The 135,059-nt window shown below is 40.5% G+C and overlaps 2 protein-coding genes across 2 annotated transcripts; one reads left to right on the plus strand and one right to left on the minus strand.

Moving 5' to 3' along the window:
• Positions 1-27,417: 27,417 nt before the first annotated feature.
• PRCP (prolylcarboxypeptidase) lies at positions 27,418-107,251 on the minus strand (the record flags this gene model as incomplete). Its single annotated transcript, XM_084237027.1, has 9 exons — positions 27,418-27,634; positions 48,634-48,821; positions 49,779-49,943; positions 61,041-61,213; positions 63,520-63,677; positions 63,941-64,122; positions 66,577-66,678; positions 72,626-72,766; positions 107,090-107,251. The coding sequence occupies 9 exons, from the start codon at positions 107,249-107,251 to the stop codon at positions 27,418-27,420; spliced, it is 1,488 nt and encodes a 495-aa protein (XP_084093153.1).
• Positions 107,252-115,703: 8,452 nt separating this feature from the next.
• On the plus strand, positions 115,704-128,510 carry DDIAS (DNA damage induced apoptosis suppressor; the record flags this gene model as incomplete). Its single annotated transcript, XM_084250744.1, has 4 exons — positions 115,704-115,816; positions 123,267-123,428; positions 124,390-124,507; positions 125,803-128,510. The coding sequence occupies 4 exons, from the start codon at positions 115,704-115,706 to the stop codon at positions 128,320-128,322; spliced, it is 2,913 nt and encodes a 970-aa protein (XP_084106870.1). The 3' UTR covers positions 128,323-128,510.
• Between the last annotated feature and the right edge of the window lie 6,549 nt (positions 128,511-135,059).

Below are 135,059 nucleotides of genomic sequence, written 5' to 3' on the forward strand. Positions count from 1 at the left end.
ATGGGGACTACACCTGAGGGGGTGGGGGGGAACAAATATTGCTTGAAAATGAACAATGATGTAAAAAATTTAAAAATTAATATAAAAAAATTATCAAAAGCAGAACTTAACATGCATATTTTTATCTATCCTAACCTTCCTAACTGACCTTTCTCCTCGCTCTCCTCATAGTGCAGTGTCCTAGCTAATTTATTCAAAATTGACATGTGAAGGCACATGATTAAGTTAGTCGTGGTAGGTCTATCCCACGATGCAGGACATACACATGTGATTATTCAACTTCTTTTTGACTTTATTATCTTATCAATCTATTTGATGCTTATTTGACTATTTGCCAGCTGAGAAGAACTAAGACAGGTATGAGATGATTTCCTCCGTGTTTCAACACCCTTTAAATTTTTTCTCCAAACTATTTTAATAGTAACAGCTCAAAATCCTTCAGTGGTTCCCATTTCACTCAGAGTAGGAGCTCAAGAGCCCGGCACTCAGGATTCCTCTGATCTCTGAATCCTGTATGTACCACTCTTACAAAAGGTCTCACACTCTCACATTGAATACCAAGCAGCGTTTTTACCCCTCGATGCCTGGTTCTGGTTCTGAGCATGTCTACCATCTTGTTTCTGTCTCCTCCACTCATTCCTTGAGGGCATAGGCTTTGGGCACTTGTTTTTCTCTTACATTTTGGTATTGCTGGTTCTATGCCTCGTGCATAGGAGAAGATAAATAATTGAATTTTAATTGTGCATGGCCATACTGGGTCTGCTTAAATATCTGTTTTTTCTTGAAGAAAAGTCTCAAGTTTGGGCCTCCCCTGGTGGCGCAGGTGGTTGAGCGGTGCGCTGTGAAGCTGTCCACAGCCTCTGCAGTGCCGGTTTGATCCCAGACGGCTGGCGAGGGTCCCACAAGGCGCGGCAGACCTCTCCTGCCATGCCCGCTGCTCCCCTCAGCAGTATATTTCATCAGTCTGCCTGTTGTGCTCCCTGTTCTGTCTCTGGTGAATCCTCTCACCTTCCCTCGCATCTGGCCTGTACCCCAGGCCAGATGTATAAATAAATAAATAAATAAATCTTTAAAAAAAAGTCTCAAGTTTATTCTCAACGAGACTGTAAGTTCCTTGAGGACAGACATTGCATCTGCCTCATCCACACTTTTGCCCTCAGTACCTACCAGGCCCCACTAAGCAGTATGTCCCAGGTAAATGGCTACTGAATGAATGAATGAATGAATGAGTAGTGAAATAAAGGTCCCACACCTCACACTAACTACCTCTCCCACCAAAACCACTGTCACTTCCAGAACAGCTCCCCCTTTTCTGAGGATAAGTAGTTAAATTCTTTCAGCAGTGCCGAGTTGGCAGAGAAGAACTGCTAGCTTAGTTTCCCGGGCTCAGCTGGTCTGGCTCTGTACTCCGTGACTGGCCCTGGGCTAGGGGGAGAAAAGGAAAAGGCAACTATAGATCATTGCTTCAGCAAAGTGGGCAACACTTGCTTCCGCAAAGAAACTAATCTTTTTTATTCATCTTTGCCTCAACTCAGAGGAGCTTCAGACGAGCCAGCTTTATCCCCAGACTCTTTCTGCTCCACCTCAGGAAGCCAGAAGCAGAGGCCACTCACTTTTTTCTGGTGTGTGGTCTGAGTTTCAATTCTGTCTGGCAGACAGTACGGAGGACTCAGGTCAGCAGGGTCATCAGAATGCTAAGGAGAAATCTGATTGATGAGCAAGTGTCAGCAGGAATGAATGGGCGCCTTAATTAATGACTTCTGCCCTGTTTCAAAGAAAGGTTTCCTTACACCCAGTTCTCTCTTTTCTCTGAAAAAAAAAAAAAAAATTGGGGTGGGGTGAGGAACTGAGGAAGAAAAGGAGGAAAAACACCCCTATAATCCAAAGTTTTCTAAACAACATAAAGGGGACTTCAAAGACAGACATGGTCAGTTTTTTATGTGGGAGAGTGGGGCAGTGATTCCCTCGTCTCTTTGTTTCCGTGGACAGCTAGGCTCCATTCCAAAGCGAAAAAATAAAAGGCCACATTGTTCCGAGGGGAGCTAGCTTTTACAAGGAATTTCCTCCTCACCACTGGTGCAAATTAACTGCCTCGGCCCTGGGTGCTGCGGGAGCGTTACTTCCAGAGCTGGCTCAGTGGGTCAGCCTCCCACGCCTGCCCTTCTCACTCTCAGCGGATGAGAAACAGCTCACCTAGTCCATTCCAGACAGAACCAACATGCCTGCTGAAATACGCAAATCGGCATAAATGGTGCTAACAGGTAGTGAGCAGGGTCTATGTGCCATCAAGAGTCAGAATTAGATTAAAGAAGGATTCCTAGAACAGGTTGTGTCTAAACTGAGTTTCCAGTCAGTAATTGCAGTTTGTGACTCGACACTGAGAGTGTGACTCAGCGGCCTTATACCTGGTTATGGAGCTAGAAGATGCAAGAGAATATAAAAGCATAAAGTTCAAATCTGTGCTCAGCACATCTCTTAAATTCTCTGTTCTTAGAATCCTTACCTTTAAAGTGGATTTCCTAATATCTGTTTCCATGGGCCATGAAACAACAGGTAAAAATCTTGCTAGCCACTTACTGTACTAGACACATAAAAGTTAATCAAGAATGACCGCTTAGAAAGAGGGTGGGTTAGTTTCTTTTCTGGACGCCCTCCCAGCCTAGTGAGAACAATAAACATGAAAAGTAAGTGATAATATTGTTTATTAGTTATGTTTGCTTTAACAGTACTGGAGGCTAGAAGTCCAAGATCAGGGTGCCACTGAGGTCAGATTCTGGTGCAGGACTTCTTCTGGGTCACAGACTGTTACCTTCACTGTGTCCTCATTCCTGAGGTCCCCCACTCATGACTTATCACCTCCTAAGTGTCGCACCTCTTAATACCATCACATTAAAGGTTAGGATTTCAACACATGAAAGGAGGAGGGGAGGCTGGGACACAAGAACTTGATCCAATACACATTTTGATATTACAAAGTTACAAACTCCTCGGGATCAGCCCGAAAGACACAAAAATATTGATTCCAAAGAACACCTGTACCCTTATGTTTATTGCAGCACTATTTACAATAGGCAAAACCTGGAAACAACCCAAATGCCCCCAAATAGATGACTGGATCAAGAAGATGTGGTACATATACACAATGGAATATTACTCCGCAATCAAAAAAGAGAAACTCGTGCCATTTGCAGCAACATGGATGGAGCTAGAAGGAATTATGCTCAGTGAAATAAGCCAGAGGAAAAGAAAAATACTGGATGGGTTCACCTATAGCAGGAATATAGGGGAACAAAATAAGACATCAGTGTAAAAAAATAATAACAGTACAAAACACAACACAGCAAAAATATACGATTATAAATCAGAGACATCCTGCAGGGGAGGAGGAGGGAGAGGGATTCGAAGGAGGGAGGGAGGAGCACAGGGGACTGGGGTGATAGTGCACGGGTGCATTAGTGAAGGAAATTCTGTGGGGACAACACCTGAGGTGGGGGGGAAGCAAATATTGTTTAAAAATGAACAATGATGTAAAAAAATAAATAAAAAACAAAGGTTACAAGAGGTGTGCCCAAAATATAAGTCAAAAATATAAAGTGTAGTGTACAAACTTTTCTAATGACCTCAAGGGGATGGTTCAGCACAGGTTTAACAAAGAGGCCAAATTTAATCTGAGTGTTGAAAATCAAGTCACATTTACCAAATAAGAAGCAAGGAGATGAATCTGCATAGACCCATCTCTATGGCCCAGACAAACCACATCAAGTTGCTACTAGGGACTACACGTTTGGAGATTCAGTAACAGATGAGAGAGAGATTGGGATGACAGAAGCAACCAAACTTGGCAATGGATTATATGTGGGGTGGAGGGCAAAATAAAAAGATAAAGATGGCTGAGGGTAGGATAGGTCATATAAGGATAGCGATGATCCAAATTAATCTCACAAAAAAAAAAAAAAAAGAAGCAGAGGGCCTCCCTGGTGGCACAAGGGGTTAAGACACAACCTAAGAAGCTATTGCAGCCTCCGCAGCACAAATTCCATCCCTGACCAGGAAGCTACCCACACGGCGCAGCAGACCTCTCCTGTCTGGCTCGCTGCTCCCCTCAGCAGTGTATTTCAGTCAGTCTGCCTGTTCTGTTCCCCACTCTGTCTCTGGTGAATCTTCTCACACACACCCCACACGTCTGGCCTATACTCCAGATCTTGCACGCATAAATACATAAATTTAAAAAAAAAATCAGAGTTGCCCATTTGGGGCCAAAATGAACAAGCAGATTGAGTGGAGTCACAAATCCAAACCAATGGGCAATTTAGATGTTCATATGTTTCTGGAATTTATGAGCTGGAAGAAGGACACTTGACTAACGTTGGCCTATTAGCATCAAATTGAGGCAGATCCTTCTTCAGCAATTCCATCATCTTTATCAATTGTCACTAAAGCCCTCATTAGATATTCATCTAATAATCCTGTCAGACAGTTGAGCACACCTACTGTCTGTCAGCTTAAGATGAGAATACTGGGGCATTTGAATTCATCTTAATTGACTTAATTGTGTTTAAGTTAAAATTCAGGAATTTATAGTCTGCTGAGTTTTGCGAATACCTGAAATTAGCAATCCAAATCATTTTCCAATAACAAATCATGTGCTTATATAAAGTTAGCACGCAAAACTTACTTTTTACAGATAGTTTTTGGACCAGTTGTAGTGATTTTTCTTCACTGGGAAATACATTTACATGGCAAAAAAAAAAAAAATTCTAAAGGTATGAAAAGTTACAATGAAGAAGAAATCAACCTGAACCCAGTCACCCCCATATACCTTCCCCAGAGGTTACCTGTTTTGTGTTTTCTACAGCATACTCAAGTTCTGTGCTGTTTTGTAGAAGTTTATCTTGGACGGTGTTCCATATCAGTTTACAGTGGATCTTTCCTTTTTATCATCTTGTCATTATGAAAATAACAATGTTTAATTTATTAAATATTTTGTTATTTAGGTTGCTTTACAGGTTGTAGAATAAAATCTAAGAAGTGGCATTTCAAGCAAAGAAGATAAGGACATTTTTGCTTTTTATAGTTATTGCCAAATCACTCTCTGGTTAACATTCCTGGCCCTCTGGCCCACGAGTCTGCCCTGACCTGAGTGCAGACTGGTCTACACAGAGACCATATTTCTCCTTTTTGCATCTGGCTCCAAGATCATGAATGGACCTATCAGATTCAGCACTCCCGCTATTAGTCAAGGACTGGTGATGATGATGATTATATTATTATTATTATTATTATTATTATTATTATTAATCATGCTTATTGAAAATGGAGTGAGTTTGATTGATGCTTAAGCAGAGCCAATCAGTCAGGATTATAAATGAACCAATCAGGTTCAAGCTTTCCAGCTGTCAGTCAAGGGCTTGAGCTAATTATGCAAATTGAAAATAAAAGTGAGCTGATTGGTACCACACCAGATCAATCAGACACTTAGGATTGAAAACTGTACAATGAGGCTTGTAGGGTGGGGGCCCTTGAAGAGAGAAGAAGCAATCAGTAGATGACCTACATGGGGTTCAGCAGACTTCTGCAGATCACCTTAACTTCCAGACTTCTAAACCTCCAGCCCTCCAGAGATCCTCACAAAGATCTGGCGACTGCCCCTGCCTCTGGCCTCATTCCTGACATTCCCTACAAGGAGAACCGTTGGTCTCAGCTCCGTGTCTCAAAGAGCTACTGGTTTATACCAATAGCCCACAAAGAGCTGTAGGACTGGGGGCTCTGACACCTCCTCATTGGTGACTGATGACTGGCACTATTGATCCGGTCACCTTTCATAGCTTTCCACTGCCTCTGGTTCTCTGGCAATGATTTCTGTTACTGTTGAGCCCATCAGTATCTGTTCTGGTATCTGGTACTGTCCATCTTGACCTTTTGTTGCTGTGGGCTGCTGTAGTGTCACCTCAGCAGGCCCACCAGTGAGCACCTCCAGCTGCCACCATGAGTTAGACCTTGGTGTGCCACCAGATCCAGACCCTCGTTGACAGGACAGTACTGGCATGAGTGGCCTTTTTGGGGAACTACCGGACACTGTGGACACCATCTGGGGTAAGACAGCCAGCTGCTTGTGGCCTTAGAAACTCCTTTTCCAAATCTTCTCTTTGTTGAATAAATCCCATTGCTGTTGGACCCTGAGACTGAGTGGTGTCTTACAATTGAGCACGTAAGAACCCACAGTGATCTGTGCCCCCCTCTTGGCATAGTCTTTAGCACTGTCCCTTGGCACATTATAGCGCTGTTTTAAGTACTTTTTAGGCTGTTTTATTCCCACTAGCAATTCTTTAAGTGTCTGATTTCCGTCGCCCTCACCAAAGCTATGTGCCAGTAAACATCTCCATCTTTGGGGCCTCCCTGGTGGCACAGGGGTCAACATCAGCACAATCAAGCTATCAGCAGCCACAACAGCATGAGTTCAATCCCCAGCCAGGGAGAAACCCACATGGCAAAACAGACCTCTCCTGTCTCGCCCAATGCTCTCTTCAGCAGTGTATTTTAGTAGATCTGTCTGTTCTGCTCTCCACTCTGTCTCTGGTGAATCCTCTCAACCCACCCCCCTAGAAGCTCTGATCTACACCCCAGTATTTGTATACATAAATAGAAAACAATTCTCCATCTTTGCCAGTACGGTAAGTTAAAGGTGTCTTAATTATGAGTATTGTTAATCATTTTTTTCATATACTTATAGTAGACTTGTATTTTCTTATCAACAAATTGCATCTCCTGATTGTCGTCCACTTTCTTAGTTATATATATATTATATATATAAAATATACTTATTATGTGCCAGGCATTGTACTAAACTTGTTTTTCTTTAAAGATTTATTTATACAAGAACTGGGGCACAGCCAGAGGCGTGGGAGGGTGAGAGGATTCACCGGAGACAGAGTGGGGAGCAGAACAGGCAGACGGACCGAAGACACTGCTGAGGGGTGCAGTGGGCAAGACAGGAGAGGTCTGCTGTGCCATGTGGGTATTTCCCCAGCCAGCTGGGATCGAACCCATGCTGCAGAGGCTGCGGACAGCTTCACAGTGCTGAGCTCAACTCACTGCACCACCAGGGAGGCCCATAAACTTGTTAGATAAATTTTGGTCTTCATAATAATGCCATAAGGTAAATTCTAGCTTATCTATTTTCTTAAATAAGCAAATAGAAGTAAGAAAGATTTGGTAATTTCTCCAATATCACACATCATATAGTGGTAGTTTGTATTTAAATGGAGGCAGTCTGACTCCAGAACTAAAGAGTTGTAGCCATTATACAATACAGCTTCTTAGCTCTTAGCATTTTTTTTAAAGATTCATTTATTTATACAAGAACTGGGGTACAGGCCAGAGGCACGGGAGGGTGAGAGGATTCACCAGAGATAGAGTGGGGAGCAGAACAGGCAGACGGATGAAATACATTGCTGAGGGGAGCAGCAGGCGAGACAGGAGTGTTCTGCCGTGCCATGTGGGTATCTCCCTGGCCAGCCGGGAATCGAACCCCTGCTTCAGAGGTTGCGGACAGCTCACAGCGCTGCATTCAACCGCTGTGCCACCGAGGAGGCCCAGCTTCTTAGCAGTTTACCCCCTCTTCTGTATATCATGTTCTCCATATACTATGTGACACTAGATGAAAGAAGGCACAAAAGCATATTTAACCCAATCGGTGGAGTAAATGTGGAAGAATAGAGCTACTTAGAACAAAAAAGAAAACTCTTTTGTGCTTTGTCGAAAAGGAAAGAAATTGGAAAATTGGTGAAGAGGAGATGAACCTGTTACTGTCTCGTAGCCGGTGATACCTCAGGCCTGGTGTAATTTTCCTGGAGAATGCTGATAAAATGAACTTTATTTATGCAGATATTTCAGATCGGGTCTGGAGGCAATTGAAGTAGATGCCTGTTGGAGAAAGTGCTCCTGTCTGGCCTTTCCCCCTTCCCTACTATCTCTAACCACTATCACCAATTACATATTAATTTAAAAAAAAGAGAACTGATAGCTTCCATTTCCATAGTATGTAACATTTCATTACCCCTCCATAAAGGTCAAAGACAAAAAAAAAGATTACTTAGTAATCATTAACCATACGATATCCATCACAGATAATCTGCTAAGAGATTACAAAGAGCGAATTCTTACCTCTTTACATAGTTGTTATGGGCTGCATTTTGTCCCTTCAATATTCATACATTGAAGTCCTAATCCCCAGCACCTCAAAATGTGACTGTATTTGAAGATAGAGGCTTTTGAATGGTGATTGAGTTAAATGAGACTATTATGGAAGCTCCTAATCCACTCTGATTGGTGGCATTATAAGAAGATTAATTTGGACACACAAAAAGCTGCCAGGGATGCATGCACACAGAAGAAGACACAGTTAGAAGGCAGCCATTTGCAAAACAAGGGAAGGCCTCAGAGGAAACTAAAGCTGACAATACCGTGATTTTGAATTGCTCCCTAACTGTGAGAAAACAAATTTCTGTTGTTTAATCCACCTAGTCTGAGGTATTTTGTTATGTCAGTCCCATCAAACTAACAACCAAGATACAATTCATCTTGTACATATTCTTGAGATAAAGAACAACTAGTCCTCAGGTAAGAGTACTTGACAGCATCATTTGTCACTCATAGTTCATTCTAGAGTCACCTGATAATGGAGGTGGCCATCTATGTTAGCTAATAGGCTTTTACCAAAGGAAAGATAAACGTATTCAATCATTAGAAAATGAGGTAATTTTACAACTGTGCAAGGCATCTGCTGAAGTTAAGCTCCTACAGAAACTGCGATGGGGGTTTGAGCTCATTTCATGATTAGATTTCACAGATGGCTCACAAATTGGATGGTGGTGTCATTGTACAATAATGTGAATGCAGTTAATGCCATCTTTAAATGATTAAATACCAATTTTTGGTACATGTATTTTACCACAAATTTAAGTGTTCTAAAGAAAATGCTCTAAGAAAAAGGAGGGGCTAATTCTCTTATTCTCAACGGGGAGACTAAACCCTATAATGTTTAATTTGTATTTGCCGTTACAATCTAAACCATGTCCTGTAATTTCCAGAATAAAGGAAACTGAGGCCCAGAATAATGATGGGCTCTTCCAAGGTCACATAGTTTTGGTGAATAGCAAAGTTTGGACTTGAATTCAGTTACCCTGACTTCCAGGCTAGTCCTTGCTTCTGAGATCCCTCCACCTACATTTGTATCTGGAGAAGCAGCATTTTATCATGCAGTTCACTGCTTTGCTGTCATGCATCTTGAGAAGGCAATATCATTTGGCAGCATCTCCATGACTGGAGTCAAGACAATGAATCATCCTAGAGTCAGTGAAGTGTAAACTGCTAAGAGACTTCTTCAAGGGCCCTCACTCCCTGCTATGAGGGCAAGGAAAGTGGGGAGGCAAAATGGTGTCCAGCCACAGTGCATAGAGAACCTCCTCTTCCCCCCTTTCTAATCTGTCTTGGACAGATGTTACAATTTCTATATTCCCCATCAGCATCTAAGTTAAGGAAAAACCTCGTGAAGGCAGTGTGGAGAAACAATCTTGAAGGTGTTAGAAGAAAATATCCTGACGTTTGGCCCAATGTGCCATCTCCAAGAACATGGATTACATTGCTCTAGATGCTATTATTCCTCAGTCCCACAGGTCTATAAACAAAGAAGCAGTTCTCAACCAGATATCCCCAAAGTGCTCAGCACAGAGAAATCAGGCAAAAAATGCCCACCTCCCAATCTTTCCCTGAGAAGCATTCATCTGCATAGTTTGAAAGATTCTAAGTGAGGGCCAGAGTTCTAATTTAGCTTGTACCCAGAGGCTGGCCATATTCCTCTCCAGGAATCAGGGAAGCTTACAGATATATCCCCCACTGGTAAAAGTAAATTAAAGTTAAATTCATAATACCCTGATGTGATGGTGGTAGGTAAATAACTTTAGTATGAAGATTAAAGTATAATTCCTCCCTCTCTTTTCCTCCCTGCAAGCAGCTTTTTCACTTACTGTCTACCTTCCTTCTTCCTCTGTGCTACCCTGGGGGTAGCCTCACCCTGAGATTCCCCCAACCTCCCTCCCGCACACTAGAGGAGTAGCAGCTGCTGCCTAGAAGGAAGAAAGGAAAGGAGAAAGGAAGAAGAGCCAAATATACTACCAAGAGGGATCCTGTGAGTGGGCTTGTGGTGACCCTGACCCCAAACCAACCATCATTTCCCACTTGGTGCCCACTCCCCCCATCCCTAGTTAGAGCCAACATGCTGAGAGTCAGGACCCATCATTTTAGGAGGAATCTTTTACCACCACCTCCACCACGGAGTTAATCGCCATCCTCGAGAATACCATGTCTCCCTACAGGTTGGAACTAGAAGCAATATGGTAGATCCTACAGCTTGCAGGTATGGAAAACCTGCCTACTTTCCTTGTGGAACTATCCAGAGTGCTGGCAAATCCAGGAACTGTGGTCAGAGATGCAGCAGATCTATAAATCAAAAACTCTGACAGCAAAAGATCAAGATATCAAGGCACAATATCAGCAGAAGTGGCTTCTTATTGTAGCTAATACTCAAAGGGAAGTAGGTAATTAGGTTTTGCAGTTTTGGGCACAGAAACCTACCAGCCCAGTGCCGCCTCATGTGACGAGTATTGTTTGTGCAGTAGCCAGAACTCATTCTTCAGCTGAGGACCAATGTCACAAATCCATCAGCTGACATTAGAAGCTAATGGTTACATTTACTAAGATACAGATCCAGAGCAGTTATGATAAATCCAGTGAGATTCTGAATCCCATAAATCAGAACATAAGAAAAGCCTAGTGATGAGGTGAAGATAGCAGCTATAATGCATTTCTGAACTCATTAGAGTTCACCAAAGCAAATTCTGGTGCAGCCTAAAAGGTACTTTATCATGCAAGAGGCCTTGGAAACCACAGTCTCCAGAAGCAAGGGTACAAAATCTGGTGAAGGTAATGTCCTTGTATTATCAGTGCATGGAGACATATATTAGCATGCTCATTTTGTAATCATAATTGAAGCAATGAAACGTGACGTTGATGAGATGGTCTTACAAGGGTCAGATTTCTGGTCCGATGTTTTTGATGAGGAAATGGATTCAACCATTAAGGCTTCAGAGGCAGCAGAACAATGGCAGCTTCCTGAGCACACAAGCAAGTTTTATGCCAATGGACCACTAAAGTACCTGGTTCCAATCCTCACACAGACACTAACTAAACAAGATGAAAATGATGATAATGGCAACTGGAATACCTGCAAAGCAGTATGGATGTGCCTCATGAAGTTTACATTGTCCCTCATATTCTCCCCTTCAGTAAAGAACACATCAAGAGCCCTGATTAGTAGTACTGCGATGTGGCAGTGAGGGCTTTTGGCTGTATCTTGGAAGAACAAGTGTCCAGTCACTTTAGACCACTAGTGGTCCAGCCTATGCCCACCTGAATAGATCTAATGAAAGCCCTCACTGTGGTTGTTCAGGATACAACTGCCTGGACTACAGGCAGAATTTGTGAACTGCTCCTTGAAACTGTCATCAATGACATCTATTTGATTCCATTCATGCAGTGTCTTATTGAAGTCCTCAGTGCTGAACCTAAAGTGGCTTTGAATGTGTAATGGGTTTCCTCCCATTTGGCTGAAGTTGATGATCAGGAAGAACCAGCTACCTATTGCTTATCTGTTTTGAACAGACAAAAGCTCTTGACCAAATGGACCGACCAAATAAACACCAGAACCACCTGAGTTTGGCTTATTAATCTCTGATGGAAATTGTGAAAAATAGTGCCAAGGATTGTTACCCTTATGTTCATAAAACTACTCTGGTCATCATGGAAGAAATGGAAGCAGGTACTACATACAGAGTCACATATCCAGAGCACACTGCATAGGACACAGCTCAGTGACCTTCAGTTTTTACTCTGAACAATTCTTCAGAATGTTCTCCAGAAAGTACAACATAAAGATGCTTTCTAGGTCTCTGTGTTCATGGCCGCTGTTAAGGATGCTCCCAAGCACAGTTGGGTGAGGGGGAGTGCAAGAGGATGCCCTAATGGCAGTTAGCACACAGGTGGAAGAGTTGGGTGGTGAATTCAAAAAGTATATGGAGGTCTTTAAAATATTCCTGGGCATTGGATTAAAGTAATGTACTGAAGTCAGGCTGGTTTCCTGGCTTTGGGTTTATGGGAGCCTTCTTCAGTGCCCTGTAATCCAAAACCTTGCCTTTCTATAATAATGAGCTAATGTAGCTGCCACTGGTAAACTCAGGAACCAAGTTTCCACAGTTCTGTGAAGTCACAGATTCTAGAAGTTTTTGGTGCCATTTCTCTTGATATTGAGGAGTTTAAAAAATACCCAGAGGTTGTATTGAATACATTTTAGCAGACATTGCACATGGACAAGCCTGACAATGATTTGGCAGATTAACTGAATGAGCTAATGGAAGGCTGCTTGCATGCTATATTGGAATCATCTAGGGATTGAAGGGAGACCAAGAGAATGCACGTCTAGATGTGTTGCTGGTACAACCTAGAATAGAATTTATTCTTTCATTGACCACATTACTGGAGATAAGGATCACACACAGAGGGTAGTAGCTTGTGCTGCTGGTGTGATAGGGGACTTATGTACACCATTTTGGAAGAGTGTACTGAAATTAGCAGAAGCTAGTATGTGATCCATGAACTGAAAGACAGAGATCAAAGACTAACAAATTAAAAACCCTTGATGGAAAGAAAAGACCTCATGAAACTGAAGACTCAAAAGCTTGAGCTGTAACCATTGGTGATGACTGAGACAGTGACCTACCCCCTGAAATGGAGGACTTAATTGGTGACCTTGAAGATAGTGATTTAGTAAGGAGCCAGGTAAAAGAGAGAGAAATGAGATTTTAAAAAAAGGTAGAAAAAGAGATAATTTGAAAACTATCTGACACCACTAAGAAACTCAATATAAGAAAAATTCATGTCTCAGGCCTCCCCGGTGGTGCAGCGGTTGAGCACTGGGTTGCGAAGCTGCCTGCAGCCTCTGCAGCACCGGTTTGATCCCCGGCTGCTCCCCAGCCACCAGAGGAGGGTCCCGCATGGCGCGCAGACCTCTCCTGCTGCGCTCACTGCTCCCCTCAGCAGTGTACTTCGTCTGTCTGCCTGTTCTGCTCCCTGCTCTGGCTCTGGTGAATTCTTTCACCCTCCCGTGCTTCTGACTGTACCCAGTGCTTGTATAAATAAGTAAATCTTAAAAAAAAAAAAAAAGATAGAAACAATCGCAAAAAAGGCAGGAACCACCATACTTATACCAAATAAAATAAACTTCCAGTAAAAAAGGTAATAAGATCCACAGTGATAAGTGGATTAAAGAGCAGGGAACCTGCTAAACACCCTATAATGCACAGGACATCAACCCACAACAAAAAATTAACCCATTTGTGTACCAATAATGCTGAGGCTGTGAAAACCTGCTCAAGATGGTTTTCATCCTAATGATTCACTTAATATGTATGGAAGTATACCAGGAAGACATAACATTCAGAAATATACATGCACAAAACAAAGGCACAGCAAATACAGAAAACAACTATTTACAAACTAGACAATGGCCACAACACAACACACATAATACAGTGGATTTCGCTTATGTGAATGGACAGATGAACCAGACAGAAAATCAACAAGGAAACAATAGTCTTAAATGAGGTATTAGATCAGACGGACCTATAAGACACAGAAAAAAAACTTGAATACATAAATATACTCAAGTGTACTTTGAGTGTATCCTCCAGGATAGACAACATGTTGGATCATAAAACAAGTGTCAATAATAATAATAAATTTGTGAACATTGAAATCATACCAAGTATCTTCTCTAATCATAATAGTATCAAACTAGAAATCAGCCACACAAAAAAATTACATGAGACTGAAAAACACACTACTAAGGCACTATTGCATTAATGAGGAATTCAAGGAAGAAATTTTAAAATACCTGAAAGCAAATAGAAGTGAATATACAGCCTCCCAGAACCCATTGGGATACAGCAAAAACAATACTAAGAGTGAAGTATATACACAGGCCTACATCAAAAAACAAAAAAAATCTCAAATAAACAATGTAACATTAGAAAAAGAACAACAAATGGAAAGTAAATGTCAGTAGAAGGAAGAAATAATAAAAATTAAAGTAGAAATAAATGAAGTGGAAGTTAGGAAGACAGTTAAAAGATCAATGAAACCAAAAGCTGCTGGTCCTTTGAAAAAATAAACAAAATAGACAAATCTCTAGCTAGACTCACTAAGGAGGAAAAAAGGAAAAAAACTCTAAAAAGTAAAATAAAAAATGAGAGAGAAGTTATAACAGAAATCTCAGAAATACAGAGCATCATAACAGACTACTATGGATATTTTTATGCCAAAAAATTTTAAAAGTTGGAAAATCTGGAAGAAATAGACAAGTATTTAAAAATCAAACAACCTCCCAACACTGAACCAGAAAGAAATAGAAAACCTGAGTAGACTAATTGCAAACAAGGAAATTGAAACAGCAATCAAAAGTCTCCCTAAAACAAAAGCCCAAGACAAGTTGGTTTGAACGACTTATGACAAACCTTCAATCAGGAACTAATATCTATCTTCTCAAACTCTTAAAAAATTAAGAAAGACAGAATGCTCCCAAACACATTTTGTGAGGCATGCATTACTCTGTGAAATAGAGTTGAAAAGGATATCATAAAAAAAAGAAAACCACAGGCCAATATTCCTGATGAATACAGATGCAAAAATCCTCAACGAAATATTAGCAAAATAAAATCCAACAATATATTAAAAGGACCATACATCACGACCAAGTGTGACTTATACATCCCTTATACAGGGATGCAAGACAAGTTCAACATATATTAATCAATCCATTTAATTAACTATATCAAAAAAGTAAAGAAAAAAATCATAATAATATCAATAGGTGCAGAGAAGGCATTTTACAAGATTCAGCATCCATTTATGATAACAATTCTTTTAAAGTGGGGGTAGAAGGACATACCCAAGCATAATACATTCCATCTATGACTAACCCACAGATAACATCATACTTAATGTCGAGACACTGGAAGCTTTTCCTCTAAGATCAGGTACACGACAGGGATGGCCTTTTTCACCACTGTCATCTGGAGATGACAGAAAGTCAGTTTTGTAATCATCACTTCAAGGGCGGGGGGGTATACACAGAGCCTGCCTGAGGGCAGGTGCTCCATACATAGTGAGAGAACCATTAGGAAGGCTTTTATGGTGACTAAACCATGTAGAACATTTTCAGGAGGACGGTGACTTAAGATTTGTCTTTGAAAGGATTGCTTTGGCTGAAGTGTGCAGATTTTCCTGGAGCAGCTTTTCACAGCCTCAGCATTACTGGCACACAACTGGGTTAATTCCTTATTGTGGGCTGATGTCCTGTGCATGGTAGGGTGTTAGCAGGATCCCTGGTCTGTAAGCACTAAGTACCAGTACCACTCATCTGCCCCCGTCATGACGGTCAGACATCTCTCTCCAGACATTGGCAATATATTCTGGGCACACAAAATGTCCCTGGATGAGAACCACTGAGCTAGAGGGGAAAGACAATAGAAGATTGTGGAGGTGGAGGAAGAAAGAAGTGTACCCATGTTGGTTGAAATGATCTACTATGTGCTGGGCATTTTATATATGTTATCCTATTTTAAAGAGGGATATGGGCTAGGAGAGCCCCGCCCCCATGCCAACGGCCCCCTGAGATTACTCCAGGGTTACCTGAGGTCAAGTTCCCAAATGACGAAGCCCTGTAACAGGCACCATCACTCCCACTAGTCTCATTTGAGAGGATGGAAGTCGAATTCCCACGCCATGTCGAGGAGGAGGGTTTGACACTGCCCCATGGATATTAATTTAAATTATTCTGGGGAGGCTTCAAAATCACTTTCCAGTCAGTTCCAAGGGGGTTGTTCCAAGGCAGCGGTTCTTTGACAGAAGCTGGTCATACTCTGGGAAAAGGGTGTCTGTCCTTTGCCCAAGCCTGCAGTTGTCCTTGGGGAGCCTCTCCCTGGGGACCAGGCAGCAGCAGGGTTGAGAGCTGAATGCTGGGCGCTCAGGGGCCAGGGCAGGTGCCTCCACACTCATTCAGCAGCCTGAGGACTCAGTTTGCTCTTCTCTGCTCCCACCAACGCCCGCTGGTTGCTGCCAGTATTAATAACATGAGCAGCAGGAGGTTTCACACCAGAATCGGGGCTGTCTGGATAATTATCTAGTGGCCTAGGACCAGTCAGTAAATTACTCTGTGACCTGGGAATTCAGCAGGTTACCACCATCACTCAGGCCCGCTCACTTTATTGCTCTTGCCTCCTGCTGCACTGACATTTATTTGTCTAGTTACATTCAGAGAACTGATTTCATGCCTTTTTGTTTTCTGTCTTAGAGGTGAGAAGCGGCCCTTTTGGGGAGACTGGTTCTCAGGTCAGTAGTGACAGGTCAGGCTGTAGTGACATGGGGAGGTGGAATATTGGAAATTTTGTTTTGTGCAATCATATTGAGTGTGGCCCTGCTCTCTGTGGTGCTCCTGAACGTATTTTCGTCCTTTTGGTCAGAGCTGTGAACTCTATGTATATACAACCTTGCACGTTGGGGAGAGGGAAGTCAGAGAAGAAAAACCAGATGTCATTGCCACCTCAGTCACTACACTTCAACTACATCAACTGGCAGAGGCACATTCCAGTTATTTTCCCAGATACAAAGCTCTCTCTCCTTGGGTTTTTGCATAAACTGTTCCTTTTATCTAGATCACTCTAATTGTCCCATTGCTGTATTTTTCGTCATCGTTCAGATCTTACCTTTCCTCATCTTTCAGGTATTTTTCCTCATCTTTCAAATGTCACTCTCTTTTTTCCCTCTTACCCAGAACATAATAGGGTTACTCATGCCCCTTTGGGGCTGCCATAGATTTCTATTCCTTATTATATGACTCATTATAGCTTTTGCAATGACCTGTTTTCTTGGCTGTCTTGTCCTTAAGATTATGAGCTCAGCAAGAGCAAAACCAGCCCACCTCTGTCACAGGCTCCCACTTAAAACTGTCAATGAAAATTAATATGTTATTAATAAATAGGAAGATATCCTCTAACTCTGCCCTTTAGGCAAACCTGATTTCCAGCTTCACATATCCAACCCCATTCTCCAAAGAGAAAAATCATGAATTTCCCGGTAGGAAACCTACAACTCTAGCTGAGGACTTTATTTCCATTCCCTGGAATGACTCTCCATCTCTCACTCTTTTTAACTCACCAATTTCTACACATGCACCTGAAGATGACTTTTACCAAATCTTCACTCAATGTTCACCTTAGCCCCATAATTCACAAAAAAAACACAAATATTCTTGGTTCTGTTGATGAAACTGCCTTATAATCTTAAGACATTACATGAATTCAACCTTGATTTCTTCTGGCGTAGAATGAGTTCATGATCTCTTCTATGACTTTGATGCTGAAATTTTTCTGATTATAAAATTTTAAGTGTATTTTGTGATTCTGCACCATAGAGGTGTCAAGTATTCCCGCTTTGCTACAAAACCCTTTTGGACAAACAGGACATATACCAAGTAAGTAAAATAATTAATTATCCTACTTTTCCCCACAAAGGTGCAATGTGGGAGAGCATCATCTGGCTCCTACTTATTCCTCCAATCTGCTCCACTACTAGTCATAAACTGCTTTTAGCTACTGTTAGCACAAAATCCTTTCTGGCTGACGTACTTTTACTTATACTGTTTCAGTTGCCTGAAATGCCCTCCTCCTCTGCATACCTGGCAAACTTCTAATCATGTTTTGAAACTTAACTGTAGTCACCTCCTCTGGGAAGTCTTCCTTGATTGAGATGCAGCACAGCACAAAGAATACAAATTTAGGATGTAAAGTCAGACACATGTGGGACTCTAATTTGGCCCACAATGCAACAGTTGTGATTCTGTGGAAAAGTGACTTAAATGATCTGATCAAGCCTCCGTCTCTCCATCTGTGAAATGGGCATAATGAGTCTTACCTCATAGGGCTAGAAGGATTGAATGCAGTAACTCAAGTAAAGCATTTGGCTCAGCAACTAGCAAATAGTAAACAGGTTTCGTTATTATTAATCACTCCAAGTTGGAATTAATCACTTCCAATGTATATTCATCAAGCTGAATTTTAAATGCCTGCTTCCCCATCAACCTGCTGACCTCCTTAAAGATCAGAGATCTTTTTCCTATTTCTATTGCAAGAACTGTGAATAATGTTCAGCACCTAGTAAATACACATTTTCTAAATATGCATTTAGAAAAGAGAATAATCTTAAAAGAATAAGAATTTTAAATAGTAATTCAAATAAAGTAAAACAATAAAAAAAAAGTGCAACATGTTATCTGATAATCCTCTAGACTGCTATGACACGTATTTACGTTCCCATTTTCACGTTGATTCTCACAGTGAATTTCTGCGGCAGGTATTATCTCCAGTTCACAAATGACGGAGCAGAAATACTCAGAGGAATTTAATTTTGGCCCAAAGTCACAGAGCAAGTGTTGGAACTCAAAACTGTATTACTTCACTCCCCTCTTACACTTATGTTGTCCACCAGTCCCTGCCCCCACCCCTCCCACACACAAAAGGAGTAGCTAAGTCACTCTGAAAACTCAGTGTACTATTTTAAGCTTCTACAAGTGATCTTTCATCCAGAACCCAATGAAAGAAGGCACCTGGACAGGGTCCCTTCTCTGAGATGCCATTCCTGCTGCTGGCCACCGCCCTTGCTTCTTCAAATGCCATGGAGAGAGCAGGCATGTGCTATGTTGTGCCCTCACCATTCAGGGAACATGCTTGGTTTCTGCCAGTGCTTTGGGCTCCTTCAGGCTTTTCCTGTGCTTTTGTGCAGCTGAGAAGGTAAAGCATAAGGGTATCAAAATCTGTGAACAGTCCCTACCTCTGGAGATAGGCATTTACCAGAAAAACAGACCAATGGCTTCCCAGAGCATTGTTCAGCCACTTTAGAGAAAGGATTAAGCAGATACATTCAGCTATTCGAACAGATTTTCTTTAAGCCCTGAATATGCCTCTCACACTCACTCAGATAATCACATTAGTTTTGTCATTAAAAGATCCTTTTATAGAAGGTACCTAAACCGCTTAAACCACCCAAAGAGATTGCATATATTATCAAACACCAAGACAAACAAAAAGGATTTTTTGGCTCCACATCTCCGTTTTTCTTATTCTGCAAAAAATTTGGAAAATGAAAGCAGAAATAATTTTTGTAAATGGACAGTGGTGGGGCTCTCGTGCCCTCCTTCCTGTGGCCCCTCAACAACAGGAACTGGGGAGATTAGAAAATTTTTTAGCTTTTGGGACAGCAGAAAACAAGAGGTAAAGGCCAAGATGAAGACATGCTGGTCAAGGAGGGGTTAGGGGTGGGTGGAAAAATTGTGCTTGCCTCTCTGTCATAAGAAATTGCATTTGGAACCAAGAAGTGTAGAAAGCACAGGATGGGGATCGGACAGCTGCCACTTGCTAGATCCAGGGCCACGGTTTGGGGTAGAAACATTTCACTTCTCTTGTTCTCAAAGTCCTCCTTTATAAAATGGAGGTAATAATTATCTTCCCTCATTCCCTGGGCTGTTAAGGGACTTCAGTTAGAGAGGACAGGTCTATCACATATGATGCCAGCATTAGAGAGGCGGTTTCCTTCGGCTTTCCTTTTTCATTTTTCCTATAAGAAGGAAGTTATGTCTGGTTTTTTTCCCACAGGGACACAGATTGGTACTCAACTCTTGGTACACAACAGATACCAAATAATTTTTTCAACAAATTGTGCTTTTATTGCTTCTTCCACAAAACCCTACCCACCCTGCAAACTCCTACCGTAAAGTTTTAGTTCAAATGGATACTTCTTTAAAATCTTCTTCAGGGGCCTCCCTGGTGGTGCAGGCGGTTGAGCGCAGCACTGTGAAGCTGTCCACAGCCTCTTAAGTGCCGGGTCGATCCCACTGGCCTCGGAGCAACCCACAAGGCAAGCAGAGCAGACCTCTCCTGTCTCGCCCGCTGCTACCCTCAGCAGTGTATTTCGTCAGTCTGCCTGTTCTGTTCCCCACGCTGTCTCTGGTGAGTACTCTCACCCTCCCGTGCATCTGCCCTGTACCCCGGTTCTTGTATAAATAAAATAAATCTTTAAAAAAAATAAATAAAAAAAATAGAATCTTCTTCAGACCTTCAAAATGAATTCAACACCTCTGCTTCCACGCTCCCACAGTATCCTGAAAGCAAAACAAATTCTTAGCCCAAATTATTTAACCATCTGAAATGTTGACCACCTTGAAAATAATGGGGCTTTGCCTTTAAATTCTTACTAACTCTGTACCGGCTTCAAGTTGCCAACCAATAACTCCTTGAATAAATGAATGATAAATGAAGAAATGATCCAAAGAATTGGGATGATTTGGCCCAGAAAAGAGAAATTCCAGGAGAAACTTAAGAACCAGTCTCCAGGGCCTCCCTGGTAGCATAGGGGTTAAAGACAGCACTATCAAGCTATCACCAGCCACTGCAGTACAAGTTCCATCCCTGGCTGGCCTGGGAGCTACCCACATGGCGCAGCAGACCTCTCCTGACTCACCCACTGCTCCCCTCAGCAGTGTATTTCAGTAGCTCTGCCTGTTCTGCTCTCCACTTTCTCTGTTGAATCCTCTCACCACCACATCACCCCCCCGCACCTCTGGCTTACACCCCAATTCTTGTATGCATAAATAAACAAATCTTAAAAAATAATCAGTCTCCAAAATATAGATTATTAAATTTTAGAGAAGGGGTGTCTGTACTAAACAATGCAGCATTGTGTTGTTTAGAAGTACTATTGTTGTTTTGCCAAGTGAGGACTTTACAGTTTTAATTTCAGGTGATGGAAAGTAATTGGGAAGATTTTAAGTCAAAGCGGGATGTATATATTTAGCAATATATAGTGAGAAGGTGAAGATCTCATTCATGACATTACACTTTTCCCGTTTCTGAGACTCTTCCAGGTTCTTCCTGGATTGCTCCAGGTTAGTTTGTCTGCTTTATCTTATGCACACTATGATTTCTTTAACTGTTTTCCTCTTTGCGGATGGCTGCTAGAAAGCTTACAACTTTTCTTGAGAAAAATACCTCGAATTCCCTGACAGCATTTCCTAATGGACCTGTGGCAGAGCACCAGCTCCTCAGACGTTGCATGAACAAAGGATTCCAGATCAAATAAATTTGTCCCATTCTTGAGCTACGATATACATGGCATATCAAAGGTTTGGGACTTTCTATAGTACAAGCCACCTGTTTATATGTATTTCAATCAGTTTCAAAGCTTTGATCTTATTACCATTTTTTATGTGACACGCACAATTATTTGGCCTTACCAAAATTCTATGGAAACTATTTCATGAATGCTGTTATGATTTGCATTTCTAGATCTATTTTATGTCTCCATCTCTTTTAAAACCTTTTCTGGGGCCTCCCCTGGTGACGCAGCGGTTGAGCGCTGGGCTGCAAAGCTGCCCGCAGCCTCTGAAGTGCCGGTTCGATCCCCGGCCGCCGGCGAGGGTCCCACTTGGTGCGACAGACCTCTCCTGCCGCGCCCATTGCTACCCTCAGCAGTGTATTCGTCAGTCTGCCTGTTCTGTTCCCCGCTCTGGTTCTGGTGAATCCTCTCACCCTCCTGTGCTTCTGACTGTACCCAGTACTTGTATAAATAAATAAATAAATCTTTAAAAACAAAACAAAATAAAATAAAATCTTTTCTGTCTCACTTATGCTATGTTTAATGTATACCTTTAGATGACCTGAAATCCTTTCAGAGTCAGGCATGACAAAAATAAATAATAAACATGTTAGCTGTATGTTCTTCGGCCAGTAATTTTCACACTCCAGTTCAGATTTTAGCAGGTGTTAAACACATACGTAGAAATGAATGACCCCAAGATTGCTTTCCAACTCTGCTACTCAAAGTTTTCATCTTCCCATCTCCATAATTACACAGCAAAATCTATTGGAACCGGCCCCTTTCTTGATGTCTTGTGTTAAGAAGTGGTTCCAAAGAAAACCGTCCACTCGAACGGCTATTTCAAGTGTTTCTTTTGAGATTTTGTTTCACTTCCTGTCAAAGAAGTTAAATTCAGTCCCCTTGACAAAGTGGCAGGCTGATGGAATCGGAGAGGGTGCTGGGGACACATGCAGTTAAAGTGAGAGTAAACAGAGAAGGCCAAGTTCTAGAGATATTGAGCCCTAGGAGATCCCCTTTCCAAAATCCAGGGAATTCAATGGCAAGATGTCGCAAGAGCACATTAGAGCTATAGAAGGTGGTTGGCTAGAGAAAGAGAGGGATAGAAAGTTCGGCCTTGCCACACTGAAACGTATCTATTCATATACATTTAGTGAGGGCTGACTGAGACTAGAAGGAATAAGACAGAGTCCCTGCTCTCAGAGATTAGTCTTCCTAAAAAGGCATCAGTATTAGCAAAATATTTCAGTTTGAGAAATGTGTACCAAATTAGAGTTGATCAGACACTATTTCAGGTATTTGAGATGCAGAGATGAATTAGTAAGATAACCCCTACATTGGGGAAGCTGACGTTCTAGCTGACATGCTAGGTGTGGAACTTGCTCTGTGAAAGCACAGATGCTAAAACCCTTCCTTTAGGGAAGATGGGCAAGATGTCACAGGGGGAGGGAATCAAGTTGATCTGGACTTTTAAAGATGCACAGAAGTTTGCTGGGAAAAACACTGGAAGGCGGTGCTGGGAAAATTTTTAGACAGAGGAGCGGTATTTTGGAATGATGGAAAGTCTAGTACGGCTGAAGTGCAGGGTGTTAGGAAGGTACAGGCCAGCAGTAAGAATGGGAAATGATTGCAAATACATAGACTCCAATTTAAGCAAAGGCTGTACCAGTGTTTAAGTGGTAGACTGGGTCCGTGGGGTCAAAAGCACCTAAAGTAGGAGGGTTGGGTTTGCAGATTATGTAAGAATGTGCCATGGCAGATACAGTGCAGCAGCAGCTTCTGAAGTATATTTCTTGGACTCTAGTTCCCTGAGCTTACTTCCCTCCAGTCCAGACACTCTTCCAGATCTTTACATCTAACTGTCCTACTTCACAGCTAGTTCCACTTGGTTATTAAAAAAAAAAAAAAAAATGTGTAACACTCAGCAAGAGAGAACCGAATTTGAATCTTCCTGTCAAACCTGGCTACCTTCTGCTGCTCTTTCCCAGTGCATGGCACCATCTATCCAAGTGCACAAGCCAGAAATCATCCTTGACACCTGCCCCACTCATATCTCACATAGAACCTACCACCCAGTCCCCCTGACATGCCTTTACCAACGCAGTCACAGCTACTCTCTTACAGTTGTACAACATTAACAGTGGCCTCTTAAGTCACATGCTTGCCCTTACGGCATATACTCTGCTCTACACCCACAGTGATCTTTTCAAATGAAAATCTATCTCTGTCACTTCCCTGTTTCAGGACCGTCAGTGGTTTCTCATTCCTCACCACAGTCTGTTTGAATGAGCTTTCCCCCAGCCGCATCTCCAGATTCATTGACGTGGTTGTCAGCTGTGCCATTACATTGGCCTTCTTTTAGTTCCTTGAACATAGGACACTTGGGTTTTTCACACATAGCTTTTATCACTTCTCTTTCTCCTAGTGATCTTTAAATCACAGGTAAAATGGCACATCTCAAAAAAAAATTTCTCTGATTCCCACAGACCAGTTCATATTCTCTATTAAATGCCCTAAAACAGCTCACTCTTTATACTCTTAAAATTGTACCAATTCATTGTATTATGACATTTCATGTCTTTCTCACAGTAGAATGTAAACATTAGAACAGCTACTGTGTTTACTTTTTCACCATTGTATGCTCCAGGTTCCACACCCCTCATGCCTTGCAGCATGCTTTACTGACGCTGTAAGGGTAGGAACAGCAGCACTCACGATTATTACCACTACAGAGAGTCACAATGCATATTTACAGATACACAAAATAAAAACTATTTAACACACCATTTTCCAAACTTGCTTATGGATCTACTCCATGTTACTGACATTTTGCTGTACACCAATGTTCCAAGAAACACTGTGAGGAAACACTGAGAGAGACACAGGAAAGCCTTACTTAACAGTAGCAGCAGGTTATTGGAAACTAACTTTAAGAGCAAAGACTTGAGAGTAGGTCATCAGTCAGGATTGTCATCGATGTTATAGTGACAGAGTGTTGAATGCTACTCAAGGACCTCCTACATGCACCGAGTCGCCTGAGTTGCTGCCCCTCCATCCTAAATAGTGTAGTTCTACAGTCATTCTTCTATGACTTTGTTCTCCCCAACCCCCTGAAAGTTGTGGGCTTGTCAGATGATCAGCCTCTGGGGACTGAGAACACCATTCTGGGAAGTCATCAGGCCTTGTGCCAGCCGAAAAGAGGAAGCTGGTCTCCAGAGGGAATGAAGCAGTCACAGGAAGAGAAGCTTAGGCAGGGCTCCCACACTCGGGATGGGGTAGGACAACAGGAGTGAGGTGAATTGAAGGGGCATGTCATGTCTGAAGAAATTCAAATGCAAAATTCTTCCAACCAGTGGTTCTCGAAGTGTGATTCCCCAGCATCACCTGGAAAACTGGTTAGAAATACAACTCCAAGATCCAACCCACGGTTATATCACAAATCTGGACAGGACTCAGCAATCAGTGTTTTAACAAACTCTTCAGGTAATTCTGACACATGCAGACACTTTAGACTCTTGGTCAAACCATAAACATCTGAGGAACAAATCCTATCCATAAGCTGACAACTGGTGACCTCTGTTGAAAGTCAAAGAAATAAAGAGGAAAACTTTTGACTTTCAATGCTTTCTAGACACCAGTTACATTTCTTCATGATTCTCAGTTACTCAAGTCCTGGAGCTATTCCTAGGTAGTTTTAATAAATTTCCACTTTCACTTAAGTGGGTTTGGTGAGATTTTGTTGCTTGAATGCAAAGATTAAGCCACACCAATAAAATGAAAAACAACAACCAACCAACCTGGATCCAAGGCTTGGATTTTGCCAAAAATGAGCTGAGTCCTTAAACAAGTCCCTTCTCTCTGGGTTACAAACCCATCAGCTACAGATGACAGTGTTGGACTCGATGTGCAAGGTGCCTTCACCTTCTAATGTGCTAGACTAGACACTGGCTCCCCTAGATAATCTCTCAACACTAAAGGGTCTTTAAGAAAGATCCCTAAGTTTCATTAGTTCTACCCACTGACTAACATAATTAATGTAACAAAACCAGAAAATAAAATTTTAACGCCATGAATCTCTACATCTCTCTTCCCGTCTTTGAAAAGCATAACCAATTAAGTAGAGAGATGCTTTAAATAATAAATCTTATCTACCATTCCAATTCTTTTTAAATATAAAATTAAATTTTAACAAATTCTAATTACGCTAACTAGGTTGTTATCTTTCCTGACTGGTAAGAAGAAAATCGTGCACATAGGACAGAATTATACCTGCAGAAAAATATATTCTTTTTTTTTTGTGGGACCCTCGCCGGTGGCCGGGGAATGAACCGGTACTACAGGGGCTGCGGGCAGCCTCGCAGCCCAGCGCTCAACCGTTGCGCCACCAGGGGAGGCCCTATATTCAATTTTTTGAGTAATGTTTTTCCTTCACAAAAATGCAACTCATCCAAACAATCAATACCGACTGATATGGCAAAGCACTTTGAAGATTTTTAAACAGGTAAAAAGGTTTCAAGGAAAATATCCTTAAATCAATAGTACCTTGAAGAAAAAATATACTCTATTAAAGCCATAAACCCTGCATTGTGTAACATCTTTGTTGATGAAGAAACACTAGTATTGTTTTGACTCTTAAATTCCTACCCTATCAGACTTTTCTCTGATTCTGAAATATGCTCTGATGACCAACTCATTACAATGACAACTGAAAGTTTCTGAAACTAAACAAAGATTTTTCTTTATCCCCCAGATGCCAGGGAAAGTGAGGTAAACATTTCAGTTACCCACCCAAGAATAAACTCTGTATTTGCACTTTAAAAAAAAATAAGTGCTATAGAAATAATAGAGCTCAAGGTATTTTAAAAAGGAGAAAATGTTTCCAAGGCAGGGGAAAGAAAAAAAAAATTATTGAAAAAAAAGTAACAAGGGGGAAGAAATCTTTCAACAGAGCAGAAAGTGTTAGTCTCTCTCTGTGCCCCTGAAAGGTTTTGATCGAACCCTATTTGTTATCCTAGAAAAGCTCTTCTGAAGAAAGGTCTCAGTGTAAGAACTGCTTGAAAGAAGCCAACCCCTTAGAAATAGGAACGACTCAGCCATTTATTAATGTCAAATATGCTGCCTGCATGAATTAGTCAGCTTGTCTTTTGGAAGTCATACAGAAAAGTTCTCGTGCACCTGCCTCTTAATGTCCTGACAATTTCTGGCTTTAATGACAGCAGCAACAAACACCAGAAAATAAAGCTTACAGAATAAAATGCTGCATATAACTACATTCTATTTTCTGAATGGCTGATTCATCCATTTTAAAGGCTTCTTACTAAAATATCATCACTGACCACAGCACACAAAAGTGTGATCAAAACTTTTGTTAAAAGCAAAACAGTCATTTTCCTAAACTGGCAGAATTTAACCAAATTACCACAGAACTGACCTTAGAAATCAAAAGAAATGGAGCATAAAAAGGCCAGATTTCTTACTGGCAGTGCTACAGTGGCAAATATCCCAGAACTAAGAAAAGCTGCCAAGTAGAAAAGAGAATATTAAATGACTTTCCGAAAACAGCCAAGCCTAGTGCACACAGCATTCGCAACAGCTGGAGTGAGTTTGAGGCGCAACATACAGGTATAAAGTCCAGCCTCACTCTTTATTCACAGCATAGTTGAAAGCCATTAAATCAAGTATAAAAGAAAAGGTTCCCATTTCCTGGATTGGCACCACATTCTTCCCACAGCTGGAATGACATCATTTGAGTGACAAATGGGCCAAAGAAACGTCAACCTTAAATCCAAATCCCTGCTTGCAGAGAAACAAAAAAAAATGACTCTCCCTCTGTGAAAAGCAGCTGGGAACTCTGTTCCAGTTAAGAGAGCCCTTGATGGTGTGGAAAAGCTGCCATAAAAAGATTTTTCCTAGAGGTGGTGCAAAGATGCAAGGACCTGGGGTGTGGGATAGCTGCTGTCACCACCCTGTTTTTGACCTTAAGCTTTGCCCCACCAAACCTAATGATAAACAAGGGAAATTAACTACGTAAAGGAACTACAGTGAATGGGAATATGGGGAGAATAAACATAAAAGAAAAAAACTGACACTGATGAAAATTGATCAGTGCTTCTTTCTTGGACTAGCATAGAAATCTCGGATCCATTGCTGCATATATCTAACTTCCAAGGAGCGGGCTAATAGCACGGCCGTGGGATCTAAGGCATTGTTGGCTCGGAGATCCAGATGATGGGCGCCCTCTGGGATGGTGATTGCAATCAAGGTGTCCGTGATGTCCTCAGTCACTCCACCACCTGACCAAGGGTCTAGCTCACCATTGCTGCAAGTAAAGAAGAGAAAAATCAGATTGTTGGCTTTTCAGAACCAAGGCAAGAAAAGATAGGCTAAAACTGCTATGCGTATACCATCTAAAATTCAAAGCTGAGAGATTTGAGCTGAAGATCTGTTATTTCGAAAAGTGCTTCATACCGGAATTTTACAATATTTCTGCAACCAGATGCAAGAAACAGGACCAGAGAAGGCTGAAGGTAGTACCCCATGAATCAACCCAGACTGTACTGGGACTTGGAATTTAGAAGCCTGCATTCCAATTCTGGCTTCATCACTCAAAACCTCGATGAGTTTATGTAAGTTACCCGACTCAGTTTTGTCATCTATAAAATAGAGAGAACAATACTACCTCATAAGGGTATGGAAGGGTTAAACCAGATGCATATGTGGTATTTAATAAGCACAAGTGTCAGGCTGGTTTTCTTCTTTCTTAGGACCCAATTACCAAACTAATAAAGAAAAACTCCAACATTTAAAAATGCTAATTATATCTTAGCTTTTTTAAAAAAGAGCATTTTAATTATTTATTTTATGAAACTTCCCCTCTTAATGCAATACTTAGGAAATAGGGTGGTAGAAATGAAAAGGTTTCTGAGGTCTGGAATCAGAAAATGTGGGCATTACTCAAAGATGCTAATTTTATAATAGCTTTAAAGTTAAGGAGGTGCTATTAGGTTATTAGGTTATTAGTCTTGGCTGCTTCAGGCCACACATTTCAGAATGATGTACACAGAATCGGTCATTGAAACAGACAGCATCCCTAGTAGTATTTCACAATTTTACAGACAGCATCCCTAGTAGTATTTCACAATTTTGTTGAGCTATAATTCACCCATCACAAAGTTCACCCACTTAAAATGTACAAATCAATTACTTGTAATATAATCACAATAGTACATTACCACAAAGTTTAGAACATTTTTATCACTCCAATAAGAAACCCATACTTATTAGCAGTCTATCCACATTCCCCTCTGCTTTACCCCCTTCACTCAGTCCCAAGCAACCACTAATCTATTTTCTGTCTCTATAAATTTGTCTACCCTGGGTGTTTCATAAAAACAGAATAACAGTAAGTGGTCTTTTGTGATTGATTTCTTTTACTTAGGCATAATGTTTAGAGTTTTCTCCATGTTGAAACTTATGTCATCAGTACATTATTTCTTTTTACTGTCCATAATATTCCATTGTAAGAATATGCAACGTTCTACTTACTTATCCAGGCATCAGACACAAATTATTATTGTTTCCACTTTTTGGTTACTATGAATGATGCTATTTGTATACAAGTATACAAATAGTATTTGTATACAAGTTTTTACATGGACACATGTTTTTGTTTCTCTTAGGTATGTACCTAAACAGTGACTTCACTTTTTGATGAACTGATAAACTGTTCTCCAAAATGGCCACGTCATTTTACATTTGTCACTACCAACCTATGAGGGTCCCAACTTCTCTGTATACTCAACAATATGTACCATCTATCCTTGTGATCATAGCTGGTATGAAATGGATTCTCACTGTGGTTTGGTTTGAATTTCCCATATGATTAGGGGTATTTCTTCATGTGCTGGTTTTCCATTTGTATATCATATCTTACTTGAAAAACCCTTTCATATCCTTGCCCATTTTTATTTTTTTATTTTTTTTTTTTTAGGTTTTTTTTTTTTTTTATAGAGGCATGTTTTTATTTATTTATTTATTATATTTGTTTGTTTGTTTTGTTTATACATGCACTGGGTACAGTCAGAAGCGCGGGAGGGTGAGAGAATTCACCAGAGCCAGAGTGGGGAGCAGAGCAGGCAGAAGGACTGAAGTACACTGCTGAGGGGAGCAGCGGGTGGCAGGAGAGGTCTGCGCACCATGTGGGATCCTCCTCCGGGGCCGGGGAGCAGCCGGGGATCGAACCGGCGCCGCAGAGGCCGTGGGCAGCTTCGCAACCCAGCGCTCAACCGCTGCGCCACCGGGGAGGCCCTCCTTGCCCATTTTTAAACTAGATCATCAATTGAGCCACTTGATATATTTTGAGTTATTTTTTTTGGTATGGCGTGAAATAGGTATTAAACGTCACTCTTTCATACACAAATATCCAGTTTTTCCAGCATCGTTTGTTGAAACAAGCTATACCTTCCCCCAGCGAATTGCGGTGCACTCTTCTTAAAAACCAATCGACCATGTACCTAAGGGTTGACTTCTGGAGTGTCAATATGTCTATCTTTAAGATAATATCACACTGTATTGATTCTGAAAACTTTAAAATCAATTTGAAATCAGGAGGTATTAGTCCTTCAAATTTATTCTTCCTTTTCAAATAGTTTTGGTTAATCTGGGCCCCCTTCCATTTTTCTATAAATTTAAAGATCTGTTTGTCTATTTTTATAAAAATGCCAGCTGGGCTTTTGATAGGAATTGCACTGAATGTGCAATTTGTGAAATATTGATCAATTTGTGAAATATTGATATCACAATTGATCAATTGTGAAATATTGATGTCTTAGGAATATTACTTCTTCTGTAGCAATATAGGCCCACATTAAGAAACAAGAAAGAGTTCACATAAAATCTTAGCTCTTACCTTAAGGAGCTAGAAAATGAGGAACAAACAAAACCAAAAGCTAGTAGGAGAAGGAAATAATAAACATAACAGCAGAAGTAAGTTAAAATAAAAAAGATAGTACAAAAGACTAATGAAACCAAAAGCGGATTCTCTGGAAAAATTAAAAAAACCTCTAGAAAAAAAGGGAGAAAACTCTAATAGATTCAGAAACAAAAGAGAAGTTACAACAAACATTTCAGAAATTCAGAGAATCGTGAATTATGAACATTTGTATGCTACTAAGTTGAATAACCTGGAAGAAATGAAAGAATTCATAGAAATACACCACCATCTTAGACTAAGTCAGGAAGAAGTAGAAAAACTGAACAAACCAATTATAATCAAGAAAACAGAAAAAGAATCAAAAGTGTCCCAAAAAAAAAAAAGTCCAGGAGCAGATGGTTTCACTAGTGAAAATGTCAGCAAAACACTCTCTGATATAAGTTTCAGTTATGATCTTGTGAATTCATCTCCAAGAGCAAGAGAAAAGAGAATATAAACAATTCAGACTATATCAAACTGAAAAGTTTCTGTATAGTGAAAGAAACTATCAATAAAACAAAAAGACACTCAATGAATGGGAGAAAATATCTGCATAGCATGTATCTGACAAGGGGCTGACAGCCTAGATCTACAAAAAAACTCATACAGCTCAACAAATAGAAAACAAAGAACACAATCAAAAAATAGGTAATAGAGCTCAATGGGCACTTCTCTAAAGAAATGAAAAAAATGCTTATCATCATTTATCATCAGGGAGATGCAAATCAAAACCACAATGAGAAATCATATCACATCCATGATAATGGCCCATATCAAAAGAGCAGAAACAACCAGTGTGGCAAGGATATGGAGAGAAAGGAACCTCATACATTTCTGGTGGGAACTGTACACTGGTCCAGTCCCTATCAAAAACAGTATAGATGGGCGGAGCAACATGGAGGCAAGGAGACGCTGCGAGTAAGATCTCCCATTAAAAAAAGTTAATAGGGAGGAAAAGCAGCAGGTCCCAGTGAGAACTGGGACACGGAAGATAAACGGGTGACTCCAGGAAACTACCCGAAGAAGAAAGTGGCCATAAAAGAGGACCAGAAGGGAGGAAAGCACAAAAGCCTGCTCCCCTCCCCCGCCCACAGAGGCAGCACTCTCCAACCCGCAGAGAGGAGGAAAACAACAAACTAAAAGGACCAACAAGAACAAACTACGCAGCAAGCGGGACTGTGAGTGGAAAGGAACTATTTCAGCCACCACACCCCGTGAACGGGAGCTGTGGAGAATCCTGCAGGACGCCCCGGCTGTGCACTAAAAGCACCATTAAAGAGAGCCCCGCCCCCCAGGAGGAGGCCAGCACCAGCACACAGCCCTGGGCCACCCGGTAAGCTTGCACGGAAAAGCGGGGCGCTGGAAAACCAGACGCGGATCGGGAGCGGGATTGCGCGGAAAAGCGGCGCAGACCGGAATCGGGATCCTGCGCAAAAGCAGTGCTGTTGAAAAGCAAGCGCAGGCCCCCACGCCTGCGACCTAGGCTTGCGGGGAGACGCGCGGAGGCCCTCACTGAGTGAGCAGGAACCAGGCGCCCAGGCACGGGAGCGGGATTCAAAAGGCGCCATTCCCGCGCCACTGAACTGGGCTACAGCCCGCGTCCTGGAACTGAGAGCTTTGGAACTGAGACCCGGGGCACGAAATTAGGGGCGTGGGTTCCCCACGACGGTGGGGCACAAGGCAGACACAGCACCCCAAAGCCGTTGAAGTTTACCCTACCATTCCCGCTCTGTTCCCAGTCCCACGGGGTGGAAAATCAGCTCCCCGAGGGCTCTAGGAGAGATCTCTGGCGCCACCTAGCAACTTGAAGCCAGCAGAGGCTCCTGGAGGAGCCAGTGGCTGGGGAGTTAGCCGGGCCCCTTCTGACCAGTACTCTGAGCCCACAGGGGGAGCGAGCACCCACAGCCGGGGCAGACCAGGCGCTCAGAAGAGTGTGCCTGAGACCGGACGCGCAGGGAGTGTGTCCCACATCACCATTTTAGAACAGGGACATTTCTTCAGTAAAGACTACATTTCTTCAGTAAAGAAGGCTTCCTCAGGAGCCAGAGGTGAGCGGGGGAAGTCCGCCCACGCCAGACCCCCTCTGGCCTGCAGTCCAAGCCCAGAGGGGGAGCAGGAACCCACCGCCGGGGCAGACCAGGCGCACAGGGGAGTGTGTCCTCACATCGGCATTTTAGAACAGGGACCTTTCTCCAGTAAAGACTGCTTGAAACTGACATATGGCTCCAGGAGGAACCAGAGGGGAGCAGAGAAGCTCGCCCAAGATGCCGGCCAGTCCCAACAACACACTGTCCCAACGCATACGGCAAATTAGAAAACAGACAGTAGGGAGTAGAAGAACCACACGCAACCTAGCAACTCCCCAGGGAAAAAGCACACCACAAAAAGAAAACCAGCCCCCAGATAGCAACGACAGTAACTTGGAAGAACTTCTGAGCCTTCCAGAAAGAGAATTTAAAATTGCCGTGATTAAAAAACTGACAGAAGTCATAAAGGAAAACAATGATAAGGGAAAAATAATCAACGATCAGAAGAATGCAATCGAGTCCCTAGAGAGGGAAAACAATGGTCAGAAGAATGAAATTGAGTCCCTAAAGAGGGAAGTAAAAGAAATGCAGGAGATTAAAGAATTAATGGAAGAAATAAAGAATTCTGGGAAAAGCAATGAAAGCAGAATAGATGAAATAGAACAACGAATAAGTACTCTTGAAGACACAGAAATAAAAAGAACCAAAACAGAAAAGGAAAGAGAAGTACGAAGGAAAAAGAACGAAGAAAGACTTCGGGAACTATCTGACTCCATGAGGAAAGGAAATATAAGAGTTATAGGAATACCAGAAGGAGAGGAGAGAGATGTAGGAACAGAGAAAATATTCAAAGAGATAATTGAAGAGAACTTCCCAAATGTGAAGAAGGAGCTGAAAATTGATATACAAGAAGCAAGAAGAACACCAAACTTCCACGACGAAAGGAAAAATACAGCAAGACACATAATAGTAAAGCTCCCAAGAATCCAGGACAAGGAAAAAATAATGAAGCTGGCAAGAGGGAAGAAACAGATAACATTCAAAGGAAAGCCAATCAGGCTGACATCAGACTTCTCCGAAGAAACACTACGGGCAAGGAGAGAGTGGAGGGACATAGTCAACAGACTCCAAGAAAACAGATGCCAACCAAGAATACTCTATCCCACAAAGCTCTCCTTCCTCTTTGAAGAAAGAATATGGACCTTCCCAGACAAACAGAAACTCCGGAATTTCATTACAACTAAACCCCCACTCCAAAAAATACTACAAGGAGTCCTAAAGCCAGAACCTCAGAGGGACGAATAACAATGAAAGAAGGCCAAAAAAAAAAGTTATTAAAAGAATAAATAAATAAAATCAAAGGAAAGAAAATCACAATGGCAAATACAGATGCTAACATATCAATATTAACTCTAAATGTAAATGGACTAAACTCTTCAATAAAAAGACACAGAGTTGCAGCCTGGATTAAGAAACAAAACCCAACCTTTTGCTGTCTCCAGGAAACACATTTAGCTACAAAAGATAAAAATAGGCTTAAAGTTAAAGGATGGAAAACAATTCTACAAGCAAATGGACCAAAAAAGAAAGCAGGAACAGCTATACTTATATCAGATAAAACAGACTTCAAACTCAAAAAAATAAAAAGAGACCCCAGTGGTCACTACATTATGATCAAGGGGACAATACTTCAAGAAGAAATAACACTCATTAACATATACTCACCAAACGAAGGAGCACCAAAATATATCAGACAACTGTTGTCATCTATGAAAACAGACATCAGAGAAAACACATACGTAGTGGGAGACTTCAACACACCACTATCAACAATGGATAGATCAACAAGACAAAAAATAAGTAAAGAAACTAAAGCTCTAAATAAGGACCTAGAGCATTTGGGCTAACAGACATCTATAGAACACTAAACCCCAAAAAAACGGAGTATACATTTTTCTCAAGCGCACATGGATCATTCTCCAGGATCGATCTGGGGCACATACTGGGGCACAAGACAAACATCAACAGATACACCAAGATTGAAATCATACCAACCATTTTTTCTGACCATGAAGGCATAAAACTAGAAATAAACCATAAAAAGAAGGCAAGGAACTATTCTACCTCATGGAGATTAAAAACCAAACTATTGGAAGACCACTGGACTAATGAGGAGATCAAAGAAGAAATTAAAAAATTCTTTGAATTGAATGACAAGGAGGACACTAATATCCTAAATGTATGGGATGCAGCAAAAGCAGTAATAAGAGGAAAATATATAGCAATAGAAGCTCACATCAAAAAACAAGAAAGAACTCAAAGAAACAACCTAATCTCGAAGCTCAGAGATCTAGAAAAAGAACAACAAAAAAACCCCAAAACCAGTAGAAGAAAAGAAATAATAAAAACCAAAGCAGAAATAAATGAAATTGAAACTAAAAAAACAATCCAAAAATCAATGAAACCAAGAGCTGGTTCTTTGAAAAAATCAATAAAATAGACAAACCCCTAGCCAGGCTCACAAAGGAAAAAAGGGAGAAAGCACAAATAAACAGGATCATAAATGAAAGAGGAGAAATCACAACGGACACAGCAGAAATCAAAAGAATAATCAGTAACTACTATGAACAGTTATATGGAAACAAGTTCAACAATCTAGAGGAGATGGACAAATTCCTACAACTCTATAATCACCCAAAGCTAGATAAAGAAGAAATAGAACACCTAAACAGACCAATTACAAGCAGCGAAATTGAAATGGTAATCAAAAACCTTCCCAAAAACAAAATCCCAGGACCTGATGGATTTACAAATGAATTCTACCAAAGATTCAGAGAAGAATTAGTGCCTATCCTTCACAAACTCTTCCAAAAAATTGAGAAGGAAGGGACAATACCAAACACGTTCTATGAAGCCAACATTACACTAATACCAAAACCGAATAAGGACAACACAAAAAAGGAAAACTACAGGCCAATCTCCCTAATGAACACTGATGCAAAAATCCTCAATAAAATTTTAGCTATCAGAATCCAACAATGTATCCATAAGATAATTCACCAAACCAAGTAAGATTCATTCCAGGGACACAAGGATGGTTTAACATCCGAAAATCAATCAACGTTATCCAACACATCAACAAAAAGAAATATAAAAACCATATGATAATATCAATAGATGCTGAGAAAGCTTTCGACAAAGTGCAACACCCATTCATGATAAAAGCCCTTGAAATTCTTGGGATACAAGGAACATACCTCAACATCATAAAGGCCATCTATGACAAGCCAACAGCCAGTATCATCCTCAATGGTGAAAAGCTGAAAGCAATTCCATTAAGATCTGGAACAAGACAAGGATGTCCACTCTCACCACTGCTTTTCAATATAATACTGAAAGTCCTAGCCAGAGCAATAAGACAAGAGAAAGACATACAAGGAATCCAAATAGGAAAAGAAGAAGTCAAACTATCACTATTTGCAGATGATATGATAATATACATAGAGAACCCCAAAAACTCCACAGAAAAACTAATTCAACTTATCAATCAATTCAGTAAAGTGGCAGGATACAAAATCAACACGCAAAAGTCAGTAGCCTTCCTATACACAAACAATAAATCTGAAGAAGAAGAAATTAAAAAAAATCCCTTTTATTATCGAAACAAAAAAAATCAAATATTTGGGAATAAATCTAACAAAAGAGGTAAAGGACCTATACAAAGAAAATTATAAAACACTGTTAAAAGAAATAGAAGAAGACACAAAGAAATGGAAAGACATCCCCTGCTCATGGATTGGAAGAATAAACATTATTAAAATGGCCATCCTACCAAAAGCAATATACCAATTCAATGCTATTCCAATCAAAATTTCAATGTCATTCTTCAAAGAAATAGAACAATTATTGATGAAATTCATATGGAATCACCAAAAACCCCGAATAGCCAAAGCTCTCCTGAAAAAAAAAGAAGGAAATGGAGGCATCACACTCCCAGACCTCAAACTATACTACAAAGCCATAATCATCAAAACTGCATGGTATTGGAACAAGAACAGACATACAGACCAATGGAATCGAATAGAAAATCCAGAAATAAACCCACAGATTTATGGTCAACTAATCTTTGACAAAGGAGCAAAGACTATGCATTGGAGCAAAGAAAGTTTGTTCAATAAATGGTGCTGGGAAAACTGGGTCGCTACATGCAAAAGAATGAAGCTTGACCACTACCTCACACCATACACAAAAATCAACTCAAAATGGATTAAAGAACTTGACATAAGACCTGAAACCATAAAATATATAGAAGGAAATATAGGCGAAACACTATGTGATTTGCACATCAAAGACATCTTTACAGACACATCACCCAAAGCAGTGATAGTGAAGGCAAAGATAAACAGCTGGGACTACATCAAATTAAAGAGCTTCTGCACAGCAAAAGAGACAATAACAAAAACAAAGAGAAACCCCACCAACTGGGAGAACATTTTTGCACCCAACACTAATGATAAAGGACTGATCACAAAAATCTGCAAAGAGCTGATGAGACTCAACAACAACAAAGAAAATTATCCAGTCAAAAAATGGGCAGAAGAGCTAAAAAGAAACTTCTCTGAAGAGGAAATGCAAATGGCCAACAGGCATATGAAAAAATGTTCAACATCACTTGTCATCAGGGAAATGCAAATCAAAACTACCATGAGATACCATCTTACACCAGTGAGAATGGCACATATTAAAAAAACTAGCAACAACAAATGTTGGCAAGGGTGTGGAGAAAAAGGAACTCTTCTGCACTGTTGGTGGGAGTGCAAACTGGTCCAACCACTGTGGAGAGCTGTGTGGAGATTTCTGGACCTACTAAACATAGAGCTTTCATATGATCCAGCAATTCCACTCCTAGGTATTTACCCAAAGGACACAGAAACATCAATTCCAAAGAACACCTGCACCCCTATGTTTATAGCAGCACTGTTTACAATAGCTAAGCTTTGGAAACAACCCAAATGCCCAAAAATAGATGACTGGATCAAGAAGATGTGGTACATATATACCATGGAATATTACTCAGCATTCAAAAAAGATAAACACATGCAATTTGCAGCAACATGGATGGCGCTGGAAGGGATCATGCTCAGCGAAATAAGCCAGAAAGAAAAAGAAAAATACCGGATGGTCTCACTCATAGCAGGAATCTAGAAAACTTAAATAAGGGACCAGGAAAATGATTAACTATAAGAAAGTGAAAATCAAAATCAACAAAAAACTATGAACCAGAGACACTTTTAGGGGGGCGGGGCCGGGAGGGGAGGGATTGGGGTCAGAATGGGGGGGGCTGCAATTGTATGGGGAATATAAAAATAAAATTTATTATTTATAAAAAAAAGGTAAAATAAATTTTAAAATAAATGGAAAATTAAAAAAAAAAACAGTATAGAGAGTTTTTCAAAATCTGCAGAACTGAGGCTGAGAGGGAAGGGGGAAGGTGGAGAACAGGGTGGAGAGGGGGCACAATGGACCATAGTGGAGGATTATGGGTGCCTTCATGGTGGCTGTGGTGTGACAACACACACATGAAGGATGTGATTCTACACTTATAAGTCAGATACAGTGTTAAAAACCAATGTTGCCTCAATAAAAAAATTAACTTCTTCCCACCCATTTTGATCCACTCCCTCCTTCCCCCCGCAGAATGTCTCTGATTTATAGTTGCCTGTTGATTTTGAGTTTTTATTGTAATTACTGTTCCCTGCCCCTCCTCCCGATCCCTTATTTGTTTCCTCTACATTCCTCCTGTAAGTGAAACCATCCAATATTTTTCTTTTATCTTTTTGGCTTATTTCACTAAGCATAATCCCTTCCTGCTCCACCCATGTTGCTGTGAATGGCATGAGTTTATCTTTGGTGATGGGACACAGATGAATTGGTGGTGGGAATTCATGGGGACTACACCTGAGACGAGAAAGCATACGTTGTACAAGGATGATGTAAAATATATATAAAATAAAATTTAAAAGGATTTAAGCATTAAAAAAATGTTAGACTAATCTAAGTACTGATTAGACAACATTTAAGCCTATCGCTGCCATGCACAAAAAACAAAAGAAAATAAAAAACCCAGGTTAAACAATATGGAAAGGATTAAAGCATGAATAAATTTTAAAAACAAATTTACTTCTTCCACCAACCATGTAAGTCTTGACATTTATTTCAACAAAGTTTTGTAGTTTTTAGTGTATATGTCTTAAATCTCTTGTTAAGTTTATTTCTAAGTATTTTATTCTTGATGCTATTGTAAATCACATTGTTCCCCAGTATTAACTACACACACACACACACACACATGCACACAGACTGGTTTGGAGTTTACAAAGTCTTTCACATTTCACATTTGGCATAGATTTCATATACCAAGCCTGTGAGATAAACTTAATTGTAACTTTTATAGATGAAAAAAACTAATGAGCAGAGGAGTTAAAAGACTTGACAAATCATTCCGCTGGAAACACAAATCTAAGGATACAAATTCAGGTCTTGTAAGTCTAGACCAGTATGCTTATACCATATTGCATTTCAGGGACTTGATTGCTGTTCCAAATCAACCGCACATACCCTCTTGATTTGTGTGGTGCAGAGTAAGAAGAGCAGAAACTTTGGGATCCAACACACCTGGGTTCCAGCAACAGGTCAGTTTCTCATCTTCCTAATTTCATGGAAGTTTGGATTTCTCAGGATAAAATAGGGACCGAAATATCTGTATTTAAGTACCTGGCCTAGGACAGGTATTAGATAACATTCATCTTGTTATTATAAATCTTTTTCAGCATACCACTTGAAATCACAGAACATTTTTATGTGTGTTCTGATATCTTCTTAATACACATTTTATCTTATTGATATTGTCACAAAGCCTGAAATAACACATCATCAGGGTCACATCATGAGATATATGAAATTATTCTCATAAGTTTCAGACTCAAAAAATTATCATCTATCAGTACAATCTACATACTCAGATGACTATCAAATAATATCACAAACCAGGAGCTTTCCTTTAAACTCCAGACTATAATTCAACTTTTTAAAATTACTTAATATTTTACATAGAAATCTAATTAGACATCTCAAACTTAGCAGGAACAACTTGCTATCTCCAACTACCACCGAATCCCTCCCACTATTTCCCCAGTAGCATTAATAGTAACTCTATTGCCCCCAAAATTGTGTCACTCTTTAACCTTCTCTTTTTTTCACACTCAATCTAGCAACAAATTTTGCCAGCTATATCTTCAAATATATCCAGAATTTGAACATACCTTACTATCTCCTCTGCTACCGCTCCAGGTTACCATCACCTAGACTGATCTTCAGACTTCTACCTCACCGCCCTGCAATCTAATATCCACAAAGACAATTTGATCTTCTTAAAACCTGAATCAGATCGTGTTACTTCACTGCTCAAAACACTCCACATGTTTTCCCATCTCATTCAGAGTAAAAAAGTACTTACTAACACCTACAAATTACTACGTGATCTGGGGCCCCTGTTGACTCTCTGATTTCACCTGCTGGCTCTCTCATTAACTCTACTTCAACTCTACTGACCTCTTTACGGTACTAGAAGAGAGCTGTGAGTCTGGCTACTCAACTCCTTGTATAGGGACAGCTGGAACCAAGGGGCAGAGTGCAGTCTTGAGGTAGAGAGCTAGTGGGAAACAGGGTGAGGCCATCTGTTTCTGCAGCTTCTGCTGGCCTCCTGCTTCTCCCCAGGCCCAAGGGCAGCCCTTCATCTGACTCCCTGCAGCTCTTTTACATGTTTCAGCATTTTGGTAGGCTGAAGGGTCCTTGAGAGGCTGCCTTGACCTTGTGGTAGATTTCCTTTGGGCAGTATATTTTCAACTTTGGTTCTCTCCTCCTCTGCCAGCCCTCTGGGGCCTGCAAAACTTTTTGCTCCTTCAGGGAGGTTGCCTTGGATTCATTCTACTGGCAGCTCTGCTCCTGGGCCTTGGCCGATTCACTGTGGACTCTGCCTGTTTTGCTGAACATTTGCCCATGAGGGGATGTCTGATTTGTCTGGGCAGGAGTCTGTATTCTGAAATTCTTTTTTCCCCATGCCTCGCCTCTCTTTTCCCTTTGAACCTCTCACTGAGTAAAAATCCTTCAGCACACTTGAGTTTGATTTCTTTGCCTTTATGTACATGGGGAGCATGGGCCCACAGAACAGGCAACATGCGTTTTTCCCCTTAACAGTGTGGGGTCCCCTCAGAACTGCCCAATAGCCGGGGGAAGACATTTAGCTATCAAGGCCTTTGTCTTTACATACAAGGCCTTTGTCCTCTACATAGTTGTTTGTACTCTACCACCTCACAGCTAGCGCCTTCCTCCAGAACACTTTTCAAAAGTTGCCCATTTGGTAACTTCCCTGGTCACTCCCATGTAAAATTTCAAACTCCTATCTACCCCTGGGCATTTCACAGCCCTCTTGTCTCGTTTATTTTTTCTCCCCAGCACTTACCAATTTCTAACATTTAGAAATCAATGAAGGTAGAGATTTTATGTGCTTTATCACTCAGTGTCTAGAGCCAGTCCTGGCATACGGTAGAAACCAAACAAATATTTAGTGAATGAATGAGAAAAGAATGTAAATATTTAACTGTCTGTGGTCTTGTGCCAGATGTCCTGCAAAGAGAGCTACAAATACATGTATGTAAGTTCAGAAATATGTAAATCACTTCAATATTTTTTATACAGGAAAGCAGAGCTGATATAATTAACATAAAAGAGACATTCAGCTGTGTGTAATAGTGGCAAGAAAATGAACTAAGTCAGCAAATCCAAGTTTTGTATCCTTATAGTCAACAGCCAAATATCCTGACCTCTATGAAACTCAATTCCCATGAGCATTACCAAAAAAAAAAAAATTTTTTTTTAAAGTAATGTTCCTCCCTTGGAGATATTATGAAGCCCAAATTAAATAATATACGTGGAAATAAGCTATAACATACTATATATAGTGTAGTATTACGGCAATTGTCAAATTTCATAAGCATGAGTAGCATCTAGAGGAGCAAAAATCTGCCATCCCAAAATATGTCTTTAGCAAAGGGATGATTTCATTGTAAGGGCTCTGCAAAGCTGTGTGGAGGATGCTTTTGAAAAGACATTTATATGTAAACTTTTCTCAGTAAGGGCCTCTCCCAGGAAAACCAAATCTCTGTATCTCTTTTCAATGGAAAAAGCAGAACTTAAAAATCCACATACCTTTTGTTTGCTGTGGACTTCCTCAGTAAACTCCATAACTTCAAATTCTCCCCCACCCCCCCACCCCAAGCTCCCTTTGACTTAGCTAAGCTATTTAAGTAAGATGGCATGTAAAACCACTTGAGGGAGTAACTCAGTTATACTGGGTCTCGCCCATGTATACAGCAGATATACATGTTATTATTAAAACTCTTGTTCTCTTATCATTCTCTCTGATGCCTATTTGATTATTTGCTAGTCTAGAAGAAACCAGAGGAGGACGGAATGATTCCCTTTGTGCCTCAACAGTATCTATGTTTCTGAGAAGTAAATGAATCATGAAAAGGGACATGAAAGCATTTCTCAGAGAAATTTGGTCAGAAAACGAATGCAATCAATTTTTCTAGGTAAACATTCAAATTAAAAGTAAGCATTTATGTACATTAACTTTATGTGTTTGAAATAGTTTTAAATTTCCTGTTCTAGTTTCATGGACTTGGTGCCTAAAAAAAGTTAAATTGCAACTTAACATAATTTTTGAAAAAAAAAAAAATTATACCAAAAATGTACAACTTTGGTTTTTGTTAAAAATGAAAAGAAACTGGGCCTCCCTAGTGGCGCAAGGGTTGAGCACCACACTATGAAGCAGTCCACAGCCTCTGCAGCACAAGTTCAATCCCCACCCAGCCACAGCGAAACCCACATGGTGAAGCAGACCTCTCCTGTCTCGCCTGCTGCTCCCCTCAGCAGTGTATTTCAGTCAGTCTGCCTGTACTGTTCCCCACTCTGTCTCTGGTGAATCCTCTTACCCCCCACATCTCTGGTCTGTACCCCAGCTCTTGAATGCATAAATAAATAAATCTTTAAAAATAAATAAATAAATAAAAAGAAACTCACATTCAAAATAGAAGCCTTAGTTTTCAAATAATAAATGAGTTGTTAAAATAAACTACATAGGATTAGATTCTCTTGAGTGAAAAAATAGCTCTCATCATTACTCCAATTTGACAGGACCAACTCAGATAGGAAACTGCCCATTATTTGTAAAACAAAAGTCATCCCAACAGCCACATAATAAGCAAACTGCATTTGATTTAAAAGGTCATCTGAATCAGCCTAGTGGCTTAGCAACAGTGTTTGGAGTTGCTGAGAAACCTAGGATGCACATGAACTTGAATTTCTTGGTCTTAGACTTGTGAAAGCTAAACCAGTCACTGGGAAATTTACAAAAACAAAAAAAAAACACCCAGGCTTTCAAAGGAGAATCTAGATGCCTGGATAAAATTCTCAACAGTGAAGCTCACTTAATCAAAGGCAACAATTAATTTGCCTGAGAAATTATCCGTTAAACTAGCTAGTTCCTTAAGAACTGCCTTTGGGGTTTATATTTAAATAACTAAGCACAACTATTGGTAAGATAACTTCTTACTAACTGGAGTTGAGGCGGAAAAAATCATTACAACAAAACTACTGTGGACTAAAAATACAGTTAATGGGACTACAATCTTTACTATTTATTGAGTCTTTATTTATTCAGTAAATGTTTACTGAGCGCCTACTATGCGACAGGCACTGATTGGAAACAGGGAATTTCAGCAGTAAACAGACAAAACCTTTGCCCTCATAACACTTACTTCCATGATAATCTATTTACTCTCTGAAGAAATCCTGTTAGTTGATCATTATTTCTAAGTTATATAATTTGGCAATTGCCCAAGGCCATGTTGCTAACTCAGTGAAGAATCAAGACAGCACTCAGGTCTCCCTGACATCGAAGCCCAAGTTCTTAACTAGTAAATCTCCAGTCCAACAATTATAACTTGAATTATCTATTCAGAAAAGCAGTCACATTTGAATCTGCATGAGGTAACCTGAGCAGAGAAGCATGAATGTAAAGGATACATGTCCAAAGGCTGCTTAGACATTTTCCTATTCATCAACCAGAAATTACTGATAGACACTAAGCAGACAGAAAAGACCCAAGCTTGCTCCTTTACTTAGGAATCTACTTTTTTCAGAAAAGCAGGAAAATTCTTAATTTTGAAATAACTTTAAAATTTACATTGGATTTTTCATACCTAGCAGCATAAACAAAATTTCTTTTTAGGGTCTCCCCCATGGTGCAATGGGTGAGCGCTGGGCTGCGAAGCTGCCCGCAGCCTCTGCAGCACCGGTTCAATCCCCGGCCACCGGTGAGGGTCCCACATGGCACACAGACCTCTCCTGCCACCCACTGCTCCCCTCAGCAGTGTGTTTCGTCAGTTTGTCTGTTCTGTTCCCCGCTCTGGCTCTGGTGAATTCTCTCACCCTCCTGTGCTTTTGACTGTACCCAGTGCTTGTATAAATAAATAAATCTTTTAAAAAAAATTTCTTTTTAAAAATAAACTTCCAGTACAGCAATATTACCCAGCATTGTCACATAGGCCAGCTTGTAACCTTTCACATCCTTTTGAAGACTCCTTTTGTACTTCATTCCTCCTTCTCCTTCTGAACACACATACTCATTGGGCATCCAGTACGTGCTAGTCACTATAGCAGGTGCTTGCCAGAGATGATGGTGACAAAGTGAATGTCACTGAAAAGGGCACAATATCATGGATCAAATAGAAACACAAGCAGATAGTTTCCACATAGAGTACTAGGTGACAATCACAGGCCCTAGAATAAGTAAGGAGGTGGGGGAATCTAACCTCCCTTGAGGATTCAGGGTAGGTTTCTTAGGAAATGTCCAAGTCTTAAGAAGGAAAAGATGAGAAAGGACATTCGGGGATAAATAATTCCCTGTAATTAGGATGGAAGGTACAAGACAGAGAGTATACTTCCATTTATTTCATTCAACAAATTTTTTTGAACATATAAATTTGCCAGGTCTAAAAGTATTTCACTGGGTTAATTCTTTCAAGTATCACAACAACGCAATAGCATGAGAGAGCTTATTATTCTTACTTTATAGAAGAGAAAACTAAGGATCAAAGAGCTTAAGTAATTTAAGATGGCTTATTCTACTTTTGCACAGTTCTGTTAGAAAGTCTTTTCTTGCAGTGAGGTAAATATCTCTAATACCTACTGGCTTCAATTCTATTCCCCAAACTTTACTCACAAAATTTGCCCCCTCGGGTCTCCCCCATGGCGCAGCAGTTGAGCGCTGGGTTGTGAAGCTGCCCGCAGCCTCTGCAGCGCCAGTTCGATCCCCGGCCGCCGGGCGAGGGTCCCACATGGCGTGCAGACCTCTCCTGCTGCCCGCTGCTCCCCTCAGCAGTGTACTTCGTCAGTCTGCCTGTTCTGTTCCCCACTCTGGCTCTGGTGAATTCGCTCACCCTCCCCCACTTCTGACTGTACCCAGTGCTTGTATAAATAAATAAATAAATCTTTAAAAAAAAAGTTATAAAAAAAAATTTGCCCCCTCCCCAATAATGATCATGATCTTTGATAACCTCAGGAAAATAATTTGAGGGCAAATGGATAATTAATTTTCTCAATTGTAACGGTAATGTAATAGGGTGGTCCCCAGGGAAAGGGGAAGTTCCAGGTTCCTTGTCCCACCCAAGGGAGGGTGGAGATGAGCAGGGAAGAAAAGAAGCTAGAGAAGAATTGGTGAAGGAAGGAAGCAGGATGGAGCCAGAAGAAGACCTGGAGGAGGTACATGGAGCAGAGAGACCTGTGAAGAAGCTGCACTTGCTTCTGGGTCCTGGGCTAGGTGACACAGATGTGGGTGAGAGACCCGTAAGGAGGTTAATAATGGAAGCTTTTATCTTGATTTTGATTTTGCTCTTTTCCTCCCAGACTTGTCTGACTGTTCTTTATGGGTCCCCGCCGGAAGGTGCTTTAGGATTGTGGCAGGTTTTCAGGCCTTGCTTTGGGTCAAGCCTGTTTGGCTGGACATTTACCCACGAGGGGTCGGGTAACTTTGGGTACTGATTTGGAAATTATATTCTTTGTCTTTTCTGCATTGAACACTAATTATATTAAAGTCAAGTCTCTTTCAATTAAAGGTCTTATATGTTTTGTCTTGATGCGGTGGATGGCAGAACCTATTTAGAGCAGGCAGGCTTGGGAGTTCTGGGGTGACTCTCTCCCTGCCCTGTAATAGTTTTATTTAAAAAAAAAAAAAAAAAGGATAATATATCAGGTGAAAACTCATTAAAACCTTCATTGAAGGATTTAAAGACTCCACTTTACAATTCAACTTGACCTTCAGATTTGTAAGGTCAAAACAAGGAAGAATGAGCTTAAAACTTAAATACAGCCATATAAATACTACATGGGGATGACAGAGGAGTCCCCAAGGCACCTGCTGCAAAACTTGCCCCATCCCAAAGCTAACCATAGAGAGAGGCCGAGCTCAGCATGCAGCCCTCAGGCCAGTCTTGTGGCTCCAGCAGTGGCAGCACTTGACCAGCTCTGCCCCAGTGGGAGCCTCTCACGGCACCATTCAGATGCAGCAGAGTTTCCCTGCCCAACTCCATTTTGCGGCCCACATCAGCACAGATTAGGTTTGGATAAGCTGGTGAGGTTTCAGTTTTTGAATACCACACTGAAATTGCCCACGGCCTAATCAAGTTCAAGCTCCCAGTGGACTAATCAGGTTCAAGTTCCAGCCACCACCAGTCAAGATTTTGAGACCATTCAGGTATTGTGAACAGATCAATCAGATCTGAGCTCTCCGAGTACCAATCAAGTCTTGAAAACAGAGCTGGAATTGTAAATGGATCAATCAGGCTTCAAAGCCAGAAACCCTGAAGGGGATATAAGGCAAGGTTTCAGAGGCCTTCAGACAGATTCTTTCAGACTCAGGGCATCGTACTGCAAACTACAGCCTGACTGCTGCTCCTGCCTCCAGCCCTCACTCCAAAATAGATTATAGACTGGCACTTCTGGCCTGTGCCCAGTGTCTTTGAAAGAGCTGTACACTGGTTCTGGGCCCCTGGAACTGCCTCATGCCGGCATCCCTAAGAGCTATTAACACTGGTGTGTGGTTCTCTAACAACGCTGCCTGCTGACCAGTGCTGATGAGCATTATTTAGGCACTGCTGACCTGTGCTGGCCATTTTTAAGAGCTGTCCACGACTTCTGATCCTCAGGCACCACCTGCTGGGGCTGCTGCATCCCACGCTGCCCAGGCAGGCCTTTGGATTGCTATTCCTGACAGATCACCTCCAGCTGCCAACCTGAGTTGGATCCTATTCCACTGCTTACCAGGCTCTCATCAGAAGGCCACCACCATCTTGCATGAGCAGACTTTGATTTGGACTGTTGGACATTGTGGATACTATACTGCATAAGACAGCCATTTGTAGCCTTAGAAACTCCATTTTCCCAATCTCTCTGAGGCTGAGTTGTGTCTTGCAATTGTGAACACAAGGTAAGAACCTAAGAACTGTGACATCTTCCAGGCTTTGTATCGTTTAAAATCAATACCAAATATGTCATGTCTTAAGTAGCAGTATAATATAGAAGAACAAATATGGGTTTTGTAGTCAGACAGGCCAAAATTGAAATCTGGCCTTACTACTCAGCAACAAAAAAAAAAGTTGGATAGCTTTGGCAAATGAGTGAACATAGTGACCTTCACTTTCCTCCTCAGTGAAAAAGGAACTTAACAACTACAGAAGGATTTGTAACACTAAGGACCCCAGTGGCTCCTGGATCAGGGTACAGCAGAGTATGCCTGGCTCCGCTGCAGGGGCCCCTGGTGCTCACCAGTGTGAGCTGGATTTGATGGCTGACCCTGGCGCAGAGTGGGTTTCGGTTTGGAAACCTGCAGTTTTGAAAACCCATCAATCAGGTTTGAGACATGGGCACCCTGAAAGAGATATAAGCCAAGGCAGCAGACAGATGCACACTTAGACCTTCACGTCAGACTGTAAGACCTCTTTGCGTCATTGAGACCTTTGCTTAAGAGTCAAGACACTCTCTCCTGGGAAGAATTTTACTTCAAATCTTTGAGACCTTTAGTTCCTGCCTTCAATTCTCCAACTGTCACTCTGAAAACATCAATTGCTGCTACCTGACTGACCACTGCTTCTGCCTCTGGCTCTACTTCTGCATTGCCTGCTGAAAGGTGCTGCTGGCTTGAGCCCAGCACCTTTGAAAAAGTTATACTCTGGCACTTCCTCTTAAAGAGCTTTCCAGGGCTGCTTGATTCTCTACATTGCCACCTGCTAACTGGTGCTAACCAGCACTGCTGACCTGTTTCTAGCCACCTCTAAGAGCTCTCTGCCACTTTTGATCCTCTGCCACTGCTGCCTACCTGCCACTCCTGCCTCTGGCACACCAGCTCCATCTCTTGTTGCTCCTGCCTCTGGCACTGCCCACTGGGTCTCCAGAGAGATGCCACTGGCTGCTGCAGTGCTGCTTCAGCAGTGTCATCTGTGACAACCTCCAGCTGCCACCATGAATTGACCTTGGTCCAGGCTCTCAAAGAGACACCATCTTACATGAGCAACTTTTGGTTTGGAATACTGGACACTACAGATATGATCTGGGGCAGGACAGAGGGCTACTTGTGGCCTTAGTAACTTTCCTTTCTCCCAATTTCCTTATTTCCCTAACCTCTGTGTAAATAAATCCTTTGTAAATAAATGCTGAGTCTGAACTGTGTCTTATGCTTATAAGCACCCAAGTGAGGACACACAAACTATAACACTGCTCACAGGTTTGCACAGTTTAAGATTCAATTAGGTAATTTATTTACAGTGCCTCATATAGTGACAGAACAGCACAGAGTGGGCACTTGATAAGATTTTGTTTGAATAAATACTATAAAAAATTATCATTAATAATAGTAGTAATAATAAGGCAAACTGAAAACAAAAGATGGTACTTCATTTTGTGGAGAATTATTTTCAACATTTTAATTTTTTTGTTGTTTCTAAGCCTTTAAATATATTGTAACTGAGTAGAAAATCATATCTTTTCTCCACATCCTCTGTCTTTCATGGAGTGGGGAAACATGATAGATATCACTGTTGGATTCTGTATTGTTCTATTGTTCAGCATTGTCCTGTTTCTATTATCTCATCTATACCACAAACATCTTCAAGAACAGTTTTTCTCTCACACGGCCAAACTCACCTGAAAATGATGTTTGTGTGTGAGCTGATATTTTTGCCTCCATACAAAGTAGTGATCCAGGAAGGCCTCGGTCTCACTCGCCACTGTTTAAAACACTCCTCAGAAAATTCCTTCAAGTTCCATTCATGAGGTTCAAACATGTCAGTGAAACCATCAGAACAAAAGGGCATGACCATTTCTGTGCAGGCCTGAAAAAACATACAGGAGAGAATGCAATGAAAAAAATGAGGCTCACAGGGGTTAAATAAATTGTTTAAGGTTACACAGCTAGTAAACAGCAAAGTCAGGGTTTGAACTTAGGCAGTCTGGTTTCAGAGTCCTTGCCGTTGACCTCTATGTCATACTACCTCTCATTATTCCTGGAAAGGCTTAGTTGAGAAGTCACAAAAGTTAGGGCTATATGTCCCTTCTTTGTAAACTGCTTTCTCTCCATTATCATACTCAAGTCTCAAAAAAAGCTCTCAAGGCAAAGTATTATTATTATTATTTTTTAAAGATTTATTTATGCATACAAGAGCTGGGGTACAGGCCAGAGATGCTGGGGGTGAGAGGATTTACCAGAGACAGAGCGGGGAACAGAACAGGCAGACTGACTGAAATCCACCACTGAGGGGAGCAGCGGGCAAGTCAGGAGAGGTCTACTGCACCATGTGGGTTGCTCCTTGGCCAGCAGGGGATTGAACTCGTGCTGCAGAGGCTGCAGGTTGCTTCATAGTGCAGTGCTTAACCCCTTGCGCCACCAGGGAGGCCCCAAAGTAGTAGTATTATTAATTTCATTGTATGGATGAAGGTATGGAGGATCAGAGAGATGTAAGTTAGGCTCCCTTTCTTTTCTGTGTCCATAAAATGTTTCCTTTGTAGGACTCATCAAGTCCTACTGTCACATTAGTTTAGTTGCCTATCTTATTTATCTTTTTATCTTTGGAGCTTAGAGGGTAACTAGACATGGTAAATATTCAAAATATATTTGGTGATGAACGAATAAGTGAATGAACAAATGAATGAATGAGTAATCCATCCACAGTGTCAGGGAACAGAGTCCAAATTTGGATCCAGGTTAGGTAATAAAATCTTATAAACTCTCAATTACAGTATAATCACATCAGTGAAATGCAAGTTCCACTTGGGAAATCATTCACACTTACCTGATAGCTCCAACCCATAGAACCCAGACTGCTAGTTGCTGTCTCAGACATATTCAGGCATTTTGCCTGGCCTGAATAATTGTAATATATGTTCAGAGCTTGGGAAATATTTTGCAGCATCTGTACATCTGATACACTGGGGTCCTTCAAAAACTGGCACACTACCTGTCATTTAAGAGAGAGGAAAAGGGGAGAGTCAGAATATGAATATAAAATTATGGTTTAATAAAATGAAATACGTTTCTCATTTGACCATAAAACAACTTTGATCATCTAACAACAATACTTGACAATTTCTATCACTTGAGTGTAATCTCTTTCATAAATGAATAAACCTTCTAAATGACTTGCAATACAAAAATAAAACAAAGTCATTTGCATGGTTGCCAGGTCCTTCCCACTTACCATCCTAACTTCATCTTCTGCAGTCTTTGGTCCATGCTAGCAAAACCACATCTGCCATGCCAAGTTCCCTCCTTCCTCCTTGCCTCTGCTCACCCAAAATGTCCTTTCCCCATCTCCTACTCAACTAATACCTGTCAAACGCCAATTATCTTCCACAATACTAGCTCAGGTATCATCTTCTTTAAGATGAGACCATCCTTGTCTATGCCTTCAAATCAGAGAGAACTAGATCACTCACTTCTTTGTGCCTTCACTAAATGTTTAGTTGCAGCTAAATAGTTATTACATTTTTTGAAAAATGTAAAATTTATAAAATGTCTTATGGAAAAACTACACCAAGCTCCAACATTAGTTGTGTGATTAGAAACATTATCATGAAGCTCGCAGTTCCCAAATATATAATCAGTGTCTGAAATTCTAGCACAAAAATCACAGGCAATAAAAAGCCTGGGCTTGGAGTCTCTGGACTGGAAGTGAAGGCAGGAACCAACTAGATAAGGGAATGGGAACATTTCAGGAATATGCAAATATTCCATACCATCATAGGGCTCTAAGTTACATAGCAAATGGTACGCTTACAATTCCTGCATTTTACCACACATAAGTCTCACATCAAAAAAAAAAAAAAAAGAAATACTGAACTCTAGTTAATAATGTTAAAGCTTTAGCATTTACAAGAAAGCATATTGATATCCACAACTTACCTTTAAACACTTTTTAAAATTAAGAAGGAATGAAGAAAAAAAGAATGGCAGATGAATATGGAGGTAATAAATCAAATATTGCAAAGTATCATTTATAGAATTTAGATAGCAGGTTTTTGAGAATTCACTGTTCAATTATTTCAAATTTTCTGTGATTAAAATTTTTATAATAAAATGTTGGGGGAAAATCACAAGAAATAAATCATAGCTAAATAACAACTATATCTACTGATTATTGAGCCCTGAGTTTACAATCATTATATCACTTAATTCTCAAATAATCCCATTAGATATATTATTTATTGTCCCAAAAGTTTACATGAAGAAACTAATTTTTAGGTCAAATCATTTTATTCAAGGTCATTCAGCTAGCATTGGTAGCGAATGATTGACTTATATTAAACCCCATGTCTTTCTGGCTGTGAAATAGTCATATTTCCATAATGCTACACAGCTTGGAAAGTATCCACCTGTGGGCCTCCCTGGTGGCTCTAGGGGTTAAGTCACAGAACTATGAAGCTATCTGCAGCCACTGCAGCACGAGTTCGACACCCGGCCAGGAACTACCCACTGGCACAGCAGACCTCTCCTGCCTTGCCCACTGTTCCCCTCAGCAGTTAATTTCAGTCAATCTGTCTGTTCTGTGCCCCACTCTGTCTCTGGTGAATCCTCTCACCCCTTGCACCTTTGGCCTCTAAACCCAATTCTTGTATGCATAAATAAATCTTTAAAAAAGAAAGAAAGAGAGCATCCACCTGTAAAACTGCAAATAGCCCCTGTGGCAAGAAAAGCACATTAAGTTTGCATCCTCTATTAACAAAGAGTCAAAAATTCAGTGATCTGGTCCTTTTGAATTTCACGGAGAAAAGATGTATACAAAATAGGCACAGGTACGTTCTGATTTAAAAAAAAAAAAAAAATGAAGGAGGGATGGGGGAGGAAACCAGTCTGAAGAAGGAGCCAGAAGGAAAAGCCCAGTGACCCTCCTTCAGAGAGAGATTCTGGGCAGTAAGAACTAGGCCTGGGCTGGTGGGAGACATGCTCTTAGCTAGGAAAGAAAGTGCTGAGAAGAAAGGTAACCCATTCTCTCATCACAGGTCTGCCTGGGACCATCTGCTCTCAACACCTTCCTGAAAAAAAGGGAAACTTGGAAAGACAGGAAATGACTCACTGGGAAAAGCCAATGCTTCTCCCCAAATGTATTCAGCACAATGTTTCTATGGGATGTTAAATGGTACTTTGTGGGAAAAAGGATTTCATAGCCAAATAATTTTAGGAAATATATTAGCAAATGTGAATAGTTTTCTTCACTGCAGGAATTCTCCAGAGTCTGAGTCTTTAATACTTTCAAATGAAATGTGACTTTCCAAAGGGAAGACAGAGTGTGCATTATTCCAATTAGTTTTCAGAAATGCTGAGTGAGAAAAGTCAGAAACTAAGGTATATCCAAATAATAGGCTTTACTTTTTAAAGTAACTGTGAGGTCATACGAATAAAATATACCAGAGTTTAGGATGTACATAAAGAAACAGAGCTGTGGGCCTCCCCTGGTGGCGCACCGGTTGAGCACTGGGTTGCGAAGCTGCTCTAGGCCTCTGCAGCGCAGGTTTGATCCCCAACCCCCCAGCCCCGGCGAGGGTCCCACATGGCGCGCAGACCTCTCCTGCTGCCCGCTACTCCCCTCAGCAGTGTACTTCGTCAGTCTGCCTGTTCTGCTCTCCGCTCTGGCTCTGGTGAATTCTCTCACTCTCCCGCGCTTCTGACTGTACCCAGTGCTTATACAAATAAATAAATAAATCTTTAAAAAAAAAAAAGAAAGAAAGAAACAGCTGAGCTAAACTGAGAGCTTCATAAACCTATGAAACCTAAAGCAATTAAGGAAATGCACGTTGAAGGAAGAAAGACAAAACAGTATTTTAAATTAATTTTAAATTAATTATTTGATTTTAATTTTAATTATTTAATTTTAAATTAATTATTCTTAATTAACCGTGGCAAGTCAAAAATTCCTAATGTTTGCACAGCACTTTTCTGGAAAACATTCCTAAGAAATATGCCAAATAGAAGTACCAAGAAAGTATGTAAATCAAGAACCAATCAAAAAATTTATTAAACCACCTACTGCCAACAGTTGGGCAGCATTTTTCCTTGAAAGTAGATGCCAACAGAAACTTGGCTCTTCCAAAACACGGCATAAAAATATACAGTAGATCTATGGAACGCTGAAAAAAGCAGCATGGTATACAAGACAGGGTGATGATGCAAGCTGGGGAGAGAAGGGACTACTGAAATGCAGCAATAAGTAGACTGAAACTGAAAAAGAACAGTAGTAAGTATGACTCACATGCTGGCATCAGAGCTGAGCTAAAACACTGTGCCCCTGTCAGGCAAAGAAAAGGAGTCTCCATGAATAGCCATCTCTGCAAACAGAAGTTACTGTCATTTCTTAAAAAACATAAACATGCCTGGAAACCTGTATGTGTTAGAGGCATCCTCATAAAAGTACGAAGTACCATGTTCCTGCCCAGACTTAATGAGGGGCAGAGCTAAATGGTCAGGTGAAACATGAAAGGCAGGTAGGCTCAGAGGAAGATGTGGAGAAGGGCTCACTTATTTCTCAGCTTTGGACTTTCATCAGGGACTTGGGAGACTTCAAGGAGAGAGATATAGAGATATTTGGAAGAGACATGTGGGTGAGAAGCACATGGGGAGGCTGACAATGGCAGCTGTTACCTTTATTTGTAGTTTGATTTTGCTTCTTTCCTCTCAGACTTGCCTGGCTCCATCTGCCCCTTTCCTATGGTTCCCTGCCAGAAGGTGTCTGGCACCTTAGACTTGTGGCAAGATTTCAGGTCTCACTGGCCCTGCTTAGGGCCAACCCTGTTTGGGCATTTACCCACAGGGAATGGGTAATCTGGGGTGTTTTATTTGGAATAGTCTTGCTTTTCTTTTCTCTCTGAACACACTAATTCTATTAAAGTTATTTCACAGTAAAAGTTTGCTTTGTCTTTGTGCTTACAGATGACCAGACCCTTTTCAAGGGAGTACAAGTTTGGAGGTCCCACAGTATCCCCCTCAGTTGTATGCTAACACATGGGCTGAAAATAGCTGAGTTTCAACAATCCAGTTATAGAGAAAGAAGATCATGGTCAGAAACTTGGTCTCTGCTGATAGAAACCCTATGTTTAGTTTAGCTTAAGGGCAATGCTGGGCCCACTATACTCCGTGAGATCAGAGCACCCTGGGGGTCCTGGGTCCAGTCCTGAGTGCCTACATGTAAGGACACTGACCAACATGAGAAAATCCAGAGAGAAGCAATCAGGATGAGGAGCTGAAAAGCTGGAGAAGACTTGCAAGTGATGATTGATAATTACTCCCAATCTTTCATTACTACACATAAGGCTACAATAAGTGTCCTTGAGTTAGATCCTTATAGATATCCTTGTTTTTTTTAGATAAATTCTTAGAGGAATTACTAGTCCAAAGGAAATAATCAGTTTTAAAACCTTTGCTACATACTGTCAAACTGCATTATAGAAAGGAAATACCAATTTATAATTCTACCAATATGCTAGCTAGACTCTGGAAGAATATCACTTAAAATTTTTCCTTCAAAATACTAATAAATTTACTAAGGTAATATTATTATTTTAGGTGCTCCAAAAGTTCCTTTCTGCTCAAAGATTCTGTGAAATCAAAAATCCTAATCCTTACAATTTCGATAGCATGTAGTAAATGAAATATTAAAAAAAAATACTGATGTCACACTAGCAAGAGCTCAGCACCATTCTCACATGATTCAAAGACTGTATTAATTCAAAAGATTTTCTTATACTTTTAATAAAAATGCATACTTAATATTAATTTAAACTTAATATTAATTATTATTATTATTAACTTAATATTAATATTAATTTAAACCACATAAAATTGCTGGTAAAAAGTAAAATATTGACATATTTAGTTCAGTCCTATAAAATACTTCAATTTAAGCCTGATAATTTATAGATATTACCTACCTGATGCGGGAAGTCCCTGGCCTACTGATTGTATCCTAAGGGACTGTGATCTGAGCAGACAATAAATGATCTTCCTGTCCACCACTTCTGTCCAAAATACTCAATACCCAGATGGCACCTATACTATACTATACTATACTATACTATACTATACTATACTATACTATACTATACTATACTATACTGTACCGTACCATACTATACTTACTTATTTTGTAGATATTATAAACAGCATCTTCCAAATAATTTCTACTTAAGGCTTAACATTCCTACTTACACCATATATGCACATAGGGGCAGTTGGAGCTGCAGATGTTAGCACTAGTCTATGTTCCTTAAGGGCAGGTGCTTTCCCATCAATGATCCAGGGAGAAACATAATGACCATCTTCACTCCACAGAGTAGAAAACAAGCTCAGAGAAGTCTAATTTTAGATACATAATTTAAAAACTGTGACCACAAGTTCTGAATTCAGACAATTATAACTGTGTAATCCCCAGAGAAAGTCCTTGCCCCACCTAAGGAAGGGTGAAGCTAAGCAGCAAGGGGAAGCTAAAAGGAAGACTGGAGAGAAGGCTGGAAGACAATGACTAGGGGAAGGGCCTCCCTGGTGGCGCAGGTGTTTGAGCGCAGTGCTGTGAAGCTATTTTGCAGTGTGGGTTCAATCCCCACCGGCCAGGGAGCAACCCACATGGCGCGGCAGACCTCTCCTGTCTCGCCCACTGCTCCCTTCAGCAGTGTATTTCATCAATTTCATCAGTTTGCCTGTTCTGTTCCCCGCTCTGGCTCTGGTGAATCCTCTTACCCTCCCGCACATCTGGCCTATTCCCCAGTTCTTGTAAAATAAATGTCTTTAAAAAAGGAGAAGAAGACTAGGAGAAGACTTGGAAGAGGTACGTGGAAGAGAGAAACATATAAAGAAGATGCCATGCTTGCTTCTCAGCCTTGGGCTTTATTTTTTAAGATTTTTAAAATTTATTTATGCATACAAGAACTGGGGAGTAGGCCAGAGGTGCGAGAGGGGGGTGAAGAGGATTCACCAGAGACAGAGTGGAGAGCAGAACAGGAAGATCCACTGAAAAACACTGCTAAGGGGAGCAGCCAGCGAGAGAGGAGAGGTCGGCTATGCCATGTGGGTCAGTTCCCTGGCTAGGGATCGAATTCATGCCACAGTGGCTGGTGATAGCTTGGTAGCTTGATAGTGCTGAGACTTTAACCCCCATGCCACCAGGGAGGCCCTTGGCCTTGGGCTTTTACCAGGAATGTGGGGGACATGGACGTGTAAGAGGGTGGTGCCCAGGAAAAGGGTAAGTTCTAGGTTCCCTGCCCCACCCAAAGGAGGATGAAGCTGAGTAGGGAGGAGAAGAAGCTGGAGAGGAGACTGGGAAAAGAAGGAAGCAGGATGGAGAGCCAGGAGGAGACCTGGTGGAGGCACATGGAGCCGAGAGACATGTGAAGAAACTGCGCTTGCCTTTTGGTCGTGGACTGGGTGACATGGATGTGGGTGAGAAACCCATGGGGAGGTAACAATGGCGGTTTTTGTCTTGATTTTGATTTTGCTCTTTTCCTCCCAGACTTGTCTGGTTGTTTCTGATCCTTTTCTGTGGGTCCCCACTGGAAGATGCTTTAGAGTTGTGGCAGGCTTTGGGGCCCTGCTCTGGGCCAATCCTGCTTGGGTGGACTTTTACTCACAAGGGGACGGGTAACTTTGGGTACTTGATTTAGAAACTATATTCTTTGTCTTTTCTGTATCATTTACTAATTGTATTAAAGTTCCTTTTCATTAAAAATCTCATATGTTTTGTGTTGATGCGGCAGATGGCAGAACCTATTTAGAGCAGGCAGGTTTGGGGCTCTGGGGTGCCCCTCTCCCTGCCCTGTATCAGATTGAGAAGCTTGAAAGAGAAGTTGGTAAGAGACCTATAGGGAGGTTGACAATGGAGGCCTTTATCTTGACTTGTATTTTGATTTTACTCTTTTTTTTTTTTAAGATTTACTTATTTATGCATAAAAGAACTAGGGTGTAGGGCCTCCCTGGTGGCGCAGTGGTTGAGCGCTGGGTTGCGAAGCTGCCTGCAGCTTCTGCGGTGCTGGTTCGATCCCCGGATGCTCCCCAGCCACCGGAGGAGGGTCCCGCATGGCGCGCAGACCTCTCCTGCCGCCAGCTGCTCCCGCTCCCCTCAGCAGTGTACTTCAGTCCTTCTGCCTGCTCTGCTCCCTGCTCTGGCTCTGGTGAATTCTCTCACCCTCCCATGCTTCTGACTGTACCCAGTGCTTGTATAAATAGATAAATAAATAAATCTTAAAAAAAAAAAAAAGAACTAGGTGTAAGCCAGAGGTGAGGGGGTGAGAAAGAAGATTCACCAGAGACAGAGCGGTAAATAGAACAGGCAGACTGACAAAATACACTACTGAGGGGAGCAGGGGGCGAGACAGGAGAGGTCTGCTGCACCATGTAGGTTGCTCCCTGGCCAGCTGGGGATCGAACTTGCACTGCAAAGGGTGTGGATAGTTTCACAGTGCTGTGCTTAACCCCTTGCGCCACCAGGGAGGCCCCTGATTTTACTCTTTTCATTCCAGACATGCGTGGCCCTTTCTGCCCCTTTCTTGAGGCTCCCCACCAGAAGGTGCCTTACGCATGTGGCAAGTTTTCAGGCCTCAAGTGACTCTGCTTTGAGCCAACCCTGTTTGGCTGGAAATTTACCCATGATGTGATGATAACTTTGGGCATTTCATGGGAAAACTATTTTGACAATATTTTTTCTCTTCTCTCTAACTCTATTGCACACTAACTCTATTAAAGTTCTTAGCTACTGAAGATCTTACATGCTAATAGTATGTTTGTCTTTATGGGGTAGATGGCAGAAGCCATCTAAAGCATGCAGGTCTGGAGGTCTTGGGGTCCTCCTCATTCTGCCCTCTAAAACAGTCTGCCTCCCTGATATTTATTAATAACACTAAAAACTACTGTTATTATTATATAACCAGCATGGATTTAGCGCTTACTATATACTACAACCTTAAATTCTCATAATGAATCTATTTAGCACAGTACTATTTTTTTAATAAACTTTCTTATTTTCTTCCATTGTTGTTCATTATTGTACAATAATTGATTTCTCCCCTCAGGTACAGTCCCCATAAATCTCCCACCGCCATTTCACCCATGAACCGTGACTGTAGGTACCTTGTGTTTTTTTCTCCCATTTGCACAATTATTATCCCCATTTTGCAGATGAGACAATTAAAAGCACAGAGAAGTTAAGTCATATAGTTAGAAGTGGCAGATGCAGATGCAGTGGCTTCAAATGCAGACTTACTCTGAATCTTCCATTTGTAAACACTACATTACACACTTTCAACTTTGAAATTACAGTGTAAGGGAAAAATAACAACATAAAAAGTACCTAAACATACCTATAGTCTCATGCTTAATTTTTCAAACAAATATATATTTTAGTCTTAGATTATCTTTCTGTTTTTCTAAGTTTGTTTTAGGTAAAATGGAAGGATTCTGTGGCAATATAAAAATAAAAACTATGAAACAGGAGAATCAATAAAACTTAAGAATCAACACATGAAATGGACACACTTAATTCACTTTCTACATGTGCCACTCATGACAGAAGCCCTTTTTTAAAATTCACTATTTCCTGGAACAAAGGTGAACATTCGGACAATATTTTAAAAGACTATAAGAAATTCATTTTAATAATTCTGGTTTTAAAAGTATAGAAATTGTGGAGAGAGTAGAACATTCCAACTTTAGTACCAAACTAATCAATCACCTCTGCACCCAAATATTTAGGTTCTGCCCTTTGAACCCACATACACCAGAGAAAGTAAAGATAAGAATTTGTTTAAAAGCTTGAAGTGTCCCTCTACCTACCAGGATAAGCATTTGAATAAGAGAAAGAAAAGAGAGGCAAAGAAAATTTCTTAAAAGAGGAAGGAAAGAGGATAGGTTAAAAGAAAAAAAAGACCAATCGCCTCTCAGAGAATAAGGTCCATCCACATTAGAGAAAGGATTAAGCAGATACATTCAGCTTTTCTAACAGATTTTCTTTCTCTAAGGCTTCAATACCCCTCTCACACTCACTCAGATAATCACATTAGTTTTGTCATTAAAAGCTCCCTTTTCATAGAATGCACTTAAACCGCTTAAACCACCCAGAGAGGTTGCATACATTATCAAGCATAAAGACAAATGGAAGAGATTTTCACTTTCTGTCTTATTATTTCACTATATCTGCATGTTCAGAAGGCTAAGTCAAAAGATGTGTGATTTATCTGCTAAAAGATGGGTCCAAAATAAAACAATTCTACAGTGTCCTTAAAAACTGATCTTTAAGTTGAGAAGGAATCTAGCAGTTTTTATGCTGACAGAGCAGTCAAATGACAGAGAGGTTTCATATTCTTCCATGAGTTCTATCAGCCAAATCCATGATAATTTCTGCATGAATGTTGCAGCTTCTGTCAACAGTAAACAAAAGCAAACTGAGACTGGTATGCAAAGTTCAAAGATAAAAAGACATCTGAGTTGACAAGGAAAATAATATTCAGTAGCTGCCTGTGGATCCTTCAGAACTATACAAGGTCCAAGTAGATAGAATTGGAAATTATCAGCTTTTTTTCAAAACCCAACTGTTACATATTATCTTACCATCCTTTGCCTGAGTTACAGACTCAGGAAAGGACAGCTGTTTGTCAGCCCTTTAAAAAGGAGGAAGTATATCAGAGGGAGGAGGAGTCTCGGTTAAATGGAACTATCCAAGTGAAAGACTGGTCCCCAACTGGGTAGTGTTCCAGGGATTAGCAGGTTGGGAGAACATAGAGGGGGTCAAGAAATAGAAAATGGAATGAACAGTGAAAGAAAGTGATCTAAAGCTAAACGTTTGAGACAAAGACATGTAGTGGAAAAATTCTAAAACCAGATAGGAGGAAACTGGAGATAGATGTAGGCAATTAAAGTTTCTCAAGCAAGAGACAGAGAAAAACTACTTTCGGTAGGGGGCAGGCAGGAAACAGAATCATAAATATTTTTAAAGTAATCAAGAATTCTTTAAATTTCCAAAATTCAAATTACTCAACACTCATTTACCTCTGGCCTGCTGTGTGCCAGACACCCACTAGCCGTTCAAATTTTCAGATGCAGAAAAACAACCCTAGTAGCAAATTACCTTGTTTCATTTCAGACAAAACGTTTTAGAGAAAGATATGAATTTAATAGTTCACAGGGATAATTAAAAGAACTTTTGAAACTCCATCCTCTTATTAACAATTTTGTTTATATTCCAGCAATCATTCCAGCTATAGTCAGTTATATTCTCTAAGCTGGCCAGTCTTTGTTTTTAAAACTAAAAACTAACGGCGTTCACAAAGGAATACTTACATATAACAACAAAGAATTTTGGTATGAAAACAACCTTAAAATTTAGAGTGCAATGTGTCTTTACACTTTCCAGAATGTTTTCACTTCCAATATTTTACTTGACTCACAGCAAATAAACTCTTTTGAGTATGTAAATATAAGTCTCTGATTCTGTAGCGGAAGGCATGAAGGGCTGTGTTAGAAGAGTGTCTTGCACATGATCACACAGCTGGTAAATGGGAGTTCTGGATCAAACCCTAGCCTTCAGCATTCAAATTGATGCTCTTTCCATTCCACCTTGCTACAGGGGTCACCCATTTATGATGTTTGCAGCACTTAGTATGTATTAATAGTTGACTGAAATCATTGCACTATGACAACAGTTGCCATTTACTAAGCACTGACCATATATTATAGCATGTATCTCATATGAAAAAGATTAAAGTGTATGCAATGTGTAGACAGCACAGGACTAGGCACATTGCAATTATTCCATTAATAACAACTACTGTTGTTATTTCTAATTCATGCAACTCTATATAGATTGATGCATTTGATTTCTATTTCCAATTCAATAAAGTTAAGTAACACATTCAAGGCTGAATAGCCAGAAAGTGACAGAAGCTAGAATTCCAGTCCAATTTTGACTAACTCCAGACCTCCTAAATCACTGAAACCTGCTGATGCTGAAAAATCAGAGAATACACACATAAAAAATGAGAAATATCCTATTCAAGGTGATGAAAGGGCGTTTTACTGTTACCTTGATAGGCCAAGCAGGCAAAGGCTGTAAAAAGCTGGTCGCGTAAGGGTAGTCTACCATTGCCAGATTTACCCAGGTTTCAGAGATCCACTCTTTCAAGCGCTGGATATCCTCAGATTCTACTAATGGGTCACATAAACGAAGGGTTTCCGAAAGCCAACTCAAGCCAGTACCTAAGAATAGAATCACATTGTTGAAATCTAAAAAGCACAACTCAACAGAAGACTTTACAGATTGTTGGAGTACAAAGGAAACCATCCCATGCCCCCTGGATTCTTCTAGGCTTCAAATAAACAGGCATCAGACAGAATGATAGAGAAAAAAGCAAAAGAGAAGTTTGATAATAACATACATACATGTTAATAACATATATACTCTCTCCATGTATACATGGGAGAGACCAGTATGACTAACTCACCCACAGGGCTTTAGACACAATATTAGATAATTGAACTAAAACAGGGGACTGTGTAGGGAATGGGAAAAAGAAGGGTAGGGAGGTGTCCAGGAAAGTAAAATACAGTAGATTAAAATACTGCAGGTTTAAGTTCTGCCTTCACCTTAGAAAGAGAAAAGGGATCTGGTCTTGAGAGGCCATTACAGAGAGAAGGTTACATAAAAATATCAAAAGCAATCTCCCCCTACTCTTCACAGCCTCTTTCAAGAAATAAACCTCCTGCTCAAAAGACATATTTTGAAGTGGCAAATTTTTGCTCCTGTACAAGATCATTTATTCTTCACAGGTATTTAAGAAAACTCAATCTGTTACAGAAGCACTTGCAGCTTCAGCAGGGAACCTGACTGACTCCGCCCCAGCACAAGCCACAGGGACAGAGGCCCAAGCTTGGTGCGCAGGGAGCCCCCAGGCTCCAAGCCTCAGATAAGCATCCTGGCTTCACTGAACCCCCTGCACTGCACACCTGGCAGGAAACAGCCAAGCCAGCACAGGGCAGGTGGGTCTCTCACATGCCTTCTGGGGTTTTGCTTTTGAATCCTGTGCCAATTTCGAAAACAAACCAATGAGGTTCAAGATCCCAATGCACCAATCAGGTTTAAGTGCCCAACAGGGCAATTCAAGGTTTTGAGACCACTCAGGTTTTGTAAATGGAACAATCAGGTTTGAAAGGTAAGTATTCTAAAAATATTTGGATGTAAGTATTAAAGGATATAAGCAGGCCTTCAGACAGCTTTAGACACACATTCCTCTGGACCCTCTCTGGGAAAGATCTTTGATGCGGACCACAGACCTTTGAGACCTTCACAGACCTCTCAGACCCCTGCAGAAATCTGAGACCTTCACAGACTATGCAGACCCTCAAGACCTTCACATCAGAACTCCAGCATTGCCTCTGACATTGCTTGCTGACTGGCACCATTGCCTTATGCCTGGTATCTCTAAGAGCTGTAACACTGGTGCCTGGTCCTCTAGCACCACCTCTATGAGCTGTTCATCACTTCTGACATTCTGGCACTGCCTACTGATGCTGTTGCATCTGGCACTGTCTAGCCCAGCCTCTAGATAGCTGCTGCTGGCTGCTAGAGTGCCACCTCAGCACCACTACCTGTGATCACCTCCAGCTGCCCCCATGAGTTGGATCCTGGTCCATCACCAGGTGTGCCACCAGCTCCAAGCCCTCATCAAAGGGACAATGCCATCTTGCATGAGCAGTTTTTGATTTGGACTACTGGACACTGTGGACACTGAAGTAGGAGAGTCAGCCATTTGTGGCTATAGAAACTTTCCTTTTTCCCAATTTTTCCTTTGTTAATAAACCCCATTTGTTGTTGCACCCTAAGCCTGAGTCATGTCTTTCAGTTGAAAGAGCAGAGGGAGAACCCAGCAGCTGTGACATTCCCCAGCTTTGCATTGTTTCAAATCTACTATACCATTTTCCCAAGAATGTTTTTTCAACATTCAATAAAATATTTTTAAAGCAATAGGATCATCCCATGATAGATAAATTGCCTATTCTTGTGAAACTTACCAGATTTAATAGTTTGAATTATTCCCCTTCTAAATACACTATTGAAATAAACAAACAAACAAATGGAATACTAAAGAGTATTGAGAATGCAAAAACTATAGCTGAATGAAATAAATGGATATATCTGACAAACAGCAATGAGCACAAAAGACAGTCCACACCAGAAAGAAACATATTTTGCAATTCCAATTACTAAAAAATATCTTGGGTAAGCAAAATTAACATATGGTTCTAGGAGTCAGCAAAGTGATTAGACTGGGAGATGCCAAGGAAGGAGGGGGCATTAGTGGATTTATTGATCTGGATGCCAATCACGCTATGTATTCACTTTGTAAAAACATCCTATATTTTTTGATTTGTATACTTTTCTGCATGCTACACTCAAATATGTATGTTATACCAAAATAAAAAGTTTACTGAGAAAATGATAAGTCTTGAATTTAACAAATGGAATGTTAAAAACCTGTGATTTCTTTCTCTCATTTAAAGCTTACCTGTAGCAGCAATTCGATTAATGGCACCCCAGGACCTGCGGATGCTCTCTGAACAATTTGGGCCACTTTTCTTAAAATCTTTAGTTACAATCTTCATAAATATATCACAAGGCACCAGATCCTCAAACTGCCAGATAGGAGCAGAGGCTGCAAGAGCACTAAGTAGTAAGAAAAAGAAGAAAAGATGTAACTCAGCAAATTTGAATTCTAACATTGAACCTGATATTGCGTGTAAATGAGAGACATTGAGATGAATATTGAATTATATTGAAAAATATTAAAATGACATCGAGAAAAATAACTATTCATGAGATAGTGAAATCTCAGTACAACAGATGTAGCATGTTTTACCCAAAACAAATCTCTAACTTTGCCTCAACAATCATTAAGAAGTGCCCATAGCCAACATAAATGTATTTACCCAACCACCATATGAGGATATTTCATCCTGAACCAGGCTGCAAGCATGCCTCCATAAGATCCCCCTACTGCAATGAAAGGCTGATTTTTAGCTCCTGGGATTGTTTTTTTCAAGTGTTTGATTAACTCTGCAAAATCAGCCAGAGCTTGTTCTGAAGTCAGAAAATTCAGGTGTTTGGGATCCTAAAGAAAAATAAAGAACATGAGTATAAATATGAGTATAAATAATAGCAGCTTAGGCACAGCACAGATCCAGCAAAAAAAAAAAAAAAAAAAAAGTCAGATAAACATTCTTCAAAAGAATTGCTAGGCAATTAAATTAAAATGTCCAGTCAAAGAAATGTTGGTTTACACCACTCATGAAAAAGTGATTTTAAGTTTGTGGGAAGAGCATATAATATGTTTTGCATTCAAACATAATTTCTATTAAATGCTATTTAACAAAGACCTTGCTGAAATTTTAGAACAGAAATAAAGTGTAAATAACATTTAATAGCAACTGTGATGAAACACCATGCTAAGTTTAACAAATACTGTATTAAAAACTTTATTTCTAATCTTGATACATCTAAAATGGCTACCCTATAGGCAAAGGTAAACTAAATCCTGTAAAAAAATGAAGAATAATCAGCAAAAATAAAACCATCCCTCCTTATTAAAAAGATGATTATTGTATCTGATATACCAACACATAGAGCAAATTACCCTGCCACTTATAAACAACTATGAAATTGAGGTTAAAAAAGAAAAAAATGTAACAACTGTTTTCAGGCATTGGAAAACAGACAACACAAGACTGATTGTTGAAAGAAGGAAAACTCATAAACTAAGTTCCATGGTCATCTAGGTCTCTGCTTAAGGACAATTTCTGCACTGCAATGTAGAGAGATGGAGCTCAGTGTCCCATTTAGAGCACTACCGATAGTACCAACATTGAAAAGTAAGTTGTTCAAAGAAAAATATTAACTAATAGTAAATACATACGACAACTTCACATTGCCAGAATCACAAAGTAGTACATGAGTAACTTAGATGAAAGAAAAGTGTCCAGGTTTATTAGGCATAGTATCTATGGCAAAGGCAAAAGCTCCTAGTGAGAACAAGGCTAGAGAGAATCCAAGCAACCGGTTGGCCTCACTGAATCATTTTTCCTTATTTTGATCATTCTATTTTATCGAAAAACACCTTTTTAAGAAAACATAATGAGCATTTGAGTGCTTGTTGTCTTTGTTCCATTGACAGATCCAATAACTTAAGTGTATAATTTATAAAAAAGAATTGTTTAATGACTTTTTTTAAAAAATGAAGTTCCCTCCACTGTCTCTAGCCTCATCACACTGAGCTAAAAACAGATTAACATTAAAATTATAATGATTTTTAAAAACCTCAAATTGTTAGGGGGAAAGGATGTCCTGCGCTAATCCCATACAGGCTTTGTGGATTCCACCCCAACTCCAGACCAAAGCCATCAGGACATTGGGAAAGACAAATCCCGTCACCACCAAAGGGAAGGTGGCTGGGACCTGAGGGTGGAGTTAAGCAGCCAGGGTTGGTCTAAAAACCAGACACGTGGGCCTTGGGGTCTCTCGCTCTGTCGCTCGCCTCCTGGCTTCACGGCTCCTGGCTTGTGGCCAGCTCTCAGAGCGCCATTTTGGAATTCCTGATTGGCGGATCAGGTAGGACGCATTTAAAACTTTGTCTCCCACTTTTCTCCCTGAGCTGTACATTTCCTCATTTCCCCTTCCCTTGTAAATAAACCTTTTATTAACCTTTCGCGTGTGCCTGCAGTAGAGTATTGATAAGTCCTTTTAAGCGCCCGGGTGAGGACCCACAGCCAGGCACCCCGTTTTGTATGGGGGCTGCCCTATAACAATTTTTTTAAATTGCATATAAGAAGAAAGATTAAATACAAAATTATTAAAATTTTAAGCAGTTCTAAGTTAAAGCTATCATTTTGTAGGCCTGCTACTCCTAGGCAGCCTTTTGGGCCTCCATTTTGTCACCTAAACACAGTCAAAATGGCCCAGCCAGTTAGGTACAGGAGCCCAACCCTTCAGCCCTTCAAATCAAACAAGAGCACAAAGCTGGATCACACTGGGAAGGTTATGCATCAAGAGGTATGTCCAGAACTCCTGGGGGGCTGAGGACCAATGCATAACACATGCATAACATGTACTCCCGACTTATATACATCATTAGGTATGACTGTGAACACCCGGGGGGCCAGGACCGATGTATGACAAGGGACCCCAGAAGCTGATCAGTGGATGGCCTTGTTGATAAGATTAAAACCATGGCTGGGGATTAGGGTGTGTCATCAAGTAGATAAGAAGTGCCTGGAGGGCAGATTCACAATCCCTAATCTTCTACACCCTTCCCTTTTCTATAATCTCCTTCCCCTTAATCTCCTTTTGCTCCTCCCCCTTACAACCAATACTGAGTGTCAATAAAAGGGCCAGGATCTTGCTCTTCAGCAGCATCTTGCATTATGTAGCCTGCTCCATGATTCCCGTTTCTCTGTCAGTGTGGTGTTGCCCAACACAACATCATTTCTTCCTCACATTGGGACATGTAGATAGAAAATGCTACAAACTTTAAAAAAAAAAATTTTAATTTAAAAGTAAAAAGTATATTAACCTTAAATGAGTCAGCACCAAAGGGAAGGGATTCTCCATAGTATCGATGCTCAGCAAACACCAACATAGCCTTCAGTTCCTCAGCCACATCCCACATGAACCCCTAAGAAGAAAAGGATCCACTCACAGGTTAAAAGCAAGATGTAAAAAGAGTCATCAATCCTTCTTACAACATATATGAAATGGATGTTAAATCAGACCAAATTATGTGTGGAGCTGCACAATTTGTGTGTTTTGCGTGATTTTTGTTTGTTCTATATAATTGATGTTTGATTGATGCACATCAATCTCACACTGAATTAGAGTGAAACAATGAAAATTAAGCCCAGGTTGCCCATCCACCAGATATTCCAACTTAAACTCTAGCCCTAGAATTAACATTATATCAGAAAAATAGTCTTCAAACTATACTGTACGCCAAATATTCAAAGACCTGAGGATATCTAAGTTAGCAGCCTACTGTACAGGCATTTACAACATAAAAGAAAAAAACAGTATCAAGAAGCTTACAGAATTCCTTTGGGTTTTATATTAATTTTATTTGAAAATAAACTAGTAGATAGTAGTAACTAACATTAATTGAGTGCTTGCAATGTGTCAGGCACTGTTCTAAACACTTTGTATGTAATAATTCCGTTACTTGTCACAACAACCTAAGAAATAGGCACTTTCACTATCTATCCCTAGTTTACAGACAAGGATAGTGAAGCACAGAGTTTCACACTGTCCAAAAGTGGCAGCACCAAGACTCAAACACAGATTGTCAGGTGCTGTCAGACCTCCTGACTCCCACACTAAGGGTGGTCATTCATCAGTTACTGCAACTTTCTCACTTACCTCAGCTGTGACCTCAGACTCCTTCTCAACAAAGCATCCTCCACAGTCAACATAAATCAATTCAATTTAGATTAGCACCAATTGAAACTGTCATTCCTAGTGCACAATGTTGCTTTCTAACAAGCTGCTACTCCCCAACTGAGACAAAAAACATCTGAAAGCTTGTTTGTTTTGATCAATAAATCATTATAAAAACTGAATGTTTGTGAGAATGGAGTCCTTAAACTGGTATCTGTGATGGTTGCAATAATCACTTTTCTCTCTTCTAACAACCTGTTCATTCCCTGCCATTTATCCACAGACCCTGTGATACCCAGCTCAAGGATACCCTCCTCTGATGATTATGCCTCCTCTCATCACCACTCTGTCAGGTATATATCTCTATTACTGTGCTACACTATCTGCTGACAAGTATGTCTCTCCCTACCAGAATATAAGCTTCTTAAGGGTAAAGACCACCCTTCCAAATAAAGAGTTCTATGGAATTGAACTCAGGCTAGAGAAGAAGCAATTTATTTAAATCAATTCACATTATATTAAGTGATTATTTGTTGGCATTATTTCAGGAGTATTTTCATTTTTCAAAAGAGGTCCATGTAACATAATAACATTTAATAACATTATGTTACAACATTGGTCCAACATTTCTGATTATTTTGTTCTGCTGTGTTTTCTATTTTTACATGTATTAATGTGAAGCTGATTTATAACACTACATATGTTTTAGGGCTATAGATTCACACCTCCACAAATGTTATCAGACAATGCCTACCACCAAAGTAGCAATAACCTTCCATAGTCCATTAAGACCCCTTCCAACTTTGCTCCCTCTCTCCTACCTACCACTTCTGGTAGTCTCAATTCTGCTGTCATATTTCAAGGGTTTATTTTGATTTGTTTTATCTATTCCTTCACTTTATTTTTCATATTCCGTCCAGTACTTATCTTCCTACTTCCTATTTCTGACTTATTTTGCTTGGCATAATCCTTTCCAGCTCTATCCACATAGGTACAAATGGCAAGATTTCATCTTTTCTTAAATACCTGAGTATATTCCAAATATGTAGAATATATACATATAGTGCATACATGTAGTCTATACACACACACATATATACTAATTTTCTTTATCCATTCATCTATACTTGAGCATGTCAGTTATTTCCATAGTTTGGCTATTGTTAATAGTGCTGCAATGAACACAGGAGTTTTTATACTGGTGGGCTATTGCTGGATCATATGGAAGATCTATTTTTAAAGTTTTAAGAAACCTCCATACTATTTTTCATAGAGCTGGCCTAGTTTACTTTCCTATCAACAGTATATAAAGGTTCCTTTTTATCCACACCCTAACCACCAATTACTGTTTCTGGTCTTTTTTATATAGCCCATTCTCATAAGTGCGATGTGGTATCTCATTGTGGTTTTGATTTGTATTTCCCTGATAAGAAGAGATGATGAGCATGTTCTCAGGTGCCTGTTGGTCAAATGTATGTCATCTTTAGAGAAGTGTCTATTTAGCTCTTCTACTCATTTTTTGATTGAGTTTTCTTCTTTTCGTTGAGTTATAGGAATTCTTTGTCGATTTTGGAAATTAGCGCTAGGTCAGACATACTATGTGTAAAAATTTTCTCCAATTCAGTAGGGTATCTTTTGGTGTTGTGCAGAAGCTTTTCATTTTGATGTTAGTTTATTTTTGCATTAGTTTTCCTTCCCAGTTTTGTTGAATAGGCTTTCCCTCTGCCATTGTATGTTCCTGGTTTCTCTGTCAAAAATTAACTGCCCATATAAGTCTATTTCTGGGTTCTCAATTCTATTCCATTGGTCTGTGTGTCTATTTTTATTCCCATACCATACTGTTTTGATTACTATTGCTTTGCAGTAAAATTTGAAGTCTGAGAGCATAACATTCTTCTATTTTCTTAGAATTGCTTTGGCTATTCAGGGTCTTTTGTAAAAAGTGATTGCTTTCGGGGCTCCCCAGTGGCACAGCAGTTGAGCGCTGGGGTGTGAAGCTGCCCGCAGCCTCTGCAGTGCCAGTTCAATCCCCGACCACTGGCGAGGGTCCCACATGGCACACAGACCTCTCCTGCCCACCCGCTGCAGTGTACTTCGTCAGTCTGCCTGTTCTGCTCCCAGCTCTGGCTCTGGTGGATTCTCTCACCCTCCCGCACTTCTAACTGTACCCAGTGCTTATATAGATGAATAAATAAATCTTTTACCAAAAAAAGTGAAAAGCTTTCTTATTTTCTAAAATAAATTCTTTTTATTCCTTCCTCTTGCCTAATTGTTCTAGCTAGGACTTCCAACATTATGCTAATAGTAATGGCAAGAGTGGGCATTCTTAGAGGAAAAGTTTTCAGTTTTTCACCATTGAGTATGATGTGAGCTGTAGGTTTGTCACAGATGGTCTTTGCTATGTTGAGGTAATTTCTGTCTATCCCCCCCCCTTTTTTAAGAGACTTTTTAAAATAAATGAATGTTAAATTTTCTCAAATGTTTCCCTGGCATGTACTGATATGATAACATGACTTTTTTTCTTTCCTTTTGTTTTTGTGGTGAATGACATGAATTGAGTTGCATATGTTGAACTATCCTTGCATCCCTGAAATAAATTCCACTTGGTCAGTATGTGATCCTTTTAGTGTATTATTGAATTTGCTTTGTCAAGATTTGCTTGAGACTTTTGTATCTATCTCTTTGAGGATATTGGTCTGTAATTTTCATTTTTTTTCTGATATCCTTGTTTGCTTTTGATGTCAAGGTAATGTTGGTCTCACAAAATGTATTTGCAACTGTTTCCTCTTCAATTTTTTCAAAGAATTTGACAAGGATAGGCATTAGTTCATCTTTGAAGTCTGATACAATGCTCTAGTAAAACTGTCTGATCCAGGGTTTTTGGTTGCTTCATTAATCCAATAGTCATTCAGTAGCATATAGTTTGGTCCCTACATACTATCATTTTTTGATTTCTAGTTTCATACCATTGAAATCAGAAAAAGATACTTGATATTTCAGTCTAATTTACTGACACCTGTTTCATGACTCAACATAGTCTATCTTTGAGAAGGTTGTTATGTGTACCAGAGAAGAAAGTGTACTTAGCATTTTTGCAGTGGAGTACCTATAAATGTCTATTAAGCCCATCTGTTCTAATTCCTCATTTAAGGCTGTTCTTTCATCATTCATTTTCAGTCTGGTTGATTTGTCCATTGATGTTAAGTGGGGGTTAAAGTACCCTACTACTGTTGTTGTTTTCAATGACTGTTTTTAAGTTTATCATTGCTTTACGTATTTTGACGCCCTTTCTTTTGTTGCATAAATATGAGCATTATGTTTTCCTTATGTTATTAATCCCTTAATTCTACAATGTCTATCCTTGTCCCTTGATCCTTTTTTAGCTGGAAGCATATTTTATCTAATTTAAGTATGGCTGCCCTTGCTTTTTTAAAGTATACCATTTGCTTGCAGGATTGTTTTCCAACCTTTTGCTTTGAGTCTATGTTTATCTTTGGAGTCAGATGGTCTCCTGGAGACAAATGAAAGTTAGGTTTTGGTTTCTGATCCAACTGGTCATTCTGTGCCTTTGATTAGTGAGTTCAGACCACTGAAGTTTAGAAAAATTATTGATATACAAGCATATTGCTATTTTGTTATTTGTTACCCGGGTGTTTTTGCATTTTTATCTGTTCTTTTATTCTTTTCTTGTTCTTTCTGCTTTTATTTTGAAAGCTAGCCCTTGTGTGGTGTTTGGATTCTGTTTTTATCTCCCTTTTTCTTCTAGGCGGTTTTGTTCTGAGGTTACCATTTGCTTAATATATAGGGTTCTGTTAACTATATCCTATCTTAAACTGAAAGCAAGTTAATCTTGAGCCCCTTATACCAGTTCCCATTTTTCACATTCCTGATTTGTGTTTAGTCCTCATACAACACTATGAACTAGATACTATTTTTTAAAAAGATTTATTTACTTATGCCTAGAAGAACTGGGGTGTAGGCCAGAGGTGCAGGGGGTGAGAGGATTCACCAGAGACAGAGTGGGGAACAGAACAGGCAGATTGACTGAAGTACACTGCCGAGGGGAACAGCAGGTAAGATAGGAGAGGTCTGCTGCACCATATGGGCTGCTCCCTGGCCGCCAGGGATTGAACTTGTGCTGCAGAGGCTGCGGATTGCTTCATAGTGCGGTGCTTAACCCCTTGTGCCACGGGGGAGGCCCCCCTAGATATTATTATTATTATACCCACTTAAAAGACAAGAAACTTGCCCAAGTTACACAACATCATGGCAAATATGAATTCAAACTTGAATTAAAGTCTGGTTAAAGTCTTCACTCTTGACCACTATGTTAGACTGCCTCTCAGTAATGGAATGCTGAGAAACATTATCAGAACATTTTAGTATGTAAATGAGGGTGTCTAGGAATAGGAAAGAGGCAGAACTTGCTCTTCTAGTATTGCCTTTAGTCAATTCTCTGTTACTATTCTTATACTGAGTATCTCTTTCTTTCTACCACTACTGAGGTAATAGGTTCCCCACAAGCCTTCAGTCATGTTGCAGTGCCCAGCAGAGCAGTACAGGCTGGTGGAGGCAGACACAGCTGCCTGCCTATAACAATAAAGAACAGAAACTGGAAAAGTAAGTGAACAGGAGAAGCTGCCCTGTGGCCTTGGCATAAAAGGGAAGTCACACAAAGAGAAAGAAAAGCAAGGCAGACTTGGTTTTTCTCAGAATAACAGAACAGGAATCTGATGGAAAATAAGTCCTGTCTTCATGTGTCACTGACCTAAGAGAAACATATCCCATTTCTCGGGGAATTATTTTCAACTAACATAACAAATTCTTAACATTCCTAAGGAAATAATCAGAAATGCAAAATGCAATTAGTGTGTGTAACTGGGTTTGTATTTTTGCTTTCAATTCAATTCAGCTGAGTTCAACAAGCATTTGCTGAGTATCTGGTACCATGCGGGACATCAGCAACAGAAAAAACATGATTGAGTCCACACTTAAAGGCAATTCACAGCTTAGCTTTTTGGTAGAAAACTGAACATGTATACATATGAACAAGTAAAAATGTAACCCCAAAATTATAATTTAAAAAATTCACAAGTAAAGTAATACTTGGTCATATATATTCAAAACATTTTTTTTCTACTTTAAGATAACAAAAAGACAAAGCAAGCATAGGAATTTCATAAGTCTCCACATACCGTATTATTGCAAAACCAGGTAATGTCCCCTTCATTACCAGTGTAGATAAGTACTGTTCCACCATCTTTCTTCCAGTGCTTATCAGTTACTAGGTACCGTTGTTTAAAAGTCTTATCATTGTTAAATCCAAAATGATCAACCTGTAATAAAAGCAAAATAAATCAGATAAATTTCAATGGAAAGTAAACGAGATCAATAAAAAAAAATTTCCATTAAATTCAACCTATACAAAAAGATTATCACAAAAAGTTTTAGCTTTCTGGGGTTTTATTGGACGTATTAGTAGTGGATTTTTTTTTAAATTAATTTCTTTATAAGATAAAGCAATGCTATTAGTGGTCAAGAATTTCAGTGTAAGAGAAAATATGTAATTATGACATCAAGTAGCCACTTAGAACAATGTTATAACTGAATTGGTAACAGCAATATGAACCCATTGCTTTTTTAAGCAGACATTCCTAACTATCTGAATCTTAATTATTCAAACTTATAATTATCAAAATTCAAAAACTAAACAGGATACTGAAAAGATCTATAAACTGCGTCCCTAGTTATAACTGAAATTCTAAGGGCCAGGATTTCTATGTCCATTATCTTTCTCCAGTGAAATGAAGTAGGACTTTACAGTAAATTTCTTTTTTTAATTTAAATTTCTTTATTTATTTAATTATTTTATATATGTTTCTTTCCAATAAATTTAATTGACATTTGGGGCAAGGAAGCTATAAGATGAACTGATCCATCAGGGAGTGCAAAGCAGCACTCAAAATCTTATCAAGTTATAATTAGCAGACATAATTACTGGCTTGAGCCTGAGGTTCTCAATATAAACAGCTGGAGATATTGAGATACTGGACTGCAGTTTCTATTTTTTTTTTCTTTTTTCTGATAACCTTATTTGGTTTTGGTATTAGGTTGACAGTGACCTCATAAAATGTATTTGGGCCTCCCCGGTGGCTCAGCGGGTTGAGCGTGTGCTGTGAAGCTGTCCGCACCCTCTGCAATGCGAGATCGATTCCCAGCAGGCCAGAGAGATACCCACATGGTGCAGCAGACCTCTCCTGCCTCGCCCGCTGCTCCCCTCAGCAGTGTCTTCGGTCCTTCTGCCTGTTCTGTTCCCTGCTGTCTTTGGTGAATCCTCTCACTCTCCTGTGCCTCTGGCCTGTACCCCAGCTCTTGTATAAAAATAAAAAATAAAATAAAATGTATTTGGAAGTGTTTCCCCTTCAATTTTTTCAGATTTGAAAAGGATAAGTATTAGTTCCTCTTTGAAGTTTTGGTGGTGCTCACTAGTGAAACCATCTAATCCTGAGGTTTTGTTCTTTAGGAGATATTTGATTCACATTTTGATTTTCTTGGTTTGTTATGCGTATCTATCTCTTCCTGGTTCATTCTTGGCAGGTTGTATGCATCTAAAAATGTATCCATTTTTTTCTAGGCTATCCAATTTACTGGCCTAAAGATGTTCATACTTGTGTCTATGATCGTTTGTATTTCTCACTCATCCGCTGCAATATTTCCTATTCATTTTGGATTCCATTTCTTAGAGTTTTCTCCATTTTCTCATAGAGTCTATAGAGGTTTGTCTATTTTGCTCATCTTCTCAAAGAGTCAGCTTTTGGTTTCATTTATCTTTTGATAATCTGTTCTTATATAAAAGAAATACTGTTAATATGAATAATAAGAAAAAAATGTCAAGCATCTTTTTTCTATTGATTTCTACTCTATTTTTCATTATTTCCTTCTATTGGCATTTAGTTTCATTTCTTTTCTTTTTTCTAGTTCCTGAAGGTAAAAGGTTAGATTATTTATTTATTGAGATCTTTCTTGTTTTATAATGTGGTGCTATATACTTTCCTTTAAGTACTGCTTCTGCTACAGCCCATACATTCTGGAAGGTCTTCATGTTTGTCTCCAGGTATTTTTTAATTTCTTCTATGATTTCCCCATTAACCCTATAATCATTCTAGCATGTTGTTTAATTTCTATATATGTGAAGGTTCTTTTCCACCTCCTTCTTCTGGCTAGTTTCAAGTTTAATATGATTGTGATCAGACACTTGATATGATTTCAATCTTTTTAAATTTACTGACACGTGTTTTGTGTCCCAACAAGTGGCCTATGTTTGAGACTGTGCACCGGAGAAGAATGTATACTCAGCTTTTTTGGGGGGTGCAATGCCCAATAAATTTCTATTAAGCCCATATAGCATAATGTCTCCTGTAAGGCTGACTTTGGTTAATCTGTCCTTTGATGTAAGGAGGGTGCTGAAGACCTACAAATATTTTGTTGCTGTTAATGTCCATTTTTAGGTTTGTTAATTGTTGCTTTATATATATTGATACTCCTTCATTTGGCACATGTAAATTGGTAAGTATTATTTCCTCTTGAGGTACTGATTCTTTAGTCATTATATAATATCCATCCTGTTTACCTTTTTTAGCTGGAAGTCTTTTTTTTTTTAAGATTTATTTATTTATTTATTTATTTATTTATTTATTTATTTATTTATTTATATAAGAACCGGGGTACAGGCCAGATGCATGGGAGGGTGAGAGGATTCACCAGAGCCAGAGCGGGGAACAGAACAGGCAGACTGATGAAACACACTGCTGAGGGGAGCAGCGGGTGAGACAGGAGAGGTCTGCCTCGCCATGCGGGTTGCTGCGTGGCCGGCAGGGATCGAACTGGCACTGCAGAGGCTGCAAACAGCTTCACAGCGCGGTGCTCAGCCGCCTGCGCCACCAGGGGAGGCCCTGGAAGTCTTTTTTATTGACATAAGTACGTTGTCACTCCTGTGTTAGTGTCCCAACTGCTGGCAGGGTTGTTCTCCAAACTTTTGCTTTGAGTCTATGTTTATCTTTGGCAGTCAGAGGGATCTCCTGAAGACAAAAGAAAGTTCGGCTTTGTTTTATAAGCCGGCCAGCATCTCTGTGCCTTTTGATTGGTGATTCAGTTCATTTATATTAATGTTTTCTCCATTACTTTTGAATAAGCTCTCAGTGCCCTTCTCTCTTCCTCTTCTTTGATATCTGTTATCCTTAAGATGAGACTTAGATAGTTCTCGAGGCACTTCACTTAAAAAAAAATCTTATTTTTCTCTTTTTTCATATGGTTCATTTGTGTATTACTATCTTTCATGTCACTGACATCTTCATTTGGTCAATTCTGCTTTATAAGCTTTCTCTGGATTTTATCTCTTTGATTATGCTCTTTACATCCTAAATCTCTGTTATTTTCTTACTTAAAGTTAAAATACCTACTTTGTGCTCATTAATTTTATTTCTGAGCTTACTCGTTTTTCCAAGTTTTATTTCCTCGGTTAGCTTATGAGTTCTCTCATAACACTTTGACTTGACTTTCTGCATTTTAATTTATCTCTTTGATTTTCTTGATTATAGCAACAAACTATCTGATAGGGAGATATAATCTTTCATGTCTTTGTGATTGAATTCAGGAGAGTTGTTCGGTCCTTGTGATGTCAACAAAGAGAGTTTTACTTTTACCCACTGATCTCAGAATCTAGCCTTCTTATAAAATGAGGTATTATACCCGATAAAAGCAGCCAACAAACATTTACATAGTTTAACAAAATGTACTTGAACATTTCAATAATCCAGTCAAAAGATTTCAAATTTGAAAAGTTTGTGTGTATGTATATACATGTATATATGTATACACACACACATATAAATATAAACAAAAAATTCTCAGAAACATGGCAGAAACAACTTTAATCAAGTTCTCAAAGTTAACACTGTCAGTTATAAAACATAGTATCATGGTCCCCCAGTATGACTACAGGTGAGGCAAGAGGATCAAATCACTTCTGCTACTCTTCCAAAATGGATAACTTCAATTTAATCATGAGCAAAAATCAGCCAACCTAATTGAGGTACATTCCACAAAGTAATGTCAAAAATTGTCATTAAAAAGGTCAAAATCATGAAAGACAAAGCACTGAGTTTCACTGGTTGAAGAATACTGAAGAGTTAAGACACAACCAGGTGTTATGTGAAATCCTGGATTGGATTTAGAAACAGAAACAGGGACATATGTGAGAAAACTGGCAAAATTAAATAAGGTCTACAGATTAGTTAACAGTATTATATCAGTTTCCTGGCTGGCATCCAGGAAAGCTGAATGAAGCTATACTAGAACACTCTGTATTGTTTTTGCAAATTTTTAGAAAATCTAAAATTATTTTAAAATGTAAGTTTTTTTAAAAATTGATTTGGTGGTGGGTACACTACACCTGAAAAAGAGGGAGGGGGTATCATATACTTCCAAAATACCAACAACAATGTAAGCCAACATTACTGCAATTACACAACAATAATAACTCCTGTAACAGGTCTCTGGGGGAAAAACATATTCTCAGAGGAAAAGCTTCCATTTAGAATAACAAAGGCCATAAGAACTTCTGGGTTTTTTTTTTGTTTGTTTTTCTGGTTTAATTTTAATTTTTTTTTAAATAATAAATTTTATTTTTATATTCCCCCATACAACTGCACATGCCCCATTCTGACCCCAATCCCTCCCCTCCCGGCCACCACCCCCCAAAAAGTGTCTCTGGTTCATAGTTTTTTGTTGATTTTGATTTTCACTTTCTTATAGTTATTCATTTTCCTGATCCCTTATTTAAGTTTTCTAGATTCCTGCTATGAGTGAGACCATCCGGTATTTTTCTTTTTCTTTTTGGCTTATTTCGCTGAGCATGATCCCTTCCAGCGCCATCCATGTTGCTGCAAATTGCATGTGTTTATCTTTTTTGAATGCTGAGTAATATTCCATGGTATATATGTACCACATCTTCTTGATCCAGTCATCTATTTTTGGGCATTTGGGCTGTTTCCAAAGCTTAGCTATTGTAAATAGTGCTGCTATAAACATAGGGGTGCAGGTGTTCTTTGGAATTGATGTTTCTGTGTCCTTTGGGTAAATCCCTAGGAGTGGAATTGCTGGATCATATGGAAGCTCTATGTTTAGTAGGTCCAGAAGAACTTCTGAACTAGAGAAAGTCAAACATCCTTGTTTGGCCACTCTAAAGATATCTTACTCCTAGCAATCATCCATACTTGCTTATTTGGGGCAAAAAGGAGTAAAATGCTGGTTATGGTTGAGAAAGAGCAGGTTTGGTAGTTAAGAGACCTAAACTTCAATCTCTATGACGCTTCAAGAAGTTATTTAATGTCCCTGAGCCCTGGTATCCTCCTATAGAAACAACACATAATTCCAAGGATTGCTTCGGTGATTAGGAAAAATGTACCTAAAGTACGAGTTATAGTTTTGGATAAATTGTAAGTGTTCAGTAAATGTTAGTTATCCTGTCCATCTCATATGCATACTCCTTAAGCATGAAGTAAGTATTTAGATGAGACAAATGTGCTGGAGAGAGATGATGCAGCTCTTTACAGAATTATAGGAAGGAGACTTAAAATGCTGAAAATCTGGTTTTTTGAGTGCTTCATCTAAATATTAAATAGCCAAAAGGGCAGTGGGAGTCTTCCTTACAAAACATTATTGACAGAATTTTCTTGGGTCCTGTCCTTCATATCACCAAGGATATCAACCTGTGGCTACAAATTGTAGCTCTTCCAGCACCTTAAAGGCCCAGGACACTAAGGGGTCTTGTGCCCTCTGCTGTTGAAAACTGGGGCTGCGAGCTCCCGAATAAACAAATGTTATAAATCACAAACAAAACAAGAGGAAAAGGGCCTTAGAAGCCATGTGATCTGCGTTGCTCAACTGAGGAAATTGGGCTCAAAGAGATTAAATGACTTAGCGAAAATCCTTGGTCAGAGGCACAGCTAGAACTTTGATTTTTGCAATTTGATTGATTGAAATAATATAAATGATAGCCCCGTAAAAACAACACAAGCATGGCCTCAAAAAGGAAATACACCTTAATTTTTCTAGATCTTTTCTAGAATATGGTAAATGAAATTAAAATGATGTTCCCCTTCTTCACTGTAGGGTGAGGTAAAAGTGTCAGGCTGTTCTACCCTCCCGCCATTAGGACAGATGACGGAACCCTGTGGTCCTGAATGCATGCCTGATGGCGGGCACCTGGAGTAGGGTGTGGGCATAGGTAGATGGGATTCACCTGGGCTGAGACTGGGCTTTTAAGAGCGGCGTCATGGGTACGCCAGCAGAAGCAGAGAAGCGAGAGAGCAGAGCAGCAGAGCCCACCAGAGAATGCGGGAGAGCCCAGACAGAGTGAAGACTTGCTGGGGGCCGAGAGGCACCCCTGCCTGCCGTGTGCCTGGTAAATCCCAATAAAAGCCTGCAAAATCCACCGAGGTCTCCAGGACTCTCTCCTCCTTCACCCGTCTGCTTGGGTCATAAAGATCCTGCTCTGAGTCCCTGCCATTACATTCACCTTATACAGAAGAGACCCACGAGAACAGGTAGGCAACAAGGAAGGAGAACACACTTAAATCAATTTATTGTGGACTTTCAAAATTCAAGTTCACAGCCAGAAAAGCCTGTAAGAACAATGCACCTGCAGACACAGCTTGACTGGCAATTTGGGGGCAGCACATATGCATGCGTGGAGGCAGGGAGAGCACCACAAGTGCCCCTACCAAGTACCTGCTCCTGCTGGGGCTTTCCACAGAGTCCCTCATCATCCGCACAATCACCCTCTCGGGGCACTTTACTTACAATAATTATGCTTCTCCATGAGAAAACTTGCCCTTTTTATAAGTAAAAGTCACACACAGTTCTTTTTCACATGCTTTTAGCCCTTACCTAATCCTCTCTTCAGTAAAACACACCCTGTTTGCATCACTATCACACACTGTTACACATAGGGCTGACTGCCTTCAGCAGGGGAAACTGTAGTATCTTTCTCTTAGATTTGCCAAAAAATACTGAGGAATACATGGAATATTGGTTTTTTTACTGAACTGACACACTTATCGTTACTATACAGCTATATTTCAGTCATTAATCCATTGATGGAAAAATAGCATTGACTCTTATCAGTAGCTTTCAGTTTTAGACAACTCAGGATACAGTTGGCTGTATTCATAAACTTATTCACAGCTAATTGAAATTTTTCAAAAGATACAAAAATGATACATGGAGATATTGTAAAGGGCAGGAATGGGCACAGGGCAGGTTTTTTATTATTCCAGCAGACCAGGTAAAGGAGGCGAGAAAGTCCTGGAGCCCTCAGTGGCTTTTGCAGGCTTTTATTGGGATTGACCAGGTACACAGCAGGCCTCCCAGCCCCCAGCAAGTCTTCACTCTTTCTGGCCTCTCGGTTCTGCTTCCGCTTCTCTGCTTCTGCTGGCGTCCCCGTGATGCCACCCTTAAAAGCCCAGTCTCAGCCCAGGTGTGTCCACCTATGCATGCCCACATCCCACTCCAGATGCCCGCCATCAGGCATGCATTTGGGACCCCAGGGTTCCCTCATCTATCCTAATGGCAGGAGGGCAGAAAAGCCTGACATTTTTACCTCACCCTACAGATATATAGGACCAAAAAAATGGACTCATTCCTCTAATAAATCAAAGGGGCTTGGTTTCCAATTTTAATCCAAAAATGCTAAAATAAGACCCTTTCTTCCATTTGGTGTGTCCCCCCTACATGAACTATGGAATTGTATCGTGATGTCGCGAGAGCTCCTAAATGGAAACTGACTTTATTTCTAGGCAAGCTAGATCTCCGCTGAAGGACAGAAACCTTCATATTGGAAGAACAAGCTCTCAGAGAGGGTGAGGCAAGTCCTAGTCTATAGCTGGAGAAGGGTGAATGTCTACGAGTCCGGCTAAACTGTCTCTCACACAGGCGTAGACCTAGGACAAGAGGGGAGAAGCAAGCACTATTTTATGAGCCAGATTTTTAGAGTAAGGAGCAAGCTGAGCCAGTAAGTGACATCCTGAATGAACTGTACTGCTGGAGTTTTTACCGATTACAACCCCATCTCCATGCTGAAGAGTTCTCAGGTACTGAGGACTAAAACTTCCAATACTCTGGGATTCTGACTTCAGTGGAGGGGGGGTGTATGTATGTGGAGGGGGGAGGTCTGGGAACAAGGGCAGTCACGTTTGTCCTATACCTGAATGGGTTTGGGAGCTCTGGCTTTTTCAGCTCGGATTTGTACCTGGCACTGCAGGCAGGAGACAAATGGACGGATATGGAGTAGAGACACTTGGAAGAGATAGTGGATGAGACAGGTAGGGAGGCAGTTCCTGATCCTTGGCAGAGACAATGGCAGCTATTACCTTGATCTGCCTCTCTCCTGGCCCAGCTCTCTGGGACCTTCCTAACTCCTTTCTTGTGTTTCCATGGCAGAAGGTAACTTAGACTTGTGGCAAGCTTTTGGGTCTCAGCAGCCCTGCTTTGGGCAGACTCTGCTGCACATTTGTCCACAATGGGATGGGTAATTTGGGGGAGTGGGGGTTAGCAGGAAACTATTATTAGGGGTAGTAGTCCTGCCCACCTGTGACTATGCAGGTGGTTCTTTTTACCAACCCTCTCCCTCTACAGGGCAGCAGCTTCCTGCCTGCCCGGGACCTGTACCATGTACCATGCTGCTGCTTCTCTTCACCGACCTCCCTCAGCGGAGGCAGCTGTCCTCAAGGCCGCCCGCCTGTGACTATGCAGGCCTCTCTCTCAGCAAACCTGTCTAAAAGACAGGTTTCAAGGCAGCCCTTTCTACCTGCTTGCATCTATGCAAGTAGCCTTTTTTCTTCTCTCCCTTTTATAATAAACCTGCCCTTTTGGATATAAAAAACAAAAAAGATATACTATTAGGAGTATCCTTTCTTCTCATCCCTCTCTACGCACACTAATTCTATTAAAGATCTTTCATACTAAGCATCTGCTTTCTTTGCTTTTGTGTGGTGAATGGCTGGACCCATTTTAGAGCATGTACCCCTTAACAGTTTGGGGTGCCCAAGTATCCCTTGGTCAGGGGCTAACAAGATCATGGATGACTCCTATTTATTTTCACTTTACTTTGTGAGGACCATTTAAAAAATCCCCTTTAGGAACTCTTCTGCACTGTTGGTGGGAGTGCAAACTGGTCCAACCACTGTGGAAAGCTGTGTGGAGATTTCTGGACCTACTAAACATAGAGCTTCCATATGACCCAGCAATTCCACTCCTAGGTATTTACCCAAAGGACACAGAAACATCAATTCCAAAGAGCACCTGCACCCCTATGTTTATAGCAGCACTGTTTACAATAGCTAAGCTTTGGAAACAACCCAAATGCCCAAAAATAGATGACTGGATCAAGAAGATGTGGTACATATATACCATGGAATATTACTCAGCATTCAAAAAAGATAAACACATGCAATTTGCTGCAACATGGATGGCGCTGGAAGGGATCATGCTCAGCAAAATAAGCCAAAAAGAAAAAGAAAAATACCGGATGGTCTCACTCATAGCAGGAATCTAGAAAACTTAAATAAGGGACCAGGAAAATGAATAACTATAAGAAAGTGAAAATCAAAATCAACAAAAAACTATGAACCAGAGACACTTTTAGGGGGGCGGGGGTGGGAGGGGAGGGATTGGGGTCAGAATGGGGGGCTGCAATTGTATGGGGAATATAACAATAAAATTTATAAAAAAAAAAAAAATAAATAAAATAAATAAATAAATCTTAAAAAAAAAAATAAAAAAAAAAAATAAAAAATCCCCTTTAGGATCATGCTCAGCGAAATAAGCCAGAAAGAAAAAGAAAAATACCGGATGGTCTCACTCATAGCAGGAATCTAGAAAACTTAAATAAGGGACCAGGAAAATGAATAACTATAAGAAAGTGAAAATCAAAATCAACAAAAAACTATGAACCAGAGACACTTTTTGGGGGGTGGGGGGTGGAAGGGGAGGGATTGGGGTCAAAATGGGGGGGTTGCAATTGTATGGGGAATATAAAAATAAAATTTATTATTTAAAAAATAAATAAATAAATAAATAATCCCCTTTAAATATTCTACCTTCCTATACCAGGAAAAATGAGAGACTAAGTTTGACTTAAAAGAATAAAAAGGAAAACAGTATCCCTTAAGGATAGTATGAGGACAAGGGAAATTATGCCAAGTCCATCCAAAAGGGAGGTATAAGATGAGTCTAAGAAATAGCATTGTCCTTTCCTTCCCACAGGATGCTCTTTTCATTGCTCCCTGGAAAGCCTAGTTTCCATTTTAACAAGGAAGGTGGTATTTTCCTCAGATATACCCTTCAAATGAAGTCATTATTTGTTTGTAGTAAGACATTGTTCTTCTTCACACATTCTTCTGCCTGTATTAACCAAGAGGGAACACAATTCTCCACTAATCTTTTTTTTAATCTCCCCTAGTCTTAAAAAAGAGACTTAAAGTGAAAGTGACAAAGGGAAAAGGGAGGGGAAAAGTGATATGGAAGAATCCACCTTGGAAAAAGTTCAACAGTTCAGCTTGCTATGCTTCTAAGTGACTAGTTAGAAAGGCGAAAACACAACAGCCTAATGCAGTGTCCCTGTACAAGACAGATAGTTTATATGAACAACTACTAGATTAATGCAGTTTAAATCTTCTAAATCAGTAATTCCCCATGTTTCTGTATATAAGATCCTCTTGTTAGTGATAAAATTTTCAAACACGTCCTATTTTTGTAGCTAGTGCTTAAGCACATAAAAGAGAAGCTATTATAAATTCAACAATGGTATAAATGACCATCGCATATAATTACATTTGAAAAAACAGTATATGCTTACTCAGTAGGAAAATGTATTCAAATACCATCTCCAATAACTACAGTGCCCAATAAGCCCCTCTTCCTTCCCCTGACCAAAGATTGTGGGCCCCAAAAAGGGAATCACAATGTAAATTATAAAAATTCTATGAAATCAAAATACACTCTGCTTTACTGCTGAAACCGATGTAGAGATAACTCTCCCCTTCCGAATACCTAAAACCTTCCAGTAAATCAAGAAATACAGCATTTTTTGTCAAGCAACAGTTAAATACTTCATCAACTATATATTTTGGCATCCTCTGTCAGCTACACAACTCTGTGAAAGCACATGATCAATAACAACCAATGACTTTAGGAAGTTTTGAACCACTAAAAGTACGTGGTCAGAACTTAAGCTCTCAATTTAGGAATAAAGTGGTGTTGTGAATATTAAATACTTGAATTTTAATAAATGCTGCACTATCAGAGAGTTATATAAGTAGTAAAGTAGAAACCCTTAAGTTTTAAATATGTGATTTATAAAACTTTAAAACAGAAAGGAACTTAAATCTCAAATTCAACTCTTAAATGAGAAAACAGAAACAGATGCCAATTATTTAAATTTTTTTTTTTAGTAAGTGCATTTTCACATAATTTAAATAAGATATTCATCATTACTCTTTTTAAATCCAGAACCAAAAGTTCCGAGCTAGAAGTCGGAATAGTGGTTACTCTTACAGGGGAGCAGTGACTCTAAAAGAGAATGAGAGGATACTGCATTTTTCTATTATATATAATAAGATGATTAACAAAAGGTAAAAAAAAATTGAGATTTCCTTTGAGATGTATTATTTTATAATATACAGATGTTTACATTTCTATCTTACTAGTCATACATATATTACATTGCATTAAATCATATCTAGATTCATTTTTTTCTTTCATTTATTTTTTTTAAAGATTTATTTATTTTATACAAGAACCAGGGTACAGGCCAGATGTGCGGGAGGGTAGGAGGGTTCACCAGAGACAGAGTGGGGAACAGAACAGGCAGACTGACAAAGTACACTGCTGAGGGGAGCAGCGGGCGAGACAGGAGAGGTCTGGCTCACCATGTGGGACCCTCGCCGGTTGGCCCGGATAGAACCAGCACTGCAGAGGCTGCAGACAGCTTCACAGCATGGCACTCAACCGCCTGCACCACCAAAGGAGGCCCACATTTTTTTTCTTTCACTTAAACATATGTTGAGTATTCATTATATGGCAGGCATTAAGGAAACAGAAGACAGAAATCCATGTCTCAAGTTTTAAACCTAACAAAAACGATGGTCAATACTAATAAGCAATTTCAAGAAGGTGTGGTTAAAGTTCTATATACAAAATGTTATGCAAGCTCAGGAGTGGAAGTTACCATCCAGATTTGAGGGATCATGGAAGGCTTCACCAAAGAGGTGATAATCTAAGCTGATCCTGAAGAATACACAATTTTTTCAGGTACAGAAAAAAAAGCATTCCAAGGAGAGGGAGCATAATCAACTGTGCAGAACAAGCATATTCAGGAATGTTGTTTGATGGCAGGAGGTATTTATCAGTAGTTTATGAGGGGAAGAGGTGGGAGAAGAGATGAGGGTCATTGGGCTGCTAGGTGTGAAAATCTTCCTATAAAGAAAAACCTAACTGAAATAGCTGAGTTTGCTTCACTAAAACAATAGTGAATGAAACTGTCCCACTAGAAATAGAACCTTTTTTTTTTCAAAGATTTATTTTATTTATACAAGAACCAGGGTACAAGCCAGATGTGTGCGAGGGTGAGAGGATTCACCAGAGACAGAGCAGGGAACAGAACAGGCAGAATGACCGAAATACACTGCTGAGGGTGTTACAGGGCAGGGAGAGGGGCACCCCAGACCCCACAAACCTTCCTGCTCTAAATAGGTTCTGCCATCTGCCGCATCAACACAAAACATATGAGATTTTAATGAAAAGGAACTTTAATACAATTAGTAAACAATACAGGAAAAACAAAGAATATAGTTTCTAAATCAAGCACCCAAAGTTACCAGTTCCCTTGTGGGTAAAAGTCCACCCAAGCAGGATTGGCCCAGAGCAAGGCCCCAAAGCCTGTCCCAAGTCTAAAGCACCTTCCAGTGGGGACCCACAGAAAAGGATCAGAAACAACCAGACAAGTCTGGGAGGAAAAGAGCAAAATCAAAATCAAGATAAAATCTGCCATTGTCACCTCCCCACGGGTGTCTCACCCACATCTGTTTCACCCAGTCCACAACCAAAAGGCAAGCTCAGTTTCTTCACGTGTCTCTCTCCTCCACATGCCTCCTCCAGGTCTCCTTCAGGCTCCATCCTGCTTCCTTCCTTCCTCAGTCTCCTCTGCAGCTTCTCTCCCTGCTCAACTCCACCCTCCTTTGGGTGGGGCAGGAAACCTGGAACCTCCCCCTTTCCTGGGCACCACCCTGTTACAAGGGGAGCAGCAGCCAAGAGACAGAAGATGTCTGATATGCCATGCAGGTTGCTCCGCGGCCTGCGGAACCCATACTGCAGAGGCCGTGGACAACTTCACAGCGTCAAACTCAACCACCTGCGCCACCAGGGAGCCCCCTAGAAATAGAACCTTTATGAGGCAAAGAGTTTTGTCTGTTTGTCCGTTGCTATGTCCTCAGTGATCAGGATAATATCTGGCACATTGAAGATCAGTGAATATATAGAGAATGAATGAATGTATACTTGCATACAGGCTAGTACTGCAATTGGTCTAAAAACAGATCAAACAGCTTCACAGAACAGCACTATTCAAAGCAGTAAGAATGGAGTTCAAAATTTCCAACATCAAGTTTGTGCAGGTTTTTTTATGTGTGGATCTACTACTGGCTTTGAAAGAGTTTCAGAATGCTGTAGTTTTGCTGGAGGACAAGAATAGAAAAAAAAACTGAAAAGGAGGTACGCCACAAGACCAGAAACCTGGCTCACAAGGAGGTGGGGGTAGAAGGGATTAGCATAGCCATTGACACAGTTGCGAAATTAGTATCCTTAGGCCCAGACTAGTATTAGTATCCTGAGGCATGGACGCCTAGTTTACAAAGCATGACATCCAAGCAGGTATCCGAGGGCTCATCAAAGGTAAAGATATGGAGATTGAGCCCACTGTGGAATCTCTGGTCCCTTTAAGATTCTACATAGTTATCCAAAATCACCAAACAGCTGAAGGCTCACAAGGAGGGACTCCTCCCAAACAGAAGAAGACTGTATCAATGCAGTTTCTGCACAGGCTGGGGCAGGACTCCGTCTGCCCACCTGTGACTATGCAGGTGCCTTTTTTCACCAACTCTCTCCCCCTGCAGGGCAGCAGCCTTCCTGCCTGCAACCATGCAGGCCTCTCTCAGCAAACTTGTCCCTTCTGGAGCAGCTCTTCCTGCCCACTTGCATCTATGCAAGTGTCCTTAACTGTTCCCTAATAAACCTGCCCTTTAAATATAATGTCTCTGCCTCCTGGAGAAACTCGCTGGGAAATTCACCGCGTGTCACCGAAAGGGGAGCTCTGGTGACGCCTTTCCCAGAGTGAACCCAAGGACCCCGCACTCCAAACCCACAGATTCCAAAACCACAACACCTGGATGTGCCTCTTGCCCAGTGACAAATCACATGCTTAAGAGAAAACCCAAGCATAAAATCTAAAGCAAAGGTTTAGCCACATCCAGGACGCTAAGGAAGCTGGGGGAAGAAACAGGAAGAAAAAAAAAACCTAAAAATTAATAGAGTAAAAGGACCAACCTCTAGGTGGAGGGACTGGGAAGACTAATCAGGATTTTACTGATATGTATAACCTAAAAAGCAAGGTTTTATCACAGTTTGGGGGCTGGAAAGGACATAAATATTGGCTCTCAGTGTAGTTATTTAACTTTTATGACAGCTTCCTATAAAATGTGTATCATACCAGCTCCATCAGCAGCACACTAATGTTCAATAAAATCAAATGTGCTATAAAATGTGATTTGATCAACACGCAGAAAACATTTCTCCAATGAAATTTATGAAGAAGGGAGAAACAGGGAGGGGTATAATTAGAAGAGAACAGCTGTGACTACAAGTGAAAGGAGTCATGACGCAGGGGAATTCTGAGGCGTAGAGAATGGGATCAGCAGCTCAGATGGCAGAACTGACTTGGAAAGCAGAAGGAAGCTCTCCTTCACTGGGAAACAAACGGGGACAGAAGTTACATCTCTTAAGTAAACGTTACATCTCTAAGAAAAAAGATGTGGTCTATGTTGTGCCCAAGATCAGCAGACTCGGCGAGCATAGCCTTCAAGAATCCAAAGACAGCTGATGCAAATGCAAAAGGGAGTATATTACGGGCTCAAGTCCGGGCTCACAGCACCTACCAATGCAGTGGCAGATAGCGAGAGCCCCGAACAGAGGAAGCAGGGGACTATTATAGGGTCACGAGTGGCGCAAATTTTGAAAGAAGCTAGCAATTACTCATTGGCTACTGCAAAGGCATTTTGGCATGCAAGGTTATAGTTTCAAACTGATTGGACGGTTAGTGATGCTGTCCCATTTATGGATAGGACTGCCCTCAGTGGCGGCTGGGGTGGTCTGCTTTTTCGTCACCAAGTGGAGTGAGGGTTGTGACTATTGAAACTATCTCCGGAATGCGGCTATACAAGGACTAACATATCAAGGTGGAGGATATACAAAATGGTGAAACCTTGGCTAAGCTTGGTTCCACAGTCTAGCTAAAATGCCCCTCACAATATCTTAGTTTTTCTTTTTAATTAGCGAAGTAGAGGACAAGACTATCTATTAAAAGAGTAAAATAGCATAAAGCGGCAATGATTTAAGATAGAGGTAAAAGTGTAGTATCGAAGAAGGAAATGATGGTCTCTAACAGGAGTTTAAATTTAACAGAAAGAGCTGCAAGACACCTTACCTTAATGAGTTTAAGATTTGTTTTAATCTGTGTTCTAAAGAGATCACTGGCTGTTCTGTGAAATATGGTCTGGAAAAGCTAGTAAAGAAACAGAGACAAGTAAACAGAACTCTACTAAAAGATCCAGGTTTCAATCCGTGTCTCTCCAATCACTATATATATATCTATATATAGATATATATTTCACATTCCAAAATCATAATACACCCAGAAAAGATCACAATTAAAAAGCATCATGTATGACATCAGCAGTATAACTTAATAGCAATCAACAGAAGTCTTGAACACCTCTATCCACCACTGCTGCCCTTTAATGACTGACTTTGCTCAGACCCTAACTGTGAGCGCTCTACAGAGTCAGAGTCCCACAAAACTGGTGAGAAAATTCCAAGGTCATGAGGCTCCCTTCGCATTTAATGGAACTTAGGTTCTATTTTTTTATTTTTTTTTTAAGATTTATTTATTTATTTATTTATACAAGCACTGGGTACAGTCAGAAGCACGGGAGAGTGAGAGAATTCACCGGAGCCAGAGCAGGGAACAAGACAGGCAGACTGATGAAATACACTGCTGAGGGGAGCAAGCAGGCAGCGGAGAGGTCTGCACACCATGTGGGACCCTCGCCCAGCGGCCAGGGATGGAACCGGCGCTGTAGAGGCTGTGGGCAGCTTTGCAGCCCAGCGCTCAACCACTGCACCATGAGGGGAGGCTCGATTCTATTTTTTTTAAAGATTTATTATTTTATGCATACAAGAGCTAAGGTATAGGCCAGAGGTGCACAGGGTGAGAGGATTCAACAGAGAGAGTGGGGAGCAGAACAGGCAGATCTACTGAGATGCACTGCTGAGGGGAGCAGCAGGTGAGGATGGAGAGGTCTGCTGAGGCACGTGGGGTAGCTCCCCAGAGGCTGGGGATCCAAACTCGAACTCATGCCACAGTGGCTGGCAATATGCTGTCTTTAACCCCTGTGCCACCAGGGAGGCCCATATTCTATTATTAACCCTTTCCTCCAAAATCTACTTAATGAAATTGTACAAAGTGAGAATCAATTCTAAAAATTTATAGTATCTGTTTCCCTCCAGCAGACAAGACATCAAGGACTATATATAATCTTTTCCTGGTTACCTCTGTGAAATTACTAAGCTATTTTTTAAAATAATACATATAAACAAGGAAATACAATATAACGTTAAAATGCATCTCCTTATTACTCAGACAGGATCATCTATAAATCATACTGTGAGAACCACTATAACAGAAAACGAGCAGCATTCTCTTTTTAGAAAGTGTTGGGAAATGAATTATTGTGGGTCTGCTAGACTTAAGCGGCCTGTACAACCACCATTCTTTGTTCCCTGCAGGTCTGCATTCCTAGACAAGATCAGAACTGCCTGGTCAGGTCAATCAGTCATAGTCAAACCTTACAAGGTATCTTTCAAATCAATCAAAAACAGAAAGCTCAATCATCTTGGGAAGGCTATGCATCTGTATGGTATGACCAGGAATGCCAGGGGCTGTTGATCATGCATGGGGGGAGGACCGGGGGAAGGCTCTTGACCTGTTGACCATGCATCACAGGTATAACTGGGAATGCCTGGGGGGAACTGACTAATGTATGACAAGGGACCCCAGAAGCTGATCAGTGGAATGCCTTCAGGGTCAAGCAGGTAAGAATTATCTGGTCAAATTACAAGCAGCGAAATTGAAATGGTAATCAAAAACCTCCCCAAAAACAAAAGCCCAGGACCTGATGGATTTACAAATGAATTCTACCAAAGATTCAGAGGTGAATTAGTGCCTATCCTTCACAAACTCTTCCAAAAATTTGAGAAGGAAGGGACAATACCAAACACGTTCTATGAAGCCAACATTACACTAATACCAAAACCGAACAAGTACAACACAAAAAAGGAAAACTACAGGCCAATTTCCCTAATGAACACTGATGCAAAAATCCTCAATAAAATTTTAGCTATCAGAATCCAACAATGTATCCATAAGATAATTCACCACGACCAAGTAAGATTCATTCCAGGGACACAAGGATGGTTTAACATCCGAAAATCAATCAACGTTATCCAACACATCAACAAAAAGAAATATAAAAACCATATGATAATATCAATAGATGCTGAGAAAGCTTTCGACAAAGTGCAACACCCATTCATGATAAAAGCCCTTGAAATTCTTGGGATACAAGGAACATACCTCAACATCATAAAGGCCATCTATGACAAGCCAACAGCCAGTATCATTCTCAATGGTGAAAAGCTGAAAGCAATTCCATTAAGATCTGGAACAAGACAAGGATGTCCACTCTCACCACTGCTTTTCAATATAATACTGGAAGTCCTAGCCAGAGCAATAAGACAAGAGAAAGACATACAAGGAATCCAAATAGGAAAAGAAGAAGTCAAACTATCACTATTTGCAGATGATATGATAATATACGTAGAGAACCCCAAAAACTCCACAGAAAAACTAATTCAACTAATCAATCAGTTCAGTAAAGTGGCAGGATACAAAATCAACACGCAAAAGTCAGTAGCCTTCCTATACACAAACAATAAATCTGAAGAAGAAGAAATCAAAAAACCATCCCTTTTATTATTGAAACAAAAAAAATCAAATATTTGGGAATAAATCTAACAAAAGAGGTAAAGGACCTATACAAAGAAAACTATAAAACACTGTTAAAAGAAATAGAAGAAGACACAAAGAAATGGAAAGACATCCCCTGCTCATGGATTGGAAGAATAAACATTATTAAAATGGCCATCCTACCAAAAGCAATATACAGATTCAATGCTATTCCAATCAAAATTTCAATGTCATTCTTCAAATAAATAGAACAATTATTGATGAAATTCATATGGAATCACCAAAAACCCCGAATAGCCAAAGCTCTACTGAAAAAAAAAGAAGGGAATGGAGGCATCACACTCCCAGACTTCAAACTATACTACAAAGCCATAATCATCAAAACTGCATGGTATTGGAACAAGAACAGACATATAGACCAATGGAATCGAATAGAAAATCCAGAAATAAACCCACAGATTTATGGTCAACTAATCTTTGACAAAGGAGCAAAGACTATGCATTGGAGCAAAGAAAGTTTGTTCAATAAATGGTGCTGGGAAAACTGGGTCGCTACATGCAAAAGAATGAAAAAATCAACTCAAAATGGATTAAAGAACTAGACATGAGACCTGAAACCATAAAATATATAGAAGGAAATATAGGCGAAACACTACATGATTTGCACATCAAAGACATCTTTACAGACACATCACCCAAAGCAGTGATAGTGAAGGCAAAGATAAACAGCTGGGACTACATCAAATTAAAGAGCTTCTGCACAGCAAAAGAGACAATAACAAAAACAAAGAGAAACCCCACCAACTGGGAGAACATTTTTGCACAAAACACTAATAATAAAGGACTGATCACAAAAATCTGCAAAGAGCTGATGAGACTCAACAACAACAAAGAAAATAATCCAGTCAAAAAATGGGCAGAAGAGCTAAAAAGAAACTTCTCTGAAGAAGAAATGCAAATGGCCAACAGGCATATGAAAAAATGTTCAACATCACTTGTAATCAGGGAAATGCAAATCAAAACTACCATGAGATACCATCTTACACCAGTGAGAATGGCACATATTAAAAAAACTAGCAACAACAAATGTTGGCGAGGGTGTGGAGAAAAAGGAACTCTTCTGCACTGCTGGTGGGAGTGCAAACTGGTCCAACCACTATGGAGAGCTGTGTGGAGATTTCTGGACCTACTAAACATAGAGCTTCCATATGATCCAGCAATTCCACTCCTAGGGATTTACCCAAAGGACACAGAAACATCAATTCCAAAGAACACCTGCACCCCTATGTTTATAGCAGCACTGTTTACAATAGCTAAGCTTTGGAAACAACCCAAATGCCCAAAAATAGATGACTGGATCAAGAAGATGTGGTACATATATACCATGGAATATTACTCAGCATTCAAAAAAGATAAACACATGCAATTTGCAGCAACATGGATGGCGCTGGAAGGGATCATGCTCAGCGAAATAAGCCAGAAAGAAAAAGAAAAATACCGGATGGTCTCACTCATAGCAGGAGTCTAGAAAACTTAAATAAGGGACCAGGAAAATGAATAACTATAAGAAAGTGAAAATCAGAATCAACAAAAAACTATGAAACAGAGACATTTTTGGGGGGTGGGGGGCGGGAGGGGAGGGATTGGGATCAGAATGGGGGAGTTGCAATTGTATGGGGAATATAAAAATAAAATTTATTATTAAAAAAAAAAAAAGAATTATCTGGTCAGCAGACTCATGTCCTCCTGAAGCCATAGATGATAAAAACACATTCTTTAGTTTCATCCATATTTTTCTCCTTGTCCTCCTACCCCATGTAACTGATGTCATATGATTATTCTATCAATAAAAAGGCCAGGATCTTGCTTGTTCAGCAGCATCCTGCATCGTGCAGCCAACTCCGCGACTCCCATTCACACTGGTGTAAACACCAGTGTGGTGGTGTCTACACAACAAATTATTTTTATTACATTGACTAATACATGACTTTAAAAGCTTTGTGAAAAATTAAACTTTACAAAATCCTCCAATAAAAAGCAGCCACAAAAGGAAGCAACAAAGAAAACAGCTGCCTAAGCCTTTTCCCCCTGGAGCACTTTGACATAGAATTTCAGTCCCTATTTTCACTATAATATGGCCTCTAGAGACTTTTTATCATCAACATAAAAATACACTTTATAGACTCCTCATTGTTTTCAGCACTTATCTGGTCTGAATGATAAGGACACTGAAAAAAGATAAGGGAAGGGAAAAGGATATCCTCAGCTGAAACCAAAAAGCTCAAAACAATGAGGGTAAGTTCAAACAGGACCAAGGAGCTTCTTTGATTACTTTCAGGTGCTTCTGCCACTACGTCACATCTGGCATAGCATCGCCCAGAGCTAACAGGATATACAGAGAAATTACAGTCAGTGGCTAAAACCATTCACTCATTCATTTAACTGTAGTTCTTAAATGCCTACTATGGGATAAGTGCCAGAGATATAAGAGTGAACAAGCCCTCGTACTGTATATAGCATATTGAAAGAAACAGACAAAAAGCAAATACACAAATACTTAGAAACTGTAACTGTGTAGGTTTGAATCTGACAGAGAATAACAGTGGTAGACCTAATTTTCACAGAACGCTCCAAGCAGGGGTCTTGGCAATAGTAAATTAAGTCTTTCATCTCCACAGTCTTCTAAGTAAGTATGCGAATGATGCAAAAATGGGAGATTCTATTCAATGCCACTTACTTGGCCTTTCTGCCTTCTTAGTGTTTCCATGTTAATTTTAATTCTTTTCAAAAGTAGCCTGCACTGTAGTGATTTATATATACACGCATTGTATACCTGCTATACTATTACTAACTCCAAGACTAAAATAACCCTATATAAAATGTTAGATCTATTTATCAAATCAGGTGTATTATTCCCATCTGCCCTATAAAAACCGTAGTGGATGAATGACTTTTTCTCATTGTTCTTCACAGAAACCCCATGACATGAAGAGGCTCTGTTTTCCCTACTATGCCATGCCACCGTCCCCTTTCTATTCATGTCTGAACTCCCACAGAACAATACATAATGGGCATAGGATATCAATGATTACCATGCTGAATTGAGTAGAAGTGAAAAATGTGGTATGACACCAGAAAACCAGCTGACCCAGAGTGGACTTGGGCTACACCAATTAACACTGACAGTGGCCCGTGGGTTGCCAGCAAAACCCCATTATCAAACATGAACAGACCCTAAAATGACCAAGTTAAAAATCCAACTCAATCTTGAAATGTACAGGAGTGATAAGCAAAGATGACTATGGCTAACACTGAGTCTTCCAGCAAAGACAAGGCCTTTTCATCTTCCCACCACTTCCTAAATACCTACTGCAGGTATCTGGCTACACTGAATACAAACATAAAGTCTTTGTTTTCAAAGAGTTCCAAGTGGAGACAAGCAAGCACAGATATTACGTCTACACAAGGGATACACGTTGTGAAATCAAGTAAGGCACAAGATGTTCATTATGGCAGCACAGAGGAGCTGTAACTCAACAAACTGCTGGTTTGGGATGCAACACTGAAGGCAAGCTACGAGGAGCTGATAATGCCTATGCTGGAACCCTGTCCACTTCTTTTCCAACCTCATCTTTCACCACTTGGCCCTCTCCTACTTCACAATTCAGAGATCCTCTGGATATAATACATTTTCTCAAGTCTCCAGGCTGCTGCACTTGAATTTTCACCTGCCTGGAATATCATCCTCCTTCATGTCACCATAGAAAACTACTTTATCCTGCATTGATCCAAGTGATCACTCAAGCACTATACCCTCCAAAAAGAGTGTGCTCCTTCCCCAGGTGGAAGAACCATTTTGTCACCTGACAGTCCTGAAGTGAAATGAGGGCTGTGTCCACTTTCCAGCTCAGGGGATCACACCAAATTATTTCATATCTCTGAACCTCAGAGGCCTCATCTATAAAAGGGGTTGCTAATATCTTCCTTACTGAGTTATAGCAAATACTTCCTGATGATTAATAGCCACCAATAATTTTATCTTGTGGTATTAAAAATACACACACACAAGTACAATACAACCATATGTGTATTTTCACAAGGTTGGGCAAGTGGCTTTACTGAACCTAAAAGCAGTTTGGTGATATACTTCCCTGGGTTCAGTTCTATACTCATTGGAGCAATAAAAATGATATAAAGTAGCCTTTATATAAAGGATCTTCAATAAGGGGAGGGAGCTGCAACAAAGAATACAACCAAGAAAAAGAAAACAAAGTGCACATTTTGAAGGAAATAACTCATAATTACAGTCTTCCAACACTACTTATGATAGGACATTCCCTCCCTCTAAAATTACTATCCATGAAGCCTACAATGAGAAAGTAATTATAATTATTTGCAAGTGATGGTGTTTTCAGCCCATAGGCTAGTACCTTGGCAAACCCCCTAATTTTAAAATAGCCTTTTTTTTTTGTGCATCCCCCAAATGGATGAGAATTAAACAGAAATAAATCTTCTCCCCACATTATTCTGCTTTGCTCTTTAATGTTTAGAAATACAATCCAAGTCAAGAAATCTCAATTACCAGCCCTGCTTTTAAGCAAGCACATAAACACTGAGAAGGAAAACAAGATGGTGAATAAGTAAAGAGTAAGTGAATATGTATTATTTCTACCTGTCTTTGTCAAAGATAAACAAACAAACCTATGACAGGAATGATTTAATTATCAAGGGAAAATCTCTAAGACTACTAAGGGATATTCAAGCCCTTTCTGACTCAAAGAGAATCATCTTCCTATAACTGGTTGAGCGCTGGGTTGCAAAGCTGCGCGCAGCCTCTGCAGTGCCGGTTCAATCCCCAGACGCCGGACGCCGGTGAGGTTCCCACGTGGCGCGCAGACCTCTCCTGCTGCCCCACTGCGCCCCTCAGCAGGAGGGGAGCTGTTCCGGACTGCCTGTTCTGTTTCCCACTCTGGCTCTGGTGAATTCTCTCACCCTCCTGAACGTCTGACTGTACCCAATGCTTGTACAAATAAATAAATAAATCTTTAAAAAAAAAATCTTCCAAAACTGGGAGCAGTTTTTACTGTGCATTTCCTTCTCTCAACTCTTATGCTGCACATTTCTCTTGCAACACTTCAGTTTTTTAATTGACATAACATTGGTTTACAATATTATATACAATTAAGAAGTACAGGATCATCCCCTTCAGTTGTAATTACCACACCCACCACCAAACCCCCCCCCCCAGTGCTCCACCACAATCTTTGCTTTCTTTTCTCCCCTTCCCCCTAGTAGCCTCAATTACACAATCAAATTTCTTTGATTTTTTTTTATTTGACTTTACCCGACCCTTTGTTTCTCTATATTCCACATATAAGTGATATCATCTGATATTTGTCATTCCCCTTCTGACTTATTTTGCTCAGCATAATCCCCTCCAGTTCCATTCATGTTGCAAATGGCAAGTTTTGTTTTGTTTTTGTTTTTTTTTCCACTTATCCTTTAGTAAAGATTTTTGCTTCCAGGTCTTACCTCTCCATTATTGGAAAAACATTCATCTTCTTAAGGCTGGTATAGCCTAGATTAGAGCTTTATAAAATGGAGGGTGTGATCCATTAGTGGGTTAAGAACTCAATTTAGTGGGTCATAGTCAGCATTTCTCTGTAACAAAATTTCATGCTATTCAACAACCTAGCTACAGAATTTGAAATGATGTCTACCAAATAATTTAAAAAATCTAAATGTCCATTATGCTTCCACTTCAGGTATAACTACCTGATAAATCACATTCTAAAGATATAATTAACAGGTCAGGTGACAAGAGCCATTTCACAAAGTACACAGCCCAGTCAACAGCCAAATGAATACTACAGATAATAAGTACTAGAGAGACCTGGGGAAGGATAGTCCATTCTAGGCCAGGTCAGGTTGCTCTAGGGAGCTGAGTTTAAGCAGGATTCAATAAGGCCTGGATCAGAAAAGAAAAAAGGAGAAAGGAACCATGGTGCTGGATGGTCTGGACTGAGACAGAACAGAGGGACTGAAGAGGCTATTGCAACAGTGAAGCATGAAACTATAGGGCCTGTACAAGGGAGTGACCCTGGGAATGTAAATGAAGGAACAGAAACTAGCAAGAACTCATGAAATGTCTCAGTGATTGATAGGATTTTGGCATGAAGGCGAGAGAATCATATGCTTGCAAGGTTTTCTATCCAGGAGAGTAGAACCTTTAACAGCTACATAAAAAAAAAAAAAAAAAAAAAAAGAAAAAGAAAAAGAAAGGAATTTAAGAAGGGAGTATAATGTAGTAATACAGTATTTATCAAAGTTCAACTTGCTCTGAACACCTATAACTCTGAGTAGCACTGAGGTGTCTACAGGAGAGATTCTAAGTGGTATAAGCAAAATCCTATTCTTTTTTTTTTTAAAGATTTATTTATTTATACAAGAGCTGGGGCACAGTCAGAGGCATAGAAGGGTGAGAGAATTCACCAGAGAGAGCAGGGAGCAGAACAGGAAGATGGACCAAAGACAGTGCTGAGGAGAGCAGCAGGCGAGACAGGAGAGGTCTGCCGCACCATGTGGGACTCTCCCTGGCTGGCCGGGAATCGAACCAGCACTGCAGAGGCTGCGGACAGCTTCACAGTGCAGCACTCAACCCACTGTGCCACCAGGGAGGCCCAAAATCCTATTCTTTAGGCACACACTACCTAGAAGAAACAAGATGGATACTCCGCTGATTCTTAAAATACTGAAATACTTCCATACCAGTTGGCAATGTGTGATGCCTTCTCCCTTCTATGCCCACCTACCCTTTTGCCCCTCTACCTATAAAAGACTAGCCCACAGCACTGGAAGAGGCCTCTGCTCTATGACCAGCTTCTGTTTTGACTGGGTAGTGTCCATGCTAGATTGGTAATACTAAACAAAATATAATAAAAGCAAATGTTCACAGTATTTAGAAAAGGGAGTAATTACTTCAGCCTGGTCCAGTGGAACTCATTCATACAGCTGTTGCGGGCACACCCTGAGGATATACTAATGGATAGAACCCCAGCTATAGCCCAGGTTGCTCACAATTTAACAAAGACACAACACATAAAGAAATCATTGCAGTCAAAATAGTAGTACAGAAGCAGCTATACAGTATAACGGGAGGCTCAAAGGGACCAGCAGGCAATTACCTGGGCTATGGAGCAGAAGCAAAGCTATCCTTTAAAGTTGCACAGAGAAGACAATGCAAGACCTGAGCAGTGAAGAATGAACAGGAGTTTGTCAGGCAGAGAAAGAAGATAAACCAATCCAATCAGAGAGAAACCAGCACTATACAAGTCGCATCCCAGCATAATGTGTACAAAACAATGTGTAATGCCTGGCATAGAGTAACAATAGTAAGTAACATTATACCATAAATCTTAAGAGTTTTTTCCTAGCAGATTTACTTCTCTAGTAATTTTAAAGATTGATCCGAAAATTCATGTGCATCACCTAAGCCTACCTGGGGTTGGGGTGGGGTGGTAAAGATATCCTGGGATACATGGGGCCAGTCAGTTTGGAAGTTTAAAATGAAGCACGTGAGAGGCCTCCCTTGTGGCTTAGTCTCAGCGCTATAACACTATCACTGCTGTGGCCTGAGTTCAATCCCCAGCCAGAGAGCTAGCCCACATATGGTTCAGCAGATCTCTCTTGTCTTGCCTGTTGCTCCCCTCAACAGTGTATTTATCTGCCTGTTCTGCTCCCCACTCTGTCTCTGGTGAATCCTCTCACCCTGCGCCCTCCTACCCTGCACCTCAGGCCTACAATCCAGGTCACCTGTGCATAAATAAATAAATCTTTAAAAGAAAAGAAAATGAAGCAAATGAAAGCTTACAAGTCAACTAAAGTTGCCTGCACTTGTTAGATGTGTGTAAGCAATGAGGGGGGAGGACAATGAATGAAGTAGAGTATGATTTAAAAAAAAAAAAAAAGAAACAAAAGAACAGAAGACCGCATTATGTTTCTAATTAACAAAGAAGACCTTCCTGGAGGGAGATCTTTGTTAAGAGAAGGGTACAAGCAGCGCGCATTAAACAGGCCAGTCACCTTGAAGATCAAAGAAGTACATATTTAAAAAGCTGAATCTCTGCAGGAAGGTCAAAAGGAAAAAGTAAATGTATGTATATACTTGGCTGGTGTGTGTAGTGAAGAAAGAAATCACCTGGAAAACAGACACTACAGATACATGACTACAAATTCAAATTAATAAAAGGGTTTGGCATTGTTAGAGAATTTGACCTTGAAACCCTCTTCTGGAAATCCTTCAATACCATGATCCATACTTTGAGGAAATTAACACTGTAGCTCCTCAGTCAACACCCAGTGCACCATGTTATGCTCACATTCTTAGAGAGAGACCAAAGCACCAGAGGTATGTAAAGTCTTTTCTACACCTTGCCTTAAGTCAAGTATTTGTGTGTCACGTTTTCAATGTTAGGACATGTCATTCCATCAGCTCAGCTTCGCATGTGAAGAGTTTGGTGCTGTGGCTCCTACACCCACAGAGAAATGAGAGCCACGGTCACTGCTCTTGAGATCACAAAAAGTTCAGTTAATATTAACCCCCTACTATTTTAAAGTGTGGACATTTTCTAGAAATTAGACTAAATAAAAAGGCAAACAAAAGGCTCACTTTGGTCTGCACTGGCTGTACCAGTCATGTCACTTAAAACCAATTGTTCAAGGGGAAGGAAGCATCCAATGCCAAGGAGAAGGAAGTCATTACCACTACTCTGAAATTATTGTAGGAGCTACTCCTCAAAGGAAGAGGCTATCAGTTCAGGAAGTGATGGGGCTTCCGACAGTTTTAAAGGACAGTGTCTGCAGCGTGACCTATGGTTCAAACTGCATAAAAATAAAAATTCACTGACAAATGATAACAAGTACTTCCTCACTTTCCTATCTGCTAAATTAGACCCATTGTTTGGGATGTAATTACTTAAAGTAGGTCATTAAATCACAATGATGCTAGCCAAACATGCTTTGTCATACACCATCAGGAAAACATAAAAAATGCCAATGTGTGGCAAGGCTTAAGCGCGCGCGCGCACACACACACACACACACACGCACACACACAGAGAGACAAACGCTTCTGCACTAATAAAATTTAACCAATACCAAGGGCATCTTCCAAAACTTTTGTATTTTTTTTTCTTCCTGAAAATCATAAATGTTCTGTTATAGAGTGGAAAGAGAAGGGAATGTGAAGACATAGCTGAGGTTGAATGTGAGTACTATCTTCTATTAGAGCCATTTGAACTTGAACAAGTTACTTCAAATCTTTGGGCTTCTTTTCCTGCATGGAAAATGAAAAATTATCTATTCCAGAGAGGTCTTGGATTGATAAAGTTGGATAATACATGTGTGCAGTGACCAAGAGCCTGCAGGAAGTGAGGGCTTAATGTAGTACTAAAATATTTTGCATCAGCAAAAGCAACAAGACAGAGATTTAGTAACAGTGAGTGCCTCTCACTGTTATGACGTGGTTTGGTATGTGATATGGTTGCTTTTGACTTTCTATTCACCAGTCACCAGTGATGACAGTCTTATAAAACTTTAGTACACATTCATCATTGTATTAATTATGGTACTCTGAGGAAAGGTATATATTATATAAATATAACATGATTGCTTTGGACACCTTATTTATTAAGAATATTAAAATAATCTGTGGCATCACTTGTCATTTTATAGGCTGAAAGTTATAAATCCAATTCACAAGGGACTACTTATTTCCTCTTATATGGCAGAATAAATTATATAATCATGGTTCAAACAGCCAGACTTCTCATAAAAGTAATTAAACAAATTAGCTTAAATTTTCATCTTAATATCCTTTGAAATTATTTAACAGAAGACTAGTACTATTAATTCTTAAAACTGTGTTTAAACATGAGACCAGTATTCAGGTTTCCTTCTCCCTGCCCCCTCGCACAGGCCCTCCCCAGGTACAAAAATCTTTGATCCTCCCAAGTAGTAGTTAATTTCTCTCTCAAACCTTTCCCACCACTGGGCCTTGCAGCTGGAATAGTTATTCTCCTGTTCCTAGTTTTCCCTCACTTTTCCCCAAATCACTATCTTTAAGTACTATGTTATCAACCTGTAACATTCCACTCTCCCTCGTGATACAATCTCTACTGACTCCTGATTCATTTTCCTCATTCCTTGGAGATTTTAGCTCTTTGTTCACTGGCACTCCAACAAAAATCTTTTCATATTTCTTGGTGATTTTAATATCCTGGCCCCTTAATCCCTTTTTCTCATCTTCTCTAATTACTTTGACCTCCACATACCTTGTCAAACCCCCGGATCGTTGTCATTTCCACTGTTAGAAAGTAATGTTCAAGGGCCTCCCCTGGTGGCGCAGCAGTTGAGCGCTGGGCTGTGAAGCTGCCCGCAGCCTCTACAGCGCCGGTTCAATCCCCGGCCACTGGCGAGGGTCCTACATGGTACAGCAGACCTCTCCTGTTGCGCCTGCTGCTCCACTCAGCAGTTATTTCGTCAGTCTGCCTGTTCTGTTCTCTGCTCTGGCTCTGGTGAATTCTCTCACCCTCCCGCGCTTCTGACTGTACCCAGTGCTTGTATAAATAACTAAATCTTAAAAAAAAAAAAAAGAAAGAAAGAAAAGAAAGAAAATAACGTTCAAAAACAAAAGGAGAGGTTTTGTGTTCCCTGCCCCACCTAATGAGGGATGGAACTGAGCAGCCACGTGAAGATGCAGAACCTTGCAGGACAGATTCTTGCAGAGACAAGGAAAACTTGCAGGAGACACATGGAGTAGCAAGGCTTGCTTGCTTCTCAGCTTTGGGCTTGCGCCAGGGACTTGGAGGACATGAAGACACTGGGATGAGATGTGGGTGAGAGACACGGGAGAGGCTGACAATGGGAGCCGTTACCTTGATTTTTTTTAAAAAAAATTTTTATTAATCTTTTTTCTTACATCATTATAGTCCCCATAGTTCTCCCACCACCTTATCACCTGTGAACTATCACCATATTCCCTTATGTTCTTCCCTCACCTGTTTTGCTGCCTCTCCCACCCCTTCCTCTGCTACATGCCTCAGCTGTATGCTCAGCTTGCTAGTTTTGATTTTTTCTTGACCTTTTGTTTGATTTCTCTATATTCCACATATGAAAACATACAGTATTTATCTTTTTCCTTCTAACTAACTTTGGCTAGCATTATCCCTTCCACTTCAATCCATGTACTACAAATGGCATTAGTTTGTATTTTTTGATCACTGAGTAATATTTCATTGAAAAAAAAAATGGGCATGGGGCCTCCCCGGTGGTGCAGCGGTTGAGCGCTGGGTTGCGAAGCTGCCCGCAGCCTCTGCAGCGCGGGTTCAATCCCCGGCTGCTCCCCGGGCACCAGAGGAGGGTCCCACATGGCGTGCAGACCTCTCCTGCCGCCTGCTGCTCCCCTCAGCAGTGTACTTCGGTCCTTCTGACTGCTCTGCTCCCCGCTCTGGCTCTGGTGAATTCTCTCACCCTCCCGCGCTTCTGACTGTACCCAGTGCTTGTATAAATAAATAAAAATAAATCTTTTTAAAAAAAAATGGGCAAAAGAACTAAAAAGACACTTCTCCAATGAAGAAAGGCAAATGGCCAACAGGCATATGAAAAAATGTTCCACATCACTGGTTATCAGGGAAATACAAATCAAAACCACAATGAGATACTACTTCACTCTGTAAGAATGGCCCACATCAAAAAAAAAAAAAAAACCTGGCAACAACAAATGCTGGAGAGGATGTGGAGATAAAGGAACTCTCACACTGCTGGTGGAAATGTAAACTGCTCCAGTCACTACAGAAAGGTATGTGGAGCTTCCTCAAAACACTAAAAATGGAGCTATCATATGATCTAGTAATTCCACTCCTAGGAACCTACCCAAAGGACACAAAATCACTAATTCTAAAAGAAACCTGCACTCTTATGTTTATCGCAGCACTATTTACAATAGCTAAGATATGGACACAACCTAAGTACCCCAAAAGAGTTGAATGGGTCAAAAAGTTGTGGTGTATTTATACAATGGACTATTACTCAGCTGTTACCTTGATTTGTTCTTTAATTTTGCTCCTTTTGTCCCAGACTTGCTGGCCCTTCTACCCGTTCCCCATGGTTCCCCACCAAAAAGTGACTTAGACTTGTGGCACATTTTCCAGCCTCGTCAGCCATGCTTTGAGCCAAACTCATTTGGCCAGGATGGGTAACTTGGGGTGTTTCATTGGGAAACTATATCCTTTCTCTTCTTCCCTCTCTATACACAAAATTCTAATAAAGTTATTTTCTTTCTTTTTTTTAAAGATTTATTTTTTTTTATACAATAGCTGGAGTACAGGCCAGAGGTGTGGGAGGGTGAGAGGATTCACCAGAGACAGAGTGGGGAAAAGAACAGGCAGACTGACGAAATACACTGCTGAGGGGAGCAGCAGGCAAGACAGGAGAGGTCTACCACGCCATGTGGGAATCTCCCTGCCGGGCCGGGAATCAAGCCCATGCTGCAGAGGCTGCGGACAGCGCCACAGCGCTGTGCTCAACCCGCTGCACCACCGGGAAGGCCCTAATAAAGTTATTTTCTATTAGAGATCTCACACACTAAGAATATGCTTTGTCTTTATGCAGTAGAAGGCAGATGGTGAAAGTTTGGGATCCCAGGGTACCTCTCAGTTTGCATGTTAATAGCACCATACCCTCAGTTTCAAGCATTGTACTTCCTCTTAGCTTTCCAGCTCATCCCTCTACTACTATGATTTCCTAATCCTTCAATCTCACATATTCTCCCTTCTCACTGTTCCTTACCCTATCCTCACTTCCCTCCTTACTAGGCTTAAATCCTATGGCCTATCAGCCTAATTACTTCCTTGTCAACATACCTCACCCTCCATGTCTCTCCCTCTCTGTTTTACACATTTGGCAAAAGAGAATTCCTGATTAAAAAGAAGTCTTCACCAATTCTACACCCATATTCAAGAAACTAAATGTAGCCACACCATGTGGTCTTACTAACAAGCATGAAACTTCAAAGTTGCCCTGCAATCAAACTCTACTTCCCTAATCCATTTGCTTTCCTTTTCTGGTAGTGGAGAGTATTAGCAGCCTCTGTCTCCTCCTCATTGTCCTCGTCCCCTTCCTACTAATCTCTCCCTCAGGCACATCATGCCAATGATATTGGCTTTGCAGTTGCTCCCACCAGGCACATATATACTTCAGGGATTTGGTACTTGTTCTTCACCAAGCTTTGAACATATGTACATGCACTTTCCCCAGTGCTATTATTAGGCACTTAATAAAACTGAGTAAAGGAAGTTGGAAACACTGTCCGTTTGCTTTTCTATTTTGACCTTTCCATTCAGGTTTCTTTGGAAATGCCTCATGCTGTGGCCAAGCACGAGGCATCAAGTCTATCTTAAACTTCTAAGCTCAAACTTCAGAACTGTAACAATGTTAATCCCCACATAATCTTGACATACTCCTACAACTTGCTTTATAAGCATGGGCTACATATATGATCAGTCTTATGGAGAATAGGGAAGGTAAAAATTCTTAATAAAAGGGCTATACACCCCAAATTTCAAACTATATTACAATGTTACAGTAATCAAAACAGTATGGTATTGACACAAAAATAAGCATTTAGTCCAACAGACTAGAGCCCAGAAATAAACCCATGCATAGATGGTCAATTAATACAAAGGAATCAAGAATATACAATGGGGAAAGGATAGTCTTTTAAATAAATGGTGTTGGGGGCCTCCCTGGTGATGCAAGGGGTTAAGATGCAACCTATGAAGCTGTCCACAACCACTGCAGCATGAGTTCGATCCCTGGCCGGCCACATGGCGCAGCAGACCTCTCCTGACTCACAGAATACTATGGTATACTCGCAGTATACTCGCAGTATACTTCCTCAGCAGTATACTTAGGTCAATCTGCCTGTTCTGTTCGCCACTCTGTCTCTGGTGAATCCTCTCACCCCCCTGCATCTCTGGCCTGTACCCCAGTTCTTGTATGCATAAATAAATAAATCTTTAAAAATAAATAAATAAATGGTGTTGGGAATATTTAAATAGCTACATAGTAAGAATAAAAGGGGCCCCTATCTTGCACATACATAAAAATTAAATGGAAATGGGATAAAGATTAAATGTAAGACATGAAACCACAAAACTTTTAAACAAAAACATAGATGATATGCTTGTTAACATCAGTCAATAGTTTTTTTGGCAATAACTTTTTGGATCTGACACGGAAAAGCAAAGGCAACAAAAGCAAAAATAAACAAATAGAGCTAAAAAACTCTATGTAGCAAAGAAAATTGTCAAAAAAGAAAAAAAAAGAAAAAGAAAGGTACTGAATGGGACAAAGAATTTGTAAATCATATATATAGGGTTTAATATTCAAAATAGATAAAGAATTCATAGAATTCAATAGCAAAAAAAATATATGATTTAAAAATGGTGAGAGAGTGAATGGACACTTTTCCAAAGAAAACATACCAAAGGCCAAAATGTATATTAAAAGATGCTAATCATCACTAATTATTAAGGAATTGCAAATCAAAAAAATCAGATATAACTTCACACTCAATAGAATGGTCAAAAAGATAAGAGTAACTAGAGTTGGTGAAAATATGGAGTAAAGGAACCCTTGTATACTGCTGGTAGGAATGTAAAATGGTACAGCCATTGTGGAAAGAGTATGAAGCTTCTTCAACAAAACTAAAAAAGAACTATCACATGATCCAGCAATTCCACTTCTCAAATTTACTGCATGAAACTTCAAAGTTGCCCTGCAATCAAACTCTACTTCCCTAATCCATTTACTTTCCTTCTCTGGTAGTGGAGAGTATTAGCAGCCTCTGTCCCCTCCTCATTGTCCTCGTCCCCTTCCTACTAATCTCTCCCTCAGGCACAACCTGCCAGTGATATTGGCTTTGCAGTTGCTCCCACCAGGCACAGGGATTTGGTGCTTGCTCTTCACCTTGAATACATGTGGATTGGTCCATGGTATTTACTCAAGGAAAATAAAAACACTAACTCTAAACATGCATCTCCATTTCACTGCAGTATTATTTATAATAATCAAGATAAGGAAATAACCTGTGTCCATCAATAGATACACAGTTATTTATATATACATATTTTATAAGAGTATGAAACCATTAACGCAAAAAACTACAATGTTTATGAGCAGCATTATTTACAATAACGAGTGCTTGGAAATGACCTAAATGTCCATCAACAGATGACTGGATCATGAAGATGTGGTAATGGAATACTATTCAGCCATGAGGAAAGATGAAATGCAGTCCTTTTCAGCAAATGAAGGAAGTTTAAGAGAATCCTGTGTAGTGAAGTCAAACAACAACAACAAACATTGGACATTATATATACGTGTGTATATGTGTGTGCATATATGTACATACATATATACAGCAAACTATTTTAAAAAGTATAGTACTTTAACAAAAACTAGTGGACGTCAATCAGTAACAAGAGGGGTAAGAAGAGGTAGGTGGGGGGGAAGGGAAAGGCAATAAGGAACATGGTGGGGGAAAGAAACATAAATCTCAACAGCCGTCATGACAAAAAAAAAAGTAACTGCACATGATATTAACTAGACTTTCTGTGTCACCTGGTAATACATACAAATAACAAATCACTGTACACCTAAACTAATACAAAATATGCCAAATACACTGCCGTTATTTAAGAGGCTACAAAATCAGCTTTGCGCTGAGCATAACAGACTGGCATTTAGTCTGAAAAAATATTAGTAATTCTCTAATAAGACACTGGAAACTGATATTTAGGACATGCTCTCGGGCAAAGGATGACTGTTCCACGAGTAGTGCCCAGGGTCGGCATTAAACAAATTCCAACTTGGGGGGAGGTAGAAGGCATTTGGATTAGGGCCCCCCCCCCCCCGCCCCCGACGCACAAAGGGCTCAAATGACTGTTGAGGGCGATCAAGGGCGTGTATGCCGGGCCAGGACTGATAATAAACTATTGATAATGGGAAGAGGGATTTAAACAGGACCGGGACTTGGGACCACCTTGGAAAAGTGTAAGCTAGAGACTGTCCAGGTCCTAGGGAGTCAGAAGTTTGGGGTGAGCTCTTGCGCCCGGAGCCCCGTCGGTTGGTCGTGGGGCGCGAAGCCCCCGCCTTCCCCTCCAGTTCCACCCGCCGCCCTCACCTTCTGCTGGAAGTAGTGAATCGAGTACTTCTTGGATCCATCGTGGAGGGAACCGAAGCCAGTTGACAGGTGCAGGCTGTTGAGGGCCCTCAGGGCCGGCGACACGGAGATGGCGGCCCCGGGGGTCAGGGAGACCAGGAGCAGGAGGGCGCAGGGCCCCATCGCTGGGCTGGAACAGAAGGAGCAGAGGCGCGCGGCCGCGCAGGTCGCACGAGGGGCCCCGCCCAGCACCGCAGGCTCCGCCCCGGGGGCCCGGCCTCCGCCCCCCACTGTACCCCGCGGTCCACACTCGCAGCCCCGCCCACCACCGCAGGCTCCGCCCCGGAGGCCCGGCCTCCGCCCCCCACTGTACCCCGCGGTCCACACTCGCAGCCTCGCCCAGCACCGCAGGCTCCGCCCCGGGGGCCCGGCCTCCGCCCCCCACCGTATCCCGCGGTCCACACTCGCGATGCCCGCGGCATCCGCCCCTCCCCGCGCCGCGCTCATCCCCCTTTCGGGTCGTCCCGGTGAGTCCGTCTTCCTTGGGGTCACATTCCAAGTGCCTCCTGCTGCCCGCCGAACCCCAACCTTTTGGGGGTTCTGTCACCCCCACTTTTCCGCCCGCTCACCCTCTCTCTCCGCCTTTATTGTCACCGCCAAACCCTGCCCTGTCGGCCTCAGCTCAGTTGCCATGCCACTGCCCCCGCGAATTCGAAAATCGTGGTAATAATAATAACAGTTGCAGGGCCTCCCCGGTGGCGCAGCGGGTGGAGCGCCGCGCTGTGAAGCTGTCCGCAGCCCCTGCGGCGCGGGTTCGATCCCCCAGCCAGGGAGATACCCACATGGCGCGGCAGACCTCTCCGGTCGCTCCGCTGCTCCCCCTCAGTAGTGTATTTCGTCAGTCTGCCTGTTCTGTTCCCCGCTCTGTCTCTGGTGAATCCTCTCACCCCCACACTTCTGGCCTGCACCCCAGTTCCTGGATGCATAAATTTAAAAACTGTTTATTAAAAAATAACAGCAGCAGCTACAGTCACTCCGTGTCACCGCAGGCCCTGGACAGGCTCGTCTCGTCTAACCCGACACCGCGGCAGCCTCGGGCGCGACGCCCGCTCCTCCCACTCTCAGATGAGGAAACTGAGGTTCGGGGAAGTGGGGCGCTGCACCAGGGTCACCCACATAAAGGGAAGTGGAGCTCGCTTCGCAGACTGCTCGGTCAGAGTCTGCACCCCACTTCCAGCCCAACACGTCACTCCTCGTGCTGCGCTGCCCGTGGTCGCGCCGGCCTGTGCTGCCCGTACAGCTCCCCCAAAACGGGGCGCCCCCGCAGCCCACTCAGCCCTGATTCCGCGGGCCCTTCCCGGCGCCGGGCGCCCCGCCCCGGCCCCGCCTCCCTCCCCCGCCGCGCCACCCCGGGACCAATCCTGGGGCCCCCGGCTCCGGCCGCCACGGTCGCCACGGCCCCCTCAGCGCCCGCGAAGCGCGCGTCCCGGGGCGTCCCCGCCACGCCCACCCCCTCCTGGGGTTCCTGCGCCCTGTGGCTGGCGCCGCCCCAAAACCTGCTTCACAGGCTGTTGGGGAAGGACATTCGCCGAGCCCCATCCCCACCCCCGGCGGGACGGAAACGGGGGTCCCCGCGCGCCCGCAGCCCCCCCCCCCCGCCTCAGCGGCGTCCCGGCGGCCCCCGCGCGCAGGCGTCACTTCCGGCGGAAGGAGCGGGGGGGCGTCTCCGCCGAGCGCGGGGCGGGGAGCCCAGACGCCGCCGTGAAGCCGTTGTGGCCGCCCAGCCCCGGCAGAGCGTCCCCGGGAGCCCGGCTCCTCGCGACGGCGCGGGCGACCTGGTGAGCCGCTGGAGGGCGCGTCAGGGTGACTCCAGGGGGGCCGCTGGGGGGCGCCAGGGTGACTCCAGGGGCCGCTTGGGGGGCGCCAGGGTGACGGGGGGGGGCCGCTTGGGAGATTCAGGGTAACTCCGGGGGCCGCTTGGGGAGAGTCAGGGTAACTCCGGAGGGGCCACTTGGGGAGAGCCAGGGTGACTCCAGGGGCCACTTGGGGAGTCGCAGAGTCACCCCGGGCCGGGGCGGCCGCGCCTGTGAGTTAGGGGGAAAGGATGTCCTGAGCTAATTCCGTGCAGCCCGTTTTGTATCGGGGCTGCCCTATAACATGCGGGGCGCCGGGAAGGGGCGCGGGGCCGCGGGGCAGGGGCGCCTGCGGGCGGGGTGTCCGGCCCTGCCGGGGTCTGCGGGGAGGCGCGCGAGCGGGCGGGGGCTCCAGCCAAGAACTTCAGACCCGTCTAGATTCCTCGTCTCTTGAGTTTTATCCAGTTTCATGGCTCTCCCCGCCCCGCGTGTACCCTAAATCCGTACCTGTCGGGCCCCTCTCCTGGCCGTTACCTGGGCTCTGCGCCGTGGGGCCACGCGGCCGTGCGCTCGCGTCTCAGCCAGAGACGGGCAGGTCCGGCCGGGCCCCTCGCCTCAGGCCCCGCCGTCGGGGCGCCGGCCCTGGGGTGTGTGGCTCTAACGCTCGGGCCCTCCAGCCGCTGCTCACACCCTGGCCCTCGGCGCCGCCTCACCGAGTGTCTGTGAGTTCTCGGATGCACCGTCCCCGTTCCTAGACCTGCCCTGACCCCGTCTCCAGCCTCTGGTTCTTACTCGTTCCTTCGGTCCCGGTCTGTCAAGTCTGTTGCGTCAGGAAGGCGCTTGCGGGATGGGGTCCCAGAGTCCAGTCCTTGTTCCTTCATTCTCCAGACAGTTTTCAAGCGCTGCTTTCTCCGCCCAAGTTCCAGGATTGTCATGATGAACGATATAACCAGAGTCCTCTACCAAATGAAACTTAAACCTTTTAAGGCTGGACTTAAGATTAGTATGGGGGGTACTCTTCCAGTTGGGTTGATCTGGGAAAGCCTCTTGGACCTCAATCCAGAAATTGAAGCCGAAATGATGAGGACGATCCAGGCAACAGAAGAAAGGAAGGTCATTCCAAATAGGTTGAATAGATTATGCAGAGACCTGAGGCAGAAAAGGGTTTGGTGTTCGCAGTGTACAGAAGAGACCAGTCCTGCTGGAACATATTTAGAGAGGGAAGTTGAAGGAGTCTGGGTAGGTAGGAAGGGCCCAGACACGCAGGAGGCTTATACAGAGGCAGAAGCAGGAGGTGACGATTGTCTAAATGTGCAGGATTTAGGGGTTCGTAGACGGGGTGGTGAGAGATGGTTTCTAGATGCAGAAATAGACTTAAACCTTTCCTGATGGCTGTATGTGGGAAAGAACAGAAGGAAGGATGACTTCTAGGTATCTGACCCTAGTTACTGGTTGGACAGCAGTGCCATTTGCCAAGTTGGAGAACATGGCAAGAGGTTGGAGAGGAAACCTAAGAATTCAGGGTGTTTTTATTTTTGTTTTTTACCATTAAGCCTTGCATTTTGCATTTATAGAAAACACTCAAATACATTTGACTTTCAGGTAAGCGGTGGAGATAGGAAAGTCTGGAGCTTGCAAATTTTGTGTATACTTTTATGTCACTGGTTATTACATTGTCTGTCTTTGCCAACAGATTGTCAGTTCCTTGAACATAAAAGTCTATTTTTCCTATGTGTGACTTTGTCCCTTTCCTCATCCCTGGAATAGTATTTTATGGTAAATGTAGTGAACAAAACACATGTTGTACTCACTAAAATTTTCCTGGGTGATATTTTTAAAATATTTTTCACCAATATGTCTACAAAACAAAAGTTGTATCTCTTGTTTGTTTGTTTACTTTTCTATCTCCTGCCTCATTCTCCCTTTTCTGGAATTTTCACATTAATGTCAGTAAATTATTTCTCAGGGACTTGTTATTATTGCCTTTAGGAAAAATAGGCGAAGTACGTACCCTTGGAGCAGACTATTAGATAGTGTTCGCTATGGAAAATAGCCATGCTTCCTGTAGCTGAGGACTCTTGACCTATAAAATGGTGAAAGATTTTCTTGCAAAATAAAAATCATCTGGAAAGGAGTGAAGGGAGAAAAGTAGCTCCTATCTTCTTATACCGTTAAGACTGGGTACTAGTTTTTATTTGTTTTATTGAGGTAACATTGGTTTATAATATGTTTCAGGTATAGAGCATTATGTTTATATATTGAGCATTATATATAGAGAGAGAGAGCATTGTATTTATATATTGTCCTCACCACCAAAAGTCTAGTTCACGTATCACCATACAATGACACCTTTTACGCATTCACTGCACTCCCGCCTTCCCCTCTGGCTACCTCCAGCCTATTCCCTGTATCTAAGAGTTTTTAGGTTGGTGAGGGGGTAGTTGTAGTTTCTTTCTTTATATTGTTGTAGTTTGCTTTTTTCCCTCACATTTTAAAAGAACAAGTTTATTAGCAAAAGGAGAAAGAAAAAAGAGCGGCACCTGCATGGTCACAGGCAGGCACATATGAGTGAAATCATATAGTATTTGATTTCCTCAGCCTGACTCATTTCACTTAGCTTAATACCTTCAAGATCCATTCATGTTGTCACAAATAGTAGAATGTCATCGGTTTTTGTAACCCAGTAGTGCTCCATTATGTACGCATTCCACATCAGTACTTGTTCATTTGTCAGTGAACGCTTATTTCCATAGATTGGCTGTTGTAAATACTGCTGCATGTATCTTTTTGAATTAGTGTTTTTGTATTCTTCAGATAAAGGGAATAGCTGAATCATATGGTATTTCTATTCTTAATTTTTTGAGGAATCGCCATACTTTTTCCACAGCATCAATATCAATTTACATTCCTTCCAATAGTGTGCAAAGGTTCCCTTTTCTTGATATCTCACCAGCACGCACTTCTTGCCTTTTTGATAAAAGCCATTCTAGCAGGTGGCTTTAATTTGCATTTCCCTAATAACAGGTGGTGATGATCATCTTTCCATGTACCTGTGACCATTTATGTCTTGGGAGAAATGTCTATTTAGATCCTTTGCCCAATTTTTTTTTTTTTATGGGACCCTTGCCGGCAGCCAGGGAACGAACTGGTGCCGCATCTGCGGGCAGCCTTGCAGCCCAGCGTTCAACTGCTGTGCCACCAGGGGAGGCCCTGCCCATTTTTATTTTGGGGAATTAGCTTTTTAGTGGAGTGATTTCATCCTTTGGCGGGAGTCTTAAACGCAAGTGTGAAACTTGAGCAAACTCACGATGACTGGTGGGTTACTAATTACAAGGCACAAATACCAGCTCTGAATCCACCTGCTTCTTGATGGTTAGTTATTTCGTTTCTATGAGTGGGTCAGATAATAAAGTAAAAGAGCTTTGAAAATTGTAAAGCAGTCAAGATATATGAGCCCAGCTAGACTATAAACAATTCTTTTTTTTTTAAGATTGATTTATTTATGCATACAAGAGCCAACAGCCAGGGTGTAGGCCAGAAGTGCAGGTGGTGAGAGGAGACAGAGACAGAGTAGGGAGCAGAACAGGCAGATCTGCTGAAACACACTGCTGAGGGGAGCAGTGGGCAAGACCGGAGAGGTCTGCTAGCTCCATGGCCAGGGATTGAACTCGTGCTGCAATTTCTGCAGTGGCTGCACATAGCTTCATAGTGCTGCAACTTAACCCCTTGCGCCACCAGGGAGGCCCTATAAACACTCTTAAAATAGCCTCCGCTTCTTACACTTCTAATCACCATCTTCCTCATGCCCATTCACACTAAATTTTTAGATTATTTTCTCCATGATCTAACATTTAAGAATTATTTTAGATTTTCTAGTCTAACCGTAAGAAGAGAAAAAAGTATGTAAGCGTGTCAGCCAATGTGGGTATGGATTTTCATGGCTTTTTACGGTGCCTTAGTAGTAAGGCTTTAAGATGAGAGCCAAGAATTACAGAGTAATAGGAAGCAGCTAAATGTTCTCAGGCTTTGCAGTTTAGCTATAACCACATTGATCACCGTGGTCTTCACCATCAGACAGCCCCAATAGCTAGGTCAGTGTTTTCCAAGTGTGGGCATTACCTGGGAACTTGTGATCCATGCAAATTCTTGGGCCCTCAACTCAGAATACCTGAATCAAACTCTCGAGTTGGTCCCCAGAAATCAGTGTTCTTTCAAAGCCTCCAAGTGATTCTGATGCACACAGAAGTTTGAGGTCCACTTTGCAAGTATGAAAATGGGATTTGGGGGCTATAGTCAATGAACGGTATCTAGGCCCATTGACAAAACCAACAGTGGTGATAAAGGATGCATCAGCTGTAGTAGTCTGATTCCATTAAATATTTGATTCACCTGGTGTCCCTTTAAGCAACTTTCCATTTATAATTTGGCATAATGTATAACCAAGAGAGAATAGTTTTATAGTATGTTCCTTTTCTATGATGGTTTAGGATTATCCCACATGACTTAACTAGAAAGAAATCTGGAGAGATGTGACCTTGTGCCTCTGAATTACACATGGTGTGTAAATCCATGTTAATTACCTCAATAAAAAATAAGTAAATTCAGTGTGCATTTAAAGAAAAAAGAATGAGACCATTATAAAATTATTCCACATTAAATTAAAAATGCACTATATTGTGTCCACATGGACCCCACTTATTTTAAGTGCAAGTCTTTATTCCTGCACTTCAGCTTGGTCAATCTAGGCCTTACAAACAAAAACCAACTGAGGCCCTAATTAGTTCCCATCAGCCTGCCCTGACATTTATGCTTTTCTCCCCTTCTGTCTCAGCCTCCTTGCTTTTATTTTTATGTTTGAGAGACTGATAGAAACCAACTTTTTCTTTATTGCCCTCAGTATTATATTTCATTTCCCTAGTTATAAAAATAACACATTTAGAAAATATTTTAAACATATATAGAAATAAAAGTCATCTTTAATCTGATGGCTGAGAGAAAATACAATTGAGAAAATGGTCACTTTCCTAGTTATCCTTTCTCTCGCCATCCCCCCAAATTAAGACTAGCTTTGTCCCCTTGTTACATTTTCTCATGGCATTATGTGCATTTCCTTTATAAAATCTACAATTTCAGTTTTTTGGGGTTTTTTTTGGTGATTATTGTTTGATACATGTCTAGTGATCAGGTAGGGCCCTTGACTATTTTGTCCAGCACTTTTATTATCCCCAAATCTGGTATTTAGCAGCTGCATAATAAATAATTGATAAATACGTGACTATATCGAGCTTGTTAAATTGGAATATGGTTTCCTAACTGTGGAGCTGAAAGAAATGTATTACTATATCATCATCCTTCCCAATAAAATCAAGAAGAAGGATAAATTGCAAGAGATACCACATGAAATTGTTCTCAAGCTTATCATCATGTTTTCCCAACTTCAGAATTTTCCCATTTTTTTTTTTAAAGATTTATTTATGCATACAAGAGCTGGGGTACAGGCCAGAGGTGTGGGGGGGTGAGAGGATTCACCAGAGACAGAGTGGGGAACAGAACAGGCAGACTGATGAAATACACTGCTGAGGGGAGCAGGGGGTGAGACAGGAGAGGTCTGCTGTGCCATGTCTCCAAGGGCCGAAGGGGATTGAGCCGGCACTGCAGAGGCTGCAGACAGCTTCGTAGGTTGTGTCTTAACCCTTGCGCCACCAGGGAGGCCCCAATTTTTCCATCCTTGATGTGTCTTTCAGATATCCATAAAACATGAATTCACTACACTGCAAGTCAGGCAGTGGAGAGAGAGAACTAGGTGACAAGTATCATGAAAGAATTACCATGAAACAGCAAAGGGAGTATCTTAACAGTAACTATCTGAAAGTTGGAGGAGGGGGAGAGGAGGGTGACCATTAAACAATGAAGGGGGAGTCTTTTTGCCACATGCTGGGGTTCACCAGGTGAAACAAATAGTACAAACCGTTTTATGATCTTATTTCAGTTCTCAAATTTGCTATTTTACAGTTTTCTGGACATGCCTATTTAATCCACTAGAGGGCAATAAACCCTTAAATAAAGACTACCAGTCGTCGACACAGCAGTTTGTGCTTGCACATTTAATTTAGAAATTACTCCCCAGATATTTGTACTTACATAAATTTTTTCATTTTATTTTTGTTTTTTAGTACTATATTTTATATTTTTTACATAATTTTTCATTTTTATACAATATAGGCATTTTCATCTCGGTTATAAATTTTTCATTTTAATTGTTCTCCCCCACAACACTTACACAGTCATCTTGTAGGTTTGATCCATTCCTAAAGTTTGAATTTTATAACAGTTTTCTTTTTTTTTTTTAAAGATTTATTTATGCATACAAGAACTGGGGTACAGGCCAGTGGTGCAGGGGGTGAGAGAATTCACCAGAGACAGAGTGGGGAACAGAACAGGCAGACTGACCAAAATACACTGCTGGGAGAGCAGCGGGCAAGATAGGAGAGGTCTGCCGCACCATGTGGGTTGCTCCCTGGCCAGCCGGGGATCCAGCTCCTGCTACAGAGGGTTTGGATTGCTCGTAGTGTGGTGCTTAACCCCTTGCGCCACCAGGGAGGCCCTGATAACAGCTTTCTAAAGAATATTATTTGATAAGTTAAAAAAAAAAAAAGTTTTCCAATGCATTGACACTATAATAAATATCATTGGCATTGTGTGGAGGGTCATTACCTAAGAAATGAATTAAAAATTTGCCATTCATTCCGATGCCTGTTTTGTTTTGCAGGCCATGTGAACACATGAATAGAAGAAGAAAATTTCTTCTTGCCTCAGTTCTTGCTCTCCAGAATTCGAGTTTTATATATCCTTCATGTGAAAAGTGCTTCTCTCGGGTAATCCTCGTCTCCACAAGGTAAAAATAAAACTCGTAAATCTGAGTGAGAAAGTACAGTGTACGCTGTAGCTTTCTTATGACTCAAGAGCAAGTAAGGATTATATTCACCATACCTGGACATACCTTTTAATGCAGCAGCCCTGGGAAATGATGTTATTTTAATGCCAGCCTTTTGAGGAAAAAATTGAAGTTTGGAAAAGTCAGCTAGTTAGTGGCAAAATGTTTTTAAGCCTAAACAACCTGACTGTTGTCTGGATTCATAATCACTACATTCCCTCCAGATTAGCAGTGGAATTTGTATCCAGAATGACACACACCCTTTGTTTCCCAAAGCTTAAATGTCCCAGGAAAGGGGGGCTCTTGCTGGGTCCCCACAGCATTTGGTCTGCACTTGTGGAAACATATTGCATGGAAATAAAACCTATTATCTGCGTATATTACATTGACGTTACTACACAAAAATCTATTCCTCTCATTTCTAGTGCTCACCGTTTTTACTGTTTCTGCTTTCCATTCCGTTATTTGCCAATACAAGAAACAGGAATTTCTCACTTTCATTTCCCCACTGCTGCAACACAAGCTCATGACAGGAGTTCCAAACCTATCCTCCGCAGACTTTAGAGACCTGAAGAGCAAAGAGACTGTTCCCAAAAGATTTTCCTTGAGCCCCAAATCCTTAGCAACAACTACATATTAGGTATTTTTTAACCTCCAAAATTAGGGCAGTGATAGTTTTCAAACTCCAATCTGCAGAGCTTCAGAGCTCCACGAAGGTGCTTCCAGAGGGAGGTAGGGATTGAAGATGTAATAGTGGGCAGCACTGACCAGGAGGCAGGGCTTTTGGACCCCACTGAAGTTTTCACAAGTGCGCCCCTCTCATCCTTGTGTTAGGGTGCCAGACTAGGTTTCATTTTAAAAGAAATTTTCTGATACAGTTAAAGATATAGGATAGACGTTAGACAGACAAATATAAAAAAAACCTGTATAAAAAGTTTGTCTGCTTCCTTCATCTTTTTGTGTGTACTAAAAATGAACAGCAAGGAAGGGGACTTACTTATCCAGATAAATTATACACCTAGCCCAGCATGTAAATGGTCCTTTAAGGACAATTAATATTAGCTTAATAGGACCCATACTCCTTTAGGTCAAGAAATCTGTCTTTGACTCTAAGAACTTAATCTTTTCTATCTTAAAATGGGGGCTGTAGCTCAGAAACTACCATTTCCCCCCCAACTCCCTCCAGAACTGTTTGATATTACTTAAGTCAAATTTTGGTTCACATACGTGGATCATGACTTTCTCTGAGGGGGGAGTGTGGAGCAGAGATGGTAAGCACAGCCTTGGGTATGCAGCTTTTCTTTATTTTTTTATTATATTGCATTCATTCAATTTAATCTGGGTCAATAAAATTGGGAGGGACATTGTATAGTCCTCTACACCAGACATACTTAATCTGGGGTCTCGGGATAGGTTATAGGCATATATGAATCCTCCAGTCACCAAAATAAGTAAAATACTGTGTGCATGTTTTTTCTGGGAGAGCACTTCCATTGTTTTTATCATATTTTCAGAGTTTAAAGACCAAGAAAGGGCCTTCCTTGGTGGCACAAGGGGTTAAGTCACAGCACTATGAAGCTATCCGCAGCCACCGCAGGGAGGTGACCCACATGGCGCGGCAGACCTCTCCTGTATCACCCACTGCAGTCACTCTGTCTCTGGTGAATCCTCTCACCCCCCGCATTTCTGGCCTGCACCCCACTTCTTGTATGCATAAATAAATAGATCTTTTAAAAAAAAATTAAAGACCAAAAACACTAAGGATCACTGATCTCATCAGTTCTTGTGGGCTAGATGTAAATACACTAGCCTGGAAAAATAACCAAGTGAAACTTGAATTTTATTTGTTGTTTTTTTTAAAAGATTTATTTATGCATACAAGAAGTGGGGTGCAGGCCAGAGGTGTGGGAGGTGAGAGGATTCACCAGAGACAGAGTAGGGAACAGAACAGGAGGATTGACAGAAATACACTGCTGAGGGGAGCAGCAGGCGAGTCAGGAGAGGTCTGCTGTGCCATGTGGGTAGCTCCCTGGCCGGGGATCAATCTTGTGCTGCAGTGGCTGCAGACAGCTTCATAGGTTGCGTCTTAACCCCTTGGGCCACTGGGGAGGCCCTGAAACTTGAATTTTAACTGTGATTAGGCAAAAAAGGTTGCAAATTACAAGTATTATTCAGATAGATCCTTACAGAGGCTTCTTGGCATCAAAACTATTTTCAGAATAATTTTAAAGATTATTTGTCTTTTCACTCTCCTTCACTTAAAAATGCATAGTGGGGTTTTCCAGAGGCTACATGACATCTGATAACAGATTTAGCAGAGAAAGAGAAATGAGAATCCAAGTGTATTTAATAAGCCAAACATAAAGAAACTTGCAATATATTGTCTAGATTTCTCAATTTTAATTTCTTTCATTCAAATTTCTTTCAGTTATAAATATAGCAATTGCTCATATTAAAGGAAAAAAAAACCCTCTTTGATCTCAATAGTTTTGAAGAGTATTAAGTATCCTAAGACCAAAAAAGTTTAACAAGTGCTTTCCATAACAAATGACATTGTGGAGAAAGGGATGCCTGGCAGAGTTAAGTCTAGGGTTGTGATTTGAGTATACTGTCTCTATCCTTGCTTCTCAGAATGTGGTCAGGGGAACCGCATTGCCATCACCTGGGAGCTTGTTAAAAATGCAAAATCTTGGATCTTGTCCCAGATTTTTGAATCAGAATCTCATTTCCACAATGATCTCATTTCCAGGTGATTTATATTGAACTTTGAGAAGCTCTGATCTATATTAATAGTCTATACTAACATTTAATTTATTTCAATCCAGTTTTATTTCTAAAAAAGATTCAAAGCAGCTGTATAAATATCTTTACGCATGTGTATTTTGTGTAAAAGTATATATGATGTAGTGTGTATATGTATTAATACCAATAGGCTTAGTTCTGTTGTGTTAGGCTACACTCTCTATTTATAAGATAGTTTACTAGCTGTATTGTTGTAGTTTTATAGGCAAGAACTCCAGGCTAGGAGTCTAAACCTTTGGCTTTCAGTTATAAAATTCACTATCTCCATCACCTTGGGCAAAAATTCATCCCAGTTCCCCATTTGTAAATGGGTGTAAATTCCTTGTTTATATATGAGGATGAAGTCATGTTTATTAAAACATTTGTAAGCTGTGAGCACTGATGCATATTCTGAGATTTGCTTAAAATTTTACGTTAGACCTGGATACATTATTAATATGTAACCTTTAATGAAGTTCTAACATATTTAGAACACAACTCATTTCACTGGAGTTTGATAGTAATGAAGTTTTATATTCTGTTGAATGAGTTACCTTCACTTTATTCGATCAGACTACAGCACAAACTAAGCCCCACAGGTTTGTGTAAGATAATATGAATTAATTGTACAGATCCATTTTCAGTGTGGCAAGAAATGTAATTAACATAGATCTAATAATGGTGAATCCATAGCTTATATGTAGGATTAACCTTTGTTCAAAATAGTCACCTAGGGATCTCTGGATTTTAGGCTCCCCCAGTAGCTATTTGGCAGCAATCAAATTTATACAACTATCTTTAACTTTTTTAATCGAATTTTATTGATTTGCTGTTTGTTTACATACCTGTATAATTTTGAGAGTACATTTCACACCTCAACTTGTGCATATTCTTCATTCACTCATCCTCCACCAAAGCTCCAGTGCTGATACCCTGTCACACACAGCTCTTCCCATCCCCTGTATTTTTCACAAGAATCAAAGAGTTATTTTGTTGTGTTTTGTCAGCTTGTTTTCTTTGCTTATCTATCTCATGAATGAGTGAAGTCATCCAGTAATGGTCTTTCATTTTTTGTTGCTTCTTAGCATAATCACCATTTTGTCCCAAAAGGCAGTTTACTCTTTTTAATAACTAAGTAGTATTCCATTGAATATATGTAACAACATTATTTATTTATTTATTTATTTATTTATTTATTTATTTATTTATTTATACAAGCGCTGGGTACAGTCAGAAGTGCGGCAGGGTGAGAGAATTCACCAGAGCCAGAGCGGGGAACAGAACAGGCAGACTGATGAAGTACACTGCTGAGGGGAGCAGCAGGCGACAGGAGAGGTCTGCGCACCATGTGGGACCCTCCTCCAGTGGCCAGGGAGCAGCCGGGGATCGAACCAGTGCTGCAGAGGCTGCGGGCAACTTCGCAGCCCAGCACTCAACTGCTGCGCCACCAGGGGAGGCCCTAACAACATTATTTTCTATTTACATTTGCCATTCTTTTAAATAAAGCTTCCAGATACTTTATTAAAATGTAAAATACTTTCCCTTCCTTACCTGTAAATCAGATCTTACAAAGGAGTTGTTTGTTCACCAATTACTTAGAGTTCCCCACCGTTCCTGTACAACCTGGAATTCCAGTATGTTAGTTTGTAATGAAACTTTGCCTTTTTCTGTGGACCATGGGCCATATTACTTGTATTGACTCATTCTGCCTCTGTGAAGATAGATCTGCTGGCATATTGGAATCCTCCTTAGCATACACTTAACCGTTTGTTACTTGCCTGCCTTTCTTTACAACTTGCCTTTGTTGTCCTTTATTGCTCATTGTTTTCTTGTCCAGCTAGACAGGGAGCTGCCTGCAAGCAGGGATCAGTTGTTTTTACATCTTTACCACAGTGCCTGTTGTGTTTGTTGAGTAAATGATTTTATGAGTGCTGAAGCAACTTGACCTACAATTAGGTCACATAAGTCATGAAAATATAAATGTGAGAAGAAAATACAAAGAGCCGTAACTGCATAAAATCTAAAATCTTGGCTTTTGCTTAGTTTTTAATCACTAATTATTAAAAATTAATGATAGGTTTTCCAGTAGTTTTATAGGGTTACCTGATAAAGAGGCTGCTTGTAAATCAGCTACTGACAAGCCATAGCAGATGAATCACTGCTCTCTCCCTTTAAAATGCGGTTTTCCGCATTGTAGCAACAACTGGGGCAGACGGAAGTGAAATGAAGAAAAGTCCACTTAATCAAATTTGTTATATAATTTCAGATACCACAGCATCATATATAATAAGCAGAGCATAATTTAAATGTTAGGATTTTTAAACTCCAGATTGGTCTGTGGACTTTATTGTCCAACATCAGAGCACTAGATAAGAAGATTGCTTTCAGAATTAAGTAGAAATTCAAAACTCTTTCATACTTGTTTTGACACACAGTGTATAGCTTCATAAATCCCAAGAGAGCCTACAACACTGTAGCTAGTAGACAGTATGTAGTTCCTAATGTAGAACTGCATGTAACATTGACCGGGGACACAGCCAGCTTCCTGCCATATGATGAAGACATTTTTTAAAAAAAAAATAGCTATTTGAAGGGATTGTGCTCAGTGAAATTAGCTAGAAGGAAAAAGAAAATTATGGAATGGTTTTCCTTATAGGAGGAATATAGGGGAACTAAATAAGGGATCAGGAAATAAAAATAACAATAATAATAATAAAACAACAACACTAGCAGGCAACCATAAATAAGAGACATTCTGCGAGAGAGGGGGAGGAAAAGGCATCAAAATGGGAGGGAAGAGCACAAGGGACTGTGGTGATGGTTCACAGGTGAACTGGTGGTGGGAATTTTAGGGGGAATACACAAAAATGTAAAAGATATAAATAAATCAAAGCTATAAAATATTTCACTAAAAATGGTGCTTTTAAGAAAAATGTGATTTTATTTTTGGCAAGAACTAACATTTTTGTAAAGTATGTTTTAAATTGTTTTTCATTTGTAAATGTAATAACAAAAATCCCTTTGGAATTACTTTTCCTAATTCACATTTCAAAGTTTCTCATCTGTACAGTCCATATATGAGCTTTAACATCACGTTAGATGTGTCCATTGCTGGACTATGAAGGTTTTAGAAATACTTTTGTAACTCACTGAAAAGTAGTATCTACAATATATGACTTAGCATATATTTAAATTATTGAAAATAACATGCAAAGTGTTTTTGTTTCTTTTCTTCACTGCACTGTCAGGCAGACTCAGCATCTTCTCTCCCTGTAGTACATTACGTACTTCTAGCTAAGATATTCTTCTCAACTGGGCACTGCACAGGCATTACAGTAGAAGTCACTTGATCTGACTTCTGAAATGATATGATGAAATGAAATCACTTTCTGGAAATCACTTTCTGGAAAAGTCTTTTATGTACTCCAGGTGCTATCTCAGCACTGTTCTCTGAGGCACACTTTGTATGTATAAATGTAAATGTAGCCTTGATATATACTAACAACTACAAGTCCAAGAGCAGGATGCCAAACATAGGTATTATTTGAATTCTCTTGGCTTGTAGGTGGCCGCCTTCTTGCTGTGTGCTCACATGTCCTCTTTTTTGTCTGCATCTTACCACTCTTTTTAAAAACCAGGTCATTAGGAACATGAAGAAACACAAAGTCCAATGATTAACCACTACCATAGATTTTTAAGGGGTCAGTTTGTTAAGCTAAGCAAATGAAAGATAGATATCACACTAACTTATAAGACATTGCACACAAGTAGAAAAGAGGAAACATTAAGTAAAAGTGACAATAATGACAATATTTAATATAATTATGAGAGAGAAGCAGGCCAACTTGTTAGGCAAGATCTGCTCTAGATTCTTTATTTTCAAATATATATGTCTGTTTTGAAACTTTGTCATTGTGTCCTTCTTCAACCCTGAATTTTATAGTTGTAGAAATCAAGATTTAAGGAATTTAGTGACTCTGCCCAGACTTGACAGCTAGTACATGACAGTAGAGTTATATTTGATAGGTAGTTTTTAACAAGAAAACCTTTAGCCAAAATTAGATGTTGCTTTATAAACAAGTCAGGGTATTTCGTACCTAATTTTTGTGATCTAATAAATTCTCAGCATATTCCAACGAATTAAACTGAAGAATGTAATGGTAACAAAAATGTATGTAAGCACTTTCTGTATAAATATTCATTAAATGTTTGGAGCTTATTCTCTTAACAGACATTATTCTCTTAAAGGTAGACATTAAATTTCAGGTCTTTGTTATATTTAGTTGGCTCCTAGCCCTAATTTGTTAATGATGATCTTTAACTACCCAGTAAGGGTCTTTCTACTTCCCTCTCACTCTCTCCCCTTTCTCTCTCTCACAAAAGATCCACACCACACCATGCATGACTTTTCTTTCATTTTTCTCTTAATTTGGTCCTACTTAATTTACATCAGTAAAGTTACTGGTTTTGAGTAGGGAAATTCAAAGAGATTTATCTGAAATAGTTTAAGAATGTAAATTATAAAAGCACATTTATAAACAAAGTATTTTTAATTTTCTGTATTTGTTTTTCATCATATGAAAATTAATTGAACATCTCCTTACTTCCCCCCCACCCCCCACTTTTCCAGGTCAAATTGTCCAAAATGTGGCTCTACTGGTGAAGCTGAAAATGTCAGCTACAGATACAGACTTTCCTTAAAAGTTGCAGAATCAAACAGATTATTTGGCATTACTGTATTTGGAAGCTGCTTAGATACATTTTTTGGTCTTACAGCCACTCGTTTGTACAGGTGAGGATATTTAAAGCATTCTTTTTCTTAACTGGTCTTTTAGTACATCGGTGGAATTTGAAGAGAAGTATTTTTAAGATAATTCACATTTAGTAAGATCACTCATTGCAGATGATCAATTCCTTAGAAGAAAATCAAGTGAAAAATAGGAACATATTTCTGAATACATATTATGATGAACTAGACTCATTTTATTCAAGCCATCTAAAACTATAATTGGAATATTAAATTCTAAAATTCTAATTCAAGTTGGAGAAATATAGAAAAAAGAAAGTAAAATTGTTTCAAACTGAAAGAATATCTAAATTGAGGTTAACATTCAAAAGTGACTAAGATCCCTTGAGGCAGAAGAAACTATTAGAGGAAATATTTGCATATCAGAAATTTTGTCATTTCTCTCACTTGCATTACAACTTCATTGCTTAGTTTGACCTATTAAGTTGATGCAAGGAGATCTATATATATAAGCTTTTGCACCCCCTCGGTCTTCTACCCTGCTCCCCTAATCACTTGATAGAAGAAATCTCTGTCCCTATCCTTGTTTTTTTTTTTTTTTTTTTTTGGTCCCTATCCTTGTTATTGAGTGTCAACTCATTTGAAAAAAGGGACAAGGGAAGGCGCAGAGCCAAGATAACCAGGGAAAAAGGAAGATTTCCCTCTGCCTCGAGAAGAAGGGCTGCAGTAGAGACCCCAGCACTGCGATGACTGCCACCCTCAGGATGATCGCAGGGTCTGCTGAGTAGGCAGGCGACTGCCTCCTTCACACTGGAGCACTTGTTTTCTTCCTTCTGGGCTGTGGGCGTCTTTCTAGGCCAGGGAAAACTATGGGGACAAAATACTCTTAGAGTCACTTTTTTTCTCTTAACTCAAAAGGTTCATGCTGCATTTTTAAACTGTTGTCTGGCTTTACAGCAGGCTAAAATATTAGTTCTTCACCTTTTTAATTTTCTTTCCAATCAAGGTACCTGCAGCATCCTAATGAAATTCCAGGAACACTGGACAGCGACACAACTCAAAACCTATTAACTAAAGCTGTAGAAACTTGCTTTGTCGGACGGTGCTTTATTTTTGGAGTGACGGTAATTGAAACTAGCTTTCTTTTTACTCTGTTAAAAATGTCAGTAGTAATGAAGTGATTTGAATTTTCTAAATGCTTTTCAGGATTCATACTCTGAAGGCCTGGAGAAGCACTTTAAACTATGTAATGTTTATTTTACTCTCCAAGTTGTGTTCAAATTCTGTAGTAAAACTTTAACCATCTCTAGCTTTTTAATTTTATCATTGATAGAAGAGGAGGGAGGGAACTAACGCTGAAGACAATGTGGCTGAGTATTAAGAACTCTTAAGAATGTATTAGAGGGCCTCCCCGGTGGCACAGCGGTTGAGCGCTGGGTTGCGAAGCTGCCGGCGGCCTCTGCAGCGCCGGTTCGATCCCCGGCTACTCCCCGGCCACCAGAGGAGGGTCCCACATGGCACGCAGACCTCTCCTGCCACCCGCTGCTCCCCTCAGCAGTGTACTTCGGTCCTTCTGCCTGCTCTGCTTCCTGCTCTGGCTCTGGTGAATTCTCTCACCCTCCTGCGCTTCTGACTGTACCCAGTGCTTGTATAAACAAAACAAACAAACAAATAAATAAATAAAAAACATGCCTCTATTAAAAAAAAAAAGAATGTATTAGAAAGGACAGTTTTAAATAATTACAAATGTGATTTGACAGTCACTCTCCAGTCACTGTAGAAGATGTTAAGAGAATCTACAGACACTGAAGGGGTAGTCATTTTGTCTGGTCTATATGCTAAAGGAAACAAGTGGAAATTTTATCTACACTAAATTGAGGTTTCAAAAAGAGGAACAGAGTACTCCATAACTGAAAAGTGAGAATCCAAAGGGACGGTGAAACCAGAATCTACAGAACTTCTCTTTGTTAAATCTTAAATGGTTCTTTCTCTTTCTTTTTCCCTTACCAGATCAGAACATTTCCTTAAACTTAAAGTTTATGGAAGTTAATGAGAAAGATAATAGTGCCTACCACTTACTGGGACCTATTTACTAAGTATTGCAGTTTTCCATGTGTTTTTGGCTAATGTACTAATCCTACATTTTTATCCTTATTTTATAAGTGATAAAACTAAGGCTAAGGTTAAGTAACTTCTCCAAAGTCCCAACATTAGTGGATATTAGAATCAGGATTTGAAGACAAGTCTCTACTTCAAGGTTTAATTCTCTTTGGGCTATTCTGCCTATAACAATAGAGGAATTGAAATTATGGGCATGGAGGCTAGAATTGTACCTGTTTTAACCTTTTAAATCCCTGTTTCACATTTGAGTCAGAGGAAGAAAATTTTATTCTCATTTAAATTCATCTTCTTTTCACAGAATTTTGAAAACCACCATGGACAAGGTTCGGATTCTAGTCATTTCCTAAAGCAGTGCCTTGACCATAAGAGAGAAGTTAAAGCACTGGTAGCTTGCCAGATCCTTCTACCATACGCAGGTGTTGCAGGTTTCACTGTCATTGATTATTTCCATCAGCTTTTGTACCTCTCTGGTTTCAGAAAACTTCACTGTGGCTCCCAGACAACTAATAGCCACATTCTTTCTTTAGAACAGTCAAATAGTGATCTCAGCAGCATATATGGCTCTGACAAAATTTCTAGTTTTGAGTCCCACGTCAGAGATGATGTTTCAAGACTCTGGCAGTCATCATTTGAACTTACTTCCATTATTTCACAACTAACAGATAGTGATGACTTTTCAGCTTCAGAACCAAGCAAGGCCACTACTACTCATCACCAGGACGCACAGTGCATCTCCTTTGTCAAGGCCACTGGTTCCAGTAGCTGCTGTGACACCATTCAGGGTTCGTGGAGCATTGTTTCATACGAGGATAAAAAGACTGCAGCACAAAAGTCGGGTAAAGAGCTTGGTTTACAGACTAATCAGTCAAGTATAGTTCACAACAGTCATCGTGAAATTGGAATTACTGACTGTGATTTATTATCTTTGAAAACGCAAGAGCCCATTGAGCCAAAAAATAAAAAATTATTTGACAGTACAGTGGAAAGTAGATACTCCCAGTGTGATCTGACATGTTACCAGCATCACGATGTGGATACTACCCCTCATCTTCAGGAGATATCTGCATGTTTTCCATCTTTATCACTCAGAATTAAAGAGTTACCTACTGCTTCCCAGGATGGTGACCTGGAAATATGGGATGATCTGCCATTTTCTGAAAGCCTGAACAAGTTTCTGGCAGTTATCGAAAATGAGATTGCTCTATCCCAGACAGAAGCCAGTAGTAAGAACAGTGACCTAGGTAATGACATCAGTGAAGTACGTGAAGACCACAGCAGGTTATCTGTAACTCCCCAGAGAACTACTGAAGCCTTTCATATGCCACCTATCGCATTAAGATCATCACAGGCAAACTCTAGCAAAGATAACTACCTTTGGAATTGTGAAGCTGATCCATGCTCTCGTGTTCAGAAGGCGTCTCAACCAGGTAACATGGAGGCTGTCACTATAAGTAAAAATGGAATAGATACTTCCCTACCACATCTGTCAGCTGTGTTTCCACCTTCATCAAAAGATTTAGAAACAGCAGTCACTTTTCAGAAGTCTACCAGAATTCCATCACGTACAGCTGAAATTTCACATACGCATCATACATCACAAAGTGACCATTCTTGTCTCAATATCAAATATGTTCATGATCGTGAAGAAAATTCCCTTTCAGAAATAAATGAAAAGTTGACAATTTGGCATTCCAAGGTGTATAAGGATGTTTCTGACCTTTGCAACCTAGAAAATAAACAATATAGGTGGGCAAAGAACCAAGGTGATAGTTTTGCAATTTGTAGGAAACTTACATACCCTTCAGACACTCTTTTCAGTAGTCCAGATAGAAGTACAGATACATTGAAAGAAATGCCTTATGAACACATCAATGGTAATGTAACACAGAACTGTTCTTCTAATGATGAAGGTAGCTACAATGCTTCTGCTGATCTCTTTGATGATAGTGCTAAAGAAGTGGACATTGAAACAGAAATGAGCAAAAAGTCAAGGGGTAATTTGGTACAATGGGGAAAGTCTTTGACAAAAAGTCACCATAGAAAATACAATTTTTCACTGAGATCACTTTCTGAAAACTCTATCCAGTCTTCACAAAAGTTATCCTTGCAAAGCACATCTGCCTCTTTGTATCCAAAAACTTGCTTTTCTTCACCTCATTTTCAGTCAGATTCAGAATATGATTTTGAAGATAGTCAAGACTTCATTCCGTGTTCACAGTCAACTCCAGTTGCAGGATTCCACCAGACAAGAATTCATGGAATGAACAGGCCTTTTAAAAAATTGCCTGCCTTTAAATCATATCTTGATGCTAACTACAATAAAACAAGGACTTTCTCTGAAAATAACAAACAGCAAGCTACCTCCAGCTGTCACAAAAATATTAAAACACCCAGGCAGAAATCCAGGAGTCCTGTTTTATCTAATATTATACAACCCGTGGATTTCAACAACGGTCTTACTCCTGAGTGCCTTGAAACTGATGCTGATGAATGGGTCCCTCCTTCCACAGAGAAAAGATTTCTTTCAGAAATTCTTGAATTGCAAGCCAGGGGTTTGAGGAAATGCCTTGCTGCCTGTAATTCTGTTTCAAAACAGTTACCAAGAAAGAAACTGAAATATATCAAACAAAGAACTAAAAAATGTTTAATTAAGGAGTTAAGTACAAATTCAGACTGGATTTCCAAAGGGTCAGTTTTAGGACTTGGTTCTTGTTCAGCAGTCAAATGTTGCCTTCCATATTCAGAAAATTGGCCATTTTCAGTGTCTGAAAATAAAGGTGCTTGGTCTCCTGAATTGTTTTCCCAAAAAATCGGCTGAGCCAATTGCTCAACTTGTAAAGGTAAGTCTATTTGGAAACTTCTGCTTCCAGCGGTTTGCATAGCATTCTGGCCATTTTGAACACTTACTTAAAAAAGAAGCAAATGGAAAAGAGGTACTGTTGTTCCTTTTAAAATGTTGTAAAGCCATTTCCTCCCCCAGTGTTTTAACCAGAATACTTTGATTCCGTTAACTTGGCACTTTATCTTATCTGGTTGATTATCTTTAGTAATATTGTTAATTTTGCTTGTGAGAAGTATTTGTTAAAATCACATGTACATTTAGAAATAAAGCCTTTGCAACCAAAACTTAGTCTTAATTGATCAGCTTACACCAGAAAATGTCTGGTATGTATTAGGCCAAATACTGTAGTGTAAGTGCCCTTTATTATAAGAATGCTTTCAACTATTTTTGAAAGGATGTGAAATAAGTGTATATAAACTTTAAAATCTACTCTAGCTTCAATTCATTAAGCACTTGCTACCATGTAATTAGTAAAAAGGTAATGTAAAAGTATAAATATAAACTGCTAGTTTTTATTTCCCTAGAGTGTTTACCAAGGAAAACAAAATATAGACTACTAAATTTAAAGGGGTAATTTAAGATGTATGGTTTTCTACATCAGCATTATTCATTTTAACTGATTTTCTGAAAGGCGTAACTATACCTTTATGACAAATTTTACATAGGTACCAGAATATTAAGTTGTATCATGACCACCCACACTTTTCTTTTAGTTACTCATCATTAAGGAGTCAATAGCCGTATCTGGAGCTTATACTTATGTGCAGCCCCTCTGTCAGGTTCTATCTTCATCAAAAAGTATTCAGCAGATTGTTTATTAAATTCCAAGAATGTACCTGACACTGGTAGATTTCGGTCCTCAAGATGCTCATACTCTAACAAATGATGGCACATACTTTATATCATTTAACATTCACACCATCCTCTGAAAGAGGTATTGTTATCCCATATCCTCTACTTTCTGTAAAACAGAAATAATACCTCTTAAAGCTGCTGTGAGAGATAAGATAATAACTGTGAACATGGTTCCTGCCATCAACGTCAGTGTTCCTTCCACACCACCACACCTGTCAGTGTAAGAATTTTCTTTTCTTTCCACCTACTCCTTTATCCCTTAGATTCCATTTCAAATTAGCATCTGCTGTATAGTTTTGATACCTTCAGCCTATTCTAATTCCTTGTAGCCACCATCGCCTTGCGCCGTCAGTCTTCTATTAAAATTCAGTCCTTTTCTGACCCCATCCTTCTCTAAGCACCCAAAGTAGTTTTTGAACTACTTCATCACTGATATTGGTGTGAATTCTATAGAAAACAATTTGGCAGTATCTATGAAAAATTTTATATCCATGTGCCTTTTAAAAGCAGATATTCTGTACAGCATTGTTTGAATAGCAAATTAGTGAAGCAAATATCTATCAGTAATGATTTTACATGTGTAGAGTATTGCTGGAAGGATACACAAAATCTATTGGAAAAAAAAGCAAAGTACAAAACATTGTATTTTAAAAATATATAATCATGCATATTTCATGAGTTTTTTATTTTAAACTAAAATAATATTTTATTTTAAAATAAAATAAAATATTTTAAGAACGAGTCACCTTCAATTGATGATAGAAAACTAATTACTGGAAAAACTGATAAAAACAAAGGGAAAGAAATATCTTTTATATGAACTCTACTATTGAATAACTAGATGAGAAGTTCTCTTTATAAAAAAGACAATACATTTCATACATGATAGAAATGTAATATAAATGATAGAAATGGAATATCACCATTTTACAACTCCTAATGAATAATGGATATACTCATTGAGCATCGATGGCTGCTAACATTCCAGAAAGAGACAGACAGGAAGTTGTTACGTCTCCTGAAAAAAGAATATATCACTTCCTTTAATCTTAATGAAGGGATTGAACCTGAGTTTAATCATGCCTCTCAACCTAGCTGTCATTTTGCAAAATATACAGCTGACCAAAAAAACCATGCAGGCTTACACCATAAAAATGAAATCAGCAAAATCCAGACCGAGAAACAACTTGTCAAACAGCCCATCTTCTTGATTATAAGAAAAAGAAATAGCAGGAAGAGGAACCTATAAATCAATTAAAAGACTTTTTTTTTTTTAATGGACAAAACTAAACTCTAGTGCTTGGAAATACACACTTGTTTGTGTCAATTCCTTGATTGCTGTGAAAGTCAAGTGAGCAGTGTCTTTGAGGAAGAAAGAAGCTGGCTAAGTCTCATGACTCAAAGGGTGTGTTTACCTTATAGTTTGTTAAATGATCCACTCTTCTGCATTCACAGTTTATATTGATTTTTTTTTTTAATAGCTAAAAAATGTAAGAATGAGCATTGTAATGAGGGAAGCAAAAGGCACTGACTTGGAGCATCTCTGGGCAAATCCTCTTAGATAGTTTATATACTTTTCATTTATTCCTTACAAGTAGCCCATGAGGACTGAGGAAGTTATCTCCTGCCTCTAGTGAATTTATGAAGGTAAGTAACTCAAGGCCAGGGCCACATCACTAATAGGTGGCAGAACCCAAGCTCTGACTTTTCCAGTATGCTGCCCTGCCTCAGGCTTAGGGGGATGCTGGCAGCACTTGAGTCTTTGTCTCAGGCATTTCTCTGTGATCAGTGGTTGCAGCCACTTGAATAAGGTCAATTGTAGGTTAAATATTATGCAATGTTTTTGTCTGATCTAGTTCTTGCACTCTCAACCTAAAGGGAGTGAGTGAGTCTTCTTCCTGGTAGATAGCCATCTTTTTGCTGTGTGTCCGCACATGGTGGCAGAGGGGTAAAGGAGATTTCTGTGACTTTTAATAAGGGCATTTAGTCCACTCATGACGACTGTTCCTTCATAACCTGATTACTGCCCAAAGGCTCCACCTGCAGATACAATCACATTGGAGATTGAACATTGGCAGGGGAAGGGGAAGGGTGGTATACATATGAGAATTGTCTGCATGGGAGAGAAATGAAATCTAAAAAAATCTTGCTTTTTCCCTGATAGGTTCCAGTCTGTTTCCTGAGTTTCTATAGGTACCAAGCTTAAGTGTGTGCCCGCTTGTCTTGTCTCTTTTCCTCACAACTCCACTGGTTGAAGCATTTTCTGCTGATTAACTAGATGCGCCAGCTCCACCAAGAGCCAATGTTTGTCCATCCCTTACCTGCCTTGATGGGAGATAACTCACAACATTGCAAAACCCAAGGCTATCCAGGGAACGCTTCATTTTGTACATAGAAACTATAAGGGCTGAGGGCCTGGGTAGATAAAAACAACAGTGCCTGGAAAACAGATCTAGATGCTTCATAGACCAGCTATTTGATTCTGACACAAAATCATCCAACAAATAGCATCATGAAAACATAGTATCCAAGATGGCAAAAAAGAGACCTAAAAATGAAGCTCTAAACTTAAGGTCCATGTTTTTGGTAAATAACCATAGTTCAGCAAATCTTAACCGGTTACTTGTCTCAGGGTTTGCAGTTTGGTACCAAATGAAGGGACTGATTGAAAGCATTCAAACAAATACTAAATTCAATAGGGCTGGTGGACATGATTGATTTAACCTGGAGTTAATAAATGCCACTAGGGCCTCCCCTGGTGGCACAGCGGTTGAGCGCTGAGTTGCGAAGCTGCCCGCAGCCTCTGCAGCGCCAGTTCGATCCCCGGCCGCTGAGCGAGGGTCCCACATAGTGCACAGACCTCTCCTGCCGCCCGCTGCTCCCCTCAGCAGTGTGCTTCGGTCCTTCTGCCTGCTCTGCTCCCCGCTCTGGCTCTGGTGAATTCTCTCACCCTCCCGAGCTTCTGACTGTACCCAGTGCTTGTATAAATAAATAAATAAATGTTTAAAAAATATATAAAATAAAATAAATGCTGTTGAAAATGTGTTACAACTCTCCTTGATCTTGGGTTATTTCTTTTTTGGGGGTGGGGGTATTTCTTAGTTGATAAAGGTAGCATGCATATGGTTCCTCTGATAGTAAATCTGTAACTCAGAGTAACCAGTCAGCCTGATGAACTAGAGACCACCTGTAATATACTGACGGTGACCACCCTTCCTCTTGTCCCCCAAATTTGTATGTTCAATCTCCAATGTGATTGTATCTGCAGGTGGAGCCTTTGGGCAGTAATCGGGTTATGAAGGAACAGTCGTCATGAATGGACTAAGTGCCCTTATTAAAAAAGTCACAGAAATCTCCTTTACCCCTCTGCCACCATGTGCGGACACACAGCAAAAAAGATGGCTATCTACCAGGAAGCAGACACACCAGACACAGTCTGCAGGCAACTTCAGTGAACTCACTCTTCATAACTGTGAGGAATAAATTTCTTTATTTATTTTTTTTTTTTTTTAGAGATTTATCCATTTATTCTTGCAGAGGTTGCAGATAACTTCACAGTGCTGTGCCTAACCCCTTGCACCACCAGGGGGTCCTGAGGAGTAAATTTGTTTCTGTAAGCCATTTAATCTATTTTCTTTTCTTTGTTGTTTTTAAAGATTTATGCATACAAGAACTGGGGTACAGGCCAGAGGTGCAGGGGGTGAGAGGATTCACCAGAGACAGAGTGGGGAGCAAAACAGGCAAATTGACTGAAATACACTGCTGAGGGGAGTAGTAGGTGAGACAGGAGAGGTCTGCTGTGCCATGTGGGTCGCCTCCCTGGCCAGGGATCAAACTCGTGCTACAGTGGCTGTGGAAAGCTTCATAGTGCTGACACTTAACCTTGCGCCACCAGGGAGGCCTTAGTCTATTTTTTTAGAGTGACCTGAAAAGACTGACATCTTTCAATGGCCTGTAAATAATTATTTCATATATATAGTATGACTTTCTACATGCCTATTTGCCAGACACTATGGCACTTGTGATAATTAATCCTCAAAGTAACATTGTGTAGCAGGTGGTATTAGCTCAATTTTAGAGAAGCAAAAATTTGAGACAAAGATAAAATTACTTGTTCAAGGTCACAAACAGCATATGGCAAAGCTGGAATTCAAAAATGGCTTCTGTCTCTAAATCCATGCTGTCCCCACAAATACTACAGCAAAGACTACTGACAGGCCACTCTAATAACCATACTCTGCTCCTTCCTCTGTAATAAAACCCCTAGTCAGGAGAGCAGTATGCCCTGTTGAAAGACATATTCTCCAGTGTCCCTTGCAAGTCAAGTTCTGGCCAGAGACCTAAGTGGAAAAGTTACATGGAACTTTGAAGAAGTCTCTTGAATAAAGGGAGCTGGCCCTTCCGTCTTCCTGCCTATTGCTGAGGATGGGACAAGATGACTAGCAATCCAGCTGCCATCTTGGATACTAAGGTGATCTTGAAAATAAAAAGTCCAGGTAACTGGACACCATGAAACCATAGTAACTAATCCCAGGCTGCCAACCACTAGACATCTTTTACATGAGAGAAAGAAACCCCTGTATTGTTTTCCTGGATTTTTTTTTTGATAATATACAACCAAATAATCCTAACCTATATACCACCTGTATTAGTAGTCCACCCAGCTACTGCCTTCCACGATTTTCTCAGGCCAAACAACTCTGCTTTTAACATCCCCCTGGTTAGTAAAACAGCTATTTGTGACTTTACTTGTTAATATTATGCTTTAAAAATAACATAAAAGCCCAAAAAGAAGATACTAACAATTGTATTGCCTTCTATAGTTTAAGTACCTATATTATCTCCATGGTCAGTATTTCCTACATCTAGATGCCCATAGATCCTGCCTGCCTTCTTGCTTATTTATATCAATTGTCTTGTGGTACTTAAAGCTCATCCTTCCCCTTGTGTACTCAGAATCACCACTGGAGGTACTGTCTTCCTCATATCCTAAATCATTCCATGATCATTCTCACCAGTGCTAATATGTTCTGCTGTAAAAACAAAATTCTTGTGACCTCACACTCCTGTCAACACACTTATCAGCAAAAATTCCTTAAGCTTATACTGTAGTCACTATCCATCTCTTCTGACTCTGAACTCAAAAGAAGTATTCTTTCATCCCCATCACTTTACTTTCAGTGTCACCAATATGACTTTCATGTTGCTAAATCCAAGGGCATCTGTTAGGCTGAGCACTTTTTAATCAGCAACATTTGACATAGCTCACAGCCTCCTTGAAATAATTTCTTCACTAGGCATACAGACCACAACTCCTTTCGCTGGTTTGTGTGCTGTCTCTTGCTGGTTCTTTGTTAGCCAGACTAAATGTTGGAGTACCCCAGGGTTCAGACATCAGGCTTCTCCACTTATACTCACTTTGGCAACATGAGTTTTATAGCTTTCAGTAGTATTTGTAATAATTTCAATCTCCAGCTCAATGCACAAATTTCAATCTCTAACCCAATGCACAAATTTCAGACACAAAACAAATTGCAAGTCAGTATCTCTATTTGGGTATTCAATAGACATCTCAAACTTGACAGGTCCTAAGCCAAACTCCTGGTTCATCCACCCACCAAAACTTACTTCAGTGTGCCATGTCATGAATAAGTAAATGTCAGTATGACACTATTAGTTGTATAAGCAAAAACATCATGGGCATCCTTGATTCCTTTTGCTCCATAAGCAAGATTTGTATGCTCTGTCTTTAAAATATATACATAGGTACTCCCTGGTGGCACAAGGGGTTGAGCACTGCACTATTAAATAATCCCCAGCCTCTGCAGCACGAGTTCGATCCCGCCAGCCTGGGAGCA

The sequence above is a fragment of the Talpa europaea genome (assembly GCF_964194135.1).
Source record: "Talpa europaea genome assembly, chromosome: 1".
Lineage (NCBI taxonomy): Eukaryota > Metazoa > Chordata > Mammalia > Eulipotyphla > Talpidae > Talpa > Talpa europaea.